This window comes from Odocoileus virginianus, chromosome 2 (genome assembly GCF_023699985.2).
Source record: "Odocoileus virginianus isolate 20LAN1187 ecotype Illinois chromosome 2, Ovbor_1.2, whole genome shotgun sequence".
NCBI classification, from domain to species: Eukaryota; Metazoa; Chordata; class Mammalia; order Artiodactyla; family Cervidae; genus Odocoileus; species Odocoileus virginianus.
The window spans coordinates 41,774,753-41,918,931 of NC_069675.1; the positions used below are offsets into that span (position 1 = coordinate 41,774,753).

At 38.3% G+C, this 144,179-nt stretch overlaps 2 protein-coding genes and 1 pseudogene across 13 annotated transcripts; 1 reads left to right on the plus strand and 2 right to left on the minus strand.

The window, feature by feature from the left end:
* Positions 1 to 208: 208 nt before the first annotated feature.
* GCFC2 (GC-rich sequence DNA-binding factor 2) lies at positions 209 to 93,377 on the plus strand. 12 transcript variants are annotated; one of them, XR_011492149.1, is made up of 18 exons: positions 12,433 to 12,752; positions 16,493 to 16,618; positions 33,477 to 33,698; positions 34,837 to 34,934; positions 45,669 to 45,784; positions 54,689 to 54,875; positions 59,688 to 59,811; positions 60,800 to 60,881; positions 61,346 to 61,458; positions 62,484 to 62,683; positions 64,400 to 64,550; positions 69,961 to 70,082; positions 77,202 to 77,278; positions 79,143 to 79,209; positions 80,939 to 81,085; positions 85,224 to 85,348; positions 86,169 to 86,617; positions 92,968 to 93,377. XR_011492149.1 is itself a non-coding variant. In XM_020910162.2 (17 exons), exons 2-17 carry the CDS (start codon positions 16,501 to 16,503, stop codon positions 86,287 to 86,289), a joined length of 2,070 nt encoding a protein of 689 aa, XP_020765821.2. In that variant the 5' UTR covers positions 209 to 230; positions 16,493 to 16,500; the 3' UTR covers positions 86,290 to 93,377. The 12 variants fall into 12 exon arrangements, 9 of the variants coding, with proteins under 9 accessions (XP_020765821.2, XP_020765829.2, XP_020765827.2 ...); XM_020910162.2 differs by lacking the exon at positions 12,433 to 12,752 and adding an exon at positions 209 to 230 and having other exon boundaries at positions 86,169 to 93,377; XM_020910161.2 differs by having other exon boundaries at positions 86,169 to 93,377.
* A 13,959-nt stretch (positions 93,378 to 107,336) lies between these two features.
* On the minus strand, positions 107,337 to 107,843 carry LOC110148259 (anaphase-promoting complex subunit 13 pseudogene; annotated as a pseudogene).
* Positions 107,337 to 126,781, minus strand: MRPL19 (mitochondrial ribosomal protein L19). The gene is made up of 6 exons (XM_020910171.2): positions 126,653 to 126,781; positions 126,345 to 126,462; positions 123,012 to 123,130; positions 122,666 to 122,800; positions 115,598 to 115,779; positions 107,337 to 115,506 (listed from the first exon to the last, which is right to left on the minus strand). The coding sequence occupies exons 1-6, from the start codon at positions 126,753 to 126,755 to the stop codon at positions 115,285 to 115,287; spliced, it is 879 nt and encodes a 292-aa protein (XP_020765830.2). The 5' UTR covers positions 126,756 to 126,781; the 3' UTR covers positions 107,337 to 115,284.
* Between the last annotated feature and the right edge of the window lie 17,398 nt (positions 126,782 to 144,179).

The following is a 144,179-nucleotide window of genomic DNA, read 5'->3' on the forward strand; positions in this document are numbered from 1 at the left end:
GGTACAAACGCCTTCGGTTTTTTGTAGGAAATGTCCCAGTAGGGCGGGCTTAAGAGCATGCGCAACAGATGTTCCGTTAAGAAACCTCCGAGCACGCGCACAGACATCCGAACGGGAGACTCTTCCGGGCATGCGCTGTCGGGTCCTGGCGCCTGTCAACTGCGGCAGGAGAATCGTGTGTAGCTCAGGCCCCGCCTTGACCGGATTCCAGACTCCTGGAAGAAAAGCTGGTATATTTGTTTTAATGACTGGAGTTTTAACATCTGTTTTTCCTTCTTGAATATTTTTTCCCCCAAATACAAATATATATTGAATACTCATTGTAAAATATCTAACAATTTACATTCAAAACCCACTAGAAAAATAGGCAAAGAACCGGGGAACAAAGACTTCACAGAAAAATGGTTACACATAGGCCTCAAACATACAAAAAGATGTTTAGCATCAGTTGTAATGAAAAGGTGACAGTGTCCTCTTTGCGGCCCCATGGACGGTAGCTAGCCAGGCTCCTCTGTCCATGGAATTCTCCAGGCAAGAATACTGGAGTGGGTTGCCATTCCCTTTCTCGAGGGGATATTTTAGACCCAGGGATCAAAGCCAGGTTTCCTGCATTGCAGGTGGATTCTTTACCAATGTAGATACCAGGGAAGCTGCAGTGAGTGACTGTTAAGTACTTACTGGCTTGGCAAACAAGGAAATGTCTGGAGACATACTCTGTAAGAGGATATGGGGAAACAGGCACTGCCTCAGTGCAGATGGAAGAGGAGAATGTCACAACCTTTAGTGTTTACCACACTGCAGGTGTATTTACACTTTGATTCAACTAAATCCATCTTTGAGGAATTCTTACTATAGACACACTTGCTTACATATGAAATGATGTATGAGGCTGTTGGTTGTAATTAGGTTGAAAATTACCCAAATAACTATCAGAAGGCTGATTTTAAAAACTATAATTAAATATGGACAGTGGAGCATTATGCAGCTGTGAGAAAGAATGAGGAAGTTCCCTGTGTACTGAAATGGAAAGATCTCCAGGATGTCTTGCTAAGTTAAAACACTCTTGTACTTGGGTTTTTTAACTTAGCAGGTAAGATATGCCTTTTGTGTAGGAGAGGAGAATAAGATTTTATGATCCTTTCTTGTTTCCACATAAATAAATTCTGGGAAGATTCCCAGGAAACGATCATAATTTCTTGTGGGGTGGAGGGAAAGACAGGGTGAGGGACTTCTCGATGCATGTGTTATAATTTATTGGCTTTTGAACCAGGTGAATGTTATCCATTAGAAGTAAAAAATCACCACTTTTAAAATATTCAGAAATATGTACTATAAAAGATGAAAACTGTCCCCTTCCTTCTAAAGAGAACTACTATTAACAAGACCAAGAGCTTTGGTTTTAAAAAACCCTTTTCCAGGACTTGCCTGGTGATCTGGTGGTTAGGAATCCACCTGCCAATGCAAGGGATACAGGTTTGATCTCTGGTCCAGGAAGATCCCACATGCCACAGAGCAACTAAGCCCCTGCACCACAACTATCTACTTCCAATATCTTACTTGATTTAATCTTAAATGTATTTTAAAAATTTAATTATCATGCATGTTATTGACATGCTTCAGAAATATGGAGGAAAGGGTTTTTTAAATTTTTATTTAAGGAAAAGTTTCTTAAATGTTTTGGCTGTGTTGGGTCTCCATTGCTGCGTGCAGCCTTTCTCTAGTTCTGGAGAGTGGTGACTGCTCTTCATTTTGGTGCTGGGGCTTCTCACTGTAACGGCATCTCTTGTTGCAGAGCGTGGGCCCTAAAGCATGCCTTCCAGGAGTTACGGTGCAGGGGCTTAGTTGCTCCATGTCATGTGGGATCTTCCTGGACCAGAGATCAAACCTGTGTCCCCTGCATTGGCACGTGGATTCCTAACCTCTGGACCACTAGGGAAGTCCCAGGAAACGGTATTTTAAAACTGAAAGCTCTTGGTCTTTTATATTTTTAAATTTATCCACCATTTATATTTGTTAGTCATTTGAATATCCTCTTGTGCGAAGTGTCCATTCAAATCTTTTGCCCATTTTCTGTTGGGTTGTCTTTTTCTTGTTCTTTATACTTTCTGAAAGTTCTTTATACTTTCTGAACATATTTCCTTTGTACATAAAAACTTTTGACTTCTTTTTTCACTTTAATATATTTTGATGAACAATAGGTCTTTACAAAAATTTATTTATTTTTAATTGGAGGATAGTTGCTTTACAATATTGTGTTGGATTCTGCCATATAGCAACATGAATTATTCATAGGTATACATGTGTCTCCTCCCTCTTGAACTTCTCTCTCACCTCCCACTCCATCCCACCCCTCCAGGTTGTCACAGGACACCAGATCTGAGCTCCCTGGGTCATACAGCAAAATTCCACTGGCTATCTAGTTTTATAAATGAACAGAAAGTGTTAATTTTAATATGGTCCAATTACCAGTTTTTAAAAATGAGTGGTGCTTTTTCTTTGGTACTGTTTAATCTGCCTTTAAACCTGTTTATTGAGTTCTTAATTTCTGGGTTAGTGGCCAAATTTGTCTTTTCTCTTTGAACATATTAAGCATTGCTACTTTAAAATCTCTGTCTGATAACTCCACTCGCTGGTTCCCCTTTGGGTCTTTTTTTTCCCCTTGATTTTTGAATACATCAATTTGTCTCCTTGTATGCCTGGCTATTTTTTTTTTAAATGTGGTTATAGAGATAATTTGAAGCCTCAAAGTAGTGCCCTTTTCCTCAATAGAGAATTCATGTTTCCTCCTGACAGGTGGCTACAGACACTACCAATCTCAGAGCTACTTAATCCACTCCAAAACTGAGATAATTCAGAATTGGGCTTTAGTGCTTACGAGGGCCTGTTCAACCTACTCCTAGAGTATGACCCTTTGCATCTCAACCCAAAGCCTGAGGATTTGCTTTAGATCATATTCCCAAACCCCATGAGTCTGTACAAAGCTCTGTTTAGCTTCTCATCTGTTTTGCATCTTCTGAAACTGGAAGATTGGCAGAGCCCCAAATACTGGACTCAGCTACCTAGACTTCCATCTTTCTGTTTTCTCCTGAATCTTGGCACATAATTCTTCATGGCCTTATTTGCTCTCATATGATTTCAAACATATATTTTAAAATAGTCATTTCTAGTTGTCCTCTAGGAAAATTGGTCCAAATTGCCTATTCTGCAGAACTTTTTTTTTTATAAAAAAGTGCTTCAAGACTTCTTTAAAGGGAAAAAAGTTCTTTAGTTTTATGTTCTTTTTTTGTGTTTTGAGAGAAAGCCTGGGTCTTGGAGCTTTATTGATATGGTAATTTTAAAAATAATTTGAAATATTTTACAGCTGATTTTCAGACAGATTTTTTAAAAGCTATTAATGCTCTTTAAACCAGAAGCTCTCAGGACTTAAGTGCTGTGTGTTGGGGTCATGGGTAGTGGAGTTAAGAGTTGGAAATGGAGAGTAGTTGGAGTACCTTCAAGTTGATTTTGATAGCAGCGTGTCTCTTTTGTACTAACACTTCTCTGTCGTCATCTCTAGCTCTCAGTAGTGTTTCATGCAGGTGACCACTCTATTCTTCATTTTCTCTGAGACCTAGTTCTGCTCTTTTTCTCTCTCATTCTTAATCTCTATTTTGCTGACTTATTTTCCTTTTCCAAACCTCTGGTTCCCTAGTGCTTAATCTAGAGGTCTCTTCTCTATCTAAATTCTCTTCCCAGTTAATCTCATGCAGATCTATGAGGTTAAATATTTTCTGGGCAGAAAAATCTCAAATTTACATCACCAGATACCTTACCATATCTTCTATCCCGTTACCTCCTTTTTTCCATTAAAAATTTGAGGTATAACTTACACACAGTGAAGTGTACAAATCTTAAGCATACAGCTCAATGAATTTTACATCCATGTAGCCACCACCTAGATCTACATGAGGCATTTCTACATGCCAGAAGGTTCCATTGTGGCCTTTCCATTCAATACCCCCTTCTCAAAGATCTCTGTTATGACTAAAGTTTTGCCTGTTCTTGAACTTCATATAAATGGAATCATACACTATCTTTTTGTGTCTGGCTCCTTTCACTCAACAAAATGTTTTAAACATGTATCTGTGTTGCTCTGTATATCAGTAGTACATTCTTTCTATTACATAGTATTCCATTATATGAATATTTCACAGTTTTACTCATTTTCCAGTTGTTAGATGTTGATTTTCCCCAGTTATATTTTACTATTATGAATAGAGCTGGTATGTTATGAACAATTTTGTACATCTTTTTTTTTTAAAGATGTACATTTATTTCTCTTTATCCCACCACACTCTTGGAAGATCTGATTGGATGGCTTACATAATAAAACATTCTAAGAGAGAAACAATGACCTTGACTTTTTCAAGTTCTTAAATTCAGTAACAGTTTTTTCTTAAACCAATACCTAAAATGAAGGGTTACAAATCTGTGAAGATAACTGAAATAATCAGTTTACAGAAAATTATAATTTTCCAATCCTAAGAAAATTTTCAAGAGAACTTGCAAATTTTATTGATTCCCTATCCCAATGATTTTCTTTCTTCAAGGCACTTGCAAATCATTAGCAATTTCTGGATCAGGTGAAGAAATACGTGCACACAAATATTTGGTTTCTTTATGCTGGCTGTAATTGCACCAGGGGGACAAACAGCAACACGTGCAGTGGCTGAGACACTCTCAAACCACAGATCCAGTGCCTTCTGTTGACTACTTCAGCCTTCTTCAGTGATCTTATTCTTTTCCTTTACTTCCTAGCTACTCAGAGCGTGGTCCTCAGACCAGGAGCATCAGTTTCACTTAGGAGCTGCATTAGTTATTTTCTGTTGTGTGACAATTTATTCCAATATTTATCAGCTTAAAACAACACACTTGGGACTGTTTAAGAGAATAATCTCTTAAACAGATGGTGTTGGGGAAACAGGATATTCACATGCAAAAGAATGAAATTGGACACTTATCCTACACCATACACAAAAAGAATTTCAAAATATATTAAACACTTAAAGGAAAAATCTTAAGCTGTTAAAATTAAAAATTAAAATTCTTAAGGGAAAATCTTCATGACACTAGTCTTGGCAATGATTTATTGAATATGATGCCCAAAGCACAGGCAATGAAATAAAAAATAGACAAGTAGGACTACACCAAACTAAAAAGCTTCTGCCCAGAAGAGCAACAATCATCAGAGTGAAAGGCAACATATGGAAAGGGAGAAAAGTATTTGCTAACCATGTATCTGATAAGAGATTAATATCCAAAAAATATAAGGTACTATTGCAATTCAGTGACAAAACAAAACACTACCAACAACAAAACCATATTAGCTCAACATCACTAATCAGGGAAAGGCCAATCAAAACCACAATGAAACATCACTTCACACCTGTTAGGATGGTCAGTATCAAGCAATCACTCAACAGTCAACAAGGGTTGGCAAGGTTGTTGAGAAACTGCAAAATATTTGCACACTGTTGGGCAGGAATGTGAAATGTGCAGTTGTAAAAAACAGTATGGAAGTTCCTAAAAAGTTAAAAATAAGACTACCATTTTTGTTCTTGATTTAGTCACGAAGTTGTGTCCAATCCATGGACTGTAGCCCACCAGGCTCCTCTGTCCATGGGATTTCCCAGGCAGGAATATTGGAGTGGGTTGCCAGTATCTTCCCCAGGGGATCTCCCTGACCCAAGTCTCCTGCACGGGCAGGCAGATTCTTTATCACTGAGCCACCAGGGGAGCCCGAGACTACTATATGATCCGGCAATGCCATTTCTGGATATTTATCCAAAAGAATTCACATCAGGATCTTGAAGACATTTCTCACACTTATTAAAGCACTTTTCACAATAGCCAAGGTATGGAAACCACCTAGATGTCTATTGTCTAATGAACGGATTAAAAAATGTGGTATATAGGGACAGTGGAATATTATTCAGCATTAAAAAAAAGAAGGAAATTCTGCTATATGTGACAAAATGGATGAACTCTGAGGACATTATGCTAAGCCACAGGAGGGTAAATACTGCATGATTCCACTTACATGAGGTACGTAAAAGAAGCAAAGGCTTAGAAGCAAAAAGAATGGTGACTGCCAGGGGCTTGGAGGAGGAGAAATTGGGCATTAAAGTACAACATGTAAAAAGTTTCAGTTAAAAAGTAAAAATTCTAGAGATCTGCTGTATAACATTGTGTTTATAATTAACAATACTGTACCATACACTTAAAAATTTATTAAGAGGGTAGATCTTATGTTAAATATTTTGAGCATCATTTTCTTAAAAGTATTTTCTAACAGGTCAATCTGTAGAGCTAATTTGGCTAATAGCAGCTTACCATCAGGAGCATGATCCCCAAGGGTATTGTGACCCTTCAATCTCAGGACAAGGGACCATCATACTAGGTACTCAAAGACAGATACCGCACAAATGAAAACAAATTTTATGGATGCATTTCCACAATAGGCAAAGTCACTTCAGTTGTGTCCAACTCTTTGTGACTGTATGGATTGTAGCCTGTCAGGCTCCTCTGTCCATGGGATTCTCTAGGCAAAAATACTGGAGTGGATTGCCATGCCCTCCTCCAGGGGATCTTCCTGACCCGGGGATAGAACCCAGATCTCCTGTGGCTCCTGCACTGGCAGGTGGGTACTTTAGCACCACTAATAAGTGATTTTATTTCTCAAAGGAGAGAGTGATATCTCACTTACTTATGTAATTTCTCAAAAAAATTGTTCTCAGAGAAAATCTGACATAGTTTTGGCTTAAAACTGAAAATATATCTATCACTTAGAACAATAGAGAATGAAAAGCACTATTATGAGAAAGGAGGCAATTTCCAAAAGATTGACACCACCCTTCTGTAAGTAGCACATTTCTCACTAGAGGGAGCTCAGGATCCACTGGTTAATGGCTAGAGAAGCTAACTAAAATGTCACTTCACTGTGGGATAAATGATTTGTTTGAGTAAATATGACATCAATTTCTAAAACCTGGGAATATTTCATATGCCAATTTTCTTTCAACTATTAATCTCTACAATTTTAAATTATATGAGATGAATAATGCAAAGTTTCCTAATAAGCTTTTATTAACTTAACAAATTAGTATTGTCCTGGAGAAGGAAATGGCAACCCACTCCAGTATTCTTGGGTGGAGAATCCCATGAAGAGAGGAGCCTAGCCTGGCAGGCTAGAGTGTGTGGGGTTACAAAGAGTCAGACATGACTAAGTGAATCTCTGTCTTATTATTGCTCTTTAAACCAGAAGCTATTCCCTTCTCCAGGGGATCTTCCTGACCCAGGGATCCAACCCAGGTCTCCCACATTGAAGGCAGATTCTTTACCAGCTGGGCCACAAGGGAAGCCCAAGAATACTGGAGTGGGGTCGCATGAAGCGAGACAGGACTGAAGCAGCTGAGCACATAGACTAGTGCACAGGTGTTCATAGCAGTTTCGTGTGTAACAGTAAACAAACAGAATCCCCCAGATATTCATCAACAAATAAATGAATAAACACACTTTACACGTACATACTGGCTTTTCCAGTAGTCAGGCAGGATGTGAGAGTTGGACCATAAAGAATGCTGAGCACTGAGGAATTGATGTTTTGAATTGTGCTGGAGAAGACTCTTGAGAGTTCCTTGGACTCAGTCAATCCTAAAGGAAATCAACCCTGAATCTTCATTAGAAGGACGGATGTTGAAGCTGGAGCTCCAATACTTTGGCCACCTGATGAGATGAGCTGACTCACTGGAAAAGACCCTGTTGCTGGGAAAGATTGAGGGCAGGAGGATAAGGGGAAGACAGAGGATGAGATGGTTGAATGGCATCACCAACTCAATGGACATGAGTCTGAGCAAACTCTGGGAGATAGTCAAGGACAGGGAAGTTTGGTGTGCTGCAGTCCATGGGGTTGCAAAGAGTTGAACACAACTTAGCAACTAAACAACATAGCAACAATACATACACACAATGGAAAAATACTTTGCAATGAAAAGGAAAGAATAACTGATGCATGAAAGCATAGATGAATCTCAAAAGAACTACATTGAGTGAAAAAAAGACAAAAGAGTACATACAGTAAAACTGCATTTACATAAATATCTAGAAAATGCAAACTAATCTATAGTGGTAGCAGACCAGAGGCTGCCTGGGGATGGAGAGGATGTGGGGAAGGATGAGAGAGAGAGAGAACAGAGGGTACTGAAGATGTTCAGTCTCTTGATTTTGGTGACAATTTCATAGCAAAACATCAAAGTGGACACTTTAAAAATGTGAAATTTATTGTGTCAATTCTACCTCAATAAAGCTGTTACAAATAAAATTTGTGAGAAAAAAACAATAAGCTAGAATTGTAAATAGGGGCTTCCCTGGTAGCTCAGCTGGTAAAGCATCCACCTGCAATGCAGGAGACCCCGGTTTGACTCCTGGGTCAGGAAGATCCACTGGAGAAGGGATAGCCTACCCACTCCAGTATTCTTGGGCTTCCCTGGTGGCTCAGCTGGTAAAGAATCCACCTGCAATGTTGGAGACCTGGGTTCAATTCCTGGGTCAGGAAGATGCCCCGGAGAAGGGAATAGCTACCCACTCCAGTATTCTGGCCTGGAGAATTCCATGGACCATATAGATCATGGGGTCACAAAGAGTCAGTATGGTGCGGGCAAATAAGAAGTGTGGCATTATTCATGCTCTCTTGGGGAAAAAAATTCCTAGTATTCATGAGACAGAGCAAATGATACAAGATAGTGATGATTATGGGTATCTGGAAAGCCTTTTTGTTCCCTCATTGCTCTTTATCTATTTCTATAGATAATTCTGTGGGGTTGTCCTTATCTCTGCACTTCTTTTTAAACAACAACCCGATTTTTTTCTGATACATATTTTTTTCTTCTGGACCAAAGTACTTAACCAGCTTGATTGAAGCTTTGATGCCTGGAAGCAACCATTTGATTTTTATTTGTGCACCTATCATTTATGTGCAGATTTTGCTGTGTAGATTTAACTGCTTAGCTTTCAAAGACAATCTCAGATACACCCATACCTGGGTTGTTGTTGCTGGTTTTTTTTTTTTTTTTTTGTCTGTTTGTGTCAATTAAAGAAAATAGTCACAACCTAGAGGTTGAGAGTTACATTTTATTTGGTGGGAATTTTTAGGACTTCAAGCCCAAGAGACAGGTTCTCAAGTAGCCCTAAAAGAACTGCTCCAAGGAGGTGGGGGAAGGAGTCAGATTTGCATTGATCCTCGGTGATCAATGAGGAATGACTGATCAGAGAAAAACAATAGAATGGGAAAGACTAAAGATCTCTTCAAGAAAATTAGAGATACCAAGGGAACATTTCACACAAAGATGGGCACAATAAAGGAGAGAAACAGTATGGACCTAACAGAAGCATAAGATATTAAGAAGAGGAGGCAAAAATACACAGAAGAACTATATGAAAAAGATCTTAATGACCCAGATAACCACGATGTGCACTCACCTAGAGCCAGATAGCCTGAAATGTGAAGTCAAGAGGGCCTTAGGAAGCATCACTATAGACAAAACTAGTGCAGATGATGGAATTCCAGCTGAGCTATTTCAAATCCTAAAAGACGATGCTATGAAAGTGCTTCAATCAATATGCCAGAAAATTTGGAAAACTCAGCAGTGGCCACAGGACTGGAAAAGGTCAGTTTTCATTTTCATTCCAATCCCAAAGAAAAGCAATGCCAAAGAATGTTCAAACTACCACACAATTGCACTCATCTCACATGCTAGCAAAGTAATGCTCAAAATTCTCCTAGCCTAGGCATCAGCAGTATGTGAACCAAGAACTTCCAGATGTTCAAGCTGGATTTCAAGCTGGATTTAGAAAAGGCAGAGGAACCAGAGATCAAACTGTCAACATCCATTGGATCATAGAAAAAGCAAGGGAATTCTGGAAAAACATCTATCTGTGCTTCATTGACTACGCTAAAGCCTTTGACTGTGTGGATCACACAAACTGTGGAAAAATTCTTAAAGAGACGGGAATACTAAACCACTTTACCTGTCTCCTGAGAAATCTGTATTCAGGTCAAGAAGCAACTGTTAGAAACTGACATGCAACAATGGACTGGTTCCAAATTGGGAAAGGAGTACGTCAAGGCTATATATTGTCATCCTGTTTATTTAACTTGTACTCAGAGTACATCATGCGAAACACTGGGCTGGATGAAGCACAAGCTGGAATCAAGATTGCTGGGAGAAATATCAATAACCTCAGATATGCAGATGACACCACCCTTATGGCAGAAAGCAAAGAGGAACTAAAGAGCCTCTTGACGAAAGTGAAAAAGGAGAGTGAAAAAGCTGACAAACTCAACATTCAAAAAACAAAGATCATGGCATCTGGTCCCATCTCTTCATGGCAAATAGATGGGAAACAATGGAAACAGTGAGAGACTTTATTTTCTTGGGCTCTAAAATCACTGCAGATGGTGACCGCAGCCATGAAATTAAAGACACTTGCTCCTTGGAAGAAAGGCTATGACAAACCTAGAGAGCATATTAAAAAACAGATATTACTTTGTCAACAAAGGTCTGTCTAGTCAAAGCTGTGGTTTTTCCAATAGTCATGTGTGGATGTGAGAGTTGGACCATAAAGAAAGCTGAGTGCTGAAAAATTGACGCTTTTCACCTGTGTTGTTGGAGAAGACTCTTGAAAGTCCCTTGGACTGCAAGGAGACCGAACTATTCAATCCTCAAGGAAATCAGTCCTGAATATTCATTGAAAGGACTGATGCTTGAAGTTCCAATGCCTTGCCCACCTGATGTGAAGAGCTGACCTATTAGAAAATACCCTAATGCTGGCAAAGATTGAAGGCAGGAGGAGAAAGTGACGTCAGAGGATGAGATGGTTGGATGGCATCACCGACTTGATGGACATGATTTTGAGCAAGCTATGGGAGTTGGTGATGGACAGGGAAGCCTGGCACGCTATGGTCCATGGGGTCACAAGGAGTCGGACATGGCTGAGCAACTGAACTGAACTGAATGCAACAAAGGGCAGGTAGTCTTAACCTCAAAAGTATTTTTGTGAATTAAAGAAAACCAGATATCTCAAGTTAAGGAATTTAGCATTTTTCTATGTGTGGGAAAATGCAAGAGTTTGGGCTCACTAAAATAATTCCTTTCATTTGCATCTCAGCTATCTCAGGCCAGTATCCTGCTTTCCTCAGTACTCACTGTTTCAGTTTCAGTTCAATCTCTCAGTCATGTCCAACTCTTTGTGACCCCATGGACTACAGCACACCAGGCTTCCCTGTCCACCACCAACTCCCAGAGCTTGCTCAAAATCATGTCCATCAAATTGGTCATGTCATCCAAGCATCCCATCCTCTGTCGTCCCCTTCTCCTCTTGCCTTCAATCTTTCCCAGCATCAGGGTCTTTTCCAATGAGTCAGTTCTTTGCATCAGGTGGCCAAAGTATTGGAGTTTCAGCTTCAGCATTAGACCTTTCAATGAATATTCAGGACTGATTTGCTTCAGGATGAACTGGTTGGATCTCGTTGCAGTCCAAGGGACTCTCAAGAGTCTTCTCCAACACCACAGTTCAAAAGCATCAATTCTTCGACTCCCAAGTTTTCTTTATAATTCAACTCTCACATCCATACATGACTATTGGAAAAACCACAGCTTTGACTAGACGGACCTTTGCTGATAAAGGAATGTCTCTGCTTTTTAATATGCTCTCTAGGTTGGTCATAGGTTTTCTTCCAAGGAGCAAGTGTCTTTTAATTTCATGGCTGTGCTTAGCATTTGCGGTGATTTTGGAGCCACCAAAAATAAAGTATGTCACTGTTTCCCCATTTATTTGCCATGAAGTGATGGGACCAGATGCCATGATATTAGTTTTCTGAATGTTGAGTACTCACTAAAGAGCAGCTAAAGCCGGATGACAGGTATTATTTCCTTCCCAATTGCCCTGGAGAGCTGGAATCATTGATTACTGGGACATCCTTGTTTATTGATACGACAAGAAATGGTTCATTTCTCCTTTGTTTTAATTCTTGTTTGGAGAGAGAACTTCACTCTCTCTAGAAAGTAGAGCAGATCCAGTCCCAGTCCAGGAAGTGGGCATAATGCCTGATTCCTCGAAAGCGTGTGTACAAGGGAGCCTGTGAGCGCTGCTCTCCACGGCAGTCTGCGAGAATTTCTCAGCGACCATCTACTCAAGCTCACCTTGCAAAGCAGAGAGAATGCTCTACATCCCCATACTTAATCCCTGGAACCCCAACTCTCGAGCAGATCGAAAGAAGCAAAGCACGCATGCGAAGGGCGAAGCTGACGTCTAAGCTGGGCGGGTCCCATGCAAGCAAGCAGTGGAAAGGCAGGAGCGTCTGCCTGGGTACTTGCCCTAGAGGGGCGGGGTTAGCCGGCGGGAAGCGGAAGCTGCGCGGGGCGCTGGGTCCTCGGCCATGGCTCACAGGCCGAAAAGAACGTTCCGGCCGCGCCGAGCCGACTCTAGTGACAGCGACGGCGCCCAGGAGACATTTGTTGAACCCGGGGAGACTGGGGAGCAGGCGGCCCGGGGCCCCGCGGTGGAAGGGCCGCCGTCTGGAAGAGGCCACGCGGAGGTGGCTGAACTGCTCCGCCGGGGCCGGGGCCGGGGCCGTCGCCGCGGCCGGGCCTGGGCTAGTTCGCGGCGCGCCGCGACAGCGGCTCCGCGCTTGGACGGATCCTCAGACGTCCCAGGTGACGCTGGGCAGCAGAGTGGGCGCCCGGAGCGGGGAGTAGGGAGGGTGAGGTAGAAGTCCGCGGGGCTGTCTAAAGCTTTCTGTAACGCCGTGCCTACCACAGCAGCATTGAATCGCGGAGATGCGTGCCTGTGAACACTGGCCTGCTGCCTGCATGTCCACATTGGGCCGCTTGGGGGCGTAGAAAGAACTCTGCGCGGTTTGGGCTTGTGTTTGCATCGTCAACTGAGCCCTCACCAGTGACTGCTTTTTGATGCTTACGGAGAACCTAAATTGTCACCCAAGAGTTTTAAAATTCCTAATACTCTTAGGTAGGCGGAAGTGCTTTCTGTCCCCATTTCTTTTTCTCGAAAACACTTAACCAAACCAGTACGCTGGGAAAGCTTAGGTGACAGACTTCGGGGCTTTTTTTTTTTTTTTTTTTAATCGACTATTTAAAGAAAAGATAAGCGTAGCAATGTGTCACTAACAGTAGATTGGGCTTCCCTTGTGGTTCAGCTGGTAAAGAATCCGTGTGCAATGCGGGAGACCTGAGTTAGATCCCTGGTTGGGAAGATCTCCTGGAGAAGGGAAAGTCTACCCACTCCAGTATTCTGGCCTGGAGAATTCCATGGAGTCATGGGGTTGTAAAGAGTGGGACACGACTGTGTGACTTTCACTGACTGGTGACGCTGTAGACTACCAATAAAGTTAAATGCAATGCAGCAATTTTGAAGTACCTTTGCCTAATAAAACAGCCTTTTTCCTGATCATCCATTAAAAAGTTGCCCCCCCCCCAAAAAAAAGAAAGAAAATAGGATTCAGGCAGCATAAAGTTGTATACATGAGATGTGTTCTAGTTTGAATTGGAGTTAAATACGAATATAGTTAGAAATAAAGCTATATAGTTAGAGAAAGAAATAAAAACACAGAAACAGACTTGGAAGGAATTTGTTACGTGCTGTCTTGAGAAGTATAAATACATTAACTTCAGACTCAGACACACATAAAAATATTTGAGATTATATTTCAGTCTAAAAGGAACTTCTAAAAATATTCCATCGTGAACTTAGTAGTAAAGTCTCTAGAAGCAATCAACTTCTCCAGGTAAATGGCACTTTTTACCTACTTTGTCTTCAATCCATGGCACTCCAGAATACATAACACCCAGGTTTAATGAATTGAGGTTAATCCCTGCCCTGTTAATATGAGTAGAAAATCCAGTTTGTCACCTGTAGATAATGTCACCAGTAGAATGATAATTGAACATTTCCGATTTGTCACAGGATGAAATACCATGTAGAAAACAAACCTATGTTGCTAATATGTTAAATGTTTTTTTAAAAATTATTTTCAAGATGGTATAATCTCAAAGTATCTGTAAAAAAAAAACTATATATATATATATATAAAATTTTTGGTTATATAGTCTTGAGGTAGGAATATTTTCACCCCAGTATTTTTAGTCCAAGTGATTTTGTTGATTTCTTAGTCATTGTTAATAATCACCTGTTTGTCTGATGTTTTCTTGATTTTTAAAAATATTTTTGTGCTTTATATAAGTCATCTGGTTAAACTTTGGATCTCAAACTTTTTGTTCTTACCCTTTCGGTCTTAAAGTTTACCCTTTATGCTCTCTAAGAATAATTAAAGATCCCAAAGAACTTTTGTTTCTGTGGATTGTGTCTATAATGTTTATTGTTGTTCAGTTGCTAAGTCATGTCTGACTCTTGTGATCCCAAGCCTTTCAGGCTTATCTGTCCATGGGATTCTCCAGGCAAGAATGCTGGAGTGGGTTGCCGTTTCCTCCAGGGCATCTTCCCGATCCAGGGATGAGCCTGAGTCTCCTGCTTTGGCTGAGGATTCTTTATCACTGAGCCATCAGAGAGGAAGCCCCTATAAGGTTTACCATATTAGAAATTAAGATACATTTTTATTCTTTTTTAAAGTTAACTCATTACATGTAAGGGTAATAAACATTTTTAAGAAAAATAACTTTTCCAAAAAATAATAAGAATGACATTGTTTTCCGTTTACAAATGTCTTTAATGTCTGGCTTATCAGAAGACAGCTGAATTCTGAAAGCTGTCCTGCATTCAGTCTGTTGAAATATATTGTTTTGTTTGAACATGTGCAGAAAACCACAGATAGGTGATTAAGAGTATTTAATAGCCTTTTTAGTTCTTTGAGAGTATTCGACTTTAGAATTACAATGAAGCTCAAAAGGTAATAGGTTTTCAAAGTTTAGTTTGCAATGGATGTCAACTGAAAAAAACACACAATGTAAGAGTTGTGAGTTAAGTTTTGTTTGGGGCAAAATGAAAACTGTAGCCCAGGAGACAGCATTTCATATAGCTCTGAGAAACTGCTCCAGAGATGTAGAGATGAGGTCAGTATTATATATGATTGTAGTGAAGAGGAGTTGTGCAGTCAAAAACACATTTTAGCAGAAGCTTGCTGCTAGTCATGAGGAACAAATGTCACCATTAATGATTTTAGTGCTTTTTTAGATGTGAGGGGATGCAAGAACTAGGCTCATAAAATCTCCTGAAAATACCTGTTTGAAAGCCTGTCCTGCCAGTTTTCCCAAAGCAGAGAGTGCCTCATTCCTGATCTCTACCGTGAACTCCTTTCAGGATGTGTTGAAGATCAGTAACTATAGCAGTTTGTGATTTAATCCTTGTACAGGCAGAAGGCAAGTGCCAATTTCTACGTGACACGTGGAAGCTGAAACCGTATCATTTCGTTATGCTCGATTAGATTAAAATCCACCCGTGTGTTCTGCACTCTGAGTGGATCTTTTACCCATGCATGGTTGGTAGCATCTTCGTTCCCTACGCAGGGTTCAAACCTGCACTCCCTTCATTGGAAGGCTCAGTCTTAGCCACTGGGCTGCCAGGGAAATCCCTCAGGAACATTTTTAAGATAGAGTCATTATTTATGCAATCTTAAATCTCAAGGTTGTTCACAAATATTACAAAATAACTGTGAACCAACAAGTCCTTTTTTGTCAATAATACCATGAATTCCTTTACGTTTTGCTCATTCAGTCCTGATAACACTTCTGTGGGGTGTTCTCTCTTAATACTATCTTTGTTTATTGATTAATTGACTGTGTCCTTTCCAGAATCACACAGTGGAAATAGATCCATGATTTAGTTTGAGCCTGCAGTGCCCATTATAGTACCTCTTACCGCCAGCCTACATCCAAGAGTTTGATTTCTCCCTTGAGTAACTTTGTGATACTGGACATGTTATTTAGCCTTTTCAGTCCCCAGTGTCCTCATCAGTAATAGCATTTACTTTATTGAATTGTGAGAATTAAATGAAGTATATTTTGTAAAACAGACTTCAGTATGCCTAGCACATAGCAAGTATACGTTGTGTTCTTTTCTTTTCTACTTATTTACTACCACTGTTAGTCTTTTCTCTTTTAAATATTCCTTCATTTTTTTGTCATTTACTTTTTTCTCTTTTTGTTTTTTCCCTTCCCTCTTTTTGTTGCATTTTTTAATAGTATGTATTTCATGTTATTTCACTAGTTAAGTAGATAATGCAAATAGGATATATTGTTGCATATTTATAGACTGTTGATTTCAGAAAGAAAGGAAGTTAAAGAAAGGTCTGCATATCTACTTTAAATATGTGAAGTAAAATTAAAACACCGTATTTTATATATGCTATGTGTTGTGTAGAATTTCAGTTATTGATTCCAGCACCTTGAATCTTTCTTGTTATATTCAAAAAATGTCCTGTTAGAATCCAGAATGGTTGATCTTTCAGCTGACGAAGAGGATGGAGCACACCATTCTTCAGAAAGTAAAGATGATCAGAGTTCATCTCCCAATGGCTCTAGGACCCCGGAGGACGAGTTTTCATCAGTAGGTCAGTAATTTTTGTAATTTTGGTTAAGAATTTTACTTCTAATATTAGTATTTTTCTATACCAGTGATTCCTGTTTTTGATAAAACTCTAGTGAAGTATGGGGCAAGTAAGTTATTACTAATGATTGTCAAGGGACCAAAATTGGCTGTCATTTCCATTACATAACATGCCCAAGGTCAGATGGGCTAATAAGAGGCAGCACTAGGATTCCAACCTAGGGAATCTGCTGCAGAGCCTATATCCTTTTTTTGTTGTTTTGTTTCAGATTTATTTACTTATTTTATTTTATAATAGCAGTTGTTTTATTATGTCCCACAATTTTGTGGGTCAGGAATTTGGGCAGAGCTTAACAGAGATTAACTGTGTTGCATGTGGCATTAGCTGAGCAGTTTGGGGCTAGGGAAGGGATCTTGCCTTATACATCTCAGGTTCAGCATAATGTTTACCTGAGCAAAGTTAATGATCTATAAATGCTGAAAAAATTAATGATAGAGAGCTGAGTTCCACTTCTCGCTCTGCTTCTAAATAACTGAGTTAGTCTAAAAGGATATTGAACTACTCTGGGCCCTGGCTGCCTCAGAGTCTGAATTCTTAACCATTGTGCTCTACTGAGTGATTCATGCCATCTTTCAGTGTCTGAAAGATGGTAAGAATTTGTCTATGAGGATGTTTCAGGTACAGGATGCAGCATTATATAAAAACCTAGGGAAGATAACCAGAATAATGTGCAGAGAGCTAAAAAGTAGTTCTTGGGCTGAAAATGCTTGGTTAAGGTTTAAGAAAGAAGAAGAAAAAGAAAGTAAGGTACAGGTTGAAGTCAGATAATCCAGGGTTTTGAGGAAACTACTGAAAACTTTATGCAAATAGATGACATGACCATTTTGTGTCTTAGAAAGATAATTCCATTCAAGGGTTGGCAAATTACCACTTGTTTGCCAAATCTGGCCCACTGTCTGCTTTTGTGAATAAAGTTTTATTAAAGCCTTGCTCATTCAATTGTGTATTGTCTGTGGCTGCTTTTGCACTACAATGGCGGAGCTGAGAAGTCATAACAGAGACTTATGGCCCAAAAAGCCAGAAATATTTCCTTGGTCCACTCTAATTCAAGATTCTTAACTTCTCTTGTGCTGTGGACTCTTCTTCAGTCTCATAAAGCCTAAGATCCCTTCTGAGCAAAACAAAATGTATAGCTTTATAAAGAAAACAAACTAATTTGAAATATAATTGTTAATATATATTTTTAAAGATTTGTAATGTAGTAGCAAGTGCTTTATTACATATGAAATAACAAGAACCAGAAGTTCTTGTAATTTTTTTTCTTAAACAATTTCATTAAGCTACAGAAGTACTTAGTGATGAAGCAAGTATTAAGAATTGAAGTCTAGTAAACAAGTAAAGTTTTTTCCAGACTCTAGATACAGTGCTGTCCAGTAAAACTTTCTGTGAAGGTCCTGTATCTTCACCATCCAGTACATTATCCACTAGCTACACGTGGCTGTAAAATTCTTGAAATGTGGCTAGTGTGACTAAGGAACTGGATTTTTAATTTGCTTAAATAGTCACATGTGGCTGGCGGTTACTGTATTTAACATGCTGCTGTAGAAAATGGCAGATGAGACAGGGTAAGGCAGTACTTGTAAAGTGTTGGTAGCACTGGGAACCTAAGGAGAGAAGGCAGAGTTTGGAAATGTATTGAATAGTTTTTGATCATAGTCCTTAAGGTGTTATTGAAAGATGAAAACTTGTCCTGCAAGGAGCATTTTATTTTTTTTTTTATTCTGGAGAGGAGAAAAGAAATGAGATAAGTTTAAGGAAGTATATAGAAGATAGAGTGCATTTATTTTCGTTGTTGTTGTTGCTGTTCAGATGATATGTCTACTGAATGATCCAGTACTGGAATGTCTGCCTTGAGATATTCATTGTTGCAGAGTGCTTACCAGTGGGGCATAGTATTAACCTCTATTTTTTTTAATTGAAGTATAGTTGACTTACAGTGTTAGTTTCAGGTGTATAGCAAACTGAGTTATATATATTTTTTTCAGATTATTTTCACATTATAGGTTATTGCAAGATATTGCATATAGTTCCCTGTGCTGTACAGTAAGTCTTTATTGCTTATCTATTTTGTATATAGTAGTTTGTGTCAGTCTCATACTCCTAATTTATTTCTCCCCAACACCCTTTCCCCTCTGGTAAACATGTTTTTTTCCTACGTCTGTGAGTCTTTTTTTTCTTCTGTTCTTGCCTCCTTTGTCAAGATTAATGGACAGTAGGTGTGTGGTTTTATTTCTGGGCTCTACTGTAGCTCTATGATATTATCTGAAGTCTGGGAGAGTTATGCTTCCAGCTTTCTTCTTTATCCTCAGGATTGCTTTGGCAGTTTTTTTGTGGTTCCTTATAAATTTTAGGATTATTTGTTCTAGTTCTATGAAAAAATGTCATCAGTAATTTGATAGAGATTGTATCAAATTTGAAGATTGCCTTGGATAATATCACCATTTTAATAATATTAATTCTTCAAACTCAAGAGCATGTGATATCTTACCCTTTCTTTGAATCATCTTCAATTTCCTTTATCAATGTTTTATAGTTCTTAGCATTTAGGTCTTTTACCTCCTTAGTTAGGTTTCTTCCTAGGATTTTTTTTAATATGATTTTAAATGAATTTGTTTACTTTCCCCCTCTGATATTTCATTGTTAGAGTAAAAAAATACAACAGATTTATGTATATTAATCTTGTAGCCTGGCTATCTTACTGAATTTATTTATTCTGATGGTTTTTATGTAGAATGTTTGGGGTTTTCCATATATCATGTATCATGTCATCTATGCAAAATGATAACTTCATCTCTTCAATTCCCATTTGGATATGTTTCATTTCTTTTTCTTGTCTGATTACTGTAACTAGGACTGTCAAAACTATGTTGAATAGAAATGGTGAGCTATTTGTCTTACTCTGCGTAACTTACTTCATTTAGTATGATAATCTCCAGGTCCATCCATGCTGGTTGCTGTAAATGGTATTATTTCTTTGTTTTAATAAATATCACAGATATCATATGATATTGCTTATATGCAGAACTAAAAAAACAATTCAAATGAACCACTTATAAAACAAACACTCTCAAACTCAGAGAATGAATTTATGGATATCAGGGAGGAAGGGTGAGGGGGGTAGATTGGAAGTTTGGGACTGATGTGTATACACTGCTATATTTAAAATAGATAATCAACAAGGACCTACTGAATAGCACAGGGAACTCTGCTCAATTATCTGTAACAACCTAAATGGGAAAAGAATTTGAAAAAGAATAGCTACATGTATATGTATAACTGAATCACATCACTGTATATCTGAAACTAACAACATTGTTAATGAACTATACTCCTATGTGAAAGTGTTAGTAGTTCTGTCATATCTGATTCTTTGCGACTCCATGGACTGTAGCCCACCAGCCTCATCTGTCCATGGGATTCTCCAGGCAAGAACACTGGAGTGCATTGCCATTCCCTTCTCCAGGGGATCTTCCCGACCCAGGGATGGAACCCACGTCTCCCACCTTGCAGGCAGATTCTACACCATCTGAGCCACTGGGGAAGCCCATACTCCTATATAAAATAATAAATAAGTATATAAGAAGCACAATCCTTAGCTTTCATTCCTTGAAGAAAAACCGAGTACACATAGCACTGTTGTGTAGAATTATTACATTCCTTTAAATATAAACAGGGTTAAATCTTGTGATTATTTTATGAGACGGTAATATGTTTTTCTCCTTTGGGGGCTTCCCAGGTGGTGCTAGTGGTAAAGAATCCACCTGCCAGTGCCAGAGATGTAAGAGACACAGGTTCGATTCCTGGGTTGAGGAGATCGCCTGGAGAAGGAAATGGCACTCCACTCTAGTTTTCTTGCTGGGAGACTCTCATAGACAGAGGAGCCTGCCAAGCTATAGTCCATAGGTCGCAAGGAGTCAGACATGACTGAGCATTTGAGCAAGAACTATAGAACATATAGTCGTAGTCACCACCTTCAGCAGTGGTTTTACGTTGCTTACTAGAGGCAAGGTGATAGAATGTAAAAGCTTGGTCTTTGGAGTCGGGCAAATACACAGAGCACTGTTGTGTAGAGTTATTACATTTCTTTAAATATGAGCAGGATTAAATCTTCTGTGATTATGAAATGATAATGTTTTTCTTCTTTGACCCAAGTTCTTCACAATGTATTAGAATAAATTCTGGATGTGTACTGACTAGGAAAAAAAAGATGGTAAGAATGGACATCCTTTTCTTATTCAGAACTTAGTGGAAAAACGTTCTTTTCATCGTTGAGTATGTTGTAGACTGTGGTTTGTCATAAGTAGATTTTATTATATTGAGATACATTCCCTCCATACACACTTTGGTGAGAGTTTTTTATCATGAAAGGATACTGAAGTTTGTCGAATGCTTTTTATGCATCTTTTGAGATAATCATGTGAGTTTTTACTTTCCTTTTGTCAGTGTTGTGTATGACACTAATTTATTTGCATATATTGAACTATCCTTGTCACTCTAGGATAAATCCAACCTGATCATGGTGTATAATCTTTTTTATGTATTGTTGGGTTTGATTTGCTAATATTTTGCTGAGGACTTTTGTATCTATATTTATCAAAGATGTTGCACTGAATTTTCTTTTTTTTGGTAGTGTCTTTGTCTGGTTTTGGTATCAGGGTGATGGTGGTCTTCATAGAATGAATTTGGGAGTGTTCCCTTCTTTTCAGTCTCTAGGGAGACTTTGAGAAGGATAAGTTTAAGTTCCTCATTATATATTCGGTAGAATTTCCTAGTAAAGCTGTCAGGTCCTGGGTTTTCGTTTATATGGAGTTTTTTTTTAATTACTGATTCTGTTTCACTTCTAGTGATTGGTCTTTTCAAAATATCTGTATCTTTTTTATTCAGTTTTGGCAGGCTGTAATGTTTTAGAAACTTGTTCATTCCTTCTTGGTTGTCGAATTTGTTGGCATATAATTGTTCCTGGTATTCTGTTATGATTTTTTGTATTTCTGTGATATCAGTGTTATTTCTTCTCTTCCGTTTCTTATTTTGTTGATTTGGTTCCTCTCTCTTCTTGGTGAACCTGGCTGGAGGTTTGTCAATTTTGTTTATCTTTTCAAAAAGCCAACTCTTGGTTTTTATTGATCTTTTTATTGTTCTTTTGATTTCTGTTTTATCTATATCCTCTCTAATCTTTATTATTTCCTTTTTTCTGCTGACTTTGTTGTTTAGTCGCTAAGTCATGTCTGACTCTTTGTGACTCTGGAGTGTAGCCCACCAGGCTCCTCTGTCCATGGGATTCTCCAGGTAAGAACACTGGAATGGGTTGCCATTTCCTTCTCCATCTGCTGACTTTGGGTTTTGTTTTTTCTTTTTCTGATTTTTTTAGGTGTTAGGTTAGGTTGTTTATTTGAGATTTTTCTTGTCTCTTGAGGGAAGACCACATCACTATGAACTTCCCCGCCCGCCCCCACCTGGAACTACTTTTGCTGTCTCCCATAAATTTCATATGGTTGTGTTTTCATTGTCATTTGTTTCAAGGTATATTTGACTTATAGTTCATTGTTGACCCATTGGATTTTTGGTAGCATGTAGTTTAGTCTCCATGTGTTTGATCTTTTCCCATTTTTCTTTCTGTGGTTGATTTCTACTTTTTTTCCCTAGAGATTTTTTTTTTATGTGAATTCTTTTCTTTTAGTCATCTGTCACCTTACTGGATTGTCCATTGATGTCGGTGGAGTATTAAAGTCTCTTATTGTTATGTATTCCTGTCAGTTGTAACTTTACATCTATTATTAGGTTGGCAGAAAAGTAATAGTGGTTTTACATTGTTGAACTTGGCCATTTGATATTGGAATACATTCTGAAATAAATGTGGTTATGTTACATATCATTTTATTGCACATTTCTTGCTTTGTGTTTTTTTTTGCTAATGATTTACTGCTTGCTGTTTGTTTTATGTTTATTTTAGACTATAGAAATTGTGCTTATAGACAAAAAACAAATTTGAGTGATTTTTTTAAACGAGTTCAAAATGGATCATAAAGCAACTTGCAAAATCAGTTAGTGCGTTTGGCTGAGGAACTGCTAACAAACATACAATGCAGTGGTGGTTCAAGAAGTTTTGCAAAGGAGACAAGAGTCTTTAAGATCAGGAGCATAGCGTCCAGCCATTAGAAGTTGACAATGACCAATTGAGAGAAATCATTGAAGCTGATCCTTTTAACAGCTACACAGGAAGTTGCAGAAGAACTCAGTGTTGATCATTCTATAGTCATTTGGCATTTGAAGCAAATTGGAAAGGTGAAAAAGCTCAATAAGCGGGTACCTCATGAGCTGACTGAAAATCAAAGAAGTCTTCATTTTGAAATGTCATTTTCTCTTATTCTGCATAACAACAGCGAACCATTTCTCAGACTGTGATGTGCAATGTAAAGTGGATTTTATACAAAAACTGGTGGTGACCAGCTCAATGGTTGGACTGAGAAGCTCCAAAGCACTTCCCAAAGTCAAACTTGCATCAGAAAAAGATCGTGGTCACTGTTTGATGGTCTGCTCATTGTTTGACCACTATGGCTTTCTGAGTCCCAGCGAAACCATTACATCTGAGAAGTGTGCTCAGCACATTGTAAGCTGTCCTGAAAACTGCAGTGCCTGCAGCTGACATTGGTCAACAGAATGGACCCAGTTCTTCTCCATGAAAACACCTGACTACAACACATAACTGACACTTCAAAAGTTGAACGAATTGGACTACAAAATTTTGCCTCATCTGCCATATTCACCCGACCTCTCACCAACTGACTACCACTTCTTCAAGCATCTCGACAACTTTTTACAGGAAAAATTCTTCCACAACCAGCAGGAGGCAGAAAATGCTTTCCAAGAGCTTATTGAATCCTGATGCATGGATTTCTATGCTACAGGAATAAATAAACTTATATCTTATTGGCAAAAATATGTTAACCGAGACAGGTTCCTATTTTGTTTAATAAAGATATGTTTGAGCCTAGTTATAATGATTTAAAATTCATGATCCACAACTGCTCAGTTAACTTTTAGTATTCGCTTTATATATTTAGGTGATTCTAGATTGGGTGTATATATGTTAATGAGTGTAAATCCTCGTCTAGTATTGATTTCTTTATTATTATACAGTGCCCTTTGTCTTTCTTTGTAGCCTTTGTTTTAAAGTCTGTTTTGTTTGATATATGTATTGCTACTACCACTTTCTCATCATTTCCATTTGCATATCTTTTTCTATCTCCTCATTTTCTATCTGTGTGTGTTTTTCACACTGAAGTGAGTCTCTGATAGATAGTGTATTGTAGGTTCTTGTTTTTTTATGCAGCATGCCACTGTTTATTTGGAGCATTTAGTCCACTGACTTTGAAAGTAAAATTACTGATAGTATGTATTTGTTGCCATATTAAACCTAGTTTTCCAGTTGTTTTTGTACTTGTTTTCTGTTTCTTCTTTTTGTTTTTTGTTTTGTGGTGTGATGGTTTTCTTTTGTATTTTGCTTGAATTCCTTTCTTTTTTGGCTTTTATGAATCTCTTCTATGTTTTTAATTTGTGATTGCTGTGGGGTTCAAATATTGATATGTTGACCCATAACTATATCAACTTGCTTTAAAGTGATAGGCATACAAGTCAAATATGTTGTAAAAAAATTTACATTTTTATAGTTCTTTCTCCCACATTTAAAATTTTGATCTCATATTTTATATCTTCATGCTTATTCTTTTGCTTTTCGTTGTAGTTATAATTATTTTTACAAGAATATTTTTTTAATCTATGAAGTACATAGATTATTTAAGTGATTTTCAATCCTCTTATATATTTGGCATCCCATTGTGATTTTTCCTTTCCTATAGATTCTTGTTTCTCTCTTATTTAGAGACCTTTCAATATTTCTTTTAGGATAGGTTTAGTAATACTGAATTCTTACAGTTTTTATTTGTCTGAGAAATTCTTTATCTCTCCTTCTAAATGGTAATCTTGCTGAGTAGAGTATTCAGGGGGTTCCCTGGTGGCTCAGGTGGTACAGAAGCCACCTGCAATGCAGGAGACCTGGGTTTGATCCTTGGTTTGGGAAGATCCCTTGGTTGAAGAAGTGGCAACCCACTCTAATATTCTTGCTTGGAGACTCCACATGGACAGAGGAGCCTGGAGGGCGATAGTCCATGGGGTCACAAAGAGTCAGACATGACTGAGCAACTAAGCACAGCATAGAGTATCCAAGGTAGCAGGGTTTTCCCTTTCAGGACTTTGAATATATCATGCCACTCCTTCTGGCATGCAGAGTTTCTACAGAGAAATCAATGGATAGCCTTATGGTGGTTCCCTTATAATTAACTGTTTTTCTCTTGCTGCCTTTAGAAATTCACTTTAACTTTTGCCATTGTAGTTATGATGTATATCTTGGTGTGAGTCTCTTTTCGTCTTCTTGGGACCCTCTGTGCTTCCTATGCCTGGTTATCTGTTCCTTCTTCAAGGTTTGGGAAGTTTTCACCCATAATTTCTTCAAATATATTTTCAGTCCCCTTTTCTCTCTCTTCTCCTTCTGGAACCCCATTATTCATAGATGAGCATGCTTTATATTATCCTGTAGGTCACATATGTTGCTTTCATATTTTTTTCATTTGTCTTTCTGTCTGCTATTCTGATTGAGTGATTTCCATTATTCTGTCTTCCAAATCACTATGTGGTCTATGTTATTTAGTCTGCTATTCATTTTAATATCAGTAATTGAGTTGTCTAATTTTGGTTGGTTCATCTTCATAGTTTCTAGTTTATTGTTACAGTGATCTGCATTTCTATGGATAATACTTCTTAATTTCTTTTAGAATTTTTTTTACCTTCTTTTTTAACTCAATGCCTGTAGACTGATGAGGTCTGTTTCATTATTTGTTCTTTCATGGGTTTCTTCTTGTACTTTTTTTTTTCCCTTCTTCTTCTTGTTCTTTTAATTAAGGGCAGTTCCTCTGCTTTTTCATTTTATCTGTCTCTGAATTTAGGAGAAACATTTATCTACTGTGGTCTTGAAGGGGTATTTTTATGTGGGACTATCCTTGTGTAGACCATGTGAGTCAGATATTTTTGGTGTGTGGGCTGCTTTTGGTGTGGGTGCCAGGCACATCTTTCCTCAACATTTGCTGGCCATTATCCCCTTGACATGCAGTGTGATTGGTGTCATAGTGTCCAGAACCTGGGCTCTGTGGTGGACAGGGCCTCCTCTTTTCTCTGAGGCTGTCACAGCTCTGTTAGGGGCAGGCTCTGCCCACAGTATTGAAGTAGAAGCCCTGAAGGTTGTGTTTGATCAGACTTGAGTGCATGCCCTGCCCCTAAAGAGGTGACTGTTGATGCAAGTGGGGCCTGTGTGGTCACAGTGAAGCTGTGTGCTGCCCATGCAGGCATCTGCTAGATACAGTTTAATTCACATCTCTTTCTCCATTGTGTTCATTCCAGACCTAGTGGTAGGCTCTGTTGTGGAGTGGGTCTAGAGGCTGGGGCACTGTGGCTGTAGGATCAAGGTGGTTGTGCTATTGGGCTGGGCTGCCTCTGTGGCAGACCTCTCCTAGGACCTGTCTACTTTAATTTGAGCTCCATGCTGAGGTGTGGAGTGGGCAGGGCTGGAACATTCCTGCTGGGAAATGAACCATTGCATGCTCCTGCCCAGAGCCTTTCCACTGAGCCTCAGCATCCAGCCACCATGCATTTCTGTGGTACCACCTGGTGTGCCACCCCCAGACTCACCCCCTTCCGTGTGAACATTGACAATGGGCTACGCGATTCAGCCAGGACCACAGCCCGGACCCTCAAGACTGTCTCTACAGAAGTAAATGGTGTTCTCTCCCAGGTTTTGCACTTAGCGTATTTGTATTTGTGGCCCTCCCTAGAGCATGCTTCTGATTGGGAACTAAGGTGAGGCTTGGGAAGAACAGTGGGGGAGCAGCCATCAGCACTAGTTCCTTTTCACCCTTACCGTTAGCAAGTCAGCATGCCTGCATGCAAATAAAGTCTAGGCTTCTCCAACCCCTCTCTCTGTCCCAACAGATTTCTCAGCTGGCAGGGGTCCCGACAAGAGTCTGCCAGTGTGGACCTTCTCTCTTACATATCTCTCCCAAGGACATGGGTCTTGTCATAATGCCCCCTTTTTTCCCTGTCTTACCCAGTTGCATGGAGATCCTTCTTGCAGCTTTGGTTGTGTAGATTTACTAGTTTCCAGTTGGTTTTCTGTGAGAATTGTTCCACTTGTAGATGTGTATTTGATGTGTTTGTGGGGAGAAATGAGCTTCTACTCTGCCATCTTGATCACCCTCCTAACCACTACTTTTCAGGTCAGATGATATATGTGAAAATTATTTATGAGTTATAAATCTGTAAGAATATGATGTTTTTATTATTATAAAGCAGTATGCTAACATTATTAATTCCTCTTATGTCTGAACAGCATCTGCTATGTGGGAACCCTTGAACTAGGTGTTAGATATAGATAGGACAGGATGGAGTAGTTTTCCTTGAGCTTTTATTTCTTTATTGTACTTGAGAGAGGCTTAGCTTTATGTAACACTAGTTTACTGACTGTTTAGTCCACTGCTTGTGATTTACTGATTAAACCCCATTAAGTCACTGATAGGTGAAAGTGAAAGTGTTAGTCACTCAAACATGTTTACCTCTTTGCAATTCCATGGACTATAACCTGCCAGGCTTCTCTGTCCATGGAGTTCTCCAGGCAAGAATACTGGAGTAGGTTGCGATTTCCTTCTCCAAGGGAATCTTCCTAACCCAGGGATCAAACCCTGGTCTCTTGCATTACATGTAGATTTTTTACCATCTGAGCCACTGGGGGAGAGACTGATAGGTGAATCACTTACAGTTCAAGTACTTTTGTTTCTGTATTCATGCACTTGAGTGTTTGAACGTAAGTGTATCATCATAACCCTGGTTCAGTTCAGTTCAGTTGCTCAGTTGTGTCCAGCTCTTTGCGACCCATTCACCACAGCACACCAGGCCTCCCTGCCCATCACCAACTCCTGGAGTTTACCCAAATTTGTGTCCTTTGAGTCGGTGATGCCATCCAACCATCTCATCCTCTGTCATCCCTTTCTCTTCCTGTCTTCAATCTTTCCCAACATCAGGGTCTTTTCAAATGAGTCAGCTCTTCGCAGCAGGTGGCCAAAATATTGGAGTTTCAGCTTCAGCATCAGTCCTTCCAATGAATATTCAGGACTGATTTCCTTTAGGATGGATTGGTTAGATCTCCTTGCAGTCCAAGGGACTCTCAAGAGTCTTCTCCGACACCACAGTTCAAAAGCATCAATTCTTCGGTGCTCAGCTTTCTTTATAATTCAACTCTCACATCCATACATGACTACTAGAAAAACCATAGCCTTGACTAGATGGACCTTTGTTGACAAAGTGATGTCTTTGCTTTTTAATACGCTGTCTAGGTTGGTCATAACTTTCCTTCCAAGGAGTAAGCATCTTTTAATTTCATGGCTGCAATCACCATCTGCAGTGATTTTGGAGCCCCCCAAAATAAAGTCAGCCACTGTTTCCACTGGTTCCCCATCTATTTGCCACGAAGTGATGGGACCAGATGCCATGATCTTAGTTTTCTGAATGTTGAGCTTTAAGCCAACTTTTTCACTCTCCTCTTTCACTTTCATCAAGAGGCTCTTTAGTTCTTCTTCACTTTCTGCTGTAAGGGTGGTGTCATCTGCATATCTGAGGTTATTGGAATTTCTCCTGGCAATCTTGATTCCAGCTTGTGCTTTTCCAGCCCAGTGTTTCTCATGATGTACTCTGCATATAAGTTAAATAAGCAGGGTGACAATATACAGCTTTGACGTACTCCTTTTCCTCTTTGGAACCAGTCTGTTGTTCTATGTCCAGTTCTAACTGTTGCTTCCTGACCTGCATACACATTTCTCAAGAGGCAGGTTAGGTGGTCTGGTATTCCCATCTCCTTCAGAATTTTCCACAATTTATTGTGATCCACACAGTCAAAGTCTTTGGCATAGTCAATAAAGCAGGAAATAGATGTTTTTCTGGAACTCTTTGCTTTTTTGATGATCCAGTGGATATTGGCAATTTGATCTCTGGTTCCTCTGCCTTTTCTAAAACCAGCTTGAACATCTGGAAGTTCATGGTTCAGTTATTGCTGAAGCCTGGTAGCACATTAAATTCCCCTGCTACTGCTGCTACTGCTAAGTCACTTCAGTCGTGTCTGACTCTGTGCAACCCCATCCCTGGGATTCTCCAGGCAAGAACACTGGAGTGGGTTGCCATTTCCTTCTCCAATGCATAAAAGTGAAAAGTGAAAGTGAAGTTGCTCAGTCATGTCCGACTCTTCGCGACCCCATGGACTGCAGCCTACCAGGTTCCTCCATCCATGGGATTTTCCAGGCAAGAGTACTGGAGTGGGGTGCCATTACCTTCTCCATTAAATTCCCCTAGGGAGCTATAAAGATTGGGAAAGTTTGAAGGCAGAAGGAGAAGGGATAACAGAGGATGAGATGTTTGGATGGCATCACCGACTTGATGAACATGAGTTTGAGCAAGCTCCAGAAGTTGGTGATGGACAGGGAAGCCTGGTGTGCTGCAGTCCATGTTGCAAAGAGTCTAATTGCAAAGAGTCAGACACAACTGACTGACTGAACACAATTGACACAACTGAGCGACTGAACTGAGGGAGCTATAAAACATACCGCTGTTCACCTTTGCCTCAAATCAACTGAATTTAGATCCCATGTTTTGGATAGGAGCCTAGTTATCAGATTATCAACCTTCCCATGTAGTTCTAATGTGTAGCCAGGGTCGGGAAATACTAACATTATCCTGAGTGTTTTTAGTTGAAAAGACACCTGTGTCATTTTCCTGATACTATTTTACAGAAAATTCTAGTCAAGTTAATCACTTGATTTGCTTCTCCTTGTTTTTAATGAGCATGTTGGTTTCTAGTGTTCACCACTTACTGCTTCATAATTAAACAATCACTTCATGATTTTCTTAGTTGTGGTGTCAAGTATATTCTGTAATTTCTAAGAACTGTTTCTCCTTATCTGTTTAAAAAATTAGAATGTTTTTCGTCATGACCAAGTGGGTTTTATTCCAGGGATGCAAGGATTCTTCAATATTCACAAATCAATCAATGTGTTACACCATATTAACAAATTGAAAGATAAAAACCATATGATTATGTCAGTAGATGGAGAAAAAGCCTTTGACAAAATGCAGTTTCCATTTATGATGAAAACTCTCCAGAAGGAAGGTATAGAAGATACATACCTCAATGTAATAAAAGCCATATACAACAAACCCACAGCAAACATTATCCTTAATGGCAAAACATTGAAAGTATTTCCTCTAAAATCAGGAAGAAGACAATGGTGCCCACTCTCACCACTACTATTTGACATAGTTTTGGAAGGCCTAGTAACAGCATTCAGAGAAGAAAAAGAAATAAAAGGAATCCAGATTGGAAAAGAAGTGAAACTCTCACTGTTTGCAGATGACATGATCCTCTACATAGAAAATCCTAAAGATGCCACCAGAAAATTACTAGAACTAATCAATGAATATAGTAAAGTTGCAGGATATAAAATTAATATGCAGAAATCCCTTGCATTCTGATACACCAACAATGAAATATCAGGAAGAGAAATTGAAGAAACAATCCCATTCACCATTTCATTGAAAAGACTAAAATACTTAGGAATAAATTTACCTACAGAAACAAAAGACCTATATATAGAAAACTATAAAACATTGATGAAAGAAATCAAAGATTATACAAACAGATGGAAAAACACCATGTTCATGGATTGAAGGAATCAATATAGTGAAAATGAGTATACTACCCAAAGCAATCTATAGATTCAATGCAATCCCCATCAAACTAGCAATGGTATTTTTCACAGAACTAGAACAAATAATTTCACAATTTGTATGAAAACACAAAAAGCCTTGAATAGCCAAAGCAATCTTGAGAAAGAGGAATGGAATTGTAGCAATCACCCTCCCTGACTTCAGACTACCACAAAGCTACAGTCATCAAGAGAGTATGGTATTGGCACAAAGACAAAATATAGATCAGTGGAACACAATAGAAAGCCCAGAGATAAATCCACGCACTTATGGACACCTTATCTTTGATGAAGGAGGCAAATATATACAATCGAGAAAAGACAAGCTCTTTATTAACAAGTGGTGCTGGGAAAACTGGCCAACCACCTGTAAAAAATGAAACTAGAACACTTTCTAATACCATACACAAAAATAAACTTAAAATGGATTAAAGATCTAAATGTAAGACCAGAAACTATAAAACTCTTAGAGGAAAACATAGGCAGAACACTCTCTGACATAAATCACAGCAAGATCCTCTATGACCCACCTCCCAGAGTAATGGAAATAAAAACAAAAATAAATGGGACCTAATTAAACTTAAAAGCTTTTGCACAATGAAAAACTATAAGCAAGGTGAAAAGACAGCCTTCAGAATGGGAGAAAATAATAGCAAATGAAACAACTGACAAAGAATTAATCTCCAAAATACACAAGCAGCTCATGCAGCTCAATACAAGAAAAACGAGCAACCCAATCAAAAAAGTGAGCAAAAGAACTAAACAGACATTTCTCCAAAGATGATATCAGTTCAGTTCAGTTGCTCAGTCATGTCCAACTCTTTGCGACCCCATGGACCGCAGCACACCAAGCTTCCCTGTCCATCACCAACTCCTGGAACTTACTCAGACTCATGTCCATCGAGTTGGTGATGCCATCCAACCACCTCATCTTCTGTCATCCCCTTCTCCTGCTGCCTTCAATCTTTCCTAGCCCCAAGGTCTTTTTCAATGAGTCAGTTCTTTGCATCAGGTGGCCAAAGTATTGGAGCTTCAGCATCAGTCCTTCCAATGTATATTCAGCACTGATTTCCTTTAGGATTGACTTATTTGATCTCCTTGTAGTTCAAGGACTCTACAGATGGCTGGTGAACATATGAAAAGATGTTCAACATCACTCATTGTTGGAGAAATGCAAATCAAAACCATAATGAGGTGTCATCTCACGCCAGTCAGAATGGCTGTCATCAAAAAGTCTACAAACAGTAAATGCTGGAGAGGGTGTGTAGAAAAAAGAATTCTCTTACACTGTTGGTGGGAATGCAAACTCATACAGCCACTATGGAAAACAGTGTGAAGATTCCTTAAAAACCTGGGAATAGAACTCCCATACAACCCAGCAGCCCCATTGCTGGGCATAGACACTGAGGAAACCAGAATTGAAAGAGACCCATTGTACCCCAGTGTTCATTGCCGCACTGTTTACAATAACTGGGACATGGAAGCAACCTAGATGTCCATTGGCAGATGAATGGATAAGGATGTTGTGGTACATATACACAATGAAATATTTCTCAGCTATAAAAATGAACACATTTGAGTCAGTTCTAATGAGGTGGATGAAACCAGAGCCTGTTATACAAAATGAAGTAATTCAGAAGGAGAAACACAAATCCTGTATATTAATACATATATATGGGATTTGGAGTGACAGTATTAACAATCCTACATTCAAGGCAGCAAAAAAGACACAGATGTAAAGAACAGACTTTTCGACTATGTGGGAGAAGGCGAGGGTGGGATGATTTGAGAGAATGGTATGGAAACATGTATATTATCCCATGTGAAATAAATGCCCAGTGCAAGTTCAGTGCATGAAACAGAGCACCCAAAGCCAACACTCTGGGACGACCCAGAGCGATAGGGTAGGGAGAGATGTGGGAGGGGGGTTCTGGATGGGGGGCACATGTGTACCCATGGCTGATTCATGTTGATATATGGCAGAAACCACCACAATATTGTAAAGTAATTATCCTACAATTAAAATAATTTATTAAAAAATAGAGTACTTCTATATCTCCAGTTATGACATCCTTTTATTTCTCAAAGAATTTGGACTAATTTATGAGAGAAGTTAGAAAATTTTACTCAGTGACTTGATATTCCTGTTAGTATTTTTGAAGTGCTTGAAATGATTATTTCCCTTTAGTTTTTGTTTACCTAAGAAACCATTTGTTCCTGAGTGTAAAGATAAATTTCAACTTAGATCATACATGAAGAAACTTATTTCGAATTGAAAGAGTAGATATCAATAACGTTTGTACTGAATAAAATAAAAAATAAGGCTCTATGAAAAGATGTTGTCCTTTGAATATTTTAATCTTGGTAAATAACCTGATTATTTCTTTTATACTTTTTAACTTATATTTGTTTATGTGAGAATTACTGCAGGCCCTTGAGCCTGATCTGAATGTGTGCTGGCTTTTAGTCTGTTTCTCATTCCCTGTGTGCCTGGATGCCCAGTGTCTAGGAGCAGGTCACAGTAGGCTGTCCCTCGTACTTTATGTCAGACTGCTCTCCCACCCGTCATTCTGTTCTCCATGCTCCACGAGTAACTCCATGCTCAGTCCTCTCCACATCCATACCCGGGTAATCTCAGAGCTTCTGGAAAGGAGAAGTAGCTAGCCCTCAACAAAAAGTCAGCAACAACATTTGATGAATAAGAAAGATAAAAGATTAATTGGAGTTGTGTCAGTTTATTTTCTGATGCTTCTAGATTTGCTTCATTTCTTTATGTTATATTTAACCTCTATCAAAATATCTTCCATTATTGATGCAGATTTTGAATCATTTAGTTATATCAAAATAATGAAAAAATTGGAAAAATGGTGCTTTTTTACTTTAATTATGAGGAATATTTCTTTCTTTTGGTATTTTGTTTTCAATGTCCTCCTCTTTGTTTCTTTCAGTAGATATCCCTGATGCAGCTTTTATTCAAGCAACCTACGGAAAATGCAAATTGGCCAGGGCCCAAGAGGACTATATTTCTTTGGATGTAAAACATGCCTTCACCAAATCTGGTATGAAGAATAACAGTGAAGATTCTGAAAGTGAGCCTGATGAGTTTAAAGATATAACGCCATTTACCCCGAAGCCTCAAACACTTAGACAAAGAATGGCTGAAGAGACAAGTACGTATTTAATTTATTTGTAGTATATGAATATTAAGGCATTTTTCATTAGAATGTATTACGGTAAGTATATCCATAAAAACATAATGTAGTATCTGCTATTCTAAAATGTTTTAAGTTTTGTTTTTTTCTTATACCAATATCACTGACATCATGACTTCTAAAATATTTTACATGTCTGTATCAAAATGTTATCAAGGGTGCAATAATGTTTACTGTTATCTGATCTCCACTTGATCATTCTTGATGGGTTAAAAAAATTTGTAGAGTTTTTGATAAAATATTTTTGATATTGAAGACTTCCATTGTCACCTTTATAAGATTTTTTAACATGGAAGCATATATAGGGATTTCAGGTGTCATATATTAAAATCTTCCCTGCTCTAGTAAAAAGTTTTCCTCAACCAATAATCATTATGTCTCAAAGAATATTTTCACATTTCTCATTTATTAAAAGGAAAATTTTACCAGATTTTTGTCACTTCAGATAATACCATTTCTGAATAGTATTTTGGTTCCTGTTAACCCAGAAATTATTTTTGATACATGTATAGATTCTCAGGCATAATTGAGAATCTCTGATGAAACCAAGTGTTTCATTTTTTCCCAGGCTTTTTCATAGTGAGACTGCCATGTTTTCAGTGAGACAGTGTGGTGATAAGTACAGATTTTGAAGTCAAATTGTTCAAATCAAGGCCTGGTTTCAACACAGTGCTTTGATACAGGGTTATGTTATATAACCTTGCTATCTAAATTTCTTTGTTTGTAAAGAGAGGATACTAATAGTGTCTTCCTCCCAGAATTAGGTATTGGGAAGAAAAGGTTAACACATAAAAAGTGCTGCTAAGCTATTTATAAGCTCCTGAATTGCTGATTGCTGCTGCTATTAAAATGGCTCAAACAGTAAGGAATCCGCCTGCAATGCAGTGGACTTGGGTTTGATCCCTGGGTTGGGAGATCCCCTGGAGAAAGGAACCCACTCCAGTGTTCTGGCTTGGAGAATTCCATGGACAAAGGAGCCTGGCAGGTTACAGTCCATGGGGTCACAAAGAGTCAGACACGACTGTGCAACTTTTCACTTCACTTTAATTAGAATGGAAAAATATGGAATATTTACACATCAACTTTTTTTTCCTAGAAACTAGAAATGAAGAAACAAGTGATGATAGTCAAGATGAAAAAAATCAAGATATTTGGGAGCAGCAGCAGATGAGGAAAGCTGTTAAAATCACAAAGGTAGTAATTTTTTATACCATATGTATTAGTTTCATTCCATATGTATTTTTGGTAACAAATTACCACAAACTTGATGGCTTAAAACAACAGACATTTATTCTCTCACAGTTGTTGAGGCTAGAAGTCTCAATTCAAGGTATTGGTAGGAATGTGCTTTTGAAGCCCCTGGGGAAGAATCTTTTTTCCCCCCTTTTCTTTTTATTCTTTTTTAAATTGAAGTAGAATTGACATACAGTATTTTGTTAGTTTCAAATGTAGAAAACAGTGATTGACTTTTAATTACATGATGAAATAAATCACTATAAGTCTAGTAGCCATCTTTCACCATGCAAAATTATTACAGCATAATTGAATATGTTCCTTAAGCTGTATATTACATCAGGGATCCCCAGCCTCTAGGCTATGAACTAATACTTTCTATCAGATCAGTGGCAGCATTAAATTAGGAATAAAGTGCACAATAAATGTAATATGCTTGAATCATCCTGAAACTATCCCCCATACTCCTGATCTGTGGAAAAATTGTTTTCCACACAATCCATCCATGGTGTCAAAAAGATTGGGGACCACTGTATTACATCCCTGTGACTTGTTTACTTTATAACTGGAAGTTTGAACCTCTTAATTCGCTTCACTTATTTCTCCCTCCCCTTGGGCAACCACCAGTGTGTTCTTTGTATCTATAAGTTGTCTGTTTTGTTTTGTTTTGTTTATTACATTCCACATATAAGTGAGATCAAAGAGATTGTCTTTGTCTTGTTACACTTAGCATAATACCCTGTATGTCCATCCATGTTGTGACAAATGGCATGATGTCATTCTTTTCTATGGCTGAATAATATTCCATTGTGTGTATACACACACACACACATACACACACACACACACACACACGAGACTTATCCAATGGCTCATTGGGTAAAGAATCTACCTGCAGTGCAGGAAACACAGTAGATGTGGGTTTGATCCGTGGGTCAGGAAGATCCCCTGGAGAAGGAAATGGCAACCCACTCCAGTATTTCTTGCATGAAAAGAAATCCCTTGGACAGAATAGCCTGGTGGGCTACAGTCCAGAGGGTCGCAAAAAGTCAGACACAACTGAACTATGAAGTACGCTCATGCACACACACACGCACGTACACACAGACCACATATTCTTTATCTGTTTGCATATCAGTGGACACTTACATTGCTTCCTTGGCAACTGTGAAGAATGCTGCAGTGAGCATAGGGTTGCACAGAACTTTTCACATTAATGTTTTTATTTTCTTCAGGTAATTACCTAGAATGAAATTGCTGGATGATATGGTAGTTCTTTTTTTTTTCACATGTTGAGGAATCTCCATGCTGTTTTCCCTGGTTGCTGTACCAATGTACATTCCCATAAACAGTGCACAAGGGATCCCTTTTTTCCACACCCTTGCCACAACTTATTTGTTATCTATGTGGCTATGTCAGGTCTTAGTTGTGGCATGCCCAGACTTTTCCCTAGTCATGGTGTGCAGGCTCCAGAGCACACAGGGTCATTAGTGGTAGCACACAGGCCTAGTTTCCCTGCAGTGTGTGGGATCTTAGTTCCCCAGCCAGGGATCATACCCACTTCCCTTGTATTGGAAGGCAGACTCTTAACCATTGGACCACCAGGGAAGTCCCGTTTGTTGTCTTTTTAATAATAACTGTTTTAATAGGTGTGAGGTGTCTTATTGTGGTATTGATTCTCATTTCCCTGATGAGTAGTGATGTTCAGCATCTTTTCATGTGTCTGTTGGCCATTTTAACTCTTCATTGAAGAAATATCTTTTCCAATCCTCTGTAGATTTTTTGATCAGTTTTTTTAATATTGAGGTGTATGAGTTCTTAATATAATTTGGATATTAACTATTTATGAAATATATCATTTGCAGATATCTCCTCCCATTCAATAGGGTGCCTTTTTGTTTTATTCATGATTTCCTTTACTGTGCAAAATGTTTCTAGTTTGTAGTTCCATTTGTTTATCTTTGCTTTTATTGCCCTTGCCTGAGAAGGCATAGCCAAAAAAATATTGCTGAGATTGATGTCAAAGACATATCATTTATGTTTTCTTCTAGGAGTTTTATGGTTTCAGAAATGATTTTTGTAAATAGTGTAAGAAGGTGGTCCAGTTTCATTCTTTTGCAAAAATGTAGCTGTCCAGTTTTCCTAGCACCATTTTGTTGAAGAGGCTATCTTTTTTCCTGGAGAAGGAAATGGCCACCCACTCCAGTATTCTTGCCTGGGAGATCCCATGGAGAGATGAGCCTGGTGGGCTACACTTTATGGAGTCACAAGAATTGGAAACAACTTAGCGACTAAACCACCACCACTGTCTTTGCCTCACTGTATGTTTTTGCCTTCTTTGTTATAGATTAACTGACCATATAAACATGCGTTTACTTCTGGGTTGTCTGTTCTGTTCCATTGATTTATGTGTCTCTTTTTGTTCCAGTAATATGTTGTTTTGATTACTGTAGTTTGAAATCTGGGAGCTTGATATCTCTAGTTTTGCTCTTCCTTAAGATCTCTTTGGCTATTTCAAGGTCTTTTGTGGTTTCACATAAATGTCAGGATTATTTGTTCTTATTCCATGAAAAATTTCATTGGTATTTTGGTGTACGTGCTCAGTTGCTTTAGTCATGTCTAATTCTTTGCAACCCTATGGACTGTGGCCCACCAGGCTCCTCTGTCCATGGGAGTCTCCAGAATAGAATACTGGAGTGGGTTGCCATGCCCTCCTCCAGGGATCAAACCCATGTCCTGTGTCTCCTGCATTGAAGGTGGATTCCTTACCCACTGGGAAGCCCAACATTTTGGTAGGGATTGCCTTGAATCTCTCAGTGGAGAATTCGTTCTTGCTTTGTCTAAATTCTGGTAGCTCCAGGTATTCCTTGCTTTGTGACCACATAATTTCTATCTCCAGCTCCTTCTTTACACGGCTTTCTCTGTGCCTCTGCTTAATGTGTCTCTTATAAGGATACATGTCATCAGATTTAGGGCCTGCTTGGATAATCCAGGATGATCTCATCTTGATATTCTTCACTTAATTACAGCCCCAAAGACTATTTCTAAACAGGGTTATATTCAGAGGTTCCACAGGTTAGGACATAGACCTAACTTTGAGAGACCATCATTCAGCCCACTATACCATGTACATCATGTTCTTTTCCCACTAGGTTATAAATGCTTTCCATATATTGTAAGCCCCTTGAGGCAACTGTATCTTTTTTACTTTTAATTTTACAGTTAAAAGTATGGTAGATGCCTAAATGTGACATTCAAACAAATAAATAGGGTTAAAACAAAACTAACAACAGAAAGCGTTACACTTGGGGTCAAATGTCCTGGATTTGGGTTCTGATTTTACCACTAAAATACACTCTCCATGAAGTCAAGAATTATTAACAATTTTTTTCAGTGTTATATCCCATAGTGCCTAATATGGTGAGAGCTCAATAAATACTTGTATACTCTGAGAAAATAATTTCATTTTTCTAAATCTATTTTCTCAACAATAAAATGGAAATTATAGTTTGAATGATAGTGTTACCTACCTGAGCAGGTGGCTATGAGGCTCAAATTATAATTATTTTAATTTTAAAATTTTAAAATTATTAACTTTATTTTTATCTTTTTAGTAGGAGTGCTTTGAAATTTGTTTTGCTCTTTTAAGCAAGAAAATTTTTTACAATCTTCATGTTATTAAAACTAAAAAGCTAAGTAAAAGTAAGCCTTCAGTTGTAATTTAGAAGTCTGTGAGCCATTCTATTTTCCAGTTATTTGCAATCTGAATTTTTTTTTTCACAACTATTAATAAGAACAGAAATTTTTGCTTGTTTTTTTTTCCTTCCTTTTTTTTTTTTTTCTTTCTTTTGATCAGAGATGTTTTTGGTTGTTTTTCTTTGTAATGTGAAATATACTGTGTTACAACATGTATTACCTAGGAATGCATTCCTTTGTAAGTAACAGAAAACACAAATAATGGTGGCTTAAACTAAATTCAAAGCTTTACCTACAAACCCACCAGCAGACTTCTATTTGCTATCCTTTCACTCAACTGGAGTTAGATGGCAACTTCTATCATGAAAAAAACAAATATTTGGTTTGTTGCTGTTCTTAATTTACTTTATTGAAGTATAGCTTATTTATAATATTGTAATTTCTACTGTACAGCACAGTGACTCCGTTTTATATTTACATATATACATTCTTTTTTCATATTCTTTTCCATTTTCTTTTATCACAGGATATTGAATATAGTTCCCTGGGCTATAGATTAGGACCTTCTTGATTATCTATTCTATACATAAGTTTCATCTGCATCCGATACTTCAAAGGTCCCAATCTGTCCCTTCCCCACCTCCCCTGCCTTGGCAAGCACAAGTATGTTCTTTGTGAGTCTGTTTCTGTTTCATCGGTAAAAGTCCATTTGTGTCATATTTTAGACCCAACGTTTAAGTGATATCATATGGTATTTGTCTTTCTCTTTCTGACTTCCTTCACTTTGTATGATGATCTTTAGGTCCATTCATGTTGCTGCAGATGGCATTATTTCATTCTTTTTTATGGCTGAGTAGCAGTCTATTGTATTAATACATATGTGCCACTTCCTCTTTATCCATTCATCTGTCAATGGACATTAGGTTGTTTCCATGTCTTGGCTATTGTAAATAGTGTTGTGGTCAACTTTGGGGTGCATGTATCTTTTTGAATTATATTTATCTTTGGATACATGCCCAGGAGTAGGATTGCAAGATCATATAGCAGCTTTATTTTTTGTTTTTTTGAGGAACCTCCATATACTATTGACCACAGTAGCTGCACCAATTTACATTCCCAACAATGTAGGAGGATTCCTTTTTCTCCACACCCCCTCCAGCATTTGTTATGTATATGCTTTTTAATGATGGCTGTTCTGATTGGTAGTCATGTACATGTAGTCATGTACAGATTTGAGAGTTGGACTATAAAGAAGGCTGAGCACCAAAGAATTGATGTTTTTAAATTCTGGTGCTAGAGAAGACTCGTGAGAGTCCCTTGGACTACAAAGAGCTCAAACCAGTCAATCCTAAAAGAAATCAATCCTGAATATTCATTGGAAGGACTGATGCTGAATCTGAAGCTCCATTTCTTTGGCTCCCTGATATGAAGAGCTGGCTCATTGGAAAAGACTGTGATGTTGGGAAAGACTGAAGGCAAAAGAAGGGGGTGGCAGAGGGTAAGACAGTTAGATACTATCACCCACTCGATGGACATGAGTTTGAGCAAGCTCTGGCAGAGGAGCCTGGCATGCTGCAGTCCATGGGGTTACAAAGAGTTGGACACTGCTAGTGACTGAACAACAGCAGCATGCTGACTGGTGTGAGGCAGTACCTCCTTGTAGTTTTGACTTGTATTCTTATAATGGTTAGCAGTGCTGAGCATTTTTTCATGTGCCTGCTATCTGTGTGTCTTTTTAGAAAAATGTCTATGTAGATCTTCTGCCCATTTTTTGATTGGGTTGTTTTTGTTGTTATTGTTATTGAGTTGTATGAGCTGTTTGTATATTTTGGAATCTCCCTGTCAGTTGGATTATTTGCAAATATTGGGTTGTTCAAAAACTTTGTTCTGGTTTTTTCATATTTGGCCAACCCAATATTTTCTTCCACACCATAGGTTGTCTTCATTTTGTTTATGGTTTCCCTTGTTGTACAAAAGCTTATAAGCTTGATTGGGTGCTACATATTTATTTTTGCTTCTATTTCTAATTTGCTTTGACGTAAGAAAATATCTGTATAATTTATGTCAGACAATGTTTTGCCTATGTTCTCTTCCAAGAGTTTTCTGATGTCATGTTTTACATTTACATCTCTAAACCATTTAGAATTTATTTTTTGTGTATGGAGTAAGGGTATGTTCTTACTTTGTTAAATTACATGTGGCTGTCCAACTTTTCCAACACCACTTGTGGAATAAATTCTTTCCTCCATTGTTGCATTCTTGCCTCCTTTGTCGAAGACCAATTGGCCATAGTTGTGTGGATTTATTTCTTAGTTTTTTTAACATTGATCCACATGTCTGTTTTTGTGCCAGTATCACACTGTTTTAATTACTATAGTTTTATAGGATTGTCTGAAGTTTAGGAGGGTCATGCCTATAGCTTTGCTTGTTTTCCTTAGGATTGCTTTGGCAATTCTGTGGTTTCATATGGTTTATTTGTTCTAGTTTTGTGAAAAATGTTACAGGTAATTTGATAGGGATCACATTAAATGTATAGATTGCTTTGAGTAGTATGGACATTTTAACAACGTTAGTTCTTCCAACTCAACAGCATGGGATGTCTTCCATTTCTTTAAATCATCTTCACTTTCCTTTACTAATGTTTTGTAGTTCCCAGCACATAAGTCTTTTACCTCCTTGGTGAGGTTTATTTCTAAGTATTTTTTATGTGATTTTAAAAGGGATTATTTTTATTCTTTCTCTTTCTGATAGTTCCTTGTTAGTGTAAAAAAAAAATGCAACCAATTTCTGTGTGTTAATCTTGTATCCTAGCTAGTTCATGAATTTGTTTAGCAGTTCTGATAGTTTTTGTGTGGGTTGTTATGGTTTTCTATGTATCATGTTACATTTTCAAATGACAATTTTTCCTCTTCAGTTCCAGTCTAGATACCTTCTATTTCTTTTTTTGGTCTATTTGCTGTGGCTAGTACTTCCAGTACTGTGTTGAATAGAAGAGGTGAGAGTGGGCATCCTTGTCTTGATTTAGATTTTACCAGGAAAGCTTTCCATTTTTCACTGCTGAGTATTATGTTGGCTGTAGGTTTGTAGCTTTTATTACCTTGTAGTATGTTCCCTCTGTACCCAGTTTCTTAAGAGTTTGTATCATGAATGTTGAATTTTGTTAAATGCTTTTCCTACATCTATTGAGAAGATCATGTAATTTTGTCTTTTCTGTGTCAGATGTGGTTAATCACATTCATTGATTGTTTTATGCATGTTGAGCCATCACTGTGATCCTGGGATGAATCCAACTTGGTCATAGTTTATGATCTTTTCTATGTGTTGTTAGATTCAGGCTGCTAGTATTTTATTAGGACTTTTTGCATCTATATTCATCAAAGATACTGGCCTGTAATTTTCTTTTTTTATAGTATCTTTATCTGGTTTTGGCATCAGGGTAATAATGCCTTCATAGAATGTCCGTGGGAGTGCTCCCTCCTTTATAGTCTTTTGGAAGATTTTGAGAGGGATCAGTATGAATTCTTTTTTTGTATGTCTGATAGAATTTGCCTGGGGAGCTGTTAGGTCCTGGGCTTTTGTTTGTAGGGAGGTTTTGTTTTTTTTAATTGCACATTCTGTTTCACTTCAAGTGATTGGTCTTTTCAAAGTATGTTGTTTCTTCTTGATTCAATTCTGGTGACCTGTTATGTTTGTAGAAATTTGTTCATTTCTTCCAGGTTGTTCAGTTTGTCAGTATATAATTGTTCATAGTGTTTTCTTATAGTTTTTTTGTATTTCTGCAATATCAGTTGTGATTTCTCCTCTTTCATATCTCACTTTGCTTATGTAATTTCCTCTCTCTTTTCTTCTTGGTGAGACTGGCTAGAGGTTTGTCAATCTTATTTATTCTTTCAAAGAAACAGCCCTTGTTTTTATTGATTTCTATTATTTTTAGTCCCTACTTTATTTCCTCTCTGATCATTATTATTTTCTTCCTTCTTCTGATTTTGAGTTTTATTTTTTCTCCTTTTTCTAATTCTTGAGGAAGGCCTATATCACTATGAAGTGCCCTCTAAGAACTGCTTTTACTGCATCCTACAGATTATTATATGGTTATCTTTTCATTGTAATTTTTCTCAAGGTATTTTTTAATTTCTTCTTTGCTTTCATCATTGACCCATTGGGTTTTTTTTGTTTTTTGTTTTTGAGGCAAGTTCTTTAGGCTCCAGGTAATCAAGTTTTTTGTTTGTTTTGTCATTTCTATTTCTGTGGTTAATTTCAGTTTCATGCTGTTGTGGTCAGAAAAGCTGCTTCAAAAATTTCTGTACTCTTAAATTTGTTAAGGCTTCTTTTGTGCCCCAGTATGTGGTCAACCACAGAGAATGTTCCATGTGCACTTGAATGTATATTGGGTTTTTTTTTTTATATAATGTCCTGAAAATATCAGTTAAGTCTAAATGTTCTAGTGTATCATTTAGGATTTCTGTTGCCTTATTGATTTTCTGCCTAGAAGACCTGTCCATTGATATGAGTAGGTTATTAAAATCTCTTACTATTGTATTCCTGTCCATTTCTCCCTTTAGTCTGTATTTGTTCTGTGTAATCGGATGCTCCTATATTGGGTGCATATATGTTGAATGTAATATACTCTTCTTATGTTGATTCTTTCATTATATAGTGTCCTTTTTTATCTTTCTTTATGACCTTTGTTTTCAAGTCCATTACTGCTACCCATGCTTTCTTATTATCATTTCTGTTTGCATGAAATATCTTTATCCATCCGCTCACTTTCAGTCTGTGTGTTGTTCACCCTAAAGTGGGCCTCTTGTAGGTAGCATATTGTGGGCTCTTGTTTTTTAATCCAGTCTGCCACTCATTGTCTTCTGATTGCAGCATTTAGTCCATTGGCAGTTATGGTGATTATTAATAGATACATATTTATTGCCATTTTTATCCTTATTTTCCAGTTGATTTTTTATTTCTTCTTTATTATTTTTTTCCTTTTATGGTTTGATGATTTCTATTGTATTATGCTTGTGTTCTCTTCTTAATTGATTTTTGTGACTCTGTTGTATGTTTTAATTTGTGGTTTCACACTCAGTCATGTCTGACTCTTTGTGACCCATGGACTATACAGTCTGTGGAATTCTCCAGGCCAGAATACTGGACTGGGTAGCCTATCTCTTTTCCAGGGGATCTTCCCAACCCAGGGATCGAACCAAGGTCTCCCGCATTGCAGGCAGATTCTTTACCAGCTGAGCTACAAGGGAAGCCCAACTTGTGGTTACCCACACTGTTTTCAAGTATGTTAACCCATTACTATATCTACTTCCTTTAGGCTGATAGTCATATGTCCTCAAACACATTCTAAAATTTAAAAATCTATGTATTTTTACTTTCCAACTTGGCATTTTATGATTTTGATGTCCTCTTTTTACATCTTCATGTTTATGCTTTTGCTGTTCATTTTGTTTATCATTGCTTTCATAAAAAATGTCTGTGTGAAATTTAATTTAATATGTATACTGGCTCATTTAAGTGATTTCCATTCCATTTTGGATTTTCTCTTTTTTCTCTTTTCTATAGATTATTGCTTCTTTGCTAGGATAGATTAATATTGCTGTTATTCTTTTAGTTTTTTCTCTTCTGAGAAATTCTCTCTCTTTCTCCTATTCTCAGTGATAATCTTGATGTGTAGAGTATGCTATGTTGCATATTTTTTTCCTTTCTGGACTTTGAATATATTTTGCCACTCCCTTCTAGCCTGCAACATTTTCTATAGAGAAATCAGTTAATAGCCTTATGAGGGTTCCCTTGTAATTAACTCTTTGTTTTTCTCATGCAGCCTTTAGAATCCTATCTTTATCTTTAACTTTTGCCACTTTAATGGTAATATATCTTGGTGTATGTCTGCTTGAGTTCATCTAGTTTGAGACCATGTGCTTCTTATGGGCTTCCCAGGTGGCTCAGTGGGTAAAGAATCTGTCTGCAATGCAGGAGATGCAGGTTCGATCCCTGGGTTAGGAAGATTCCTTGGAGGAGGACATGGTGACCCACCCCAGTGTTCTTGCCTGGAGAATTCCATGGACAGAGGAGCCTGGCAGGCTACATTTTGTGGGGTTCCAAAGAGTTGGACATGACTGAAGTGACTACTGTGCTTCCTATACTTAGATATCTCTTTCCTTGTTTAAGTTTGGGAAGTTTTCAGCCATAATTTCTTGAAATGTATTTTCTATCCCCTTTTCACTTTCTTCCTTTTTCCAGTTATGCATAGATTGGCATTCTTTATATTATCCCATAATTCTCACATTGCTTTCATTTTTTTCATTTGGTTTTCTGTCTGCTGCTCTGATTGGGTGATTTCCATTATTCCATCTTCCAGAACACTTATGTGTTCTGCATTATTCATTTTCTATTTATATTGCCTTTAGCTCAGCTTTCATCTTGGCAAGTGAGTTTTCTAATTTTTCTCGGCTCCTCTTTCTAGTTTCTAGTTCCTTTTTAGAGTAGTCTGTATTTAATACAGACTTTCTTCATTCCTTTCTTAATTCCTTCAGTATTTACATTATCTCCTTTTTGAAATCAGTGTTTATTAGACTGGAGAGGTCTGTTTCAGTGATTGTTCTTTTAAGGCAATTCTCTTGATCTTTTAATTGAGAGTCGTTCTTCTGTGTCTTCATTTTACTTATATTTCTATTTTGCCATCTTGATTGAAGCCTCTGGTATTTGTTTTTTTGAGAGTATATTAGATCATAAATAGAACTAGCTTTAAAAACAATGAAAACCAAGCTTTTGTGGAAAATGAGATTTTGTATTTTACCTCTTGCATGTAAGTTTAAAGTTCTAAATTTTAAAACTGTGTGATAATTTAAAAAACATTTTATTACAACCATAAAAAATGTCAGAGGCATGGAATTTTAAGCTGGTGAGACCTTAGTGTATCCAGTCTGCTTTCCCGGTATTAATATTTGGAGGACTAATGAATGTTGAAAACAACACAAATTTTCATATTATTTTTAGGGACAAGACATAGATCTTTCTTATAGCCGTGAATCTCAAACAGTGAAGAAGTTTGATGCTTCCGTTTCATTTCCACCAGTAAGTTTAGAAATTATAAAGAAGCAACTAAATACTAGGTAAGTAATATTAATTTCAAAATTTACAGTTGTTATAGACATTTAGTAGTGAAAAAATTAGCACTATAATATTTTTAATTGAGACGTCCCTTGATGGTCCAGTGGTTAAAAATCTGCCTTGCAGTACAGGGGACTTGGGTTCAGTCCCTGGTCAGGGAACTAAGATCCCACATGCAGGGCAACTACTGAGCCTGTGAGCCACAGCTAAGACCTGACACAGCCATAAATATAAGTATATATTTTATTAATTATTAAATGATAATATTAAAGGGTTACAGGAAAAATTAGCATCACCTGTGTTACTACACTAACATAACTGATCCTGTTTTGTATGTCTTTCAGTGTTTATAATAGATATATCATGTAGTTAAAATCAATAAATAATATCAACTCCTGCTTTTTTTAACTTACTATTTTTAATCTGCATTTATCTACATTGTTAAATAGCCCTCAAATTTTAAAAAATCGTATGCTGGAAGTTATGGCAGCAAGATGGCAGAATTAGAAGCCCCAGACCTCGTTGCCCCACAGAGATATCAACTGAACAACAGCATACTATCCAAAAAGCGTTTATGAGTACCCCAGAAATCAGGAAGTTGTGGTATCCCAGGGAAGCTCAAAGCCCAGATTAGCCACATTGTAATGGGTGAGGAAAGCCATTTCATTCCAACTGTATCTAGCCACTCTAGCAAGTCAGCACCGCTTTCAATGGAGAGAAAAAAACCTGACTCCTAGCTTTTCCTTCGGAAGGGAAAGAGCAGAGCATATATTCTATATTCTAGAGGTACTGCCCAAAGGATTTGTCTCTCTCTCTTACCTCTCTCAGAGCACTGTTGGAGAACCATCATACATTACATTCCTGAGGGCCACAGAGGACAAGAACGAGCTAAGCAGCCTGTTGCAGAGCCAGAAAGCTTTCAGTACTACAAACACCAGGGGGACCAAGAGACCATAAAATCCTGGAAAACCCACAAATGTCTCTAATTGGGAAATCTCTAGAAACCCTGAGGAGAATCATCCCCCATGAAAGGTTTGAGAAGACAGTCTTCCCCATACTACACCACTGGGAGTCCTTATCCAGACTAATTGAAATGCACTTAAGGGATACAGCTTCAAATAGAGGAGAAACTGCCCTTACGTGCATTTTCAAATACAAAAAGTACAACATAAAGATAACCAGACATGTGAAGAAGCAAGGAAACCTGACCCAGTTAGAGGATCAAAATTAATTTCCAGAACCAAAAGAAACAGAGGCCTATGAATTACCTGACAGAGAATTCAGAATGATCCTCTTAAAGAAGCTTAATATGCCATAAGAGAGCACAGACAACTAAAGAAATCAGGGAGATGATACATGAACAAGGTTGGAATAACAACAGAGATGGAAACTGTAAAAGAACCAGAGGTTCTGGAGCTGAAAATACAATAACTGAACTGAAAAATTTACTAAAGGGGATCCAAAGCAGACTCTATCAAGCAGAAGAAACAAGCGATGACCTCAAAGAATAGTCATTTGAAATTACCAAGTTAGAGTAACAAAAAGGAAAAAAGAATGAAGAAAAGTGAAAAAAAAAACATAAGGGATTTACACGACGCTATCGAGCAGAATATCATATACTTTATGGGAATCCAAGAAGGAGAAGAGAGCAGAATGGGACAGAGAGCTTATCTGAAGATATAATGACCAAAGACTTACCAGCCTGAAGAAGGAAATGGGCGTTCAATTTCAAAAGCTAAAGGACTCCAACAAGGATTAACCCAAGGAGGCTTACACTGAGACAGACTTTCTAGATACAAAGAAAGAATTAAGTGACAAAACAAAAGAACCTTGTCATGTCCAAGGAGTCCCATAACATTACCAGGAGGCGTCTCAACAAAGGTCTTCTCTGTTAACAGACCAGAAGAGAGTAGGAAGATATATCCAAAGTACTGAAAGAAGGAAACTGCCAACAGAGATTACTGTATCTAGCAAAACTGTCCTTCATGAAGGAGAAATAAAGACCTCAGATAAACAAAGCTGAGGGAGTTCATCACCACTAAACCTGCCTTACAAAAATTGAGGAAAGATATCCTTCAAGTTGAATGAAAGGACACTGTACAGTAGCATGAGGCATATAAAAATACAGAGTTCTCTGGTAAAGGTAAATGTATGATGTGTAGTGCAGAATCCTGTAATACTGTAAGAGTGGTATGACAATCACTTTCAATTCAGAAATTGAATTTAGAAGGTAAAAACACAAAAATAATTATGATATTATGTTAATGCATATAAAAATTTTAATGTAATTTGTGGTATCAATAACAGGAGGTGGCAGGGGAGATGTAAAGGAATAAAGTTTTCATATGAGATTGAAGTTGTTTTCAGTTTAAAAGAGATTACTGGAATTGCAATATTTTTTGTAAACCCCATGGTAAGCATAAAAGAAATACCTATAGAAGATATGCAGTGGAAAATGGAAATGACCCAGAACACATCCCTAAAAAAATAAAATAACAAAGCCCAAGGCAACAAGAGAGGAAGAGGGACAAAATAACTATAAGACAAAAAGCAATTTTAAAATGGTAATCATAAGTCCTTCCATATCAGTAATTACTTTAAATATAAATGGATTAAATTCTAGAATCAAAAGATGTACAGTGGCTGAATGGGTTGAAAAGAAAAGCAAGATCCAGTAATTCCCTGGCAGTCTAGTGGTTAGGGCTCAGGTTCAGTCCTTGGTCAGGAAATTAATATCCCACAAGCCACCCAAGCCAAAAAAAAAAAAAAAAAAAGGCAAGATAAAACTGTATACCATGTGCAAGAGTCTCACTTAGACTTAAGGATGTATATGGAATGAAAGTGAACGTCTTGCAGAAAGATTCCATGCAAACAGTAAACAAAAGAGAGCAGGAGTGGCATTACTTAGAGAAAAGGATTTTAAGTTAAAAACTACAAGAGACTATGAAAGCCATTGTATAATATAAAAGGATCAATTCATTGGGACAGTATAGCAGTTATATACATATATAGGTGTGAGATGGCCTCACTGCCTAATTCTGCCAAACATTTAATAATGAATTAACACCGTTCCTTCTCAAACTCTTCCAAAAAACTGAAGAGGAGATAACATTCCCAAGCTCATTCTCTGAGGTCAGCATTACCCTGATCCCCAAAATCCCAAAGATAGTGTAAGAAAAGGAAATTAGTAAACCAGTATCCTTGATGAGTATTGATGTAAAAATCCACAATGAAATACTTGCAAATGTAAGTTAAAAGGATTATATGCCATGACCAAGTGAGATTTATTCCTGGAATTATTAGGGTGTTTCATAAGAAAATCAGTGTGATACACTATATAAACAGAATGAATGGTGAAAACCACACAATCATTTCAGCTGGTACAGGAAAAGCCTTTGATGATGTTAAGCATGCTTTTGTGAGAAATTGTTACTACTTCAACATAATAAAGACCATATAGGAGTAATGGACAGCTAATATCATATTTAGTCATGGAAAACTGAAAGCTTTCCCTGTAGGGTCAGGAACAAGGCAAGGATGTCTGTTCTTGTCTGTTGTATTCAACAAGGTATTGAAAGCCCTAGCCAGAGAATTCAGGTGAGAATAAAAATAAAAAGACATCAAAATAGGAGAGCAAGAAGTAAAATTATCTCTGTTCACAGTTGACGTGATCTTACACATGGGAAAACCTGAAGACTGCATTTAACACAAAGAAACAAACACAAACCCTGCTAGAGCTAATAAATCTAGCAAAATTGCAGGATGAAATCAGTTGTTTCTGTGCACTAACAATGAAAAATCCAAAAATATATATTTAGAAAACATTTACAATAGCATCAAAAAGAATATAACTTAGGAATTAGTCAAGGGGTGAAAGTTTTATTAACCAGAAATTACAAAATATTGCTGAAAGAAATTGAAGACATAAATTAATGGAAAGATATCCATGACCATGGTTTAGAAATTTTAATATAGTTAAAATGTCCATATTACCCAAAGCAATCTATAGATGTAATGCATTCTCTATCAAAATCCCAATGGCATTTTTTGCAGAAATAAGGAAAAAAAATCCTAAAATACATTCAGTTCAGTTCAGCTGCTCAGTCATGTGCAACTCTTTGCAACCCCATCGTCTGCAGCACTCCAGTCTTCCCTGTCCATTACTAACTCCCAGAGCCTACTCAAACTCATGTCCATTGAGTCTGTGATGCCATCCAACCATCTCATCCTCTGTCGTCCCCTTCTCCTCCTGCCTTCAGTCTTTCTCAGCATCAGGGTCTTTTCCTATGAGTTGGTTCTTTGAATGAGGTGGCCAGAGTATTAGAGTTTCAGCTTCAGCATCAGTCCTTCCAGAGAGTATTCAGGACTGATTTTCTTTAGGATGGACTGGTTGGATCTCCTTGCAGTCCTAGGGACTCTCAAGAGTCTTCTCCAACACCAATATATATGGAATCTCAAAGGACCCAAGAAAGAAAAAACACAAGCAATAAAAGCAAAAATAGACAGTTGGAACTATATGAAACTAGTTTCTGCACAGCATGGAAATAATAAACAGAGTGAAAAGGCAGCCAACAGAATAAGAGAATATATTTGCAAACCGTATATATGATAAGTGGTTAATACCCAAAATATGTAAGTAGCTCATATAATTCAGCAACAAACTACCCAGAAGAAAGATGGTCAAAGGATTGGAATAAACCTTTCTCGAAGACATACAAGTGGTGAAGGAACATGAAGAGATGCTCAACATCACTAATAATTAGAGAATTACAGAACATAACCTCACTCTAGGGATCTTCTCAACCCAAGGACTGAACCCACATCTCCTGCAGTTCCTTTATTGGCAGGTGGATTTGTTACTGCTTGAGCCACTTGGGAAGCTCTGTATGATGTGTTGCAGTGGTGAGGAATCCACATTCCAGTTCAGGAGGTGCAAGAGACCCCAGTTCAATCCCTGGGTCAGGAAGATCTCCTAGAGTAGGAAATGGCAACCCACACAAGTATTCTTGCCTAGAAAATTCCATGGACATAGGGGCCTGGCGGGCTATAGTCAGTGGGTTCACAAAGAGTCAGACAGGACTCAGCAACTAAGCGCACAAGCAAAGTAGTCAGACTCTTAGAAACTAAAAGTAGAATGGTGGTTGCCCCGTGTGGAGGGGAGTCGAATGGAAAGTTGTTGATCAGTGAGTATAGAGTTTCAGTTCTGCAAGATGAAAAGGTTCTAAAGATCTGTTATACAGCTGTGTGCCTATAGTTAATACTACTGTAATGTACTTTAAAAAATGGTTAAGATTGTAAGTTATGTGCTTTTTACTACAGTAAAAAATTATAAGCATATAGTGATGTTTTGTTTATCCATATAGTTGGTATATTGCATTTCTATGTTAGACGTTTTGGTTTCTAAATTTGTCTATTATAAATAATGCTACAGATAATGAACATTTTGTTCAAGGTTCTTGGTACAAATACATTTCTAAAGCATAGCTAACCATTATCTATTGCTATAAATAGTAATTTCTTGGAGTTCCCAGGTGGTCCAGTGGTTAAAAGTACACCTTGCCAATGTAGGGGACACAGATTCAATCCCTGGTCTGGGAAGATTACACATGTCATAGGGCAGCTAAGCCTGATTTGCCAGGCTTCTCTGTCCATGGGATTTGCAAGGCAAGAATACTGGAATGCACTGCCATTTCCATCTCCAGGGGATCTTGCCTGGAGATCGAACCTATGTCTCCTGTATCGGCAGGCAGATACTGTACCACTGAGCCACCAGGGAAGCCCATAAGGAGATTGGCAAAAGTTTAATTTTTTCAATTGTTTGATTCAGGTCCAAATACTACAAATTTATTTCATTGGTAGTTAATTCTCTAATTCTGATGTAATCACAGTGTCAAAATAGGTCACAAAACAAAAAATTCATACCAAATCATAGCATGCTCAAATGGCTTTAATACCAGCTCCTGGGTTGGGAAGATCCCCTGGAGAAGGCAGTGGCTACCCACTCCAGTATTCTTGCTTAGAGAATTCCATGGACAGAGGCCACAGTCCATGGGGTCCCAAAGAGTCGGACACGACTGAGTGACTAACACTAACTGATACCTATATTCTAAGGAAGACCACAGACTGATCTAACAGTAATTCCACATGGACTCTTAGGTTTCAAATATAAGACCACTGAAGCATCAGAAATGACAAAAACCCTTCTTTTTTTTTTATATTTTTTTTATTTTTATTAGTTGGAGGCTAATTACTTTACATCATTACAGTAGTTTTTGTTATACATTGAAATGAATTAGCCATGGATTTACATGTATTCCCCATCCCAGTCCCCCCTCCCACCTCCCTCTCCACCCGATCCCTCTGGGTCTTCCCAGTGCACCAGGCCCGAGCACTTGTCTCATGTACCCAACCTGGGCTGACAAAAACCCTTCTTAAGGATATGATTAAGGTTGAATGTTCAAACTACCACCAAACTGCACTCATCTCACACGCAAGCAAAGTAATGGTCAATATTCTCCAAGTGAGGCTTCAACAATACATGAACTGAGAACTCCCAAATGTTCAAGTTGGATTTAGAAAAGGCAGAGGAATCAGAGATCAAATTGCCAACATCCACTGGGTCATAGAAAAAGCAAGAGAGTTCCAGAAAACTATCTACTTCTGCTTCATTGACTACAGTAAAGCCTTTGACTGTGTGGATCACAACAAACTTGAAAATTCGTTAACAGATGGGATTACCAGACCACCTGATCTGCTTCCTGAGAAATCTGTATGCAAGTGAAGAAGCAACAGTTAGAACTGGACATGGAACAACAGACTGGTTCTGAGTTGGGAAAGGAGTACATCAAGGCTGTATATTGTCACCCTGTTTATTTAATTTATATGCAGAGCACATCATGCAAAATGCTGTACTGGATGAAACACAAGCTAGAATTAGAATTGCCGGGAGAAATATCAATAACCTCTGATAGGCAGATGACACCACCCTTATGGCAGAAAGTGAAGAGGAACTAAAGAGCCTCTTGATGAAAGTGAAAGAGGAGAGTGAAAAATCTGGCTTAAAACTCAACATTCAAAAAATGAAGATCATGACATCTGGTCCCATCTCTTCATGGCAAATAGATGGGGAAACAATGGAAACAGTGAGAGACTTTATTTTCTTGGGCTCCAAAATCACTGCAGATGGTGACTGCAGCCATGAAAATAAAAGACATTTGCACCTTGGAAGAAAAGCTATGACCAACCTAGACAGCATATTAAAAAGCAGAGACATTACTTTGCCAACCAGGGTCCATCTAGTCAAAGCTATGGTTTTTCCAGTAGTCATGTGTGAATGTGAGAATTGGACCATAGAGAAGGCTGAGCACTGAAGAATTGATTGCTTTTGAACTGTGATGTTGGAGAAGACTCTTGAGAGTCCCTTGGACTGCACGGAGATCAAACCAATCAATCCTAAAGGAAATCAATCCTGAATATTCATTGGAAGGTCTGATGTTGAAGCTGAAGCTGCAATACTTTGGCTACCTGATGCAAAGATCCAAATCATTGGAAAAGACCCTGATGCTGGGTAAGATTGAAGGCAGGAGAAGGGGACGACAGAGGATAAGATGGTTGGATGGCATCACCAGTTCAATAGACGTGAGTTTGAACAAGATCCAGGAGATGGTGAAGGCCAGGAAAGTCTGGAGTGCTGCAGTCCATGGGGTTGCAAAGAGTCGGACATGGCTGAGCGACTGAACAACAATAACAACAAGGACCTTATTAAGACATCACTTGTGAAGCTGTGCTGGAAAACTCACCTGAAATGGGACAAGGTCTCCGCCTTGCCTGGAAGCTCCCTTACATCTCTTCAAAGCAGGAGACCCGATGCTCCTGAAAGTGTGAAAAAGAGCAGTGTCCTGAGCAGCAGCTTGAAGAGAAATGGAAAGAATTCAGTGGTCCTCAAGATTGAGGAGTATCAAAGAAAAGGAGGTGTTGAGCCTAGCAGGGCCCTGTCGAGCTCCTAGGTATTGAGGCCTTTTTTTTGGTCCCTCATTTATTATAGGCTAGACTCTAGCTTCCATGACCTTCTCTCAGTTCCAAATGGCAGAACAGTTGCTAAACAAAGGAGGAACAGCAATGAAACCACACGAGGCAAGATTAAAGGTCCAGAGAAGCTTGTCAAGATTAGGAGACTGGACCAACTAAGATCCTGCACTCACATAGCTTTGTCTAATCAAGCCTAGGTTGTGTGCAGCTCCCTTACATCTCTTCAAGGCAGGAGACCCGAAGTGTGAAAAAAGAGCGATGTCCCGAACAACAGCTTGAAGAGAAATGGAAGGCAGTGAAACCACCTGAGGAAAGATTAAAGGTCCAGAGATGCTCATCAAGATTGGAAGACTGGACCACCTCAGACCCCACACATACCCCACCCTTTGAAACATTGCAAAAGAAAGACTGTTACTGCCTATATAAAGTAAGTACACATATGGAGGAGGGCATGGCATCCCACTCCAGTACTGTTGCCTGGAGAATCTCAGGGACAGAGGAGCCTGGCGGGCTACAGTCCACAGGGTCACAGAATTGGACATGACTGAAGAGACTTGGCACGATTATTCTAGAAGGTCACCTAGTTTACACATTCTGGTCGAGCCACACTACTTTCTCCTCTAAGACTACCCTGGGATTAGCTGTAGCACCTAAAAATCTCTCCGTGTCCTATGCTACCTTTCCCTTTGAAGCCTCTCTTATCGTGGAGTTTTCCTTTGCTCCACACATGTTATGAACCCAGGTTTGTATGATTGTCAGTTTCCTTGGTGGTCTTTATAAGGTAGCTCTGAAAAAATTTTCATTAGACTACTACTTACTATAATAGAAATAAATTTGTAATATAAAGCAATTTTTATGTTTATTTTCTATTTATTTAGATTAACATTACTACAGGATACTCACCGCTCACATCTAAGAGAATATGAAAAATACATACAAGATATCAAGAGCTCAAAGACTACCATCCAGAACCTAGAGAATTCATCAAATCAAGCTCTAAGTTTTAAATTCTATAAAAGCATGAAAATTTATGTGGAAAATTTAATTGACTGTCTTAATGAAAAGGTATGTGTCTATAAATATTGAATCATTTCCTTTTTATAGATAAATTCCCTTACCATGTGATTTTTTTTTTTTTTTTTTTTAGTTTAAATCCCATAACTAGGTACTTCATCTAGGATTCTTCCTACCTATTTTTGACATACTGGAATATTAAGTATTCCCTTAATATTGGACAGTTAAGTGTTTTTTGTAATCGTTTTGCAACATGTAAATAGCAATATTTACATGCAAATAGAAGAAATATGGACAGAGGTTTGTGACATTGTACAGGAGGCAGTGATCAAGACCATCCCCAAGAAAAAGAAATGCAAAAAGTCAAAATGGTTGTCTGAAGAGGCCTTACAAATAGCTGGGAAAAGAAGAAAAACTAAAGGCAAAGGAGAAAAGGAAAGATATACCCATCTGGATGCAGAGTTTCAAAGAATAGCAGGGAGAGATAAGAAAGCCTTCTTCAGTGATCAGTGCAAAGAAATAGAGGAAAACAATAGAATGAGAAAGACTAGAAATCGCTTCAAGAAAATTAGATACCAAAGGAACATTTCATGCAAAGATGGGCACAATAAAGGACAGAAACGATATGGACCTAACAGAAGCAGAAGATATTAAGAAGAGGTGTCAAGAATACACAGAAGAACTATACAAAAAAGATCTTAATGACCCAGATAACCACAGTGGTGTGATCACTCACCTAGAGCCAGACACCCTGGAATGAGAAGTCAAGTGGGCCTTAGGAAGCATCACTGTGAACAAAGCTAGTGGAGGTGATGGAATTCCAGCTAAGCTATTTCAGATCCTGAAAGATGATGCTGTGAAACTGTTGCACTGAATATGCCAGCAAATTTGGAAAACTCAGCATGGGCACAGGACTGGAAAAGGTCAGTTTTCATTCCAATCCCAAAGAAAGGCAATGCCAAAGAATGTTCAAACTACTGCACAATTGCACTCATCTCACATGCTATTAAAGTAATGCTCAATGTTCTCCAAGCAAGGCCTCAACAGTACATGAACCAAGAACTTCCAGCTGTTCAAGCTGGATTTAGAAAAGGCAGAGGAAGCAGAGATCAAATTGCCAACATCCACTGGATCATAGAAAAAGCAAGAGAGTTCCAGAAAAACATCTATCTGTGCTTCATTGTCTACACTAAAGCCTTTGACCATGTGCATCACAACATACTGTGGAAAATTCTTCAAGAGATGGGAATACCAGACCACCATACCTGCCTCCTGAGAAATCTGTATGCAGGTCAAGGAGCAACAATTAGAACTGAACATGCAACAACAGACTGGTTCCAAATTGGGAAAGGAGTACATCAAGGTTGTGTATTATCACCCTGTTTATTTAAATTATATGTAGAGTATATCATGCAAAATGCCAGGCTGAATGAAACACAAGCTGGAGTCAAGATTGCCGGGAGAAATATCAATAACCTCATATACGCAGATGATATTACCCTTATGGCAGAAAGAGGAACTAAAGAGCCTCTTGATGAAAGTGAAAGGAGAGTGAAAAATCTGGCTTAAAACTCAACATTCAAAATATGAAGATCATGGTATCCGGTCCTATCACTTCATGGCAAATAGATGGGGAAACAATGGAAATAGTGATAGACTTTATTTTCCTGGGTTTAGAAATCACTGCAGATGGTGACCACAGCCATGAATTTAAAAGACACTTGCTCCTTGGAAGAAAAGCTATGACAAACTAGACAGCATATCAAAAAGCAGAGACATTACTTTGCTGACAAAGGACCGTCTAGTCAAAGCTGTGGTTTTTCCAGTAGTCATGTATGGATGTGAGAGTTGGACCATAAAGAAAACTGAGTGGCAAAGAATTGATGCTTTTTAATTGCATTGGAGAAGACTCTTGAGAGTCCCTTGGGCTGCAAGGAGATCAAACCAGTCAGTCCTAGAGGAAATTAGTCCTGAATATTCACTGGAAGGACTGATGATGAAGCTGAAGCTCCAATGCTTTGACCACCTGATGCAAAGAGCTTACTCATTAGAAAAGACCCTGATGTTGGATAAGATTGAAAGCAGGAGGAGATGGGGATGACAGAGGATGAGATGGTTGTATGGCCTCACCGACTCTATGGACAAGAGTTTGAGCAAGCTCCGGGAGGTGGTGATGTACAGGGAAGCCTGGCAGGCTGCAGTCCATGGGGTCAAAGAGTCAGACACGACTCAGCAACTGAACTGAACTGACTGAAATAGCAATATAAATTCTAAAAATTCTGTCTGTTTAAGAAAAGTCCTAGAAGTTGAATTACTAAGTCAAAGTGTCTAAATACATTAAGGCTTATGAAACATTGCTAAATTATCCTTCAGAAAAATTCTATCAGTTTCTAGTGTATTTAGTTTTTACATATTTATTTTGATCTCACAAGTCATTTGTTTTCTTAACACATATAGTTTTCTTCTAGTGAATTATTTGTGTCCTTTGCCCTGCTATCTTCTTGTTCATACGATGGGTTTGTTTTTGTGGGTTTTTTCCCTTTTTCCCAGTATATGATGAACAACTTTCTATTGCTTAAAAATTTTAGTGCTTTGTCCTATTTGATGTAGGTAAACATTCCAATCTGTTTTGTCTTTTAATTTTGTTGAGGTGGTTTTTTGATATTTGTTCTTGTTTAGTCACTAAGTTGTGTCCAACTCTTTTTTGACCCCATGAACTGTAGCCTGCCAGGCTTCTTTGTCCATGGGATTTCCTAGGCAAGAATACTGGAGTGGCCTGCCGTTTCATTTTCCAGGGTATCTTCTTGACTCAGGGATCAAACCCACATCTCCTGCCTGGCTGGCAGATTCTTACTGCTGTGCTACCCAGGAAGTCCTTTTTTCGATATTAGGTGTGCTTTTTTGTTTTTTTCTTTTCAATTTTTAATTGAAGTATAGTTGATTTACAATGTTGTGTTAGTTCCTGGTGTATAGCAAAGTGATTCAGTTATATATATGTATGTTCTTTTCATATTCTATTCCATCATGGTTTATTTCAGGATATTTAATATAGTTCCCTGTGGTGTACAGTAGGATCTGGTTGCTTATTTTGTATATAGTAGTTTGTATCTGCTAATCCCAGACTCCTGGTTTATTCCTCCCCATAGATTCATTTTTATCATATTTTATATTCCACAGATAAGTAATATCATAATATATTTGTCTTTCTCTTTCTGACTTACTTCACTGAGTATTATTGTCTCTAGGTGTATCCCTCCTGCTGCAAATGGCTTTATTCTTTTTTATGGCTGGGTTGTATTCCAGTGTGTGTGTGTGTGTGTGTGTGTGTGTGTGGGTGTGTGTGTGTGTACATATATACACCACATCATCCTTTTCCGCATTATTCTTTTTTATGACTGGGTTGTATTCCAGTGTGTGTGTGTGTGTGTGTGTGTGTGTGTGTGTGTGTATGTGTGTGTACATATATACACCACATCATCCTTATCCGTATTATTCTTTTTTATGGCTGGGTTGTATTCCTGTGTGTGTGTGTGTGTGTGTGTGTGTGTGTACATATATACACCACATCATCCTTATTCGCATTATTCTTTTTTATGGCTGGGTTGTATTCCAGTGTGTGTGTGTGTGTGTACATATATACACCACATCATCCTTATCCAGGCATCTTTCAGGGACATTTAGGTTGCTTCCATGTCTTGGCTCTTGTAAATAATTTTGCTGTGAACATTGGGATGCATGTATCTGTTTGAGTTAGAGTTTTCTCCAGATATATGCCCAAGAGTGTAGGATCATATGGCAACTCTAGTTTTTTAAGGAACCAGCATATTGTTTTTCATAGTAGCTGTACCAGTTTGTCTATCCAGCAACAGTGTAGGAGGGTTCGCTTTTCTCCACAGCCTCTCCAGTATTTGTTACATGTAGACTTTTGTTGTTGACCTTCCTAACAAGTGTGATATGATACCTCATTGTAGTTTTGATACACATTTCTCTCTTAGCAATGACATCAGATGTCTTTAAATTTTTATGTTAATCAGATTTATGAATCATTCTTTTCCATTATAATTCCTATTTTTGTTTTATACATACTAAGTCCTTAAATTGGGATCTTGAGTTGTCCTTTCCTTAAAGTAGACTAATTACTTTAAAAATACACTCTACTTTCTTTATTACTTTTAAAAGATTACCAAATAAGTTTCTCCCCTATTGTTTTAAGTCAGCTACCTTTAACACCATTTGGTAGCTACTTTTCTGAAATATTTATTACAGTGTGACCTTCTTTTCATCCTTGAAGAATTACACTGTCAAAAGCTTGAATCCATAGCATTAGCTATAGAACATGATTGAAGTGGGGGGAATTGTTGCCCAAGAAATATATAATATGAATGCCAGTTTTAACTAATCACTCAATTCTGCTTCACAGCTTGCTTTCTTGTCTGTTTCGGTGTCTTCTGTCCTCTATTTTTTTCAAATTTTACCAGTTTCTTCAGATGTTCCCCTACAGTCTGACATGCTCAGCCTGTGAAAAATAGCTGCAGTCATAATTTCCTTCTTCTCTTCTATCTCAAAAAAGAATCTTTCTTATCTATTCACTTTTGTCCATGTTCCTGACTCCAGCCAAGTTAGGTTTTATTATTTATGATATTTATAGCTGTTTTGGTACAATAAGTTTATTTTCTAGTTTTATTAGTATTATAAGTATTGGAAGCTACGTCTGTTCCTCACAATGTTCATTTAATTGAGATGTGATAGTGTTAAAAATGTTTCTGTTATAGGAAATTTGAGCATATAACGTGCTTATATATAATTATTTTTTATAATCATTTAATGAACACCCACAAAATGTTACTTATGTATGTATTTCAGATTATCAACATCCAAGAAATAGAATCAGCCATGCATGCACTCCTTTTAAAACAAGCCATGATCTTTATGAAACGCAGGCAAGATGAATTAAAACATGAATCAGCATATTTACAACAGTTATCATGTTAGTGTTTTTCATGTTCAATGTGATTTTTTTGTTCATTAAGCTAAATTGTAGCTAAAAGTTAAAAATATTTTTATTTCTGTATAAAAAATGTTTATTGTGTATTTTCCCACTGACCTCTTTTCACCTACCCTCTTCTAAAATTCCCAAACCATTTTAAAATCTCGGCTTCAAAATGTCTTAAATTAAGTCCAAATCTAAAAAAATAAAAATTATGACTTCTAATCACTTAGTGTTTGAAAGAAAATATTTATATGACCATTTAATGATTATTTTGAGATGACTTGACATAAGCATATAGACTGTGTCAGAAGTCCAACTTTATAAATTTTCTATAGATTAATTGTGGAAGTTAAAGAAATTCTGGTGGGTTTCAGTATAGAATCATCTATAAGATCTCATTATATTAATAAAAGAATTGGATGCAGCCCTTTAATTCTCACACTGATTTTGTATTTGCCGAGATGTCTTCCTTTGATTAAGGTGCTGTCAGGGTATAGTGAAAGACATGAGATGACAGCATCAAGTAGATGATAAAAGTAAAATCAAAATGACTCAAATATATGACATTTAGTTGGTCATAAATTACAGTATATGCTAAAATAGGAGATAATATGATTGACATATTGGTAATGTGTTTCTAGAATTTGACCATAGGGACAGAAAAGAAAAATGGTGAAAACTGCTGAAAAAGAATACAAGGGAAAGAAACTTTATTTTTGTTATAGTTCTCAAGTGCTGAACTATATTTGCCAGACAAGGTACATTTTCTTAGATTAGCAAACTCAATACCTATTAATATTGTGGTAGAGAGTTAACATTGCAATTTCATTGCATAATGAAATATGTAATTTAAGCATAGTCTATGTATGGATGTTTATGTATACAAATATGTATACATACCTAAAATATAACTTTTGTTTTCAAAATGTTTCACTGTATTTCTTTTTAGAATTTACAGTATAAAATCAATTTTATTCATTAACAGGCACACCTGAGACATCAATAAATAATAGCTTGGCTATGGATGAAAAAACTCAATGGATTTTAGAAGAGGTTGAATCTCGAAGGTAACTAAAGACTTAAAGCATCACTGAGCAAGTATTTTCATAGTTTAAATATAGTTAATCATATAGTATAAATAACTATAACCTAGCATATTAATTTGTGAGAATGGTGTAGAACCAAAATTTAGTTAAGCAGTCCTCTGCCCCATGATTTAAAGACACACTTGTGCAATTGGATCAGTTAGAAGGAATGTGTAAAGTGGTATTTATCAGGTTGGGACTGTCTTATACCTGGAAGCTAGTCCTAAATACATTGCTACTCCTTTTTCCAAATCATGGGAGTGTCTAACAAGAATAAGAGGGAGAATCAGTTCAGATTAATGAAGCTAAAATGTCAAAAATATTAACATAAAATTGTGTGAAAGTATGATTGTTTATTTCTGGGCATGTTAAGTAATGATGACTTTTACTTTTTGTTTTAAAGCATTTATTTTCATATTTTATTTTTGGTTTATTGCAAAATACAGGGCACAGAGAAGACAAGCAAGGATTCTTTCTGGGAATTGTACTCATGAAGAAGGAACATCTAGTGATGATGAACTGTCTTCAGCAGACAAGATTGACTTCCAAAAAAGCCAAGGTCAGTTATCAAGTTTCTGATGTGGCTTAATTTGAAATACTGAAATGATGGAAAATCTTTGCCATGATTGCCCTTAATTAAGCTATCCAAAATAGTTGGAAAAATTCAGAAAAAATAATACTTTTTTTTCCTTATTAGACTTGTCTGTACCTCTGAAAGAATGGATAAAGTGGAGAAGTGGGATGAGTATTCCTGCATCTTTGTAGTTTTTTCCCCTCAAACTTTCTCATCTCCTGTTATAAATGGACATTTTTGGCTTCATTTCTCTGCTACATGCTTTCTATATTATCGTTTTTTTCAATTTTTAAAAAACTTTTTTATTTGGCTGTGCCAGGTCTTAGTTGTGGCTTGTGAGATCTAGTTCCCTGACTAGGGATTGAACCTAGGCTTGCTTCATTGGAAGCTTGGAGTCTTAGCCACTGCACCACCACAGAAGTCCCTATTTGTTGTTCATTCGCTCAGTCATGTCCAACTCTTCACAAGCCCATGGACTGCAGCATGGCAGGCTTTCCTGTCCTTCACAATCTCCCGGAGTTTGAATTTGAATTGAATTTATAGTAAAGTCCATTTTTAGCATTATAAGAAGGTAAAATATGTACAGTTGAAAGAATGTGGGCTTTACAGTCAAAACAGATGAGTTCAAAGAGGGAATCTTTTCTATGTGACTTTAAGTGAATTACTTGACTTCACTGTATCTGATATTGTTGTTTGCTTTTTCTTTGTCTGTAAACAGATAGGCTAGAAACATTTACCTTTTAGGGAAGATAGTTATGATGATGACATGAGATAATGTGTTTATAATGTTTTGGCATATAGCAAGGGCTTAATAAATGGTAGATTTTATTAGTATCAGCTGTCACTAAGGTGTGTTTTTTTTTAATAAAAACTAATTTATATTTTAATGTCAAGGAATAACTTTCAACTCAGTTGATTACATAAGTTATACATAAATATGTTTATAGGAATCAAACTTAAAGATCACAAATGTAAAATGCGTAATATACAAAGACTCATTTTCTTTACAGGTGACATTTTACAGGATCATAAGAAGATTTTTGAAGATGTGCACAGTGATTTTTGTAATATCCAGAATATTTTATTGAAATTTCAACAATGGCGAGAAAAGTTTCCTGATTCTTACTATGAAGCTTTCATTAGTTTATGCATTCCAAAGCTTTTAAATCCCCTAATACGATTTCAATTGATTGATTGGAACCCTCTTAAGGTATATGAGCTTAACATGAAAAAAATAATCCTGATCTCATTTAGTTACTTAAATCCTCTTGTTATCAGGTTAACTGTAATATAAAATATCTCACCTTTAGAGATGGAATTAATCATCATGCTTTGGAGTAGTAGTCTACATTTATCATTTCTTGGTTCTCACTCTATTTTAAGGCTAACACATCAGTAAAGGAAACACTTTAAAAAAATCTTTTGTGGTAAGTTGAAGATCACTCAAAAAAATAAAGATAGTATTAGACCATAAGAATTTTGCAATCTGAGTGAAATTCAAAATAGGTACCAAGAGTTCTGAAGTTGGAGATGACATAATGGGTGTACTTGACTAGGAAAGCTACAATGAAGATGGGGAATTTAAATGAGGATTTAAAGGGTATATAGAATTTAAACAGGAAGAGAGAGAGGAAGGAAAGGTGTTTTGTAAAGGTACATGGGGAGAAATAGTAGTTTTGTAGAGACTGCATAGATTCTAAATCGAAAGATATGAACTTGTTTTGATAGGTAATGGGAGGAGCTACATGATGAAGGTAATGATTTAGGAAGCTCTGAGCAATAGGCTATCTTGGAGGGTAGAGAGAAAGAGATGAAGATATACTGAAAGGCAGTTGCTGTAGCCCAAGTCCAAGGAGATGAGTTCCTCACATAGGGTGATAGTGACAAAGCAAAGAGGAAAGAATGGTTGATTACAAGTGATTTTATGAAAAATCAATAAACTACTGCAAATAACCCTAACACAACACATCAAAATGGTGACCCCAAGGTTTGGATTACAAGTTATTAGGACAATGGTAGTTCCGTTCATAGAAATGGTGTCTTTCCAAAGAGGGAAAAGGTTTTCAAGGAAGTTTTACACTATAGACAATGAAATGATGATGGGACATCCATGTAGTTAAGCAAACAGAACTGAGAAAATGAAATTCTAGGAAGAGAGGAGAGCTGAAAATAAAGATTTAACAAAGGGTGAATCCCTTTTGTTCGACTAAGGCAGGTCTTCCTCTGCCCTAGTCATGCATGCCTTTAGACTTTCTGTTAGGTTCAGGGCCATGCAGCGTTCTTAGTTTAGGAACCAAGCTTATCCCTAAGGTAGCTGGTTGGACGGCAGCCTATTTGTTAACCACTCAAGCTGAATTGAGTATTCTGTCACATATAGCAAAGATCTGTTCATTCAGTCATTCAACAAATAGTAATTGGCCATCTGCTGTTTGGTTAATAATAAGATAAGCCACATGCAAAGTATACATTTGTGCTAGGGAGACTTGGGAGAGCCAGAAGTGAATTTTGTATGAGGTAAGTATATCTTTAAAAGCAAATTCCATGGGTACTTTAACTGCTGTTGTTATAAATGTATATTTTGTTCCTAACAGTACCTGCCACTTAGTACATCCTGAATACACAGGGGGCATTTCTGGACATGAATAAATGCATGAAATGTAATATCCTGTCTCACCGTCTAGACATCATGTGTTAGTCATGTCATCCTGTCTAGCCTTGGTGGTCTAGTACTGTATGTGCATGAGTGCTGTCGCTCCAATCATGTCCAGCTCTTTGTGACCGTATAAACTGTAACCCACTGTATACGTTGGGTTAAAATATGGAATTATTCTCCCTTGATCCTTAGAAAAGCTCTGGTAATTACTGAAAAAGTTAACTGTTTAAAGATTAAGAATTTATTTATAACTTGGATTATTTTATTTATAAGTTTGATTCCATAGGTTTAAAACAGATGACATGGTTCACATCTATAAAAGATTTTATAGATTGCAGTATGGAAGATTCAAAGAAGGAAGATAGTTCTGATAAGAAAATCTTGTCTACTGTCATCAACAAAACAGTTATTCCTCGACTTACAGGTACTGTTTTATAATCTTGATAAAATTAAATTGTTCTTTAGCTAAGTATAAGATAAATAATTCCTGTTACAGTCACACATTTTTTTTGTTTTTGAACACAGCTGTAATATGCAGTAAAAATCAACAGATTTATAATTTAAGCTGATTAAAAACAGCTTGTTTGTGCAGGTGACTGGCTATCAAACTCCTGATACTCTTGGACCGTTAGTATTTGTGACATTCGCATTACTTTTATTAGTTACTTTTATAAGTCATATATTAGTGGCACACTTCGATTTCTACTATGTGTATGTCTTTCCCTTAACTTCTCCCCTTACATTTCTTCTTCTTTTTTTAAAAATTTTTATTGGTGTATGGTTGGTTTACAATGTTGTGTTAGTTTCAAGTGTACAGCAAAGTGAATCAGTTATGTATATATTCACTGTCTTTTAATGATCCCTTTCCCATACACGCCATTACAGAGTTTTGAGTAGATTTTCCTGTGCTGTATTTCAGGTTCTTACTGGTTTTCTGTTTTATATATAGTAGTGTGTCTAGTCAATCCGAATCTCCCAATTTATTCCTCCCCACATTTATCCCCTGGTAACCATAAGTTTGTTTTCTACAGCCATGACTCTACTTCTGTTTTGTAAATACGTTTGTTTGTAGCCTGATTTTTGGGTTCCACATAGAAACCATATCACATATTTGTCTTTCTCTGTCTGACTTACTTCACTCAGTATGACAGTCTAGGTTCATCCATGTTGCTGCAAATGGTATTTTTGGTCTTTTTTATGGCTGGGTGATAATATTCCATGGTATATAATGGAATATTACCATATCTTCTTTATCCATGCCTCTGTTGATGGACATTTAGCTTGTTTCCATGTCCTGGCTATTGTAAATGCTGCTGCAGTGGACATTGGGGTGAGTGTATCTTTTCCAGTTACGGTTTTCTCTGGGGTATATGCCCAGGATTGAGATTGCTGGGTTATTTAGTAGTTCTGTTTTCAGCTTTTTAAGGAAGCTCCATACTGTTCTCCATAGTGGCTGTTGCAATTCACTTTTCCACCAACAGTGTAGGAGGGTTCCCTTTTCTCCACACCCTCTCCAGCATTTATTGTTTGTAAATTTTTTGACGGTGGTCGTTCTGACCTGTGTGAGATGAGGCTTCATTGTAGTTTGATGTGCATTTCTGATGTTGGTCATCTTTTCATGTGCCATGTGGCCATCTGTGTGTCTTCTTCGGGGAGATGTCTGTTTAGATCCTCTGCCTTCTGGGCTACTTATTGTTTGATGTTGAGCGGTGTGAGCTGTTTGTATATTCTGGAGATTGAGCCCCTTGTTAGTTGCTTTGTTTGCAATATTTTCTCATTCTGAGGGTTATCTTGTTTTGCTTATGGTCCTTTGCTGTGCAAAATCTTTTAAGTTAAATTAAATCCCATTTGTTAATTTTTGTTTTTATTTCATTGCTCTAGGAGCAATGAAAGGTCTTGCTGCAATTTATATCAAAGAGTGTCATGTCTATGTTTTCTTCTGTAAGTTTTTTTAGTGTCCGGTCTTACATTTAGGTCTGTAATCCCTTTTGAATTTATTTTTGTGTATGGTGAGTTTCTTCTTTCTTTAGATAAATATTACTACATTCCCCTTACTTCTCCTACTAGCACTCAGAGCCGTAGGGCATTAATACTTGTGCCTGTCTGAACTTGTTTTATCTGAAATTGTACTTGATAAGTATGTAAGTATAATGTATATAAGTATAATGGATCTGTTCCACCATGTCACTGAAAATGGATTCTGACTGCAAAGTCTGAAAACTTAAAAACTAAAGCAACCTGCTTTATATTGCTTCTCAGCCAACTTGACTAAACTTTAAAGATTTTCCTCAGAATAATTTACAGTGCACTCATGGAGTATCTTGGAAAAATAGTGCTTTTAACCATTTAGTTTTAGCTATTAAGCATTATTAATGATAGCATAGAATATATATGCCTCACTTAAGTATTCATCTGAAAATTCCAAATACTTCACTTTACAATAGCTCTTTTTGAGCTCCCTGGGTAATTGCATACTCTCTTCTAGTGCCATCTATATCTGTGTTCTTCAGTAGCCATATATCACTCATGACTGTCACATTAAATAGTGCAGATGTCAGATGTTTTTTCCTTTCATCACAGAAAGTTCTTTTGGACAGTGCTTTTCTGCTTGATTTTCAATCAAAAAGAACTGAAAGAACAAGTCCAGATCTCTTCTTAGAGCACCAGATCTCTTACCAGAGTAATTTCTGAATATATCTACTTGGCAACTCAAATTCCAAATGCAAAATCACACTTGTCATCTTTGCTGCAGACTTATTCCTCTTATATTCCTTGTCTAGAAAATGGTACCTCCACCTACCCACATGTTCAAACCAGAACCTCCAAGTCATCTACTCCTGCTTTTTTCTTACCTCTTTATATAAGCAAATGCCACATCTGTTACTTTTTTCCTTTTTCTAACCCATTTTCTATACTTTAACCGTGGTGATCTGTCTAAAATGTAAGTCTGATTCTGTCATACCTCACTTAAAACACTTTATTCTAAACTGCCTTTAGGTTGAAGTCTAACCTCTTTAGCATGTGTTCTAGGACTTTCAGGATTTTGTCTCTGTTTAGTAGTTCTCTAGCCTCATCTTTTGCCAAGCTCAGCTCCTTCTTCCCCTCATCTCCACCTCTACTGGTCTGAAGCTATCTCCTCCTTGGCCTTTACATCTTCTACACTCCATCCACCTGACAAATCCCTTAACCTATACCTCTTTCATCTAGCTAACTAACTCCTCTTCATCTTTCAGAATACTCTATAGACATTATTTCTAGGAACTGGGTTAGGCATACCTTTTCAGGGTTCCTGAAGTACTCTAAACTAATCTTTAGGATGGTACCTACATGTTATAATTACTTACCTAAGCAACTATACATATATATATATATATAATATATTTGTATTTGACATTAAACAAAATTGTTCCGAGGCAAACCTAATCTTACTTATTGCTGTATTTCTAATAGTTAATGCTAGGCACATAGTAGATTCTCAGTATTAGTTGGCCAAATATTTCTAAGATTATTACAAGCCTAACCTTCTAGATGTCTGAGAAATCAGTTTTATATTTGATTTGGGGTGTTTTTTTAACCTATTTAAATTTTTTAAAAATTATTTAACTTGTATTTAAAAGAGTCAAGCACAGTTTTTAACTTCAGCATATACATCAGTAAACAAAATAATAATCCCTGATGTTATGGAGCTTTCATTCTGTGAAGGAGACAAACGATGAACAAGTAAAATCTATAGTGTGTTAGTTACAAGGGCCGAGGAGAAAAATAAAGTACGGGGGAGAGATACAAATTATGAAAGAGGAGTGCAATTTAAAATACTTTGGCCGGGGAAGGGCTTCCTGGAAAGGTCACAAATGAGCAGATTTCCAAAAGGAAGTAAAGAAGTGGGCCAAGTGAATGTCTGAGGTGACAGCATCTTAGGCAGCAGAAACAGCACATGCAGAGGCCCTGAGGCAGAGGCTAGCCTGATTTACTTGAAAAACAGCAGATAGGCCAGAGTAACTTTAGTAGAGTGAGCAATAGGGACAGTAAGAAGAGGTTGGCAGGATGACCGTGGCTGTGTCATATGGGGCCTTATAATCATTTGTAAGGACTTTTACTGTGAGTGAGTGAGAAGCAGTTGGAGAGTTTTGAGCAGAGAAGTGACAAGATGTGCCTTATCATTTTAACAGACTTATTCTGTTTCCTGTGTTAAGAATGAACTATATGCAGATCAGTTATGAAGCTTTTTCAGTAATCTAAGCAATAGTGGTTTGACTTGAGTGTTAAAAATGGAGGTGGCTGGAATGTGGTCAAATTCTGTGTATATTTCAAAAGTACTAACACTAACAGAATTTGATATGGATTGTGGAACAAGAGAGAAAGAGAGGAATCAAGAATGACTAAGTGGTTTTTGGCCTGAGCAGCTGGAAGCACAGAGTTGCCATTTCCTGAAATGGAAGACTGAGGGGAGCAAGTTTTGGGGAGGAGGTATAGCACGAGCTCAGTTTGACACCTGTTGGGTTTGATGCCTGTCATCCAAATAGAGCTGTCGACTGGGCTGTTAAATATATGAGTCTAAAGGACAGATCCACGGAGGAGATATAAATTTGGAGTGAATCAGCACATAGACAGCATTTAAAGCCACAAAACTGACTTGACATACTAAGGGTATAAATATAAATAGGAAAGAGAAGGTAAGTGACCTGAGTCCTGAGGTCCAGCATTTAGAAGGTCAGCAGGATGACAAGCAGACAGTAAAGGAGACAAGAGAGGTCCATGGAAACCAGCAGTATCCTGGAAGCCAAGTTTAAAAAAAAAAAATGTAGTTGTTGCTGTTAAATCAGATGGAGACTAGAATCAGCCATTAGATTTTGCAATGTGAAAGTTATCTGTTACTTGATAGGAGTAGTTTAGGAGAACTGCTGGAAGTAAGGCCTAACTGAAGTGAACTCAGGAGTTTGAGGAAAGAAATTGGAGATAGAAAGTTTCAACAATTGTTGAGTAATTTTGTTGTAAAATGAAGGAAAGAAATAGGGCAGCTCTAGAGAGGAAAGTAGAGTCAACAGAGGGATTATTTTTAATACAAGAAAAAAATTGTAGAGTGATGGACAAGACCCAGTAGAAGTGATGGTGATGCTGAAGTGAGAGGGCAGAATTCCAGGAGCAGAATCTTCAAGTAAGCCAAAGGGGTTGGACTCTTTTGTACAAACTAAAGGTTGGCATTAGCAAGGAGGCTAGTGCTTCATCCATAGAAATGGGAGACAAGTTAGAATTTATGGGTGCAGATGCTGCTAGATTCGTAGATGCTATGGTAGGAGCTTGTGGAGCTTTTCTGATTAATTCTGTTTTTCTCATCAAGTTGGGAAGTAAACTGACAGTGAGAGCAAGGGTGGAAAAAAGAAATCATAAGAAATCGTCATCTGGAAGAGTAAAGTCCATTAACTGAGAGCAAGGAGGAAGGAGAAGGCAGGAAATAATTGTCTCACAAGAAGGGAAAGAGAATGGGCCAGAGAAATGAAATCTGATTGCTGGGCAGCGTTTTGGTCTCACTGGAGTGCCATGGTGATCAATTTAAAGTGTACTTTTTTCCAGTCATGTTTTAACTGCATGGTTGCGGCCACCAACACTGACAAGGTAATTTAACTAGAGTTGCAGCTGAGCCATACAAGTTCAGCAAAACCCAAAAAAGATAAGAAAATTGAGTATGTATGCAAATACATAGTGTACTGATTGGCATTGATTTTTTAAAACCACTTAAGGAGGGAAGTAGCATTTGCAAAAGGCCTCAACTGTTTATATGTGACAAGCAAAGTAGTCTAGTAACTAAACTGCACCACTGAAAATGTTTGTTTCAGGCTTTGTAGAATTCATTTGGGATCCCTTGTCAACCACGCAGACAACAAGTTTAGTAACACAGTGCAGAATGATTCTTGAAGAACATTCCACATGTGAAAATGAAGTTAATAAAGGCAAACAGGTAATAATGTCTAGAATTATGAATTTCTTGATTTACTTTTAAATCAATATAATTTATTATAAATCTTTGTTTACAGATGATGCAGAAGTAATTATCAGAACACTATTGATGAAAAATATTTAGGACTGACCATTTTTTGCTCTTTATAATTAATAAGATTAAAGGATACACTGTGACATTTCCAAACATTCTTATAGGAATGGTAATCACTATAATAGAATACATAAACATGCAGTAAGACCCAGATTATTACTTTCATTCTTATTAGCGTATTTCTCTCTGTTCAATGGTTTGATTTATTCAACAGATCTCATGGCCCAACTACCTGTTTTTCAGGTTTGTGAATGTACATTGGCCCTGCAGAGATGAACAGGCATAAATACATTAGTGCAAATTGATTCCTTCTAAAAGAAAATTACATTTGTTCTTTTGGCAAAAATCTAGTAATATTATGACCTTACTTTAACAATAATTTTAAAACTAGACTAACATTCAGTATTTTAACTGGTATTCTGTAATCTGCATAGTCAAGAACAGGTAGCTCTTTGAGGATTCAAAGTTTTAAAAAGGATAGATTCTCAGCTTAATGTAGAATTGAGTTTTACTGAACATAAGACATAAAGAGGAAGGAACTTTTCAGAGGCTGTGGTGAGAGTTTCTTGAATCTTTTATTACAGTACTCTTTTTTTAAATCATTTTGTTTGTTGATAATATTGTAGATTGATGCAGTTAAAAGAGTAAGACAATTTTATGTTGAGTTTTAAGAGAATTAAGAGAGAGATTCACAGACTGGAGGATACCCAGAGGGGAATAATCAAAGTAGTTGAAAAGCAAGAAGACATGTCATATTCATATTCTGTGCACCAATAAGTTTTAAGTAATGAAGGAGGGAAGCTGTAAGAAGAAAAGGAGAGAAGAGGATACCAGCATGATTCTGCCATCAAGAATCACGTAATCTTAGAGGAAACAAGATACATATAAACTGTTACTTTAAGTAGGAAGTAAGTGGGAATGACAAGACTTACTTGTCTAGTTCCTGCTATGTCCTCAGTACTCTGTTAGTCCTTATTCCTGTGTCAGCCCACTTAGTCTCAGCAGTCCTGTTAAAAGTGGGTGCTAGGGCTTCCCTGGTAGCTCAGTGGCATAGAATCCGCCTGCCAGTGCAGGAGACGTGGGTTCAATCCCTGGTCCAGGAAGATCCGACAGGCAGAGGAGCAACTGAGCCCATGTACCACAGCTGTTGAGCCTGTGCTCTCGAGCCCGAGAGCCGCAATTACTGAAGCCTGTGCACCTGTGCTCTGCACCGAGAGACGCCCGTGCACCACAACTAGAGAGTAGCCCGTGCTCATTGCGACTGGAGAAAGGCCTGAGTGGAAGCAAAAACCCAGAATAGCCAAAAATAAACAATTTTTTTTTAAAAGATGATAGCTTTATCTTACAGATGAAGAATCTGAATCGCAGAAACCTGTTCACAGTAATACCTTGAGTTAGAACTAAGATTTGTACCTTGGTCAGTCTTACTTTGGGCATCCTCAGAGGCTCAGCAGTAAAGAATCTGCCTGTGATGCAGAACACACAGGAGACGTAAATTGGATCCCAGGATCGGGAAGATTGCCCAGAGGAGGGTGTGGCAACCCACTCCAGTATTCTTGCCCAGAGAATCCCATGGGCAGAGGAGACTGGCAGGCTACCGTCCACAGGTTGCAGAGTGGCAGACACGACTGAAGCAGCTGAGCACACATGCACTCAGTCTTACTTTAAAACCCAAGCTCATCTCACTGACCACATTGCCTCTCCATGAATGGCTCAGATAAAGTGCAATCAAACTTAAGAAGAGAGGCAGGAGAGAGAAATTTCAGCAGTGAAAGAATTTTTATTACATGTGGCATTTGAGCAAGGACCTAAAAGGAAAGAATAGGATTTGAGCATTGTAGCAACTGAAGGAGAAAGGGCATTTTCCACTCACCTCCAACAGGATAAAAACATGTGAAAATCATGCAAGAATTAGATTCAACTTTAAAGATGATGCGCTTGGAGATTATGTTTGATGAAGGAGTAAATTTATTTTGTGTTGTTACAAAGCATAGAACCAAGACGAGTATGTTAGAGCAAGCAAACAAGCAAACAGCTATATAATCCTGTATTTGCTGTCTACATGGGATTATGTAATTATAGCCTAAATGTAAATAGTGCATTTACAGTTACAGTTTTTTAAACACTTTCTCATTTGATCCTCAAAACCTTGTAAAACATGTTGATTTTAATTACATTTTTACAGGTGAGGAAGCTGGGGCCTAGAGGGCCAAGTCACTTTAAAAGATCACTTTTAACAGTGGCAGGCCTGGCATTTTGTAACCACTAAAGTCTTTCAACAGTTTATGGATTCACTATGAAGTTTTTATACTGGTAATCTTAATTCTGAAAACCCTCCTACTATGAATGTTGGAAATGGGTTTTTGGCTTTAGTAGGAGATCAGAACTACATCAGGACTTTTCAGCTTTGGCGTTCTTGGCATTTGGAACCAATATTTCTTTGTGTGAGACTGTTCTGTGCAGTAAGCTCCCAGTCTTGACAACCAAAAATATCTCTAGACTTAGAGAATATTCTGAGGCATGGCAAAGTTGCTCCTATTTGAGAATCAGTGTACTAGGTAAGATTCCAGGTTAGTAACACAGTTTGCTGGTGAGCTCACTCTGTTTTTCTTAGTGATGTTTAAAGAATTGAAGAGAATGAGAAAGGCCCCAGAGGCACAAATCAGACAGCACAGTGGCTGATTTTCAGTGAAAAGTAAGTGATTCTGTAAGCTAATGCCTGGTGAGAATACTTTTAATTCTAAGGTTCTAAAACAGATTATTACAGAGATGGATTATGAACACTTAAAATAAGAAAGCAGTGGTTACTGTAATCTCTCATTGATGGGGTTCCTAAAACCAAATCTATGTCAAAGCATATTCTTCCATATTACTAATATCTCAGTTACTTCCACTAAGTAAGGTACTGTACAGGTACAGTAAATAATTATTTAAATATGTTATGATTTTCTTATAGATCAAATTGGGGGGGGGGGAATAGGGTATAGTTAAATACAAAGAAAACCAGTAAAAGTATACCTAAAGAATACTGATTCATAAGGCTGGAATCCTCTCAGCTTTGTCCTGTTTGGTATTTTTATTGAATTGGATGAGTATGTAAAATACATGCTAATGAAATTTCTCAATGGCAGAAAGCTAGGAATTCTATCATAAATCTATGGATAACAGAATTAGAATCCAAAAGAATTTCAAAATACTGAGAAAAGGACTGACTCTCAAAATATAAAATGTGAAAAGAATATGTATTTTATGCATAAATAAAAGATGGGAGAGGCACAACTTTAAAGCAACACAGGTAAAATGGAGAGGGATTGTAATCATCCATAAACTCAGTATGAGTCAACAGTGTCACTTGAGTAGCAGAAAGACTGATGGAAGTTCATCCTTCTAGATGTCTGCTCTTTGGAGTAAAATTGTTATATGTGCTTTCCTCATTTCCCTGAGCTATTTGCATTTAATTTTAGGTTAAAGTATATTAAATGGAGAGTGTCTAAGATGGTATGGGAAAGACAAAATATAGAAAAGTGAGATATCAATCTTAAAATCTGAAGAGTTTTCATATGGAAGGATGATTAGATTTGTTCTGCATGATCTTGAGAGGTATACTATGAACAGTCTGTGGAAGGTGTAGAAGAGAAGTTTGTTTCTCATTGTTAACTGAAATCTAATGAATCCATGAATCAAGGCAAATTGGAAGTGGTCAAACAGAAGATGGCAAGAGTGAATGTCAACATTTTAGGAATCAGCGAACTAAAATGGACTGGAATGGGTGAATTTAACTCAGATGATTATTATATCTACTACTGTGGGCAAGAATCCCTTAGAAGAAATGGAGTAGCCATCATAGTCAACAAAAGAGTCTGAAACACACTACTTGGATGCAGTCTCAAAAATGACAGAATGATCTCTGTTCGTTTCCAAGACAAACCATTCAATATCATGGTAATCCAAGTCTATGCCCCAACCAGTAGTGCTGAAGAAGCTGAAGTAGAACAGTTCTATGAAGACCTACAAGACCTTCTAGAACTAGCATCCAAAAAAGATGTCCTTTTCATTATAGGAGACTGGAATGCAAAAGTAGGAAGTCAAGAAACCCCTGGAGTAACAGGTAAATTTGACCTTGGAGTACAGAATGAAGCAGGGCAAAAGCTAATAGAGTTCTGCCAAGAGAATGCACTGGTCATAGCAAACACCCTCTTCCAACAACACAAGAGAAGATTATACACATGGAAATCACCAGATGGTCAATACTGAAATCAGATTGATTATATTTTTTCATCCAAAGATGGAGTAGCCCTATACAGTCAGCAGAAACAAGACTGGGAGCCAACTGTGACTTAAATCATGAACTCCTTATTGCCAAATTCAGACTAAATTGAAGAAAGTAGGGAAGACCACCAGACCATTCAAGTGTGACCTAAATCAAATCCCTTACGATTATACAGTGGAAGTGAGAAATAGATTCAAGGGGCTATATCTAATAGACAGATGCCTAAAGAACTATGGACAGAGGTTCGTGACATTGTACAGGAGACAGGAATCAAGACCATCCCCAAGAAAAAGAAATGCAAAAAGCAAAATGTTTGTCTGAGGAGGCCTTACAAATAGCTGTGAAAAGAAGAGAAGCAAAAAGCAAAGGAGAAAAGGAAAGATATACCTATTTGAATGCAGAGTTCCGAAGAATAGCAAGGAGAGATAAGAAAGCCTTCCTCAGTTATCAGTGCAAAGAAACAGAGGAAAACAATAGAATGGGAAAGACTAGAAATTGCTTCAAGAAAATTAGAGATACCAAAGGAACATTTCATGCAAAGATGGGCTCAATAAAGGACAGAAATGGTATGGACCTAATAGAAGCAGAAGATATTAAGAAGAGGTGGCAAGAATACATAGAAGAACTGTACAAAAAAGATCTTCATGACCCAGATAATCACAATGCTATGATCACTCACCTAGAGCCAGACACCCTGGAATGTGAAGTCAAGTGGGCCTTAGGAAGCATCACTGTGAACATAGCTAGTGGAGGTGATGGAATTCCAGTTGAGCTATTTCAAATACTAAAAGTTGATGCTGTGAAAGTGCTGCACTCAATATGCCAACAAATTTGGAAAACTCAGCAGTGGCCTCAGGACTGGAAAAGGTCAGTTTTCATTCCAATCCCAAAGAAAGGCAATGCCAAAGAATGCTCAAACTACCGCACAATTGCCCTCATCTCACACGCTAGCAAAGTAATGCTCAAAATTCTCCAAGCCAAGCTTCAACAGTACATGAACAGCAAACTTCCAGATGTTCAAGCTGGCTTTAGAAAAGGCAGAGGAAGCAGAGATCAAATTGCCAACATCTGCTGGATCATCAAAAAAGCAAGAGAGTTCCAGAAAAACATCTATTTCTGCTTTATTGACTATGCCAAAGCCTTTGACTGTGTGAATCACCACAAACTCTAGAAAATTCTGAAAGAGATGGGAATACCAGTCCACCTGACCTGCCTCTTGAGAAACCTATATGCAGGTCAGGAAGCAACAGTTAGAACTGGACATGGAACAACAGACTGGTTCCAACTTGGGAAAGGAGTATGCCAAGGCTGTATATTGTCACCCTGCTCATTTAACTTATATGCAGAGTACATCATGAGAAATGCTGGGCTGGGTGGAGCACAAGCTGGAATCAAGATTGTGGGAGAAATATCAATAACCTCAGATATGCAGATGACATCACCCTTACGGCAGAAAGTGAAGTACTAAAGAGCCTCTTCATGAAAGTGAAAAAGGAGAGCGAAATAGCTTGGTTAAAGCTCAGCATTCGGAAAACTAAGCTCATGGCATCGGTCCCATCACTTCATGGCAAATAGATGGGGAAACAGTGAAAACAATGACAGACTTTATTTTGGGGGGCTCCAAAATCACTACAGATGGTGACCTCAGCCATTAAATTAAAAGATGCTTGCTCCTTGGAAGAAAAGTTATGACCAACCTAGACAGCATATTAAAAATCAGAGACATTACGTTGCCAACAAAGGTCCATCTAGTCATAGCTATAGTTTTTCCAGTAGTTATGTATGGATGTGAGAGTTGGACTATACAGAAAGCTGAACACTGAAAATTTGATGCTTTTGAACTGTGGTGTCGGAGAAGACTCTTGAGAGTCCCTTGGACTACAAGGAGATCCAGCCAGTCCATCCTAAAGGAAATCAGTCCTGAATATTCATTGGAAGGACTGATGCTGAAGCTGAAAGTCCCAATACTTTAGCCACCTGATGTGAAGAACTGACTCATAGGAAAAGACCCTGATGCTGGGAAAGATTGAAGGTGGGAGAGATAGGGACGACAGAGGATGAGATGGTTGGATGGGATCACCAACTCAATAGACATGAGTTTGAGTAAACTCTGGGGATTGGGGATGGACACAGGTCCTGGCCTGCTGCAGTCAATGGGGTTGCGAAGAGTCAGACACAACTGAGCGACTGAACTGACTAACTGACATACTCACTAGAATTGCACGCTTTTAAAAACCCTAAAAATACGACTTAGTAAAGGTGTCGGGGAACAGGATTTCTCATACTGACTAGTGGGACTATAAATGGGATACCCCTGTTTCAGAAAACAACTTGGCATTCTGTCCAAAGTTGACATGAACTGGATTCTAGCAATTCCATCTCTACATATATACCCATTAGAAATATATGCCCATGCATACTAAAAGACATGCTATACAGGAATTTATATAGTAACATGATTCATAATAACCCCTAAACCAAAGACCATCTAAATAAATGGTCTATCATGCAACAGAATACTACACTGCAATGAAAAGGCACCAGCTACTGCAGTATGCAACCACTTGGATGAATGAAGTTCTCTTGTACCTAATTTACAATTACTTTAACACCTAGGTCTTTGAGTGTGTACAAATTTGCACTATTCTATTAAAATTGCTTCTTTTGAGTCATACATTTCTTTTTCTTTTTTTTTTTTTGGTTCATACATTTTTATCTATGACTATCAGTGATGTTTTTACATTTTTTAAAAATAGGATTTACTTAAATCCATTGTTTCAAGAATGAAGAAGGCAATAGAAGATGATGTTTTTATTCCTCTGTATCCAAAGAGGTAAGAGTTGCTAATTTCTAGATTTTATGACATAGTTACTCCTGCAATACAGATTCATTTCAGAGTGTAATAGAGAAGAAACTAAACATATTGTTTTCAAAACACATATACCTATTAAGATGCAAATTGATATTTCAGTATATGTGCTGCCGAAGCGAGCACGCAAATTGATATTTCAACAAATATTTCTTAGTCACCTTTTATATGCCATGTATGATGTGATGATATTCCTGAGAACATGAAAAGTGGCATAGCCAGGCGGTTAGAAACACAGCTTCTGGAGTGCAGATTCACCGTTACTAGACAATTGACCTTGGACCTTTCCCTGCCTCAGTGTCTTTGTATATAAAATGGGCATTAAATTAACACCTATCTCATAGGACACTGTGAAGATGAAGAGTGCTGAGAATAATACCTGACACAGAGAGCTCAAAATAAGGCCTGGAACGTCACTGAGGGGCCAGAACCTACATCTTTGCAATATATATTTACTTTTAAATGATCAGACAAGTAGTACTTAATGTGTATTCGTAGATTTGCTAAGAAAGCATCAGCTGTAGTAATGGATTGTGGACTGAAGCTCACGCTACAGTGAGTACTCACGTGATCAAAGAGTTCTATGGAAAGAAGAAAAGAACTTCTAAGCTTGCTAGTTAATTGGAATCCTGAAGAGATGCCTGCATGTAAGATTTCACCCCAGTTAAAGTTTGTTGACTTCCCAGATTGCTCAGTGGTAAAGAAACCACCTGCTAATGCAGGAGATGCAAGTTTAATCCCTAGGTCGGGAAGATTCCCTGGAGGAGGAAATGGGAACCCACTCCAGTATTCTTGCCTGGGAAACCCCATGGACAGAGGACCCTGGCAGACTACCTTCCATGGAGTCACAAAAGAGTCAGACCTGATTTAGCAACTAAACAACAACAACAATTAAGATTTGTAATGTTTTATAGCCTTCAGGGAAGCCCTGATGGCTCAGTTGGTAAAGAGTCCGTCTGCAATGTGGGAGACCTGGGTTTGATTCCCTGGGTTGGGAAGATCCCCTGGAGAAGGGAAAGGCTACCCACTCCAGTATTCTGGCCTCGATAATTCAATGGACTGTATAGTCCATGGGGTTGCAAAGAGTCAGACATGACTGAGCGACTTTCACTTTCAGTGTTTTAGGTGAGTAATATATCTGCACAGTTAAAAAGTATGTGTATTTAAAATTTTTACATATGTTTAAAATGAAAAGTCTTATTCTCTCCTGCTCCTCACCTCCATCTACCCAGTTTTTGCCTTCTTTTCTGTACACATGCAAGAATACTCATTGGTGGTAATTTTTTTTTACCTTTTTGGAATTTCTTTCTGCAATTAGAATTAAATACTTTAGATAGAATTTTAATACTTACAGTGCAATTAGAATTAATCTTATTTCCCCTTCTTTTTTATAGCAAAGTAAGTATATTGTTGTCATAACCATTGTTTTGTACCTTACTTTAACTTAGTACATCTTTGAGATCTTTTTGTGTCATCCACAAATTGTTTCCTCATGCTTTTTTAGCTGCACAATACGCCATTTTATGGCTGTATTGTAATTGATGAATATGCAAGCAGTAAACCATTACTAACAATGTTGTGAATTATTTTATGAACATATTATCCTGTACATGTGCAAATATATCTATAGAAGGCATTCTCAAACATGGATTTGTTGGGAGAGTGTACATACGTTAGTAATTTTATTAGATATCACCAGAGCACCTTCAATTATATTGTTAAGACACAGTTTGGTTGATTTAAAAAAAAAGTAACCATTCAGTTCTTTAAACTCTGTTTCTGAAAGATGAACAGTCTTTTGCATTTTCTTTCTTTTGCTTTAAATTAGTGCTGTAAAAAACAGAACATCACCACATTCAAAGTTTCAAGAAAGACAGTTCTGGTCAGGTCTAAAGGTAAGCAGAAAACTGCAAAAGTAAAAAAAATATTTTCTTTGAAAAAAAGTTTACTGTATAGTGAAGATCAGAAAAATTCTTCTATAAAGGACCAGACAGTAGTATTTTAGGTTTTGTAGGTCGTATAATGTCTGTTGAACTGTTCAGCTCTGTCACTGTAGTGCAAGCAGTCATAGACAATATGTAAATAAATGAGCATGTCTGTGTTTCAGTAAAACTTTACTTTATGGACACTGAAATTTGACTGTCATATAATTTTCATGTCTTAAAATACTTTTTTTAATCATTTAAAATTATAAAAACCATCCTCAGTGCACCAAGTCTACAAAAACAGACCATGAGCTGGATTTAACTCACATGCCATAGTTGTCTAACCTCTGGTCTAAACAGTAAAGGATGAAATTGGCGCTGAATCAATGGCAGTGGGGACAGTAAGGAAAAGATTGGTTCAAAAGATCTTTAGGATGAAGCATCGAAAGAACCCAATGACTGATTACAGAATTAATTCTACGCTGAAGAATGTAGGGTGCTAGCCAAGTTTCTGACTTTGGCACCCTATTAACTTATGGTGGCATTCTTTGAGGGCATTAGAGAAGGAAGAAAAGGTTTGGGAGGAAAGATAAGTGGACATAGTGGATGTAAGATATCTATGGGATAAAGGGAGGCACTTGAATCTGTGAGTCTAAATTACAGGAGACAGATCTGAGCTGGAGATTTGGGAGTCAGTCACATTTAGGCAGTGTTTGGAGGCATGGTGATGAATGACACCCTCTGAAGAGAAGAAGCAGTGGGCAGACAAAGTGAAGTCTTCAGACAGGCCTTAAGAATAAGCTGTTAAACTAAGAATGGTCACAAGAGAGTGGCATCAGGGAAACTAAGTGAAGGACTTTTGAGAGCAAAGTATTAATGCCACTGAAGAGAATTAGAAGAAAGACTGAAAATGTTTACTGGGTTTCATAGTTATAAGGTCATGAATGACTTCAGCAGGAATAGTTTTGATAGGGTGAGTCAATACTTGTCATGTGGTTGGGTCAGGAAAAAGGCTTTTCAGGAAGAGGGAGCAACATCAACAATGACATTGTGAAAAACCATTGCATGTTAGTACAACTGGAAATTTAGTAATGGAAAGAAAATGGAAGCTACCATAAAATTCACATAAAGGTCTGCATTTAGAAGAGAGAAATGCAACCCGTATTATTTTGATTAGAATTTTATTAGAATTTCTTAAAAGGATTTTACCCAAAACATCTCCAAACCCACAGGTTATTATTAATCTTATTTTCAATATTAGAGCAGTGAGGTTCTCAGGTTTGATTGATTTCTCAAGGTCACATATTGGTAACAGTAGCACTGGCTTTAACATCAGTGCTTTTATGAATCCTGGGGTTCTGCAGTCTTATATCCAATGGCCCCAGCCTCCAAGAGAGAATGGATTGAGAAGGAGGATTGTTGATCTGGAAAAGTTCCAGCAAGGTAATTTGAAATAGATTTTGAGTGGTTATCCTAAAAAAAAAAAAAAAAAAATGAAGATAGGATGAAGAAATACATGCAGGTTGAGAAGAATTAAGTGTTTATTCAAAAATGTTTTCTATTCTAAAATTGATGGTTCCAACAGTACTAATTGTGGTGAGAGTTTTACAGTTTGGCCAGCTTTTTGTTTGTTGGAGACTATTAAAGTTTTCCTTTGGAGAAAAGGTACAGAGTCACTTGAAATTTTGTTGTATTTTAGCTCTTCGGCAATATTCTTCTTTGGAATGAACTCCTCCCAGAAGACATCTTGCAAGAGCTAGGACTAGAGAAGCTGCTGAATCGTTACCTTATTATAGCTCTTCTCAATGCCATACCTGGCCCAGATGTTGTTAAAAAGTGCAGCCGGGTAAGTTGTATAGAAATTGATCCTCATTTTATCATTTTTAAAAGTTATTAAAATTAATTTTATAGCAAAATAATTTAAATTGTGTTACCTAATAACAAATTAATTTAACAGGCTAGAAATCCAGGAGAATCCAGTATTTAAAAATTAGTATACTGGTTAACTATTTACAAAATGACTGTTAGATCCTCACCTCTCACTTAAATACCAGTGTAAATTATAGCTAAACTAAAAAATTAAGTGTGAAAAAATAAAACTATAAAATATTGTACTAGGAAGATAAATGACTATACCTGATGTTAAGGGAGTCCTTTCTGAACTTTAATGCAAAAAAAAAAAAAAAAAGGTGAGAAAAGATAATAGATTTGACAAAAATAAAAAACTTCAGTCAATCAAAAAGCATCAAACAGAAAGGTATCAGGACTATAAAAAGGATTGCATTTGAGTCATTTCTAATGAGGTGGATCAGCCTAGAGCCGATTATACAGAGTGAAGTTAAGTCAGAAAGAGAAAGACAAATATTGTATATTAACCCATATATATGGAATCTAGAAAGATGGTACTGATAATCCTATGGGTAGGACAGCAAAGGAGACACAAACATAGAAGACAGACTTCTAGACTTAGTGAGAGAAGGAGAGGGTGGGATGATTTGAGAAAATAGCATTGAAAAATGTACATTACCATATGTAAAATAGATAAACAATGCGAATTTAATGTATGACACAGGGTACCCTGTGACAACCTGGAGGGATGGGATGGATTGGGGGGGGAGTGGGTAGGGAGTTCAGGACGGAGGGGACACATGTATACCCGTGGCCAATTCATATTGATGTATGGCAAATACCATCACAATATTGTAAAGTAATTATCCTCCAATTAAATAAAGGTATCAGGATTATTTGATTATTGTTAAAACTCGAAGATGGGCTTATTGGGCTCACTATACCTGTTCTTCCCTCGTGGCTCAGGCAGTAAAGAATCTGCCTACAGTGTGGGAGACTTGGGTTTGGTCCCTGGGTTGGGAAGATCCCCTGGAGGAGGGCATGGCAACCCACTCCAGATTCTTGACTGGAGAATCCCCATGGAGGAGGAGCCTGGTGGCCTACAGTCCACGGGATCACAAAAGAGTCGGACACGACTGAGCAACTAAGCCCAGCACATACTTATTCTTTCTCCTGTTGTTTATATTTGGAATTTTCTATAATAAAAAGTTAAATAGAAAGAAAGTTGAAAAACAGAGAAATAAGTTATAATGTGCATAATGAAGATAAACACCCACATTTTTTTAAAAGCTCTCTACAAATCTAAACAATTTGAATGTGCTTATTGAAAATGACAAAGGGCAAAGCAGTCCCAACCCCCCTGATAAAGAATGTGCCAAAATAACCTCTAAACATGTGGAAAATATTAATAGTACTAATAATCAGAGAATTCTAAATAATTCAGTAAGGATTTTTTCTCTGTGTGTGTGCTGTTATTTTCATTGTAATTCCCAGTATTGTCACAAGAACATGGAAACAACAGCCCCACATCTGTCCAGGAACATCATTCATCTAGAAAGTGTGAAGAGGCAATTCTGAGAAATAGTTTCTGCACTGTGGGAAGAGGAATACAACTCTGGAGACTCTTTTGGCACAATCGCTATAAAACCTTTAAAGTTCATACCCTTTTAGAGAACTTCCCTAGTGGTTCAGTGATTGAGAATCTACCTTCCAATGCAGGGAAAATGGGTTCAATCCCTTGTCAGGGAACTGAGATCCCACATGCCACAGGGCAACTAAGCCCATGTGCCACAACTAGAGGGCCTGCATGCCACAATGAGAGAAGGGTCCCACCACAACAAAGAAGCATCAGCCAAAAAAAAAATAAAGTCCACATGCTTTTACATAGCAATTTTACTTCTAGGAAATTATCCTAAGTTAAAAAATCAATGGACATAATCTTCTAAGAATGTGGGAAAATATTTATATTCTTATATATTCCTGAAAGTGTGAAAGTCAGTCGTGTCCAACTCTTTGCAACCTGATAGACTGTACAGTTCATGGAATGCTCCAGGCCAGAATACTGGAGTGGGTAGTCTTTCCCTTTTCTAGGAGATCTCCCTAACCCAGGGATCGAACCAGGTCTCCCGCATTGCAGGCGGATTCTTTACTAGCTGAGCCACAAGGGAAGCCCTGAGATTTCTTCCCAACCCAGGGATTGAAACCAGGTCTCCCACAATGAAGGCAGATTCTTTACCAGCTGAGCCACAAGAGAAGCCCAGGAATTCTGGAGTGGGTAGGCTATCCCTTCTCCAGGGGATCTTCCTGACCCAGGACTCAAACCAGGGTCTCCTGCATTGCAGGCGGATTCCTAGACAATTCCTAGGAACTGTCTAGCAGTTCCTAGACAACCATCATTTTCCCAGCTATGGTTTTTGTATCATGTAGTTTTGTATCATGTAGTTTTTAACTACATTATCAGAAATTTCAATCTTCATCCATCCTGTTGTGTTTCAGATTTCAGTTTCATTCTTTGACCAGAAAGCTCTATTATGCAATAGAGGATATATGACATTCTCTTCACAGTTTGTGGCTAGAGAACCAGACCAAAACAGTGTGGCTTTAAGTCCCAGGATCATTTATGGGAAAGCTAGATAGTTCCTTCAGAATTTTATTGAGCCTTGTGATACAAAACAAGGGGAAAGCAAGTGTAAATGACATTAAATTTCAGATCAGTTAATGGCTGGTTTTAAAACTAAAAAGATATAGTTTGCATTACAAGACTTATAGGGCTTTCTGCCTTAGGCAACTAGTGGGTCTGTTTTTTCTAGATAATTGAAAAAAGTGATTAAGAAATAGGATAAATCATTTTCAACTGTGTTTTCCGTGTTGACCAACTAGATTTATTTTAGAAAACATGCATTCCAGAACTTTCTTTTAATGTATTTTATTATATATATATATAGTACAACTTTCTACTTTCTAGAGGTACATATTGATCCTGACCTTAGCAACTAACATAACCAAGAATTTCATTAAAGAGTATGATCTCACATTTTTCCTTGCTCCCATTCTCTTTCATTTTTAAAAAAAAATTCTTCTCCAGCAAGGAAGTTTTCCTTTTCGTTTACATTTTTTGGTTTTTCGCAAAACTTTTTCCCCAAGTCATGTATTACCTTTAGCATGATGACAGTAAGTGTTGTTTGAGGGGTTTTCCCCCCCAAAAGAAACAAATGAATGCACATACATTGACTCCTTATGCTGCCATTGCCATTTAAAGCAATCTGTTAAATTAGAAGAAAGCTATGATAAATTTCTTATACAGTGTATCTTAGAATGACCTTTATTTCTTAACTCTAATTTATTCATATAGGTTATACACAACGTCATCTAATTTCATATTGTGAAATCACATTAAACGTACCTATTTTATATGGTTGACCCTTGAATAGCACAGATTTAAGCTGCATGGGTCCACTTCTATGTGGATTTTTTTTTCAATAAATATCAGTACATACTAGAGTATTTCACAATCCACAGTTGGTTAAACTTGTGGATGCAGAGCCACAGATATGGAGGACCGACTGTAAAGTTAATACACTGATTTTCATCTGCGCATAGGTCACTGTCCCTAACTCCCTGCATTGTTAAAGGGCCAAATGTAGGTTTGTTAACTAAGTGATTTCTGTCTACACATTTCTGGTGTTTAGTATAGATTATGTTTTGTACAATTTAATCACTCAGGAATACAGAGTAGTGAAAGTATTACAAGTACTAGTAAGTATTTATAAAGAGTAGTCTCCTTTAAGCTTTCGGTATACAAATATGATTTTTTTTTTAAGTATAAAACCTTAACAAAGAAAGGGGAAATTCCCTAAAGTTATTTAACCATGAACTATAAAATGGAAGAATAATACAACCAACGTGAGTAGTGTGTATGTCAAAGTCGCTCAGTCATGTCTGACTCTTTGTGACCCGATGGACTATACAGTTCATGGAATTCTCCAGGCCAAAATACTGAAGTGGGTAGCCTTTCCCTTCTCCAGGGGATCTTCCAAGGAATCTTAACATGAGTAGTATAAGGATTAAATGAGATTATGTTAAAGTACTTAGTTAATAACTGTCATTAAAAATCAACCATGTGTTTTGATTATCAGATAGCAGCATATTTACCAGAAAAGTGGTTCCAAAACTCTGCTATGAGAACGTCCATTCCCCAGCTAGAAAATTTCATCCAGTTTTTACTGCAGTCTGCACGTAAATTATCTAGAAATGAAATCAGGTAATGCATATTTTATTTGTACCTCCATAAGCGTTGTTTAGGCTTCTGTTCTTGGCAATTTTTAGAAAGATTTGTACTTTACATTTAAAAATCTGAGACTGTCACTGTAGAATTAGGAGATGTTTTCATATGCAACTTTAGAACCACTCAGTATTTTACTTTTACACCTCAGGCATATTAGTTCATATTTTTAAATGTAAATCTCTTCCAAAATAAGCACTTCCAGAAAACTATATCACAGGGGAATTTAGAATTAAAACTGTAAGTCAAAAGCCTTTTATTTAAGCATGTTTTTAATGTCTTTCTAATTTTCCTAGCCATTTCAAAATCTCAACATTTGTTAAGTATAGATCTGCAACCTGACATTTACCCAGTAGCAGCTGGATCTCATTCACAGCACTAGATATTTAAAGACTTGAATACAATGGTGTTGGCAAACCACCTCAAAACACAAACAAAATGACCGCTCAAATTGCAGCATTTGATTATATCTGTGGGATAAATACTCCCACCCTGATAGTCCATATAAACTGCTGATAGCCGCACAACACTGCTCAGATTGCTAATGATAGATTTCTTCTGTGCTTTTTCTATGTTTTTATAGTCATTCACATTAAAATTTTCCAGAATATATCCACTAATAATCTCTGGTGGAATTTCATGATTATGTGGAGAAGGTAGCATCTAAATACTTTATGCTATATATTTTAGATATTGGCATCAGGTAAAGTTTGTTTCAGATTAACTACTGATGTTTCACTGTGCCCTTTATACATTGCATTTCTAAGAGGGAAAATGCCCTTTTGTTGTTTTTTTTCAGGGATGAAGTCAAAGAAATAATTCTTATCCTGGTGAAAATAAGAGCTTTGAATCAAGCAGAATCCTTCATAGAAGAATATCACCTAGACCATCTTAGATCAGTAATTAAAGAATTTGAGTAAACTTTATAGGAAAGTACTAAAATGAGATTTTAATATAGTCACACTTGGCTATTTTGCTTGTAGAAAAAGAAAAAAAGGTGTTGCCTTTTCTTTATTCCCAGTAATGGAGGAGAGAATTTCCTAAACCAAAAGAATAGCACTCTGTCCTTCCATTCCCTCCATATTCTGCCTTCTGGTATCATGAAAGACTGACCTTCCCCTTTTTGAGTGTTTGCAGAAATTAAACACACAGGAACAGTAGGAGTTTAATGTATTTCCATTTGATTCTTCTGATGACGTTTCCAGTTTAAGAAAGAACTTGAAGCTTATTGTAGCTGCTTTGGCTTTGGTGAGTCTTCTGTCCTGAACCATAAAAACATCTTTTAGTTCTCTTCATTTTAGCAATCTCTGTTTTTAACCCATTTGTGAGTTAAAATGAAAATCTTAATTGGAATGAATTACTTATTAAGAATTCTGATTAAGGCATTTTAAAGCTACTAATGCTTGTCAGATTGTGCTTCAGAATCTATACCAGTATATTGTTCTAACACAAGTCTGAGAACAGCCAATGAATCTCTGCCAGCAGTATTTTTTTTAACTCATTTGTACTTAATAGGTGAAAAAAAATCTTATTTTAATTATTTATATTGACTATTAGAGAGTGCCTACTTGTTTTCTTAGTCATTTGTAATTCTTTTGAAGTATCTGTTTTTTCTTTATGGATTTGTAAGAGCTTTATATTTTAAAGATACTGATGGTTTGGCAGTCCAGTGGTTAGGACTCTGCACTTTCACTGCAGAGGGCATGGGTTTGACCCCTGGTCAGGGAATTAAGATCCCACAAGCCACATGGTATGGCCAAAAAATGAGAACAAAACAAAAAGGTAACTGATGTTGTGCCCATTCTGTGTTACAGTTTTCCTCATTTGCTGTTTTCTTTAAATTTGTGTATGAATTTTGGTGTACTAAGTTATTGCTTGTTCGATAGTTACTACTGTATTTTGTTATGCTTTTTTTGTGTGTCATTGGTAGTAGGCTTAGAGAGGAAACAAGTATTTTAAATATTCGGAACATATGATTCATTTTTTTTAAATGTGTGTGATTAAGAATGTGAGGCAAGATCATTGAATCAAAAAGAAATTGAGAACATTTTTCACAGTGAGTTTACTGATAATTTTTCTTAAATCTATTTGTTTAAATAACTTTCAGGAAGTCTTAAATGTATCCTGCAAATTGTTGCCCAAAAGATAAATCAGGAAAAAGTTGGTTATATGTCCGGTTTAATAGTTTGAATAAAGAACCAGCCTTTGAACTCTATATGTAGAGTTTGAGCGTGTGGCTTCTAACATCATTAACACTAGTTTTGAAGCTGCATGTAATAAATTTTCGCAGAGTGGTATGTGATTTCTAGTATAGTGAAGATTCGTGATTCACTGGTATGAACAGTTTCTTAAAGTTTATTTTAGTTACACAAATTATACAGAACAGAATCTCATCTAGAAAATTCAAGCCATTGCTAAAAAAAGTCAAGTTTTCTTACACAATTATTATTCCCAGAGGCAACTGCTGTTTTCACTTTGTTATCCTTTCAGAACTTTTCTCTACTTAAAAAGTATGTGCACATGTATCTATACACAGCTTTATTTTTTATATAAGTGGCAAATATTTTATTGTGTATTAAATTTGTACTTTTTTATCGTTAAAAGTGTACATCACCTGAAATTTCCCTATGATTTTTGCCTTTGTAATTAAAGGTGTGTTAGATGATTCCTTACATTTTTAACTTAGGTAGAGAATTTCTCTTGCTTTTTGTAGAATTGAAAATATTAGAACTACTTTTAAAACTGCAAATTGATTTAAACTCCCAGTAGTTTTGAAATTTCACTATGCTTGGGGTTTGAATCTCAGGATTTTTATCCATCATATACTGTAACTAAGGATATTCAAAAACATTTGTGGAGATTGCCTAATCCTCAATGCAGAGTTCTTTTTTTTTTTTTTCTTGTTACTGTGAAATGGATGAAGAAGTGGAATGGAATGAAGAAGAGAAATGCCAGCTAACAAAAACAAGCCTTTGAGTTAACAGCTTAACTCACATCTCAGTTCTTTCTCTGGATTTTTTCAGGTTTTTGTTCACTTAAAGACTGTAAAATTTTTACAGAATCAGATAAATTACCTTTTTGTTTTTACTTTTTTATATGGCTTTTAGGAACTTTCCAGTGGCCATGAAAATATACCTGAGAACAGTTGTGTTATTTTATGTAGATGACTTCTAAGAAATACCATATGTGATATGAAATCTGAAAAAGATATCACAAGAAAATAGACCAATATTCCTCATGAATATAGGAATAAAAGTCCTTCAAATACTAGCAAACTGAACCCAGCAATGTATAAAAAGGAAAATAATAATACATTATGACCAAATAGGTTTTATTCCAGGAAGAGAAGTTCGGCTTAACATTAGAAATTTAATCAGTATAATTCACCTATGAACAGAATAAAAGAGGAAAACCATACGATCATCCAATGATTACAGAAAAGCACTGGACAAAATTCAACACCCTCTCCCAGTACAAAAACAGGAATATAAATTATTTAATAAAGAGCATCTGTAAAAGAACATCCATATTTATCATCATACTTAATGGTAAAATATTAATGCAAGGATGTCTGCTCTCACCTTTTCTGTTCAGCATTGTTCTGTAGGTCCTAACCATGCAGTCAGTCAAGAAAAAGACATAAGGGTTAAAACACAAGAGTTGAATCATTATTCTCAAGTGACAAGATTGTTTACATAGAAAACCTTATGCACTCTACCAAAAAAAAAGAAAAAATTGAATTTAGCAAGATCTTACAAAACTCAAAGCCTAAGAACATACTAGTGATCTAAGTGGAAACAAGTTTTAAAGCAATAATACTTCAGTAGGCTTGAAAAACATCACATATCTAGGAATAAATCTATAGAAAGACTGTGCACTGAGTAGTACACAAATTGCTGAGGGAAAAAAAATGTACAAACCTAAATAAAAAGATAGACATCATGTTTATGAATTGGAAAACTCAGGTACTGTTTCAGGTATCTTCTTCTTATATTGATTAATATCGATTGTTATGCAATTCCTATCAAAATTCTATCAGACTTTTAAAAAAAAGAACAAAGTGATTGATTAAAATACATAAAAATTGAAGTTTATCTAGATGTACAGAGACCTAAAAATAGCCAAAACTATCTTGAAACAGAACAACAAATTGGAAGACTTGTTCTTTCTGAATTCAGGACTTACTATAAAGCTACAATGATCAAGTCTTTGGTATTAGGATAAGAATAAACTAATACATCAGCGGAACAAAATCAAGAGTCCAGGAACAGACCTAAATATACATAATCAATTTTTGACCACAGTATCATGTTAATATATCAGAAAAGGAGAGTATAACAATATTGGTAGAACAATTGAATAAGAAACAGAATGAGCCTCAACCCTTATTTTCTACACACCCACACAGGTGAATCAAAGCTAAATGTAAAGCCTAGAGACAAAAGCTTGCAAGGAGAAACATAGACTGTCTTTGACACTGGAATAGATGAAAGATTTCATGGGGTAGGGCACAGAAGACACTAACCAAAAAAGAAAAAAAGGATAAGTTGGGGGGAAAAAAAAGAAGGATAAGTTGGACTTTTTTAAAATTTAAAATTTATTCAAAAGTATTCTACACCTTAGAGCCACAGCAGGACGGAAAGAGGGGCACAATCATGATAAAAGTCAAATCCCATGCTCGCCAGGTGGGTGTCCCATAAACTGGAGACCAGTAATATCAAAGAAATTCTCCCACTGTTTTGAAGGTTCTGAACCACATGTCAGGCTTCCCACCCTGGGGACCTGATAAATGGACTGGGAATCCCCAGGGAATCTGACTTTGAGGGCCAGAGGGATTTGATTACAAGACTTCCACAGGACTGGGGAAAAGAGAACCTCCAGCCTTGGCGGGCACAAACAAAACCTTGCACTCACCAAGACTCAGAGGAAAGAAGCAGTGACCTCACAGGAGGCTGGACCAAAACAACTTGCTGGTGTTGGGGGGTCTCTTGTGGGGGTGTTGGTCGGCAGGGGCTCACCGCAGGATGGGGGCACTGGCAGCAGCAGTCTGGGAAGGTCCCTCCCTGGTGTAAACCCTCTTCGAGGTCCCCATTAACCCAACCATGGAGCTGGGTCACCTCAGGCCAAAAAACTCCCAGAGAGGGAGTGCCGCCCCACCAGTCAGCAGGCAACTATTAAAGCTTTACTGAGCAAGACCCTGCCTACCAGAGAAAGACCTAGTTTTTCCCACTATCAGTCCCTCCCATCAGAAAGATTACATATGCCTCTTAACCTCCTCCATTAGAGGGCAGACAGAAGCCGCAAGAAGAACCACAGTCCCCTAGTGACTAACAAACCACATTACAGAAAGTTATGTCCTGGATGAAGGGATAAGATAAAACCCCAGAAAAACAACTAGATGAAGTGGACATAGGTAACCTTCCAGAAAGAGAATTCAGAATAGTGATAGTGAAGATGTTTTAGGATCTCAGAAAAAGAATGGAGGCAAAGCTTGAGAAAATGCAAAGAAATGTTTACCAAAGACCTAGAAGAACTAAAGAACAAACAAACAGAGGTGAATGATACACTAGAAGGGATCAATAGCAGAATAACTGAGGCAGAAGAATGGATAAATGACCTGGAGGACAGATTGGTGGAAATCACTGCCGCAGAACAGAATATAGGGGGCAAAAAAAGACAACCTAAGAGACCTCTGGGACAACATTAAATGCACCAACATTCACATTATAGGGGTCCCAGAAGGAGAGGAGAGAAAGGACCTAAGAAAATATTTGAAGAGGTAATGGCTGAAAACTTCCATAACATGGGAAAGGAAATAGCCAAGTCCAGGAAACACAGAGAGTCCCATAAGGATAAACCCAAGAACACACCAAGACACATAATAATCAAGCTGACAACAACCAAAGACAGAGATGAAATATTAAAAGCAGCAAGGGGAAAATGACAACATACAAGGGAACTCCCATCACGCTATCAGCTGATTTCTCAACAGAAACTACAAGCCAGAAGGGAATAACATGATACATTTAAAATGATGAAAGGAAAGACCCTACAGCAAAGAATACTCTACCTAGCAAGACTCTCCTTCAGATTTGATGGAGAAATCAAAAGCTTTCCAGACAGGCAATAGTTAAGCAAATTCAACCACCAAGCCAACAAAGGCTAAAGGAACACCAACAACAGATGCTAAAGGAAATTCTCTAGGCAGGAAACAAGAGAAGGAAAAGACCTACCTACAGAAAATAAACCTAAAACAATTAAGAAAATGGTAATAGGATCATACATATTGACAGTTACCTTAAATGTAAATAGATTAAATGCACCAACCAAAGACAGACTAACTAGGTAGATGAAAATATATGCATGTATGCACTTCCATTTACCACATCACTTTGCTTGACCCCCCAATTTTTATTAATTATTTTATATTGTTAGGTTAATCATATTCCTATTATGACTTGCAGTGGTAATTATCTTTTATTTTTTGTCTGGCTACTGATTGTGAAAACTGATAAACATCTTTGGCTGTAGTGATTATGTAACTGTTACTTAATACCATTGTATCATGATTTGTCAACTGAAGAATAGAATTCTATATCACCAGAGCAAGTGTTTAATAGAAAATCTGTAATCATTTTTTAAAATCCATATGCATATCAAAATTATTTTGGAATTTTTTGAAAAATACAAATACTCAGTTATTATTTTTTCACCAGAGCTCCAGATATGTTTCTGATGAGCAGCCATGTTTAAAAACAGCTGGACTGTATGAGGATCTTTTATCCAGTTTGTTCCACTTTTTCTATTTCATATTTGGTGCTCCCATTTCATTTAGTTTTCCAGTTATTCTTTTTTTTTATGTTCTTTATCAAGCCTTTATTAATTGTAGTAGAGAAACTTTTGTATACATATATATATATATGTATAGTATATATATTTTAGAAAACTTACTAATTTTTGCCTAACTAAAAAATTTATGACATTTTGATTCCATTTGTTTGACTTAGTATGAATAGAGTGCTACATTTCTAATTAAAAAAAATAGATAAGCAACAAAGGTTTACTGTATAGCACAGGGAACTATAGTCAATATCTTATAATAACCTATAATGGAAAATAATTTCAAAAGTGACATATATGTATATGTATAACAATCAAAAAAACAGCTACTTTTTGAAATTTAGTAATATTTATCTTTTTGCCAGTTTTTCTAAATGTCCTATGGACATCTGATAACAACATATGAGATACAAAATTTTAAATATATTTGTGTAGGATATAAGGTTAATATAAATTAATATAAATAGAAATATATTTAAATTATGAATGACATCATTCAAGATGCTCCCATTCTTATTTTTTCTACACCTGGTAAAACAGTCTCAGAGAAATGTTAATATGTCTCACTATGATTAGATTATACATATTTTTTCTTTTCCCTTAAATTTATTCTGATTTTTGCTTTATATATCTTTGTTTCTTTCTTGTTAGGTGTCTCATGATTTATGATATATATCATCTTTGTGAATTGTACCTTTTATCATTAAAAATATTCATCTTTGTTTCATTTAAAAATAAATAAATGTTTTTTTTTAAAGTATTCTACATCTTAGGTCTGCTGGGAAATACAAATTAAAACTACAATGATACACCAGTTCACATCCACTAGAATGACTGAAAGAGACTAATATCAACAAATGATGCCAAGAATGTGAAGCCATTGGAACACTCCTAGGTCGCAGATGGAAGTGTAAAATGGAAAAACTGCGTTGGAAAACTGTTCATCAATTTATTAAACATTTACTAACCATACAACTCAACAGTGTCACTCTTAGGTGTATTTGCCTAAGAAAATAAAAATATGTTCATAAGAAAAGCTTATATAAGAGTGTTAATAGGAGCCTTATTAATTATAGCCCCAAACTGTAACCAAAATGGATAGAGTTTTAGATTCATACAATGGAAAACTACTCAACATTAGAAATAAACTATTGTATACAATAAGTATACCTGAAAACGTCATTAAATGAAAGAAGTTAGGTAGGAATACATTCAAAGAGAAAGCCAAAGATCTGTGTATTTTATTGTACATTAATTATGCATCAATTTTTAAAAAATACCTTGTAAGTCAGACAACTATCTAGAATAATGAACTATCTCTGATAGTGTTAATGAATGGACTGAGCACCACTGAAGACCATATTAATTGCCCTTCCTATGACAGTTTTCAGAAGTCATCAGTGGATGTTAATGGAAGAAAACTGATAGTGATATTCAGAGATATTTTTAACAACACAGTCCACCAGACCAGTGGTTTCTTATTCTTTTCTGCCCAAACCTGACCCTAACAAGTTTCCAGCAAGACTAGTGCTTTAATTGAAACATGTATATTACCATCTGTAAAATAGATGACCAGGGCAAGCTCGATGCATGAAGCAGGGCACTCTGCCAGTGCTCTGGGACAACCCAGAAGGATGGGGTGGGGAGGGGTTTCAGGATAGGGCACACATGCACTTATGGCTGATTCATGTTGATGTATGGGAAAAAAACCACCACAATATGGTAAAGTAATTATCCTCCAATTAAAATTAATTATTTTTTAAAGATAGTGCTTTAGGATCACTGCCTGGGATATTTCAGTATGACCTGCTAATGTCACAGGCAGATTCTTTAAGACAGTCATGAACAAAACATTTATGTTGATGATATCTTTAAACTTGAATAAGTTTCACGGAATTATTCCAGAGAGATTTTACAGGCTTCTTACAAAATGTCAAAAGAACATTAAGGTTGTCTATTCATTTGAATATTTTCATGCAGTGGTTGCATGACAGAATTAAATGTCTATGGAACCACAGTTCCCAAACTGATCATAGATGCCCTGTGGCAGCACTGTGAACGCAGATGCATTGTGGGACATTTTAAGTTTTCAAGGAAAATAGCAGTACTTGACACCTTGTCAGAACCACTGGCACTTATACCCCAAGGTTGTTCAGTTTCAACATTAGATTATGTGACATAGCTTTAGAAGATATGTATTTTTGAAGCTGGGTTTTCAGAGGTTGCTGTGATAAAAAGCAAATACCACATGAAATTCTTTATGGATATGAGTTGATAGTGTTCACAAGATCTGGTAAGTTACATAGTGGCAAGCAGATGAATACAGCCTCAATTAGCAATTATTTAAGGATGCAATAAAAGTAATTTACACGTTTTTTAAAATTTTGTTATTAGGACCTCAGTGGTTAAAAAGTGGCACCCATCATTTGACTGGAGGTATGGAGATTAAAAAATAAAGGATAGGGCGCCCTTTTAAAATTTCTCCAAAACTAAAGGCTCTGTGAAGAATGTGAGAACTACTGATAGCTTATTCATTGAAAAGCAAAGAATGTTTCTGGATATATTTGGACTTATAGCAAAGCTATACTGGAATACATAGAAATACCACCTCCCTATTGTGCTCTAGTTTTCAAGAGCACTAGGTCTTTTAAATTATAAAAAGGCTATTGCAGGGACTTCCTGGTGGTCCAGTGGTTAAGACTCCACACTCCCAGGCTTCCCTGGTGGCTCGGTGGTAAAGAATCTGCCTGCCAGTGCAGAAGACACAAGTTCGATCCATGATCTGGGAAGATCCCATATGCTACAGAGCCACTAAGCTCATGTGCCACAACTATTGAGTCTGCGCTCTAGAGCCTGCAAGCTGCAATTTCTGAGCCCACATGCCCTAGATCCCACGCTCTACAGCAGACGCCATCACAATGAGAAGCCTGAGCACCAGACAACTAGTGAGTAGCCACTGCTTGCCGCAACTAGAGAAAAGCCTACTCAGTAATGAAGATGGTGTGGCCAAAATTTAAAAAAAAAAAAAAAAATGCCATGAACTCAAGGCATGCATGAGTTTGATCCCTGTTTGGGGAACTAAGATCCTTAGGCTGCACAGCACAGCCAAAAAAAAGGGGCGGGGGGGACTATTGCAGATAATTAAATTTTGTAAATATATGACTGGTAGGGATGACTAGCCATCTTGGTTTTCTGGGACTAACATTTCCCAACAATGCAGGACTTTCAGTACTAAAATTGGGGAATCCCTAGCAAACCAAGATAAGTTAGTCACTCTACTTACTCCCTTCACAGTATGTGGACATTTTGGTTAGTGGCCTAATTTAGAACAAAGTGACCTGCCTTGAATTTCACCTCCATTCTGCTGTTCCTGTAGGACCAAGATGTTAAGTGCAGTGGTTCTTAAACTATACATTACAGTCACAATGATAACTTTTTAAACAACAAATCTCCATCCCTCACCTTCCCCATCATAATCTGAGATAGTTTGGAGGTATTTTTTTAAAACAGTTCTGAAAATTCAGACATTTCCGTGTTTTAACATTAGCCTGATCACCTATCTCCACTTTAGATAAACTACTTTCCTCTCCGTAGCTACTTCATTTGTAAAAATAAAGACACTGATCTCACCAGGTTTTTGTGAATATTAAGAGACATGAAGTGCCTTGCAGTGTCTGAAACAGGAGGACTTCTAATAGGACATAGACTAGCCTGTTCTTGAAAACAAAGGAAAACACTACTTTTAAAACTCTGAGTTATACAAAAGACTCAGGGAGTTGTTTCTTCTCAGCTAATAACTGTCCCACCACAATGCTAAAGAGAGGTTTAAAAACAACACACTTGAGAAAAATGATTACTAGATACCTCCAAGATCTTGATGTTCCAGAGAAACACTGAAAAAACCCCAACATTCACAACCAACTTTTCCAGAACTCTGGAAAGGTCAAAAAGTTAATAGCAGCCAACCAAACACTGAGGCAAAACAAATTTTAAATGGTAGGAAGTCACCAAGACAGCAACATAGATCATGTCAGGCGTTGTTCTGGCTTCATTCCCCTTCACAAGTTGAACCAACAACTATTCATAAGCAAGACACTGTTGAGAAAATACTAGAATACAGAGGTGAGGCTGAAACACTCCCCTGTGCCGTAGAGACTGAGACACTGCATAAGCAGAGTAAGGAGCAGCTACATGCTTAGCACGTTGCCTATCCCCCGGCAAGGGCAGCAATACACCAAGAGGGTTCCACTGCCCCTCCATTTCCTCCAATGGGAAAAAAAAGAGCCCAGGGTAGACATCCACCTCCCTCAGGATTATTGGCTGCTTCTTGGGATTCTACTCTGGCCTCACCTCACAGGGAAAGCATGGTTGGAAAACCTGATAAGCTGTGTAACCCAATGACACTGAACAAGAGAGTACAGTAGGCAGAGCTGATCCTCCACAGAGCACACCACTCAGCCAGGGAATTTGGGGTGAGGGTTAGCCTGAGTCAAGACTTCAAACAGAGCTTTTCCAGACTGAACTGGTTCCCTCTCTCTGCCCACACAAAGGAGCTAATTCAAAGTCTCTCTCACTTCAGCCCTTCCAAACCAGAAATCCTGGCTGGAACACGTAGAAAACTAACCCAGCAACACCAATAGATGCAAACACAGGTGATCATCTGTAAATCCAGTGGGCCCATTTAGCCAGGAAACTTGGTGCATGGGTTGGCCTGAGTCAAGATTGCAAAGACCCTTGCCAACCTTGGATCTGATTAGTCTACTCAGCCTGACAGGAAAATTAATTTATAGTCTTGCCCACCCTACCAGGAAACCTATCAGGGCACTTTGATAGGAAGTTGCATATTTTATCCAACAGCTTTGCTTAAAGTGGCACTTGAACACAGAGCCAGCCTGTGTCTTCCCTGTCTGTAGAACAAAAGGAGTGGCCCCACCTGGCCAGGGAATTCAGTGTACAGTCTTATTTGATTCAGGTCCCCAAACAATAAGCCATGAAGTACCTGGGAACTTTTCTACTGCCCTGCCAGGTCAGGCAAGATAACTGCTGAGGATAGTGCCCAGTTCTGACCATCTAGTAACCCCAGCCGGAGAACCTGTATGGCCTCACGTGGGCAGAGAACTAAGCCAGCAGTCCTTTCCAGCTGTTCTCAGTCAATGGCAGTCCCCCAACCTTAGATCTCAGGCTGTAGCTTCACCACAAAATAGACCCTGATAGCAATACCAACCTGCCCTGACAAAGCAAAGAAAATCCCCAGAAATCCTAGACCTGAAAAAATACAATGACTGAAGAATTCAATAGAGAGCTTCAAAAGCAAACCCACCCATGCAGAAGAATAAATGACCTGTAAGACACTTGAAATTATCTAATCAGAGGAATGGAAAGGAAAAAGAGAAAAAGCCAGTAGGACTTATGTACACAATCAAAGGAAACAACATCTGCATTATAGGTATTACAGAAGGAAAGAGAAAGGGGCAAAGTATATTTAAAGCAATAATGGCTGAAAACTTCCTAAACTTGGGAGAGAAATGAGATTCAGATCCATTCAGATCCATAAGGCCCAAAGGACAACAACACGTACATTTTAATAACAACTTCTTTTTCAGGTTATAATTAAAATTTCAAATCAAAGAATTTTGAAACTAGAAAAAGAGACAGAGGGAAAAGTTACATACAAGGAGGGAACCACATAATAGTATCAGTAGATTTCTCACAGAAACATTTTCAAGTCAGGAAAGAATGGGATAATGTATTTAAAATATCAAATGAAAAACCTGTCGATGAGGAATTCTATAACTGGGAAAGCTGTCCTTCAGATATAAAGCAGAGATAATTTTCCCAAACAACCAAAAATTTAAGGAGTTCATTGGCATTAATCTGCCTTATAAGAAAAGCTAAAGGGAGTTCTTTGAATGGAACTAAAAGACATGAAACAAGGTAGTTTGAAACTCACTTGAGATGGTAGATTCTGTAATATGGTATGGCAGCATGTAATTCACTTACAACTTTGGATTAAAAGTTAAAAAATAAACAGTGAAAATAAACATAACTACAACAACCTGTTGTTGGATGCACAATATTAAAATATATATAAACTATAACATCAGTAACCAAAAATGCGAGGGGGAGAAGTCAAAGTGTAAATTGTAGAAATCCTATCAAAGTTGGTACCAGTTTAAAACCGAGTGTTACAATTTTAAGATTTTTATGTAGGCTTCATGGTAATTATAAGGGGGGAAACCTGTAGTGATTACACATGTGTGCACGTGCACATGTGCACACACATACACACACACACACACACACACACACACACACACAAACAAGATAAAGTCAAAACATCTGATACCAAAAGACAACAAACTAGAAAAAAAGAAAAACAGGATAAGAAGCAAGAAACAAAGTATCTACAAAACAGCCAGACTACCAGAACAAAACCAATGAAAAGGCCATTATAATTACCACCTATCAATAATTACTTTAAACAAAAACAGATTACTTCTGTAATAAAAAGACAGTGAATGGCTAAAAGGATAAACAAAAAGATCCATTGATGTGCTGCCTACAGATACACACAGATTGAGCATGATGGGATAGAAAAGGATATCTCAAGTAAATAATAAGCAAAAAGAAAATAGTAGCTTCCATACTTATTTTGGACCAAACATATTTTAAACTAAAAATGGTAAAAATTACAAAGAAGGTCATTATATAATTATAAAGAGGTCAGTCCATCAAGATATAAGAGTTCTAAATATGCACCCTACATCTGAGCACTAAATATATAAAATAAAAACTAAAAGTTAAAAGGAGAAGTAAATAGCAATACAATAATAATTGGAAATTTTAATATTTGACTCAATAATAGATCACCCAAACAAAGAATCAAAGACAAATGAGTGCACTTGAACAACAGAGACTAAATGAACCAAACATATGTATACAGAATATTCTATCCAAAATAGCATATTCTCAAGCACACAGAAATATTCTCTAAGATAGACCATATATTAGGCCATAAAAGTCTAACCAAATTCAAGAAAATGGAAGTCATACCAAGTATTGACCACAATGGTATGAAAATAGAATTAATTTGAATCAGTTCTAATGAGATGGATGAAACTGGAGCCCATTATACAGAGCGAAGTAAGCCAGAAAGATAAAGACCATTACAGTATACTAACACATATATATGGAATTTAGAAAGATGGTAACGATAACTCTATATGCAAAACAGAAAAAGAGACTCAGATGTATAGAACAGATTTGTGGACTCTGGGAGAAGGCGAGGGTGGGATGTTTCAAGAGAACAGCATTGAAACATGTATATTATCTAGGGTGAAACAGATCACCAGCCCAGGTTGGGTGCATGAGACAAGTGCTCGGGCCTGGTGCAGTGGGAAGACCCAGAGGGATCGGGTGGAGAGGGAGGTGGGAGGGGGGACCGGGATGGGGAATACATGTAGGTCCATGGCTAATTCATTTCAATGTATGACAAAAACTACTGTAATGATGTAAAGTAATTAGCCTCCAACTAATAAAAATAAATGGAAAAAAAATAAAAATAAAAACTAAAAAAAAAAATCAATAACAGGAGGAAACTGGAAAATTAACAAATAAAGGGAAGTTAAGCAACACTCTCCTGAACAACCAATGGATCATAGATTACAGGAGGAATAAAAAGTTATCTTGAGATGTATGAAAATGAAAGCACAAAATACCAAAAGTTATGGGATGCAACAAAAGAAGTTATAAGCGGGAAGTTTATAGGAAAAAAACCTACATTGAGAAATAAGTAAGATCTCAAACAATTTAATTCTACACATCAAGGAACTAGACAAGGAAGAACAAACTGAGCCAAAAATTAATAGAAGGAAGAAAATAATAAAGATAAGAGCAGAAATAAATGAAATAGAGAAGAGAAAAACAATAGAAAGTATTAACAAAAGAATTGGTTCTTTGAAAATATAAACAAAATTGTCAAAACTTTAATTATCCAACCAATGATAAAAGAGAAGACTCAGACAACAAAATTATAAATGAAAGAGGAGACATTCAAAACTGGCACAACTGAAATATAAAAGATCATAAACTACTATGAACAATTATATGCCTACAAACTGGAAAACCTTGATATGGAAAAAGTTTTAGAAAGATGAACTATAAGACTGAATCTGGAATAGAAAATCTGAACAGACCAATCACTAATAAGGAGATTGAATTAATAATCAAAAATCTCCCAAAGGAGAAAAATCCAAGACCAGATGTCTCCTCTCATGAATTTTTCCAGGGATTTAAAGAAGTGTGTGTTCAGTTGCTCAGTCGTGTCCAACTCTTTGGGAACCCATGGACTGTAGCCTGCCAGACATCTCTGTCCATGAAATTTTCCAGACAAGAATGCTGGAGTGGATTGCCATTTCCTTCTCCAGGGGATCCTCCCAACCCAGGGATCAAACCTGCATCTCCTGCATTGCAGGATTCTTTACTGCTAAGCCACACCAGGAAGAATTAATACTAATACATGTCAAATTCTTCCCAAAAATTGAAGAGGGGGCAATATTCTCCAACTAACTTTATGAGGCCAGCATAACCCTGATAGGAAAGCTATGAAAGGACACTGCAACTAATCTACAGGCCAATATCCCTGATGAATATGGATGCAAAAATTCTTAATAAAATACTAGCAAACTGAATTCAGTAGCCCATTATAAGGATCATTGACCATGACTAAGTGGAAGTTACCCTGCAAGGATGGGTCAACATCCACAGATGAATACACGTGATATATCACACTAATACAACTAAAGAAAACTAATCATAGAAAGAGATACAGAAAAAGCATTTGACAAAAGGCAACATTTGTTGATGATAAAAACTCTTAAAGGGATTTCCCTGGTGGTTCAGTGGTTAAGAATCCACCTTGCAATGCAGGGAGGCATGAGTTTGATCCCTGGTCAGGGAACTAACATCCCACATACCAAGGAGCACCTATGCCTGCATGCTGCAGCTACTGAGCCTCCACAATCTGCAGCCCATGGTCCACAACTACCAAGCCCATGCAGCACAAGTAGAGTCCATGTGCTGCAATGAAAGAAATCACATGATGCAAAGATCCTGCATGCTGCAACCAAGACCCTACATAGGGACTTCCCTGATGGTCCAAGAGTTAAGAATCTGCCTTTCAATTCAGAGGTTGCACGTTCAAGCCCGATCAGGGAACTAAGATCCTACATGCTGCAGAGCAACTAAGCTTGTATGCCATAACTACTGAGTCCACGTGCCACAACTAGAGAGGCTGTGCACTGCAACCATCTTGCATGCCACAGCTAAGACCTGATGCACCCAAATAAATAAATAAAATATTTAAAAAGACCTTACACAGCCAAATAAATATTTTTTCATAAAAACCTCTTCAAAAATTAAGTACAGAAGAACCAAATCTCAACATAATGTAGGCCACATAGGACAAGATCACAGTTAACATCAGACTCAATGGTGAAAAATTGAAAGTTTTTCCTCTAAGACTAGGAACAAGGCAAGGTTGCCAACTCTCATCATTCCTACTCAACAAAGTATTGGAAGTCCTAGCCAGAGAAATCAGACAAGAAAAAGAAATAAAAGGCATCAGAATTGGAACAAAAGAAGTAAAATTGACTATTTGCAAATGACATGATTTTCTAATCCTAAAGCCCCCCCCCCAAAAAAAGGCATCAGAATTGGAACAAAAGAAGTAAAATTGACTATTTGCAAATGACATGATTTTCTAATCCTAAAGCCCCCCCCCAAAAAAAACCTTATTAAATCTAATCAATAAATTTAGTGAAGTTGTAGGATACAAAATCAACATATGAAAATCTGTGGAGTTTCTATACACTAACAACTATTATCTGAATATGAAATTAACAATTTCATTTACTATAGCATCAAAAAGAATTAGAAAAAGTTAAGCATAAACAAGTAGGTAAAAGATCTCTCACTTAAGGTGCTGATGAAAGAAACTGGAGAAGACATGAATAAATGGAAAGGTATCCCATGTTCATGGAATGGAAGAATGAGTACTGTTAAAAGGTCCATAATACCCAAAGCCATCTATGAATTCATGCAATCCCTATTAAGCTTCCAATGGCATTTTTTTTTACCAGAGGAAAACAAAATCCTAAAACATATAGGGAACTAAGAAAGACATTGAATAGACAAAGCAATCCTGAAAAAGGAGAAGTGAAAGGCATCACACTTCCTGATTTAAGGTTATATTAAAAAGCTATTGTAATCAAAACAGTATAGTCCTTGCATAGAAATGGACGCACAGACTAACGGAATGGAATTGAAAACCCGTAAATAAACCCATGTTTACACAGCAACTAATATTTGACAAGGCAACCAAAAATAATCAATGCAGAAAGCATAGTATCGTCAATAAATGGTGCTTGTAAAATTGGATATTTACATATTGAAGCTGAAATTTCAATACTTTGACCACCTGATGCGAAGAGCTGACTCATTTGAAAAGACCCTGATGCTGGGAAAGATCGAGGGCAGGAGGAGAAGGGGATGACAGAAGATGAGATGGTTGGATGGTATCACTAACTCAATGGACATGGGTTTGGGTGGACTCTGGGAGTTGGTGATGGACAGGGAGGCCTGGCGTGCTGCAGTTCATGGAGTTGCAAAGAGTCAGACACAATTGAATAACTGAACTGAACTGAACATATAAAAGAATAAAACTAGACCCCTGTATTTCACCATTCACAAAAATTAATTTAGAGTGAAATGAAGACTTAAATGTAAAACTGAAAACCTTAAAACGCCTAAAGGAAAATATAGGAAAAATGCTTCTTTACATATTTTGGAAATGATTTTTTGAATATGACTTCTAAAACTCAAGCAAGAAAATGCAAAATAAACAACTGAGACAACATCAAACTTAAAAATGTATACAGAACAAAAGAAACAATCAACAAAATGAAAAAACAGCCTATACAATGGGAAAAATATCAGCAAACCACATGTCTGATAACAGGTTAATGTTATATATTAATATATATATATTATGTATATATCAATGCAGTGCTATGCTTATGATGAACACCCCGGGTCAGCAGATGTACAAATATGCTACTAGGGAAGAGTGGAGAAATAGCCCAGAAGGAATAAAGAGGCTGAACCAAAGCTAAAACAAAGCCCAGTTGTGGATGTGTCTGGTGGTGGAAGTCAAGTCTGATGCTGTAAAGAACAATATTGCATAGGAACCTGGAATGTTAGGTCCATGAATCAAAGTAAATTGGAAGTGGTCAAATAAGAGACAGCAAGAATAAACATTGACATTTTAGGAATCAGTGAACTAAAATGGACCGGAATGGGTGAATTTAATTCAGATGACTATTATATCTACTACTGTGGACAAGAATCCCTTGGAAGAAATGGAGTAGCTATCACAGTCAATAATAGAGTCTGAAATGAAGTTCTTGGGTGCAATCTCAAAAATGACAGGATGATCTCTGTTCATTCCCAAGGCAAACCATTCAATATCACAGTAATCCAAGTCTATGCCCAACCACTAATGCTGAAGAAGCTGAAGTTGAGTGGTTCTATGAAGACCTACAAGACCTTCTAGAACTAACACCAAAAAAAGATGTCCTTTTCATTATAGGGGACTGGAATGCAAAAGTAGGAATTCAAGAGATACCTGGAATAAGTAGGAAGTCAAGAGATATCTGGAAGGGGTTCAGTATGGGGAACACAGGTACACCCATGGCTGATTCATGTCAATGTATGGCGAAAAGCACTATAATATTGTAAAGTAATTAGCCTCCAATTAAAATAAATTAATTAATTAAAAAAAAAGAGACACCTGGCAAGTTTGGCCTTGGAGTACAAAATGAAGCAGGGTAAAGGCTAACAGAATTTTGCTAAGTGAACGCACTGGTCATAGCAAACACCTTCTTCCAACAACACAAGAGATGACTCTACACATGGACATCACCAGATCGTCAATATTGAAATCAGATTTATTATATTCTTTGCAACCAAAGATGGAGAAGCTCTATACAGTCAACAAAAACAAGACTGGGAACTGACTGTGGGTCAGATCATGAACTCCTTATTGCCAAATTGACTTAAAAGGAAGAAAGTAGGGAAATCACTAGGCCATTCAGGTATGACCTAAATCAAATCCCTTACAATTATACAGTAGAAGTGACAAATGGATTCAAAGGATTAGATATGATAGACAGAGTGCCTGAAGAACTATGGACAGAAGTTTGTAACACTGTACAAGAGGCAGTGATCAAAATCATCCCCAAGAAAAAGAAATGCAAAAAGGCAAAATGGTTATTGGAGGAGGCCTTACAAATAGCTGAGAAAAGAAGAGAAGCAAAAGGCAAAGGGGAAATGGGAAGATATACCCATCTCAATACAGAGTTCGAAAGAATAGTAAGGAGAGATAAGAAACCCTTCCTAAGTGAACAATGCAAAGAAATAGAGGGGAAAAAACAGAATGGGAAAGACTAGAGATCTCTTCAAGAAAATTAGAGATACCAAGGGAACATTTCATGCAAAGATGAACACAATAAAGGACAGAAACGGTACGTACCTAACAGAAACAGAAGATATTAAGAGGTGGCAAGAATATACAGAAGAACTATACAAAAGAGATCTTAATGACCCAGATAACCACAATGGTGTGATCACTCACCTAGAGCCAGATATCTTGGAGAGAGAAGTCAAGTGGGCCTTAGGGAGCATCACTATGAACAAAGCTAGTGGAGGTGATGGAATTCCAGTTGAGCTATTTCAATACTAAAAGATAATGCTGTGAAAGTGCTGCACTGAATATGCCAGCAAATTTTAAAAACTCAGCAGTGGCCACAGGACTGGAAAAGGTCAGCTTTCATTCCAATCCCAAAGAAAGCCAGTAGCAAAAATGTTCAAACTACTACACAGTTACCCTCATTGCACATGCTAGCAAAGTAATGCTCAAAATCCTCCAAGCGAGGCTTCAACAGTATGTGAACCAAGAACTTCCAGATATTCAAGCTGGATTTAGAAAAGACAGAGGAACCAGAGATCAAATTATCAACATCAGTTGGATCATAGAAAAAGTAAGAGAATTCCAGAAAAACATCTACTTCTTCACTGACTATGTTAAAGCCTTTGACTGTGTATGGATCACAACAAATGGTGGAAAATTCTTAAAGAGATGGAAATACCAGACCACTGTACGTGCCTCCTGAGAAATCTGTATGGAGGTCAAATAGCAACAGTTAGAACCAGACATGGAACAATGAACTGGTTCAAAACTGGGAAAGGAGTACATGAAGGTTGTATACTGTCACCCTGCTTATTTAACTCATGCAGAATACATCATGCGAAATGCTGGGCTGGATGAATCAAAAGCTGGAGTCAAGACTACTGGAGGAAGCATTAGCAATCTCAGATGCAGATGATACCACTCTAATGGCACAAAGTAAAGAGGAACTAAAGAGCCCCTTGATGAGGGTGAAAGAGGAGAGTGAAAATGTTGGCTTAAACTCAACATTCAAAAAACTAAGATCATGGCAAATAGGTGGGGAAAACATGGAAACTGTGGCAGATTTTATTTTCTTGGGCTCCAGAATCACTCTCGACAGTTACTGCAATCTTGAAATTAAGATGCTTGCTCCTTGGAAGAAAAGCTATGACAAACCTAGATAGAGTTTTTAAAAGCAGAGCTATCACTTTGCCAACAAAGTCCGTGTAGTCAAAGCTATATAGACGTTTTTGAGCATCACCATGCTAGCAAGTGAAATGAGTGCAACTGTATGGTAGTTTGATCTTTGCACTTTCTCAGGCTTCCTAGGTTGTGCCAGTTGTAAAGCATCTGCTTGCCAAGCTGGGGACGCAAGAGATGTGGGTTTAATTCCTGAGTCAGGAAGATCCCCTGGAGTAGAAAATGGCAACCCAGTCCAGTATTCTTGCCTGGAAAATCCACAGACAAAGAAGACTGGCTGGCTACAGTCCATGGTGTCACAAAGATTCAGACATGACTGAATAACCGAGCATATACACAGCTGAACGTTCTTTGGCATTGCCTTTCTTTGGGACTGAAATAAAAACCGACCTTTTCCAGTCCTATCACCACTACTGAGTTTTCCAAATCTGCTAGCATATTTAGTGCAGCACTTTAACAGCATCATCTTTTAGGATTTTAATAGTGCAGCTGGAATTCCATCACCTTTTTTGTATAGTTTTGTGTATCAAAACCTGAATGAGATAACACTTCACACTTATTATAATGACTACCACCAAAAATACATGTGGGAACAAATCTTGAGGATGTGGAGAAAAGGGAATACTTGTGCAGTATTCACGGAAATGTAAATTAATATAGCAACTATGAAAATAGTATGGTGATTTCTCAAAAAATTAAAAATATAACTGCCATATGATCCAGCACTTCTACTCCTGGGTATATCCAAAGAAATAAAAACACTATGCCAAAGAATTATCTACACCCTCAAGTTTATAGTAGCATTATTTATAATAGCCAAAGCATGGTAACAACCTAAGTATCTCTCACCAGATAAATAAATTGAGAAGTTGTGGTTTGTAATATACATACAATAGAATATTATTCTGCCATAAAGAAATAAGGAAATCCTGCCATTTACAACATGGATGGACTTTGTGGGGCATTTCGCTAAGTGATATAAGTCAGAGAAAGACAAATACTGTATGAACTTACTTATATGTAAAACTGAAACAAACACCCCAAAACATCAGATTCTTGGTGGTTCAGGCAGGGAGCAGGAGGTGGAGGAATTGAATGAAGTTGTTCAAAAGGTACAGCCTTCCAGTTATAAGACAAATTAGTATTGGAGAGGTAATATACAATTTGATGACTATTGTTAACACTGCTGTATAGTATACTTTAAAGTTGTTAAGAGAATAGTTTCTAATTTCTCATCACAAGGAAAGAATTATTTTCTTTTTGTACAAATATGAGATTATTGATATTACCTAAAAATGCTGATAATCATTTCAAAATATGAAAGTAAAACTATTAAGCTATAACTTACATAGTACTAAATTATATCTCAAAAAATCCTAGAAAAAATTTTAACAAAAACAATTGGTTGTAAAGCTTTGTGGCTTTTTTTTTTTAAGGCAAATGTTTAATGAATCATGTTCAAACACAAGCTAGTTAATGAAGAACTTTAGGTTCAAAGGGCCAGATGTTCTGCATCCCTAAGAAACTGCAATCAGCTTCTCAACCTGGTTGAGCATTTTCACATTGCATTTTGCTGCCACAAAATTAGTTGTACCTTTTTGAGTATTGATCTATCACTAAAAGATTTAAGTTAGGAGACAGAAAGAAAATGTTTTATATCTGTATTAAAAAAAAAAAAAATCTGTCGATGAACAAGGAGCCAGGTGTCAGTTTCCTACGGGGGGAACATTCTCATGGAGGTACTGGAAGGCCAAGTCGGTCCACTTCATCTCTTGTTCTTTAACAGATTACGTGGTGCCTCCTTTGTCCCGTTCAGGTTCAGGAAGCTCATTCAGTGGTATTGCAACATCCTCGTGAGGCAGCTTGTCTTCTCGCCAAGCATCGTTAGTAATCCAAGATCCTTCCAATTCTCTGTACTTCACTGTTCATTCTCTTGCAGCTTTGATCTTGTCGGACCTGTATTAGCGCTCCGTAAACTTGTAGTTACAAAAGCAAACCTGGAATGCCTTTTCCCTCGTTAAAAATAACCCTCTCGGGCCACCGTCCGTACAGGTGTGATAGCCTACCCCACAGCCTCGGCTTCCGCCCGAGGCGGCCTATATCACATGCGGAAGCGGGGCAAGTCCAGGACCGCTACATAAGTCCCTTTCCACCCTTGCGACGTGTGGTAAGGGAGGTAGTTACGAGGATGAGGTGAGGAGAACGACCTCGGCTGATAGGATGGGCAGAAACCCGAACACGCTCCTCTTCTACACTGCCTAAGCCAGGGCGCGGGAAAATTTTACCAGCACTGGCCCAGAGCGGCGCCGACCTCCGCTGGACCCTTTGTGGCATTTTTATTTGCCCTTCCCTCACCCCTCCTTGATGTGGCAGCTGTCTTGAAAAAAACAGCTTTGTTCTCAGTGTGAAACTTCACTCCCTGTCTCTGGATGGTGCAGTTAGTTCAGTTCAGTTCAGTTCACTCAGTCGTGTCCAACTCCCCGCGACCCCATGGAATACAGCACGCCAGGCCTCCTTGTCCATCACCAACTCCGGGAGTTTACTCAAACTCATGTCCTTGAATCAGTGATGCCATTAAACAATCTCATCCTCTGTCATCCCCTTCTGCTCCTGCCTTCAATCTTTCCCAGCATCAGGATCTTTTCAAATGAGTCAGTTCTTCGCATCAGGTGGCCAAAGTATTGGAGTTTCAGCTTCAGCATCAGTCCTTCCAATGAACATTCAGGATTGAATTCATTTAGGATGGACTGGATGGTGCAGAGCAGACCTCATTCACAAATTACTATTTTTGTCTATACTCTAGCCTCTCAGGGGGCTTCTTGAAAACTGAAGCAAAGCACTCATTTCTGTTTTGACTAACTGGAAACTCAGGCCAGAAAAGCTGAAAGCATTGCCCTAAAACAGTATAAGGCAAGCCAACAATCCACAAGTGCCTGAGTCAAAAGATTACAACTGAGATACACCTAAGATCTGTGATACAACAGACCATCTAAGGACTGGGAGAAAAAGCTGAGGGTGGGGAGTTACTTGGGCACTTAGGATATTCAGAAGTATATATATGGAAATTTAGAAAGCCACACACATCCAGAATAAGAAACATGCTTTAAAAAGACTCCAAAGACCCTAAGTTTTCAACTCAGGCTAACTGTTAGGCTTAGTGCAAGCCTGGTTTATTGTTGAGGGAGTATATTAGAAAAATGACAACCTGCAAAAACAGGGAGAGGTGTGTTTGTTTTAGCTTCTGACTTTTAAGAAAACCTATCAAAACACTATCTAAAAAAAGATAAGAAACAGATTTCGGCGATCACATACAAGGAATATATTGTTTGCAAAAAATAATTTTGAGAATATCACTAAGCAAATGGACTGCTGCTGCTGCTGCTGCTAAGTCTCTTCAGTCATGTCCAACTCTGTGCAACCCCATAGATGGTAGCCCACCAGGCTCCGCTGACCCTGGGATTCTCCAGGCAAGAATACTGGAGTGGGTTGCCATTTCCTTCTCCAATGCATGAAAGTGAAAAGTGAAAGTGAAGTTGCTCAGTCATGTCTGACTCTTTGCAGCCCCATGGACTGCAGCCTACCAGGCTCCTCTGTCCATGGGATTTTCCAGGCAAGAGTACTGGAGTGGGTTGCCATTGCTTTCTCCAAAGCAAAAGGACTACTATAGTCCAATAATCAAAATAAAGAAAACTCTAGGGAAGGAGGGCAAATCTGATTTCCAGAATCACATTAGAATATTTAAATGTCCAATTTTCAACAAAAATAAGCAAAATACATTCAAAGACATGGGAATGCATGGCCATCCAAAGGAACAAATTAAACAGAACTAATCACTGCAGAAGCAAAGATATCAGAATTAATAGACAAAGACTTTAAATAACTGTCTTCAGTTCAGTTCAGTCGCTCAGTCGTGTCCAACTCTTTGCGACCCCATGAATCGCAGCACGCCAGGCCTCCCTGTCCATCACCAACTCCCGGAGTTTACTCAAACTCATGCCCATCGAGTCGGTGATGCCATCCAGCCATCTCATCCTCTGTCGTCCCCTTCTCCTCCTGCCCCCAATCCCTCCAAGCATCAGGGTCTTTTCCAATGAGTCAACTCTTCGCATGAGGTGGCCAAAGTATTGGAGTTTCAGCTTCAGCATCAGTCCTTCCAATGAACACCCAGGACTGATCTCCTTCAGGACGGACTGGTTGGATCTCCTTGCAGTCCAAGGGACTCTCAAGAGTCTTCCCCAACACCACAGTTCAAAAGCATCAATTTTTTGGCGCTCAGCTTTCTTCACAGTCCAACTCACATCCATACATGACCACTGGAAAAACCAAAGCCTTGACTAGATGGACCTTTGTTGGCAAAGTAATGTCTCTGCTTTTTAATATGCTATCTAGGTTGTCATAACTTTCCTTCCAAGGAGTAAGCGTCTCTAAATAACTGTCTTAGACACGCTCAAAGAGTTAAAGGAAAACACAGACCAACAACAAAAGGAACTTTGAAAAGGGATATATGAGCAAAGTGAGATTAGCAATAGACATAGAAATCATAAAAAGAACCAAACAAATTCTAAGGATGGAAATATATAACTGACACTAAAAAAAAAAGTGCTAGAGACGTTCAACAGCCAGTGTGAGCAGGCCGAAAAAATAAATCAACTAACTTAAAACTAGGATAATTACAATGATCATGCCTGTGGAGCAAAAAGAAAAAAAGAATGACGTGAACACAGTCTACAAAACTAATGGGACCATCAAAAAGACCAATGTGCATTATGAATGTCCCAAAAGAAAGGATCAGAAAGAATATTTGAAGAAAGAATGGTCAAATACAGCCAAAATTTGATGATAGACATGAATCTCCAAATTCAAGAATCTCAATGAACTCCAAGCAGAATAAATTCAGAGGCCCACACCAAGACATATTATAATCAAACTGGCAAAAGACAAGGACAGAGACAATCCTGAAAGCAGCAAAAGAGAAACAACTCATGATCAAAATATCCTCAATAAATTTAACAGACAGATCTCATCAGAAATCAGAGGCCAGGAGATATTTAACTTGCTGAGAGAAAAATACTGTCAACAAAAAATACTCTATCTAGAAAAACTGACCTTCAGTAAGTAGAAATAAAGACATTCCCAGATAAACAAAACCTAAGACAGTTCATTACAACTAGACCTGTCCTACAACAAAGGCTAAAGGGAGTACTTCAGGCAGAAATGAAAGGATTGTAGGCAGTAACTTGAATCTACATCTAGTTTGTAATAAAGACCTCTAGTAAAGGTAAATACATGGGAAAATATAATAGCTATTATTGTTGTAATTTTGTTTGGTAACTCTGTTTTATCTCCTACATGACTTAAAGGGAGACCCAGGTTTGATCCCTGGGTTGGGAAGATCCCCTGGAGAAGGAAATGGAAATCCATTCCAGTATTTTTGCCTGTAGAATCCCATGGACAGAGGAGCCTGGCAGGTTACAGTCCATGGGGTTCCAAAGAGTTGGACATGACTGAGCAAATAGCAGTTACATGACTTAAAAGAGCAGTGCAACAAAATAATTATAAACATATTATCAGGCACACAATATATGAAGATATAATTTGTGACATAATAAAGGGAGAATAGAGCTTTATAGGACTAGAAATTTTGTTTGTTGTTGAATTCAAACTGATAATCAATTCAAATTAGACTATATAATGTTGACTATAATCACCATAGTAACCACAAAGAAAATATTTAACAACTACATGCAAAAGGGAAATGAGAAGGGAATCATAATGGTTCACCACCAAAAAAATCAACATAGAAGACAGTAATGAGAAACAAAAAATGTATAATACATAAAGACAACAAGTGGCAGTTCTTCCTTATATTAATTACTTTAAATGTAAATGAATTAAATAAACTCCAAACAGAAGGCAAACATCAGCAAAATGGATAAAATCAAATGACCCAGCTATAGGCTAAGAACTATATGCTATATGCTAAGAGACTCACTTTAGCTCCAAAGACACAGATATGTTGAAAGTGAAAGGACAGAAAAAGATATTCTATGTAAATAGTAAGCAAAGGAGAATTGAGGTGGGTATACTAGTATTAAGCAGAATAAGACTGTAAGCCAAAAATTGTTTTAAGAAACCAAAATGCATACTACATATTGATAAAAATTCATCAAGAAGATAAAATGTATGCACAAAATGACAGATGCCCCCAAATATATGAAGCAAACATTGACAGAATCAAAGAGTAAAGTAGATAGCTCTGTAAGAATTGTTAGAAACTTCAATATTCCACTCTCAAAAAATGGATAAAACCTTTAGACAGAAGATCAATGAGGAAACAGAAGACTTCAACAACACTATAAACAAACTAGACCTAACAGACATATAAAACTCTCAACCCAACAACAGTAAAATATGTTTCTCAAGTACACAAGGCATGTTGTCCAGACCATATATTAGGCCATAGAACAATTTTTAGTACATTTTAAAAGACTGCATGCAGGGCCTCCATGGTGGCTTAGTGGTGAAGAATCTGCCTGCCAATTTGGGAGACTCGGGTTCAGTCCCTGATCTGGAAAGATCCCACAAGCTACAGAGAAACTGTACCCATGCACCACTACTGAACCTGTGCTCTAGAGCGCAGGAGGCTCATGCTCCTTAGAGCCTGTGCTTTACAACGATAAGACACCACAATGAGAAGCCTGCACACTGCAACAACAGAAAAAGCTTGTGCAGCAACAAAGATCCACCAGAGCCAAAAGTTGAATAAATAAATAATTTTGCAAAATGTGACTGTTTATTCTATTTTTAAAAAAGACTGAAATCACACTAAGTATCTTCTCTGACCACAATAGAATGTAGCTAGAAATCAGTAACAAAAGAAGTGGAAACTTCATTTGTGGCATATTAAATGTGGCAATTAACACTTTAACAACCAATAGATCAAAGAAAGTATAAGGGAAATTTCAAATATGATCCAGCAATTATACTCCAAGATATGTATATACCTGAAGTATATATTTTTAAAATATTAAAAAAGAACAAATACTGTATGATTCCACTTATAAGAATCAGAATAGGTAAATTCATAAAGTGAGTAGATTAGAACTTACCAGGAGCTGACACAGAGAGAGGAATTGGGAGTTACTAGTTACAGTTCCTTTCTAGAGTGATGAAAGTTTTGAAGATAATGGTGATGGCAACACAATATGAAAGTAATTAATGCCACTAAAATTGCATATTTAAAAATGGTTAAAATGATAAATTTTGTTATAATCATTTTTAATATCAATTTTTATTATGGTAAAGTATACATATAACAATAAAAATTTACTAAGATCTGCTTTTTCTGGGGGAAAATTCAAAAGAATTTTAGAGAATTTTATAGAGTAAAAAACATGACTGGCTATGTTGTTATAAGCATATGTACTTATGAGCCAATCATACATTTGCACAGCTTTAGATCTCAAAATATACCATTCATCTGCCCTTCTACCAATGTTGAAGTGTGTTTATCAAGGTAAAAAATGAACAAACTTTAATGGTTCTCTTCTGACAAGAGAAGAAAATGTAGGACATAGACGGTTAAAATTTTACTTTGAGAGGCTATCTCAGCAAGTAATCTAAATAAGTGAATGATGGTATATATCTTGCTTTCTGAAAATAGGTGGCAGTGTGACTTTTAGTGAAAGAGCACGATAGCACTGAATGTTGAGAACCCCAAGGACTAATATCTGAAATTTTCTTCAAAAGAAATCTATTACTGGGGAAAGTGGCTAAATAGGTTAATTTGTCAAATGAATTATTCAAATAACCACCAAAATATACCACAGGGAAAAGAAAACCCACAAGGAAGGAGAAAACAGGACAAGCTGCAAATAGTACAAAATGTCGAGAAACATATGGATGAGATATAAAACCACAGGAAGAACAGGACAAGAAACAAGCAGAACATAATTTTAAAAGCTGAAAAAACATGAATGGACTGGAAGACTTAAGAAAGGCAAATCAAGCCAGCAGTGGAGAAAGATGAGAACCAACCCAGTTAACCTCAATTGTTAGTCAGCAGAACAGCAACTAGGGGGTCAAGGACAGTGGCTAAACTCATGAAACCTGATGAAACTATCTGGAAGTTTCAAATAGGATATCCTTTTCCCAACTCCCCACAATTGCTTGTCTGGCCCTCCTCCACATCAGTTGAAGTTAGGAGGTTTCTCTCGAGAAGCTAGAACAGTTTTCTGGACTGCAGGCACTTGTGTGGGGGGGAGGGGATGGACAGGATAGCCATAAAAACACAGGGTGCCAGAAATCTCATTCTTTTTCTTCAATATGGGTAAAGGTAGAAAGACCCTTAGCCTCCAGGAAGGAGACTGGAAACCTTTACTTTGGAGACTGACCAAAGCAAGACACTCATGTGGAGTATCTTTTTGTAAACTCTCATGGAAGCTGAAGCAACTATGATCCAAAGAACTTCATTATGCTCTCCCTGAAGCCTTCATGTAATAATGACAATGTTAGGACTTCCCTAGTGATCCACTGGTTAAGAATCCACCTTCCAATGCAGGGGACACTGGATCAAACCAGGGTTCAATCCCTGGTTGGGGAACCAAGATCCCACATGCCAAAGAGCAGCTAAGCCCTCGCACCACAACTAGAGCGCCCACGCACAGCAACGAGAGCAGTCTGTGCGCCGCAAGCAGAGAAGCCCTCTCATCTCTGACACCCAGCACAACAAAAAAAAGCAATCTTGTCCTTTTACACCTGCAAACAGATTTTTCAGAAGTAAATGTACTGTTTAAGAATGTATGTTATGTAATAAACTAAAAGAAATGCAAGGGAATGATTAACACAAAGTTGGGATACTGCCTGTAGGCAGTATCCACATGTATGTGGGAGAGGGGACAGATGCAATTATAGACACACGAGTCTTCTTAGATTCTACTAAATGTTCTATATCCCAACCTCCTTCAATATTACAAATGTTTTACTTCTTAATCTGGTGGTGGGTATATGAGTGCTCATTTTATAATTACCCTTTCAATCATACACTTTTTTGTATTTATAATTTATTTCACAAATTCAAAAAATCATCCTACCGACTTCCTTGTTCAGATCCCAAGCTCAATGAAGAGCATTCTAGTAACAGTTTGATGCTATTATAGCTTTGCCTCCCAGAATGGACATCAGACCACTTGGCATGAACATTTTTCTTTTTAAAATAATAAACAGGTGTGATGATTTTTTAAATAAAATTCATAAAATAACACTTAACTGATTTAATGACTATGTCCTAATATATGAAATTAAACTGGTTTCTAAATAAATCCTCTGAGAGTCAGTATATCCTCCGCCAGTAACCAAACCCATTCTCAGATCAGGAATTTTTCGATGCTTCAATTTCATTCCATATTGCAGCTTCAATCTTTGATGTGTCATATTCCCTCATCATATCAAACTCAATCCATGGCTGACTCCACTTCTGGGCTTCTTTCATTTGCTCTTCGGTTAAACAAAGGTCGAATCTGATCCCTTTAACATTAAATTTTGGACGTTCCCAGCGTTTGGACCAGGGTTTTGGCTTCATTTTTACTTTTAGCTAAGGAAGATATAAGAAAAGGAACAAATCAGGCTGATAATTGTAAAAAAAATTATTCTTGAATTTCCAGTTCCAAATGTACAACTTATACCTGATTAATAGGAACTTCTTGGCTAGGTTCTTGTGCTACTGGCTTCATGTTCATATCAAAAGTGCTATATTCAGGAAGGGCATCTCGCAAGTATAGCAAACTATCATCGAGCCGTTTCTCTAATTTGACAACTTGGATCTCCTGGATTCGAGGATTATAAAGTTCAAAGCAAATCTCAACACCTAAAAAGAGAAAACATATTTTTACAATCTAAATTCAGATTCCTGCATACACGTTATACTACAATAAAGACTATTTCATGAAGGAATTAGCTCAGGGTTTTTGCATGTAGGAAATGTGATATAAATTTGTAACCTTTAAAATGAAGATTATTGAAAGAAATAGAAATAAAGCCATTAGATTAAAAAAATGAGAAAACCTGAGTTAGAAGGATAAAGTCTAAAGAAAAATGTCTTCTATAAATATAATGAGCCATTTATCTCTTTGATTTTGACAGTATTAGTTGGAAGTTTGAATAAATTCTTCACTCATATTCTTGTTTATTTCCCAATACTTTAATAAAACTGAATCTTCTACATTTAAGGCAACAGAATTAATGATTCAAAAGAGTAAGTACAATTTTTAAGTTCTAATTTTGATTCAGAAGTCCTTGTAAGATGGCCTAGGTTTGTAAATACTCTGTGCCCTCTATAGGAGGAACAGCTTTGAGTGTTTCCAAGATGCTGATATAAAAGGTTAATACATATAATCTACATGTATCATGAACATTTAAAGGGACGTGTATTGTGACCCAAGAGAAATATAGATAGTAAAACATGATCAGCATTAACATCTAGTATTAATACCAGGATTTAATCAAGTTTCACTCTACATCTATTCTGTTATAGGCACTGATTTAGGAGCTGTGCCTACAGTAAAATCAAAATAGATAAAACTCTTCTCTTCTCATAAAGCTTATATTCTAGTTCAGTTCAGTCACTCAGTCATGTCCGACTCTTTGCAACCCCATGAACTGTAGCATGCCAGGCCTCCCTATCCATCACCAACTGCCGGAGTCTACCCAAACCCATGTCCACTGAGTCGGCAGATGACAACAATAAAGAGATGGCAAACAATAAATAAAAAAACCAGCAAGGTAATTTTATATAGTGATGACAATACAGGATGATTACACTGTGACTGAGAAAGGGGCAACTTTATTTATCCTGAACCATGCAGCTTGTGGGATCTTAGTTCCCCAACCAGGGATTGACAGCAAAACATCAAGTACTAATCACTGGACCATCAGGGAATTCCCAGGGGCAACTTTAAACAGTATCATCAGGAAAAGCTTCTTTGAAAAGATAGCATTTCAACTGATACTACAAAGGGCCAAGAATGCTCCAGGCAGAAAGAACAGCAAACACAAAGGCTCTGGGGTCTTAACAAACCTACCATGTTGGAAAAATCAGAAAAAAGGTCCATTTGGCTAAAGTATAGTAACTTGGTGGATCAGGAAGGTAAGCCAAGGATACTGCACAGCTGCAGGCAGGAGATGATGGTGGAAAGGACAAGAGTGGTAGCAATGGAGGCGGAGACACAGACAAAGCTGGGATAAAATTTCTGGAGAGTAAGCCATGAAAACTTGCTGCCTGGATGTGTGAAAATGAATAACTAAAAATAGCTCCTAAGTTCTGGGTTTAAGTAAATGGGTATGGAGTAATACAACTTATGGAAACAGAAAAGAAAAAACAAAAAACAAACCTGTGAAAAGAACACATTATGCATAAATCACAGCAGGGTCCTCTATGACCCACATCCCAGAATTTTAGAAACAAAAGCAAAAATAAACAAATGGGACCTAACGAAACATAAAAGCTTTTGCACAACAAAGGAAACTATAAGCAAGATGAAAAGACAGCCCTCAGATTGGGAGAAAATAACAGCAAACGAAGCAACAGACAAAGGATTAATCTCAAAAATATACAAGCAACTCCTCCTGCTCAACTCCAGAAAAATAAATGACTCAATCAAAAAATGGGCCAAAGAACTAAACAGATATTTCTCCAAGGAAGACATACAGATGGCAAAAAAACACATGAAAAGATGCTCAACATCACTCATTATCAGAGAAATGCAAATCAAAACCACAATGAGGTACCATTACACGCCAGTCAGGATGGCTGCTATCCAAAAGTCTACAAGCAATAAATGCTGGAGAGGGTGTGGAGAAAAGGGAACCCTCTTACACTGTTGGTGGGAATGCAAATTAGTACAGCCACTATGGAGAACAGTGTGGAGATTTCTTAAAAAGCTGGAAATAGAACTCCCATATGACCCAGCAATGCCACTTCTGGGCATACACACCGAGGAAACCAGATCTGAAAGAGACACGTGCACCCCAATGTTCATCGCAGCACTGTTTATAATAGCCAGGACATGGAAGCAACCTAGATGCCCATCAGCAGACGAATGGATGAGGAAGCTGTGGTACATATACACCATGGAATATTACTCAGTCATTAAAAAGAATTCATTTGAATCAGTTCTAATGAGATGGATGAAACTGGAGCCCATTATACAGAGCGAAGTAAGCCAGAAAGATAAAGACCATTACAGTATACTAACACATATGTATGGAATTTAGAAAGATGGTAATGATAACCCTATATGCAAAACAGAAGAAGAGACTCAGATGTATAGAACAGACTTGTGGACTCTGGGAGAAGGCGAGGGTGGGATGTTTCAAGAGAACAGCATCGAAACATGTATATTATCTAGGGTGAAACAGATCACCAGCCCAGGTTGGGTGCATGAGACAAGTGCTCGGGCCTGGTGCAGTGGGAAGACCCAGAGGGATGGGGTGGAGAGGGAGGTGGGAGGGGGGACCGGGACGGGGAATACATGTAAATCCATGGCTAATTCATTTCAATGTATGACAAAAACCACTGCAATGATGTAAAGTAATTAGCCTCCAACTAATAAAAATAAATGGAAAAAAAAAAAAGAACACATTATGAAGGAAATGGAGTTCTGTTTTGAAGTTGCTTTAACAAGATACCCAAATGGAGATGTCAAACAGGTAACTGCATTAGAGTATCTGGAATAAGGAAGGGGTCAGTCATCAATATAAATCTGGGAATAAATACCACATGAATGGTATTTAAAGCCAAGGGACTAGAAAAAATCAAAGTAGGAAGTATCAGTGTGGAAGGTCCAGGCAGGTCACAGTCAAAATGTTAATGGCAGAAAATGTTAATGGCAAGACAGAGCTAATACCTGTGAGAATTCTGTGTCAAGTACTTTACATACAACATGAGAATTAACTGACCATAACCCAGGGAGGTAGATCTGATGGACAGAGTGCCTGATGAACTATGGATGGAGGTAGTGACCAAAACTATCCCAAAGGAGAAGAAATAAAAAAGACAAAATGGTTGTCTGAGCAAGCCTTACAAATAGCTGAGAAAAGAAGAGAAGCAAAAGGCAAAACAGAAAGGGAACTCAATCCAGAGTTCCACAGAATAGCAAGGAGAGATAAGAAAGCCTTGTTAAGTGAACAACACAAAGAAATAGACAAAAACAATAGGATGGGAATAGCTAGAGATTTTTTCAAGAAAACTGGAGGTACCGAATAAACATTTCATACAAAAATGGGCACAATAAAGGACGGAAATGGCAAGGACCATAACAGAAGCAGAAGAGATTAAGAAGAGGTGGCAAGAATATACAGAATAACAAAAAGATCTTCATGACCCAGATAACCATGATGGTGTGGTCACTCACCTCGAGCCTGACATCCTGGAGTGTGAAGCCAAGTGGGCCTTAGGAAGCATTATGATGAACAAAGCTAGTGGAGGTGATGGAATCCCAGCTGAGCTATTGCAAATCTTGAGATGATGCTATTAAAGTGCTGCATTCAATATGCCAGCAAATTTGGAAAACTCAGCAATGGACACAGGACTGGAAAAGGTCAATTTTCATTCCATTTCCAAAGGAAGGCAGTGCCAAAAGATGTTCAAACTACTACACAACTGTGCTCATTTCGCATGCTAGCAAAAATGCTCAAAATCCTTCAAGCTAGGCTTCAACAGTACCTGAAGCGAGAACCTCCAGATATACAAGCTGGATTTAGAAAAGGCAGAGGAAACTGAGATCAAATTGCCAATATCCACTGGATCACAGAAAAAAGCAAGAGAATTCCAGAAAAACATCTACTTCTGCTTCACTGACTATGCTAAAGCTTTTGATTGTGTGGATCACAATAAACTGTGGAACATTCTTAAAGAGATGGGAATACCAGACCACCTTACCTGCCTCCTAAGAAACCTGTATGCAGGTTAAGAAGCAACAGTTAGAACCAGACAGGGAACAATGAACTAGTTCCAAATTGGGAAAGGAGTATGTCAAGGCTGTATATTGTTATCCTGCTTATTTAACTTATATGCAGAGTACATCATGTGAAATGCCAGGCTGGATGAAACATAAGCTGGAATCAAGACTGATGGAAGAAATGTCAACAACTTCGGATATGCAGATGACACCATCCTCATGGCAGAAAGCGAAGAGGAACTAAAGAGCCTCTTGAGAATGAAAGAGGAGAGTGAAATAGCTGACTTCAAACTCAGCACTTGGGACTTCCCTGGTGGTCCAGGAGGGCTTCCCACATGGCTCAGTGGTAAATAATCTGCCTGCAATGCAAGAGACCCAGGTATGATCTCTGGGTCGGAAAGATGCCTTGGATGGGGCACAGCAACCCACTCCAGTATTCTGGCCTGGAGAATCCCATGGACAGAGGAGCCTAATGGGCTACAGTTCATAGAGTTGCAAAGAGTCGGATATGACTGAAGCTACTCAGCATGCATGCCTGGTGGTCCAGTGGCTAAGACTCTAAACTCCCAAAGCAGGGGGCCCCAGTTCCTTCCCTGGTCAGGGAGCTAGATTCCACATGCCACAACTAAGACCCAGTGCAGCCAAATAAATAAAATAAATTGAAAACAAACAAACAAACCTCAACATTCAAAAAATTAAGATCATGGTGACCAGTCTCATCACTTCATGATAAATAGATGGGGAAAAAATGGAAACAGTGGCAGATTTTATTTTCCTGGGCTCCAAAATCAATGTGGACAGTGACTGCAGTCATGAAGTTAGATGCTTGCTCCTTGGAAAGAAATCTATGACAAATCTAGAAAGCCTATTAAAAAGCAGGGATATCACTTTGCTGACAAAGGTCCATATAGTATACAGCAAGGAGATCAAATCAGTCAATCCTAAAGGGAATCAACCCTGTATATTTATTGGAAGGACTGATGCTGAATTGAAAGCTCCGATATTTTGGCCACCCTTTGGGAAGAGCTGACTCACTGAAAAAGACCCTGATGCTGGGAAAGATTGAGGGCAGAAGGGGGTGCCAGGGACAGATGGTTGGATGGCATCACTGACTCATGGACGTGAGTTTGAGTAAACTCCCAGAGATAGTGAAGAACAGGGAAGCCTGGTAGGCCGCAGTCCATGGGGTCGCAAAGAGGCAGACATGACTTAGTGACTGAACAAGAAACTACTGGGAGATAGAAACTATTATCGCAATTTTACACACACACACACACACATAAAATCTACTGAGCTCTATCACAACTTTGCTTGTGTCTTTCTATGATAAGATTTCTCCAAGTACACAACGTGATTAGAGGCAGAAGCTTCTGTGATCATTTCTGCTGAGGTCCTACATGCACAGCACCATAGGATAAGGGAGACATAAACCATTTTCACATGTTCAATTTCTTTCAATATATTACTTCACTGCTGGGGACCATGAAGCATACAACTTTAAGTATGAAAAGTTTACTGTTCCTATCATTTTTTTTGCCTTTTCTTTTTTTAAAAAAATCTTTTTCAGCTTTATTCATGTTTATTTTATTGAAGTATAGTTGCTGTACAACATTGTGGAAGTTCTATGTGTATAATAAAGCCATTCACAATTTTTAAAAGTCACAGTCCATTTATAGTTACTGTACAGTGTTGCTGTTGTTGTTCAGTTGCTAAGTCGTGTCAGACTCTTTGCAGCCCCATGAACTGCAACATGTCAAGCTTCCCTGTCCTTCACCATTTCCTGGAGTTTGCTCAAACCAGTACGATGTCAGCCACATTTCCCATGTTGTACAACATATCTTGTGGCTTATTTTATACACAGTAGTTTGTACTTCTTAAATCTGCCACCCCTATATTGCCCCTCCCCTTTTTCTCTCCCCACTAGCTACCACTGGTTTGTTCTCTGTATCTGTGAGTCTGCTTTTGTGTTATATTCACTAACTGTAGTTTTTAGATTTCACATAGAAATGATAACTTGTCTTTCTCTATCGACTTATTTCACTTAGTGAAATAGGACTTCCTTGATGATTCAGACAGTAAAGAACCTGCCTGCAAGACAGGAGACCTGGGTTCAATTCCTGGGTTGAGAAGATTCTTTGCAGGAGAAAATGGAAACCCACTTCAGTATTCTGGCCTGGAGAATTCCATGGACAGAGGAGCCTGGAGGGCTGTAGTCCAGGGGGGTCACAAAGAGTCAGACAAGACTGAGGGATCAAGACTTTCACACTTTCAATACTCTCCAAGTCCATCCACGTTCCTGCCATTTTGATTCATAATTTTTCTACAATTTTACCACATAGTCCCCTATCTTATTGACATAGCAAAAATAATTTTGTCTTTTAAAAAATTCCTGCAGTTCTTATTAATTGTGGTGACTGTTGTAATATAAAGCAAAATGGGGGCCATTCATTTCAGGAGAAAGCAACTTATAAGGACATCATTATGTTTATCTTAATGTTTTCAAGGGTTATTTGGTTCAAAAATAAATGTCCCTGCACTGTTTTATAGTCACTTGTCTCATCTTTTGATGCTGCTGTGATTTGGAAAGTCCACTTCTAACAGTTGTTGTCTCTGTACAAAAGAAGGCTTTGGAAACAACCTTAGTTCTCATACGTTTTTAGGCCACAGGCTGCATATTATCCCTCAGAGTTCTCTTTCACTTTCAGGTTCCAGATGTCTTATTCCAGAATGAAGAAAACAGAAAAGACTCCTCAGATAACATTTTCCAGAAAATGAAAACAATGAAATGAAACCTACCTTGTCCTTCAATAGTATTCCTAAGGATAAAAGTAGCTCCAAGTCCTGCTCCCGATCTCTGGATGCAAATCCCCAGAAACTGGCTGGTTTTTCCACTGGCATACGGGTCAGCAGTAGTAACACGAAGAATGCTTCCTATAAATTCAAAGGAGAAGTGAACTTTTACATGAAATGCAGAGTTGAACAACAGTATTTCCACATAACTTCAAAACTTCCAAAATACATTAATATAATGTTAGAAATAAGTACCTCATATGGGCAAAACCTGTTTGAAAAACAATTTTCTCTGTATCATGAAAACTAACCCTCCTACCACTAATGATAAAAGCATCCAGCTCTTACTGACCAACGTAGAACTCTGGAATGTGGAGTATTTTTCTCCTTTCTAACATATCTTTTCTTTCTATTTGAAATTTCAGAGGATTTGTTCTTCCCCTTGGAGGAATGAATTCAGGACTCAAGAACCTATGAAAAATATAAAGTAAAATAAATTAAAAGCAAACTTAAAGACCATTAAAACAAACCACTGTTTCACCAAAAAAAAATGAAAGATTAGGATGCTGACATGTTTTACTCTTTCTTCTCTAAATAAGAAAAGTCCACCTTATTTCTATAATTGTTGTCAATTCTCATGAAAACAGCTAACAATTCCTGAGTACTCACCAAGCATTGTGTTAAAAGTTTTATTAAACATGAGTTGGGTGTCATCATCTCCTTTTCACAGATGAAGAAAATGAAGCTTGGAGACAGTAAATAACAGATTTATTATTACATTAGCTATAAACGTATCATTAAATATAGGCATGTCTGTCGGATTCCAAAATCTGTAACCCACAGGCTTCATGTTGAGTTGTACATGTTACAGTAAATTATATTGGAAAAGATATAAACATATAAATCAACTGAAAACTAACTTTAAAAATAATCTCCTTATTCTCAAACTGATTTTAAACTTATTACAAAATATTTAATCTATAGAAGAGTATAAATGACATTACAATGAACATACCTGTCCCTGTCACCCATCTCAAGAAATAAATTATCAGTATAGTTGAAGCTCCAGTGTGCCCCTCCCTACCACCACAGTTAATTTTGTTGTTGTTGTTGTGTGTTAGTTGCTAAGCTGTGTCTGACCCTTTAGTGACCCCATGGACTGTATCCCACCAGGCTCCTCTGTCCATGGGATTTCCCAGGCAAGAATACTGGAGCAGGTTGCCATTTCCTTCTCCAGGGGACCTTCCTGACCCAGGGATCAAAACTGTGTCTCCTGCATTGGCAGATGGATTCTTTACCACTGAGCCATCAGGGAAGCCCCACAGCCAATTACTATGGGATAATTAATTTGGTGATGATTATTCCTAAGAATTTCTTCCTTTTCCTCAACGTCCTACTTTAAAATGCTTCAAACTTACTAAACAGATGAAATAGTAATACAATGAACATTCATATATACTTCATGTAATTCCACCAACTACCAACATTTTGCCAGATTTGCTTTATATATAATTTTTTCCTGAACCATTTGAAAATGTCAAATAGCAAGGCATTTCATCCTTCAATACTTTAGAAGGCTTCCACTAAGATAAGAATTTCTTACATTTATCACAATACCTTTATGACACCTAAGAACTTCAGCATTAATTCAATAATCTAACATAGTTCATATTTAAATGTGCCTAATTGGTCCTGAAAAAGGTCTTTTATAGATTCTGTTGCCCATTTCAGACTATAATTAAGCTTCACACATTATATCTTAATGTGTCTTAAACTAGTACTCTTCCCTTATCTGCAATTTGTAATGATTTCTTTCTTTGAAGAGTCAAAGCCTATCACATTATAGACCACTGCTGGATTCTGGATTTGTTTATTGTTTCCACATGCCTAGACTGAGGTTAAACATTTTGGTAAAAATATTACCGAGGTGATGATGTGATCTTCTTATTCTGTCACATCGGGAGACACATAATGTCAGCTTGTACCACTATTTGGAAAACCAGATTTGATTGCTCTGTAAAAGCAGAGAATTTCCCCTGTACATTCTTTAAACTTTACATATGTATGAACGTATGGGCAATATAAAAATGATACAATACTTGTCAATTCTTCTGCAGGTTGCTTTTTCACACATCGTATTTGTGAAGTTCATCCATGTTAACTCTAGTTCATTTATGTTTCACTGCTGTTTCAATGTACAATAGTGCATTATGTGAATGTATTTGCCCATTCACCTCCTGAAGGATATCTAGGCTACTTCTAAATTTTTATTATAAACATTACTTTTGTGTTCATTTTTGTACATATCTCCTTGTACATATTATATGTCTCTCAGTTCATATTACTTTCCTTAATTTGCATACTCTCTGGATGGAAAGGTACAACCTCAAACTTACTAAATTTTGTCAAATTATTTATCAAAGTAGTTATTCCCATTTAACTGAATTATATTAAGTGTTGCCATTTAAGAGAAATATTCCTTTTTCACCTTAAAACAAAAGTACAGAGAAATATTTTCTGAGTCTCTCGGTTCCATAAATTCAAGTTTATTTCAACTTAGAACCACAGGATATTTTAAGTGTTAAACACAAATACACATACATAGATAATCCAATCGACAATACAGAACTCTCATATAGCCTGTGTGTGTTGGTCGCTCAGTGCTGTCTGACTCTTTGCGACCCCATGGACTGTAACCCACCATGCTCCTCTGTCCATGGAATTCTCCAGGCAAGAATACTGAGTGGGTTGCCATTTCCTTCTCCAGGGGATCTTCCCAACCCAGGGATTGAACCCAGATCTCCTGCATTGAGGGCAGATGCTTTACCATCTGAGCTACTAGGGGAGCCCTTCATATAGTCTAAATCACACCAATTTTCCCCCCTAATATTTGCTTTTTAATAAGGTTGTTATACAAGTTTACAGAAATGAAACACTTTCTGCAAATCCTAGATCATCTAAATTTACATGTACTTCAAAGTTACCACTGTACACTTAAGTGAACCATGTTTTTAGAAAATATTTATTTTTAATTAATTGTTTGGCTCTGCTGGGTCTTAATCACTGCAGGCGGGATCTTCCATCTTGCAGCATGTGGATCTTTAGTTGCCACATGTGGGATCTAGTTCCCCCACCAGGGATCCAAACCAGGCCCTCTACATTGGGAGCACCCAGTCTTAGCCACTGGACCACCAGGGAAGTCCCATAACCAGGATTTTAAGCACACTGTTTTGAAGAGCAAATTTCAGGCACAAATTAGTGGAAATTTCTACCACTGTATCGCTTTTGCAGGGACACAAATACGATGAGTTGGGAAACTACAACAGGCTGTTTGGTCCAATCCATTTCCACCTAGGGAAGTAAGATCCGTTCCTTAACATCAACAGGTAAAATACGATGTACTTCACAGAAAATTCTTGGTACAGGCCAAAGAGCTTCCAATCTGGGCAATCTCTACTTGAAGTTCTGATCTAGTACGACTGCAGAAAGTGCTGGATTGGGAGAGCCAGAAAGACAAACCTGAGCTCGGTGTGCTTCCCAGATTCATGAATTCTGCACACAAGCTCTTATCCTGTGAGTTCCAGATCCTAGGATAAGACCCGCTTCAGACTTCGGAAGCAACTATAGGTTCGATAACGCACAGACCCAAAAACTCAAGAATCGTTTCCTTGTCCCGGGGCCTCACCTGCTTTCCCGGCGTTGGGGACCGCGCTTGTCCACTATAACTGGTTTCGGCGGTGGCTGGAACACGCCAGGCTCAGAAGGTCCAGTGATCTGCCGCCGGCCCGACCCCGCCAGGACCCCTACAGGGGCACACCACAGAGGTCAAGACTGCTTCTCACAGCCCAGAGCCCCTGAAACCTCGCACTCTCCCCCAGCTCCCGGTCCCACGAGAGGCTCCTCCCAGGTCGCCCGTGACTTCCAGACTCGCCTCTCCCCTAGCCTGACCCGAAGCTCCTTCTGCCCCCGGCTAGCAAGCTCCGCTGCACTTACGGCTGGCGACAGAGGTTGACACAGGGAGTAGAGCCCTGGCGGATCGAAAGCTCGGGCCCAGACCCTTTCCAGCCTGGCATCCCCTTACGATAGAGGCCGCCATGCTTGCGTTCTCTGTTGAGACTACAACTCCCAGTGATCAGTGCGACAAGGAAGCGGCCGCCCACGGCCAGATGGCAGCTTCTACGGGACAAAATAGTCAAGTTTTTCTCTACCCACCCGAGCCCTGCTCCCCACAAAAGCCTCACTGTCTTAGTTAAAGTGCACTGTATTTCCCCGCAAGGAGATCTAACCGGTCCATGCTAAAGGAAATCAGTCCTGAATATTCATTGGAAGGACTGATGTTGAAGCTGAAACTCCATTACTTTGGCCACCTGATGCAAAGAGCTGACTAATTTGAAAAGATCCTGATGCTGGGAAAGATTGAAGGCGGAAGGAGAAGGGGGCGACAGAGGATGAGATGGTTGGATGGCATCACCGACTCAATGGACAGGAGTTGAAATAAACTCCGGGAGTTGGTGATGAACAGGGAGGCCTGGCGTGCTGAAGTCCATGGGGTCGCAAAGAGTCGGACACGACTGAGCGACTAAACTGAACTAAACTGTATTTCTCTAGTTTCCATAATGTGCCAGGTTATATCGGTCCACTGGGGTGTTCTCTCAGCCTGGAAAGCATTCCTTCCTCTTTGAATCCTCACTATTTATCTTCAATTTCTCAGGCAAGACTTCAGCTTGTTAAAATTCTCATTATAGACTCTCATCCTTCCATTAGCAACTCTGATGTCATTTGCAATTTTAATTATTAATTTAATTTTTAATTACTAGTATATTTATTGGATTAGATTCTAACTCCAACCTTATACTACAGGCTCCTGAGGGTGTGGAGTTTGTCTTTTGCTCACCATTTTCTCTCAGCATCTAGCTGGTCCTCACTCTTTGTTGAATGCAAGGAAAAGAAAATAGTTCTTGACAGAAGGAGTGGCTCGAGTCTAGACTACAGAGAGCATTACTTCTCTAAGGAGCTAAACTTGAGTTTGCACTGGACAACTGTAGGTAGTCATAATATTACCCTGAAAACTGGGTGTACCTTGAGGCAGGAGGTAGGTGGTTCCCCCCAGGGTAAAGCAATTAGAGATTCATTCCCCTTAGACTGAAACTAAGAATAGCAGGACAATCAAGGGAGAAGGGGAGAAGGAAATGGCAACCCACTCCAGTGTTCTTGCCTAAAGAATCCCGTGGACAGAGGAGCCTGGTGGTCTGCTGTCCATAGGGTTTCACAGAGTCGGACATGACTGAAACGACTTAGCATGTGTGTATGCATTGGAGAAGGAAATGGCAACCCACTCCACTATTCTTGTCTGGAGAATCCCAGGGACAGAGGAGCCTGGTGGGCTGCCATCTATGGGGTTGCACAGAGTCAGACACGACTGAAGCGATTTAGCAGCAACAGCAAGGGAGAAGGCTGGTCCCTGCCCGGACCACATATTTCTCATTCTCAGCCAGTAGAGAACTCTCTCTTCCAACCACACACACACAGAAAAGGCTCCTTGGAGGCCACGAGGGTGTTATGTCAAGGGATGTTCCCTACTGAGACGCATTTTTGGTAAAATCCATCTTTGCTAAGAGATGCGTGCATACTCATGGGAGGATCCTGAGACATACCAAATATGAACTGCGACCCAGGCAAATCAAAATGGTCAGTCACAGGAAACCCCAAAGAAATACCCCATAAAAGTAATTCAAACTGCCAGAGGGCACAACCCAGGGACTCTCCCTGTGACTCTGCCCTTGTGCCTATATACATGTACTGAACTCTTTTCCTCTTAATGGTTTGCTTGCTTGACTACTTTCCTTTTATGCAAAGCTAAAGGGCCAGGGCCCTTGTCTCTGACTACTGGTCTAGCGGCTAGGATCTGATGCTTTCACTGCCACAACCAAGCCTGAATCTCTGGCTGGGAACTCAAGCCCCCCTCCAAGCCACTGCAGGTGAGGCCACCCGAGATCATATCTGGTGCTGAAACCTGGGAATTCAGAAAGTCAAGGTAAATTGCTGGCCTTGCCCAGCTGTGGCTTGAGGCCCCTGAGTTTTGCTCCTGTCTTCTTTCTCTCACTCTCCCCTTTGCTTTCAAGGCCCGCAGGGCATAATCTCTGTCCATTTACAGCATTATGGCTCCCCCCAACATAGCGGGTGGCAGGGGAATTCTCCAGGCAGTGCAGATTCAAGTACTACTGGGGTGACACAGCTGATGCTGTCCTCTGGGACGTGGTAGAAATGTGATTTCTGACTGTGCAGGGATCCAAGGGATCTCTGACTCTCACTTCCTCTTGCTCTCTCACTCTCCCTCTCTCACTCGCACAACAAGGTCTCGTTCTCACTTCTTATCTCCGCACCCTTCTCCAGAATGATTTCCTAGATATCATTCCTAAACTGCATTCACCACTGTCACACTTGGTGCTGTGCCGGACAAAATTGTCAGATGAGTCTCAATTCTATCTTAGCTGCCAGGAAGACAGGGCCAAGGATTTTGGGTTCTTCTGCTGTTTAGTCTCTCACCTCACTCTATGTCCAGAAATCTACTATGAGAATTTCTCTGCCTCCCAGCCCTCACGCCTTGAACCATGTGCCATCTTCCATAGCACCCAACTCTCAATTTCTCCAAGGGTTCCTCTTTGCATCTATTGGACCCCTTCACTCCAGGCCTTGGCAGTCTCCACACTGTTACAGATAGCCTATTGGACCAGCTGCTACCCAGAAGCCCAAATTATAAACTTTGTAGATGCTCAGTCTTGAGGAATACACCCCAGTGTAGGAAGACCTATCATAGAACGTAAGCTCTATAGATAAGGGAACCCTTCTAAGAAAAGTCCTGGCAACCTGTCTACACTAGAAAGCCCTTCTCTGGCTGTACTGAGTTGGGCACCCTGCACAGGGTATCACAGGGGCCAGAGATGTTTGGTTAGAAATCGATGGAAGAGTAGAGGATTCTTGAAATTCCATCAGGTTCGAAGGGAATTTGGAGGACGCCCTGAACCCCTTCAGGTTAAAGCCTTCTGGTAAATGTATCTGGGACACTAGATTCCATTCTAGGAGTGCTGTCTTGTTCTGGGTTTCAGTTACTCAACATGGGAGGATCCCTCTAGAAGCCAGAAGAAACACTTCTGGAGTGTATCCCTAAGAACTGGTAGTTCTTTAAAATCGAAGGGTTAAAAAAGGAGAAACTTAAGTTCTACTGTAGCAGTGCCTGGCCTTTTTGTAAGTTGGGGAATGGAGAAAAATGGTCTGAAAATGGGTCTCTAAATTATAATACCATTCTGCAATTAGCTCTTTGTTGCCACAGAATGGAAAAAGTGAAGTGAGATTCCCTATGTTCAGGTTTCCATGGTCCTTTCATGGTCAAAAATCCTGACCTGTATGGCTTTCATAATGTAAAACCTGGAGAACCAACCAGAAGATTTTCCTGACATTTTGGTTGATCCCCTTCTAAGCTCTTCCAGGGTCGGGGGTGAGGGGGAACTGAGCTTTTCCTGCTCCAAACCTAGCTCTTCCTGCTCCTGAAAGTATTCCCACCTAATCAGTCCACCCTTATATTGAAGTGAAGTTGCTCAGTCCTGTCCGACTCTTTGCAACCCCATGAACTGTAGCCTACCAGGCTCCTCGGTCCATGGGATTTTCCAGGGAAGAGTACTGGAGTGGGTTGCCATTTCCTTCTCCAGGGGATCTTCCTGACCCAGGGATCAAACCCGAGTCTCCTGCGTTGTAGGCAGACACTTTACCATCTGAGCTACCAGGGAGGCCCCAGCCTTTATATTAGGAGGGCTTCCCTAATATCAGATGGTAAAGAATCTGCCTGCAATGCAGGAGACACGGGTTTGATCCCTGGGTCAGAAAGATCCCCTGGAGAAGGGAATGGCTACCCACTCCAGTATTCTGTGTAGGGTAAGGGAGTTAGAGAAGGCGAGGTTCGGAAAAAGAATGAGGCCGGCCCTTTACAGGAACAGATCACCTTTAATGAGGCAAGAAGGGGCAGCAGTCAGATTAGTGAGCTGCTGCACTAACCCAGGAAAAGAGTAAGTATATATAGGAATATATGTGGAAATCTACTGTCTTAAGGAGGCCTGTTCTTCTCCAAGGTTGTTCGGAGTAGTTATTTCTTAAATGGCTGGGGCAAGGAATTCTGGAGATTGGCCAGAGGTTGGACCGGCTGGGAGCTGGATGTAATCAATCTTAATGTCCATTTTTTTTTCCTTTGGGTGAGAGAGTTCTTTGCATAGAATGGTGGGGAGGACCTGGAGGGGAGTTTTAACTCCAGGCTATTTTGAGCCATGTAACTCCTTCACTCTCCAGTATTCTTGCCTGGAGAATCTCAAGGACAGAGGAGCCTGTCCATGAGGTCACAAAGAGTCAGACATGACTAGAGAGATTTAGCAGGCAGCACGCAGGAGTAAAGAATTATTTCTAATTGTATAATAATGTCTATTAGTTTGCTGTCACAGAGGTAAAACACACTTGCAGGAACTGTGATTTGATTTTCCCCTGCTTACAGTGAATATGTTGTTTGTGTCTCAACAGTGATAGAAGACATGGGACTCCTCAGACAACAGACTTTATTACTCATGGCACAGGAAGAAGGTTGAGCTTCAGCATGTTCGCAAGGGTTTCCTTTGCCCCTAAACTCCGCACAGGAGTCACAATGAACACAGATGGGTGGCGCCCGTGCAATGGGTTTGCTTTACGCTGAGGAACACTGAACTTAGTAAAGCCTTTGCTTTTATAGCAGCAGTAAACAAGCCTGTGCTTTGTCCTGGTGAGACATGCTTTTATCCCTTGAGGTTGCTCATGTAAACTCAGACTTGAGAAACGGTCTGAATGGCATACCCTATAAGAGACGTAGAAGCTCAAGAGACCCACAGAAAATTCCCTTCAAACAATACTTACTCTGTGTGTGTGTGTGTGTGTGTGTGTGTGTGTGCGCGCGCGGTGTCTTCAGTCGTGTCTGACCCTTTGTCACCCTGTGGACTGTAGCCTGCCAGGCTCTTCTGTCCATGGAATCCCCTGGGCAAGAATACTGGAGTGGGTTGACATGCCTCCTCCAGGGGGATCTTCCTGACCCAGGGATCAACCTGCATCTCCTGCATTGCAGTTGGATTCTTTACTGCTGAGCCACTAGGGAAACCTCAATACTTACTTACATTTCCTAATGTGGAAAAAAACAAAACAAGGAAAACCTACCCTCTACTTATATATTCCAGCAACTTCATTGTTAATTTAGTTCTACAGACTAGATCTAAAATTGAGAGAGGTGTATGGTCAGCCACTGGAATCACATTTAAAGTTCGGGTGATAATATTTTTGAAACTCACAAAAATACTCCTGTTAGTGACAGCTAAAGCTTCTTATACATTGTCAACCTCATGATTTGGGATTGTGATTACTCTCTCAGGTGGGGTCACCCGCGGGCTTCCATTTCCCAAATTCTCAAGGACAATCTTTCAGGTTTCCCAGTGATAGAGTGAATGTCCTCTGTCTTTGAACATGGTGAGAGTTTCCTCACAGAGCCTGTCCACTTCTAAGCCCTTGACTCTTCCTCAGTACACTGTCAAACAAGAACAAGCCACAAAAAAGGCTTGGAATAGGACAGATATCCACAGCAGAGCATCCAAACTAAGGCCACAGACAGCCTCGGCTGCGGAAACATATAACACAGTGGTCTGTTTATGTTAGTGGGACATTTCCCACTGTGTGCTTAGTCACTCAGTCATGTCTGTCTCTTTCCCACCCCACGGACTGTAGGCTGCCAGGCTCCTCTGTCCATGTGGATTCTCCAGGCAAGAATACTGGAGTGGGTTGCCATGCCTTTCTCCAGGGGATCTTCCCAACCCATGTATCAAACCCAGGTCTCCCACATTGCAGGTGGATTCTTTACCTTCTGAGCCACCAGGGAAGCCCAAAATTTCAGTGAAAGTGAAAGTGTTAGTCCCTCAGTTGTGTCTGACTCTTTGCCACTCTACAGACTATAGCCCACCAGGATCCTCTGTCCATAGAATTCTACAGATAAGAATACTGGAGTAGGTTGCCATTCCCTTCTCCAGAGGATCTTCCCAACCCAGGGATCAAACCCAGGTCTCTTGCACTGCAGGCAGATTCTTTACCGTCTGAGCCACCAGGGAATGCTACTAATACTTATTGGTATGTAGGCCATGAGTGGTTCCCAAACCTGCTGGTTCCCTCTCAGTCTCTTGTATTGGATTTTTCTCTGTACCTGTTTCCTGGATTGCCGGCTATTCCCATACAATCTCTCACAGGGATCGCAAATTCAACATGTTCCAAATTGACTTAATCATTCTCTACCTATCCAGATCTGCTCTTGGCCCTGTAGTTCTGTCTTGATGGATAAAATACTGAACCATCCCACTGCCCAAACTACAACCTTGGGAATCCTGGTTGACACATCCACCTGGCTTACCCTGGTTCATCCATCCAAGACCAACTCTTGTTGATTTTACTGCATAAATATTCCTTATACCTGTTCTCCCCCTGAATTCTTTGTCACTTCTCTGACCCAGCTCTTCATTATTTCCTTAGTAGTTTTGCAACAGCTTCCTTACTACTCTCTCTTCCAGGGTTTCTCAGAGGAGATGCTTTTGGCATTTTGGGAAATATAGGTGTTCATTTGTGCAAGATGGTTGGTTCCAGCATCTAATGGTTACATGCATGAAATGTCAGTGGTACTGTCTAATTGTAAGAACCAATCTCTCTTCCCACAAGTGGTGATAGAAAGGAGTTAATGCTGATCAGAAACCCAAGAATACCAAGGGCAAAATAGAGCCACAGGAACCATCAAGGCTGATCTGAGCCAAATCTAAAAGTGGGAACCTGTACCCTTGATGGGGATCCTAGGGTAGGAATGCAGTTCCCCCCAGAAGTTTTAGATGTAGCAGACACTGCATCTTTACCCTATGCCTCGTCCTTCTTTGTCTTTGCCTTTCAGATTTTCTTCTTCTTACTCTACACGTTATCCTCAGAGATTGTTTTCACTTGCAAGATCCAAGTGTCATGGAAATGCTGATTTCTACCAGACACACAACTCTAGCCAAGATACCTCTTTTGACCTTGAAATTTTGTATATATTGAAATTTTGTATATAGAGTGGCTATTCAAATCAGTTCAGAAAGGTAAACTATTCAACAAATTGTATCCATACATACAGAAGGAAATTGAGATAGATCCTTAACCAATTACAGAAGTATGTTCCTGATGGTTAAAGAAATTAATATAAAAATTATGAAATTATAGAATAAACTTAAAGGTATATGTATTTGAAGATTCCAGTTTGATGGTGACATAGGAAGATCCTGAATTTACCTCTTCCCACAGACACACTGAGTCTATAACTACATGTGGAACAATTTCCTCTGGGAAAAACCTAAAGCCTGGCTAAGTGACAACTACACACTGGCAAATGAGAAGAAAACCACATCAAAGTGAGTAGGAGAGGCTGACATACAATCTGATTATAAACCCCATCCCCAGTTTATAACTCACAATCAAGAGGGAATTCAAAACCTGGAAATTCTCCCTGAAGAGTGAAGGGTTTGAACCCTATATTGGTCACCCCACCTTTTAAGACCTGCACCAGAGAGATAAGCCCCCAAAACATCTAGCTTTGAAAACTAAAGTCTGAGATCTTTGACCCATTTCACCCTTTTCTCCCACCCACCCACCCAGCGACAATTGCACTTAGTAAACACACATCTTATCTATCCCAAGGAAAATTCATACATATGCACACACAAGAATGTTCATTGCAGAAATGCTTCTTATAGCAAAGAGTAGAAAGAAACTTGATGGTTAAGTATAGTGTGATATATCAGTGGCTAAGTATACTGTGGTTTGTTCTATCTTAAGACATTACAAAATAGATTACAAACTTACATATGTACAGATGTGGACATTCAGTGAGAAAGTGTAGGTTCAAAAGTAAAGCAATACTGGCAATTCGCCGGTGGTCCAGTGTCTTGACTCTGCACTTTCACTGCTGAGGGCCCAGATTCAATCCCTGGTCAGGGTACTAAGATTTCCCCACAAAAAAGAAAGAAAGAAAGAAAGAAAGTAAAGAAAAGAAAGAAAAAGCAAAATAGTAGTGACACTATTTTGAAACACTTCTCTGGTAACATTTAATAGAAATGGTCTCTGGAAGTGTAGCCTCTGCCCTTTACCTTTGTTGAAACTAGGAATTTTATCCCTGTTTCACTGATGGAGAGATTTCTCCCAGTCTCCACCCAACAGTCCTTCAGAAGAACATATTTCCTTTAAAAATTTTTTTTTGTTTAATTTGTGTATTTATTTTCAGAAGAATATTTCTTATAATTACATTCCACAAGTTTAACAAAGCACTTTGGAATCCATTAAGTAATATTTCTTAAAGAAAGCTTAACCACAAATCTCCTAGTTAGTATCACCCAACCAATGGCAACACACTCCAGTATTCTTATCTGGAGAACTCCATGGATGGAGGAGCCCGGCAGGCTACAGGTCATGCTATCCTCTAAGAGTCGGACATGACTGAACGACTTCACTTCTTCACTTCACCACCCAATCAGAAGCCATTATCATCCAACTGATAACAGGCCCCTAATTCTTTAGCTACTCTAACATACAAGAACCAGCTCCCCAGTTGGTGGAGCTCTTCTCTGTGATTATGATATTAGCAAGTTGATGCTACCTCAAGTGGAATGAACTGCATATGACTTAAGTATAGATTTGAAGTTATTTTTAGTTCTGCTTTGTGTCAGGGGTAGTGTCAATGGAGATTTTTAATACTCAAAACAGTAATAATTATGTTGTATCATTGTGCTTCTTAGATATCTAAGTGAAGTCGGTGAGTTGGTAGTTTGAGTGTTAAGCACAATAAAATGATCTGACCTAGAGATAGAGTCTTTGTATGGCTGTTAGTATAATTGATGCCATCCTGGGCCCATAGAGTTCCTCCAGTTCTTCCACTGACCCTACTCAGGACTCTACTTTGTGGCAGATTACTTATCTGTTATCAAGGGCTTTGTAGTTAATACATATTGTTTAGTAAACAGGTGACTGAGCATAGCACACACTGCACAGTACCAGGTGACTTCTATGTTCTGTTAGTACCCAAACAATGATGAGACCTTTGCTGACATAACCCTGGCACCCATGAGACTGGTTACTCATTCATAAATCTTGACATTGGAATGCATATCTTATTTCCAAGCATGTACTCCTATACCCTAGGTTGACTATAAAATAGTCCCAATGGCTTCTAATTGGTGTGGAATGCATTTGCGAATGCTTTCCTATTATCCCACCCTGATCCCACCCTGTGAGTATGTTACCCTATAATAAACTGATCCATTGGTTATATGGAGCTGCCTTCCTCATTTTTCAATCTCAAGATGCCCTCTCACTTTAGTGGGCACTTTTTGTTCCCTCCATCCTCCAACAGCCCTCTTCTGAGAAAATAAAACGCAAGATTAAAGTAATATTTTGAGATATTGATGTTTCTCTCCTCTGTGTATTTTCCTTTATTTATTTATTTATTTATTTTCAGAACTTTCCCCTAGCCATCTCCATCCCAGAAGTTGGTCCAGTTTAATTTTCTCAGGGAAAGAGAGTAATAGCAGAAAACACCCTGATAGTCTCTGGCTAAAACTCAAGCTCACTAAGAAGATTAAGTGACATGCCTCTGAGGGTAAACACCACAACAGAGGGACTGCCTTTTAGTCTAAAGTCATAATTAAAAGTTCCTTTGGATGGGGTGGGGCTGGGAGGAAGCTGGGAGTCTGGAGTTAGGAAGGTTCCAGAAGGGAAAGGTCATAGCCTCTTAGTGTTGGTCCCCAAGTCCAAGACCCAGAGCATTAGGTAGGTCCTGAAGAGGGTCTGCTGATGATGCTATCTGGGCAGAGTTGTTGACTGAGTGGGGAAAGGAAAGGGCAGTAAGACTCCAGAGAGATCTAAGGGGACCCAAGTCCAGTGAATAGGCAGTGGTATCACAGAGATGGCCAAGAGGAGGCAGAGAAATATGAGGTGGGGTAGGGATGAACTAAAACATACTGGGATTAAATTTCCACTCTTCCTGTGGAACAATGGCTTTGCTGGTGGTGGTGGAGCTCCAAATAGAAATTGAAGTAAATCTAGATGAAGTTATATTTCTTTTATACGAATCTGAGGACTGAGAGTCCTCCCTGAGACACAGATAACATCTTGTTCTTATCAATACTACACAGAAATGCAGAAATAAATACTACACAGTAATACAGAAGAAATGAAGGGAAGGAGGAGAGAAAATCTTGAGACACCAATGAGAGAGAACAGTCTTACAGACCAAATTGATGTGCAGGGGAGGCAGGACTGGGGCGGGGTTGGGGGAAGAAGGAAATGGCATCTATGATAAGCCTCAGGTTTCTTGCCTGGGGCCTTGGTAGTAAAAGTTGGGGTCATTTACTAGAGCTTGGAACACATGAACGAGAGAGGCTATGTGAGCCTGGGAGACTGAGTGAAGGCACCTAATTCTCTCTCCTACTCATCTTTATAAAGTAGGGACAACGCTACACACCACAGGGCCCACCGATTTCACAAAGACCTGTTAGAATGCTGTGGGCTAGAGTTGATAACTGAGGAGAGGCTAAACAGTTGAGAAGAGCAACAGGTGATGGAGAACATTAGACAGGAAGGAAATCTTTAAAATGAAATTTAAACAATTTAAATTTAAGATGAAATTTAAAAAATTCTCTCTAAGTGAATAGATCAGAGCCAGAGACATTCCTTCCGTTTGACACTACTGCTTCGTATCCACATCATGGCTCACCTTCATTAGATCTCCATCACCTGTAAAATGAGGATCACAGTGTGGTCCCAAGACAAGAAAGGGGCAGGGCACAACATTTAAAAGGATGACATGGTCCAAGGACAAGACACAAACTGATTAGAACCAACTAGGTCCAAGATGGTGTACAAGTGGACTTGCCCCAGACCTGGAGACTCAGTGTTTGCTCATTTTAATACATCAGCAAGCTAAATGACACACCTGCAGGTGTCATGACAGTTCTAAGACTGAACATGAGGTCAAAAAGTGGATGGTGGCCCAATTTCTGGAAATCCCCAACCCTTTCTCAAAATAGCTAGAATATTCCTCCCACTCATTAGCCTATGAAATTACTCACCCCTGTAAAAACTAACAACTCCATACCCTATTGCTTCTCTTGCCTTCCAAAATGGTCTACATTCTGTCTCTGGAGTGTGTTTCCTCCCTGAATTAACCTTCTTTCACTTTAGTATGGCGTGCTCTTGAATTTTTTCCTGTGTGCAGCCAAGATCCCACACTTGGCGGCTGTCCCAGGGACTCTGATGTGACCTGGGATGTGACCATTTTTCCATGCCCCACTCTCTTTCCTATAACAGTCCCATTTCTAAGTAGGGGCAGTCATGAGGAGGGAAGGGAAGGGGACTTCAGATGATGGTTACTACTGATTGATCTGTCCTCAGAAGCATGGCAGCAGCATGCAGGTTGAGTATGGAGCCAGATTAGTGCCCAGAGAGGACTGGATGCTGCAGAGGGACAGAGGCAGGAGAGAAATGAGACTTGGGTGAGGGGTTGGTGCCTTGCAGATGGTTGGGAGATAGTTGTGGGGGAGGGAGTTCAGAGATCGTCTATGACCTAGGAAAATCAGGGTGGTTCAGGACTGAGACTGCCAGATCAGCCCTCTCCCTGGGCCCTGGAGAGCATTATCAGACTTAGGGCAGCCCCAGGATGGCAGTATTCTTTGAGAGGAGGGCACAGGACTCACAAGGCAGGCCCTCACCACAGGGTCCTCAGCGCGGACAGGAAAAGAGAAAGAGGAGATCATTGGCTTCAATGATCTCTGAGCTAAAGCGCACCCAGTCTGGCCCTGGACTATTTCTTCTTCTGGCTAATGTCATAGTGGAGTCACTAGACTTTTCTCGAAGGTAACTGGCAGGGCTTTGAGGGTAAAAGCTCTTGTTCTTGCACCTCCTCTGTATTCCAAAGCCCCAGCAAGGCATGGCAAGGAAACAGTGCTGGGTAAAGATACAGGTCTCACTCAAATAGCTAGAAAGGCTAGTTTATATAATAACAAAAATTCAGGACAGAGGGACTGTCACAGAAAGTGGAGGAAAGGTGGTGGGCTTCATTGGTGACTCAGATGGTAAAGAATCTGCCTGCAATGCAGGAGACCTGGGTCCAATCCCTGAGTTGGAAAGATCCCCTGGAGAAGGAAATGGCAACCCACTCCAGTATTCTTGCCTGGGAAATCCCACAGAGAGAGGAGCCTGGTGAGCTACAGTCCATGGGTTCGCAGAGTCAGACACAAGTGAGTGACTAACAATTTTCTCATATAAAGCATGGCCTTGAAGACAGGGCATGGCCTTAATCATCTACTTGTAGACCATCTTGAGACATTGCTGCACCTTCGTAATGATTCATGAAAGGGAAACTGCTACCAAAAATTATATTTAGAGGAGGTCGTTAGAGCAGAGCAGTAGGACATGGAATTCATCTCTCCCCACAAATGCACCAAGAATACATCTACAAACGGAATAATTCTCACAAAGCACCAGTTGAACACTAGCAGAGGACCTGAGAGACCTCAAAGGACAGGAAAGATCCCCAAGTGACTGGGTAGGATGAAAGAAAGAAGGGGAAAAGAAGAGAGGAAGCAGGATGAGACTGGTTCCCAGGGGTGGGGGGATCTGAAGGAGAGGTTCCCACATCTGGGAAACTCCCCTCACCAGCAGGAACATCAATTGGTACAAAAGGAGAACTTAGGGGGCTATCAGAGGAAAGTTCAGTAAGCGATCTGTGGCATGCAAGACAGAGTCAGACTTACACAGACAGTCTATGTCACAGCCCTGTGCACTCTACCCTGAGACATGTGTCTGCCACTGTGAGTGGGGATTGGGGGCTGGAACCTGGGGTTTGGAGAGCAAACCCAGGAAGGGCTGTGAGGAGACAGCCTGAAGGAGTGGGAGTGAGGAAGTTTGCAACTAGGAATGTTTCTGAAGAAAACTTGGACTGCCATAGAAGCAAAAAGTGAAGTGTTAGTCACTCAGTCATGTCTGTCTGTTTGCATCCCCATAGACTGTAGCCTGCCAGGCTCCTTTGTCCATAGAATTCTCCAGGCTTTTATCAGGACATCACAGGTCCAAGCCCTGGGCCAGCATTTGAATGTCCCATGACCAGAAGTGAATAGGCTCTGGAAGAACAGATCACATCAACCAAGTTCTCAAGAAAATACATTAGCCAACACGCTAATTAATTGAAAGCTGCAGAGCCACCTGGCACAAGATCTAGATCAGATTATCTTCTAAATAAGATGACCCTGGGGATTATCTTGTCTAGGGTAGAATTATGACTGTGTGTGTTGTGTGCTATTGCTTAGTTGTATCTGATTCTTTGCGACCCCATGGACTGGAGCCTGCCAGGCTCCTCTGTCCATAGAATTCTCCAGGCAAGAATACTGGTGTGGGTGGCCAGCGCCACTGTTAAGTGAGGCATGAGGGGCAGGGTCGCCATTGCAGCCTCTCTCCCCACATGGTAGCCTGGCCTCACGGGCACTGGCAGGGTCTCCTCCCAGGTCTGGCTCTCTCAAGCCCACAGTCTCTGGCTCCCTCATATGACTTGTTGTCACTGGGACCAGCCCTCTCAGGCCTGTGGCTCCTGGCTTCCCTGCATACCCCAAAACACCAGGGCTGGCTCTTTTGCACCATGGCTGGGCACTAGGAAAGGCCCCTGCTGGGGCTGATTTTTTCTCACCCATAACTGCTGACCTTCCTACATGCCTTGTCAGCACTAGGGCCAGCTCTCTTATGCCCATGGCCAAGCACTGGGAAGGACCCCACTGGGGCTGGTCTTCTTTCACCTGGGGCCACCAGCTCCCATACGTGCCTGTCCTTGCCTGGGCTTCCATGACCCCATCCACAGAACCACCTCCACACTCCCTCCTTGAATGGGTGGACTTGTATGCTCCAAGGAAACCACAGAAGCAGACCTGCTGTGGGTCATCCACACACAGAGATGGGGCTAAAACCATTGATCTCGAGGCAGCCATGCAGCTAAAGAAGGAAAGCTCAAATCTCTCCTTGAAACTTCATTAACAGTGAACTGAGAGTCTTGTGACTGACTTTGTAAGCTCAGTACCTATAGATCATCTATATGGACAAGTGCTCCTATAGCCAAGATGAGTCTGGCTTTAGTAACTGTATATTTTGTGGGTATATACACATGGGGGTTGGACCAGGGTAGAATCTAAGCCGCCTCAGTAGCACCCACAGTGGGTCTAAATCCGTTATTACTGCAATCCTGGGACCTGAATCCAGTGAATCTATGCTGGTGGCCTGGTGAAAACAATGTCTGAGACACTAGGGCCAATGCTGTCATACCCACAGTTAAGTTGGGGCCAACAGTGCCAACAACAGTGTAATCTGAGGGCTCACACAAAGGGTGAAAAGTGACACAATAGAGTACATCACACGTGAACAACTCCAGAGGAGGAATACTCAGTCACTTCCATCCCAGTGGGAGTGCTGCAATACCACCTATCTTGCACTTGGATCAGAAACACAGTAAAGAAACATACCCAGGGGCCTCTACTCCAACAAATAGGAAGCAGACTCCACCTCTGACAAGACAGTGACAAACACAGAGCAAAGGGAAGGCCCTGCTCGATATGTAGGGCAGCCTCTGGTTATGACACTGGTCAAACCCTCATCAAGAGGATAATGGCACAAGCCTCTGGACCAATGTCATCCACCAGTGGGCAGACACCAGAAGCAAGAGGAACTATGATCCTGCAACCTGTAGAAAGCTGACCACAAACACAGTAAGTTAGACAAAATGAAATAAAGAAATATATTGCTGATGAAGGAGCAAGAAAAAACCTATAAGAGCACCTAAATGAAGAGGGAATACACAATCTATCTAGAAAAGAATTCAGAGTAATGACAGTGAAGATGATCCAAGATTTTGGAAAAAGAATGCAGGCACAGAATGAGAAGATACAAGAAATGTTTAACAAAGACCTAGGAGAAAATCATTTATCCTCCAACTAAAAGTAAAATTCTAAAAAGACCTAGGAGAACTGAAGAACTAAAGAACAAACACAAAAAATAACTGAAATGAAAAATAAACTAAAAGGGATCAACTGAGGAATAACTGAGGCAGAAGAATGAATAAGTGAGCTAGAAGACAGAATGGTAGAAATTACTACCATGGAACAGAATAAGAAAAAAGAATGAAAATAAATTTCAGAGTATCTGGGAAAACATTAAACACACCAACATTGAATTATAGGGGTCTCAGAAGAGGTAGATAAAGAGAAAGGGTCTGAGAAAATATTTGAAGAAATTATAGTTGAAAACGTCCCTAATATGGGAAAGGAATTAGCCACCCAAATCCAGAAAGTGTGGAGTCCTGTATAGGATAAACCTAAGGAGGATCATGCCCAGGCACATATTAACCAAACGGTTAAAACTGAATACAAAGAAAAATATTAAAAGCAAAAAGGGAAGAGCACCAAACAACATACAAGGGACTCCCCAGAAGATTATCAGCTGAGTTTTCAGCAGGAAGTCTGTGGGTCAGAAGGGAGTGACATGATATGTTTAACTTGATGAAAGGGATAAAATTACAATCAAGAATACTCTATCAGCAAAGATTTGACAAAGAAATCAAAAGCTTTACAGAAAAGCAAAAGCTGGAATTCATCACCATCAAACCAGCTTTACAACAAATGCTACAGGAACTTCTCTAGGCAGAGGAAGAAAAGTAGATCACAACTAGAAACAAGAAAATCACAAATGGGAAACCTCACTGGTAAAACAAAACCTAAAGTAAAAGCAGGAAATCATCCATACACAAATATGACATCAAAACTAGCAACCATAAGAAGAAGAAAGCACAAATGCAGGAAATGGGAAATTGAGAGGCCAGCAATTTAAACTTGAATGCATATATAGTGGTTTCCCTGGTGGCTTAGTGGCAAAGAATCTGCCTACCAATGCAGAAGATGCAGGTTCAATCCCTGAGTCAGAAAGCTCCCCTGGAGAAGGAAATGGCAACCTCCTCTAGTATTCTTGCCTGGGAAATCCTACGGAAAGAAGAGCCTGGTGGGCTATAGTCCATGGGTCACGGAGTCTGATATGACTTAGTGACTAAACAACAACAGTGACACTATATATGTGTGTGTGTGTATATATATATATATGTATCTGTATATATATATATGTATGTATCATATATATATGTATATACATGTATATATATATATGTGTGTATGTATATGTGTGTATATATATATGTATATACATGTATATATATGTGTATATGTATATGTGTGTGTGTATATATATATATATACATATATATATATATATATATAGAGAGAGAGAGACTGCTAACCAACATCTCAGGGGAAATGCAAATTAAAAGCTATGATAGGTACACACAAAAATAAGAAAGCAACCCAACCACAACACTAAAGATGGTTATCAAACCACAAGAGAGGAGAACAAAAGAGGAAGGAAAGAAGAAAAGACCTACAAAAACAAACTGAAAATAATTAAGAAAATGGCAATAGAAATACACATATCAAAAATTACTTTAAATGTAAATGGATAAATGGATTAAATGCTCCAGCCAAAAGACATAGATTGGCTGAATGGATACAAAAACAGACTGAAAGTTGGAAAAGGATATTTCATGCAAATGGAAATCAAAAGAAAACTGGAATAGCAATAGTCGTATCAGAAAATAGACTTAAATAAAGACTGCTACAGGAGATAAGGAAAGATACTATCTAATGATCAAGGGTTCAATCCAAGAAGAAGACATACCATTGTAAATATATATGCACCCAACAAAGGAGAACCTCAATGTATAAGGCACATGCAAACAACCATACAAGGGGAAATCAATATTAACACCCAATAGTGGGTGACTTTAACACCCCACTTAATCAATGGACAGTTGATCCAGTCAGAAAATAGATAAGAAAACACTAGCCTTAAATGACACATTAGACCAGATAGACTTAATTGATGTTTATTGGAGCATTCCATCCAAAAGCAGCAGAATACACTGTTTTCCCAGGTGTACATGGAACTATCTCCAAGACAGATCACATCTTGGGTCACAAATCAAGCCCTGGTAAATTTAGGAAAATTGAAAACATCATGCATCTATTCCAACCACCATGATATGAAATTAGAAATCAATTAAAGGGGGAAAACTGTTTTTAAAAAAAGCACACACATTCACATGGAGGCTAAACAATATGTTCTAAATAACCAATGGGTCACTGAGGAAATCAAAGAGGAAATTTAAAAATGCCTAGAGACAAATAGAAAATTATCCAAAACCTATGGGATAGAGCAAAAGCAGTTCTAAGAGGGAAATTTATAGCAATACAATCTTACCTCAAGAAACAAGAAAAATCTCAAATAGACAACCTAACCTTATATCTAAAGCAACCAGAGAAAGAAC

Bases quoted from the DNA above. Each gene is read 5' to 3' on its own strand.
- GCFC2 (XM_020910161.2), top strand. From the start codon at position 12,476: ATGGCTCACAGGCCGAAAAGAACGTTCCGGCCGCGCCGAGCCGACTCT. The intron at 61,459-62,483 runs GTCAGTTATCAA...TTTTCTTTACAG, and splicing joins TGACTTCCAAAAAAGCCAAG to GTGACATTTTACAGGATCAT. The intron at 81,086-85,223 runs GTAAGTTGTATA...TTTGATTATCAG, and splicing joins TTGTTAAAAAGTGCAGCCGG to ATAGCAGCATATTTACCAGA.
- MRPL19 (XM_020910171.2), bottom strand. From the start codon at position 126,755: ATGGCGGCCTCTATCGTAAGGGGATGCCAGGCTGGAAAGGGTCTGGGC. The intron at 115,780-122,665 runs GTAGGTTTCATT...TTCTCTTTTTAG, and splicing joins GAATACTATTGAAGGACAAG to GTGTTGAGATTTGCTTTGAA. The intron at 115,507-115,597 runs GTATAAGTTGTA...TATCTTCCTTAG, and splicing joins AAGAAGTTCCTATTAATCAG to CTAAAAGTAAAAATGAAGCC.